Raw genomic sequence first — 144,179 nt, 5'->3', positions numbered from 1 at the left:
GTGGAATTTCATGAACTTCAGCAAAACAATATGAAGAGAAGAACATTTCTCCAATTTTTGTTTATACATTTCTACATAACTAGCAGAGCTATTATCATGATGCACAGTAGGATTATATAACCACACAACAAAAGGAAGTTCTACCATTTGTATTGTCATGGCAGTACCTGCAAATTCTCCCTCAGTATGGTACTGTAGTAGTAATGATAGCACTTCTTTTTATATCTTCACTAGTGCCACAACAACCATAAATCTCAATCTATCTTTGTCCGTGTGGGAGAGAGATAAGATTAATATAAGACTAGTGGTTCAATAAATAATATCTCTGAATCTTAATTTTAAAAAAATGCCTAAAAGGCTGGCTTTCAATCAAGTAATATTGCAATTGGAGAGGTCTAAGTCAGGGATTCTCAAACTGGTGTTTGGGACCCCTCTGGGAGTCACGAGGTTAATACATGGGGGGGTCACGAGCTGTCAGCCTCCACCCCAAACCCCACTTTGCTCCAGCATTTATAATGGTGTTAAATATATAAAAAAGTGTTTTTAATTTATAAGGGGGGTCACACTCAGAGACATGCCATGTGAAAGGGGTCACTGACACAAAAGTTTGAGAACCACTGGTCTAAATCCTCAGTAGAGCTGGTGTCTTATGATGAAGATCAAGAAATGGATAAAGGATAAAAACTCACCTACAAAAAAAAATCACAGTAGTTATTATGTGAATGGTTGTCATGAGAAGAATAATCAGTGAAATAATGGTGCCAAAGACACTACCAAGGTGTTCTACATAAACATTGACTTTTGTAAATTATAAATACATGAGTGGTGACGACAAAAGAAATGTATCCATTTGCAGACATCAGTAATGATTAATCTGGACTCTAAATTGGTACTTACATGCATTTTGAATTCTTGGGTATAGCCTAATTTCACAGAAGACAGACATTTCTGGGATGTACAGTAACACTCATGCTTAAGAACAGAGATTCTCAGACTGTGGCAGAGTATTTGCTCGTGGTCTGTGGAAAGCTGGCTGGTTACAAGATGCTGGTTTTCCTACTTGAAACCGTGAATGAACAGGAGGTTGGTGCATGTGCATGTGCATCAGGGCCTGTGGGTCTCAAATGCAGGTCTGTGCTCCAATCCTCTGCCCGGCAACTGATAAACAGACCAGCTGGGACTTGGGTCCATTAAGCCCAATTGGGGCATGAGCTCCGTTTCATGCTGTGATTGGGAGCGCTCCAACACTCCTGATTGGGCACAGCCCCCATTTAACCCAAAGGAAGAAAAAAGGATGTTGTCCATATAACTGGGCTTTATCCTGCTTGGACTGCTGGTCTGATGTTTACCTGTTCCTCCCTTCTGATACGGACCTGCTGGTATGACCCTTGTTAATTAACTCTTCATCGCTGCCCTTGTCTTTCAACTCTGATCTCCTGGTGTTCCAACCTGGCCTGACCCCGGTAACTGGCTCCTGAACCCTTGGCCTGTACCTGATGTTAACCCCTACGCTAGGCTCCCCATGCCCCAGCCCTGAGAGCATGACTGTTAATGGGAAAGAAGATGGTGCACCAAGAGCATTTCTTCATTAAGATGTGACACACACTGTAGACATGGTTCAGAACCCTGGCACTAACAGTACAACATTTGTAATATTATTATTTCCACAAACTTTGATACATGTTTTCAGACATACTTGCTAATGGTCTGTGGAGACCTGGCTGGTTACATGGGCATTTCTCTTGAGCAATCTGTGCACATTTTATAATTGAGAACTGAAAAAAATATAATACCAAATCAATTCCCTATCTGAGGGTGGTAACCTTTTATTTTATTGCTAGCTAACCCCATTTTAGCCTTATTAACATTTTCTTCTTTTTAAAAAATGTACTCCCAAAGTTTAAATGATAACATGTTGAATGCTTTGAATCTAAAATATTTACCTATTTACAGTCACAATGCAAAAACTATCACCCTTTGTGGTAGTTAAGGGCCATGTCAAAATGTCTAATTTAATGCTCTCGAGCAGGAAAAACAAAGTGCTTCCTTAACAACAGAGACAAGGGTCAATGTTCCTGGAAATTATTTAACATGCTTAATATTGGATGACTTGCATTTCATCTCACTGACTTAAATGTTTAAATCTTTCAGTGGTTTTACTGTACTGGATTGATGTGCTCCAGCAGAGTTAGCTTATCACTGCAAGCCACACTCTGTTGCTAGGCCTACCTCAAAGAAAATGTAAAATGCATTCAGACGCTTTGATATTTCAATGCCGATTCTGTAATGTGTATTAAAGAATGGAAAATACACTGCATCAGAGTGAATTTTATGTTTAACTCTATCTCAGCTGACAATCCTCACATGTGTCTTGTAAACATGGAAAACAGGAAAGAACAGATATTAATGGATGAGGTATGAAGAAACTTAGCCAACACGAATAACTGAATAATTATTGTATCCATGTTACACTATTTCAGGTCATCTGCATTTTTCTTTCAGGGAAAATCAAGTAATATATTTTACAGTGATCACAGATATCTAGTTCATTTGCTGCACAATCCTTCAGAAATTAGCTGTCAAATTCTTTATTTACTTTATAGTACATTTTTATAAACTTGCAGAGAATGTAAAAAAAGCATGAATTTAAAGTGCAAGTACATTCCATGATCAGGATTCTGCCAGAAATGGGAAATGCAGATTAATTCCACAATTCAGCCTGAATGCTTGAGGGTCATCTTTCATATGGATTATGAGCCTAATTATTAACAATTCAAAATTAGGAATAGATTTACTTCATCAAAAATCCTGGGTGAATGTCTCATTTTATGGACTATTTTCCAGAGTTATGAATGTGTGCGAGCCATGAATAGATTCTCTTTCACATGGCAGTGATTCTTTATTCAAGTGCATCATTAAGGATCTCCTGGCAATGCAGATGGTGACAAATCTAAATTTCCCTTGATGTTTATCCGAACTTGGCACCCTATCTTGCAACTCACTATGCTGATGCAAGACCCTGTTGATAGGTCCATGTGGGCACAGTGGTCACCTGCTTTCAGTGAATTGCAAGACTGGGATCTTGTTGTGGATAAGCTATTAGACAGGTAGACCTGTACATTATGAATTCTGGGAATCTCCAAAATTCCTTCTCAGACAGCTGATCCTTTTGTATCCACTTCTCTAGAGTCTCTTCACTGTTTGGGTTGCAAGATCATAGGGGGATGTTTATCCTCACCCATCACAAATATGTAAGAATGGAAAGACACTTTTTTTTAATGAAATCAAGTCCATGAGAAACAACAAAGGAAAAGGAACATCTAAAAATGCCAGGTTGTCAATGGAAACTAACAGCAATCATGAAAGGCATCTGCCTGTTTTTTTTCTTGTAATAAGAAAAGGCTCAATTTGGGACCAGTAATCCTGAAGATCTGCAAATATTCACTGGTGGGGGGAAGGGGGAATCACTATTCCTTTGGCTTTTAAAAATAAGCTCAGAGTAATTTTTTCCCAGTTCTCCTCCTTCCTTCTCTCCTCCACATTACTGTGCTGCAGCTACTGTTTCTATGGCAACAAGCAGCATTCTTTCACTCCCCCCCCCCCACTCCACACACACACACCCTCTACCTCCTGCCTGGCAATGCTCCCCTTCAGCAATGAGAATCCCAGTGTGTGAAAATAAACAAGCATAGATGTATGTATAGACTCTACTGTGTGAAGCTGTCAGTGGCAATCAAGGGTTAATGCCAACTTGAATACACCTCCTCTTGCACAGGTGCTCTGCAGAAGATAATGAAATAGGTCAGGATAGGGGAAGCCAATCATGTTCCCCAACAGGACAGTAGGAAACTCCAGAAAAGTGTCTGCTTGGCAGAGGAGAGAGGGGAATATCTTGAAGGGCTGCTGGTCAGGCTCTTCATTTAAAATAAGATTTGTGATTAATTGTAGACTTTATTTTTTGGGTTAGAAAATCATTTGCAAATCAATGCTGATATCTGTGACTAAATGTGTTGTCTACCAGTTTTCCCAAAATAATTAAAATGAATCATTTGGGTTCTTCACAAAGTGTTCATTATGACTATTTTTTATTCATTGTTCGTCATGTGATTGGTCATTTAAGCCATATGGTATTGCATCTACTGCTGTGGATGTCCAGAACTAATTATTAGACAAAAGCATAATGAATAACAAACATTGTGCATAAATTTCAGGATCAATAAATGTTTGTATTGAAATTGATGAAAGTTTTGGGATTTGCGAAGATTTTCACCAACATGCAGAAATCACTGGATTATTTTAATGTATATAGTGGGTACCTTGACCACAAGATGTGCCTCTATTAATGTTATTATTAAATAGATAACATAAAAATAAGAACATTCACCAGTAGTTGGTTGCCTCTTCATCCCTGAAAAAATTATTCTCTAATGGTGAAAGGCAAAATTCACCCTGGTGTAATTACAATGAAGTTGATGAATTTGGCCCAACTACTATACATTATGTGATATAAAATCAAAAGAATGAGCATTTTGGATTTCTCTTTTTAAAAAAACCCTTATTGTAATTGCCCAGAACACTGTAGTGTTCCCCCCAAGTAGTCGTATTTATCTATATCAGGGATCAGCAACCTTTGGCACGTGGCGCGCTAGGGTAAGCACCCTGGTGGGCCGGGCCAGTTTGTTTACCTGCCACATCCGCAGGTTCAGCAGATCACGGCTACCACTGACCGCGGTTCGCGGTGCGGACAAACCGAAATCATTCAGAAATCATAAGCCAGCTCTCAAAAAAGCTTGAGATTTTGAAAGGTGAGAAAGTTTGCATTTCATTTTATTTCTGTTCTGGTTTCTGAGCTTTCAGAGTGTTCTCTGATCACATTTTTGAGCTTTTCTGCACAATCGTTTAGGCTAGAAGCTTAATTTAAAAAGTAAGAATTAAGCTTAGATTCTTAAATTATCACATGTCTCCAGGATTTGGGCTCTAAGAAAAACACTAGTTATCACAAGTCTTGTGATAAAGTTGCAAGAGTGAGCACTGATTGAAGAGCTTCATTGTTTTGTTGTGGAGTCTCTTATTGCTTCTGAGTTCTTTCCACTGATCTCTTCTAATTTCAGGACAACAGAATGTTTTTTTCCTCTAACAAATGTCCAGATACACCGAAGTGACTACAAATCCTTTTCTTCAACTGCTTTTTTTGCTTTTCTAAAAAGCACAAACCCGATCTTATGTTTTGCTTCACTACAAGTCGTTTGTCCACCTATTAATAACATGTTTTGAATCTGTTGTCTGTGAGAGTAGCTGGTATGCTAATCTCTCCCAGAGGTTTTTCTTTCACCTTTCTTTTTTTTTAATTAAAAGCCTTCTTTTTAAGAACTTGATTGATTTTTCCTTGTTTTTAAGATCCAAGGGGATTGGATCTGGACTCACCAGGAATTGGTGGGGGAAAGCGGGGGGATGGTTAAATTCTCCTTGTATTAAGATCCAAGGGTTTGGATCGGTGTTCACCAGGAAATTGGTGAAGAAGTCTCTCAAGGCTACTCAGGGAAAGGAGTTACAACTTGGGAGTGGTGGCAGCAAGACCAGATCTAATCTGGTAATTCAGTTTAGGGGTTCACATGCAGGTCCCCATATCAGTACTCTAAAGTCCAGAGTGGGAGTGAAACCTATGACACTACTCCTTGTATTTTAACACAGTGGTATTTTGATTAGACCCAATGTGGGTACACAAGGTGGAGAGAATGTTGCAAGAAGCCTACTTCACACTGGACTATGGTCTGATTACAGTGGCAATCCTCCCCAGCTCTACTTCCCAGACTCTTCAGATGAGAAGAGAAGAGCCTTTCCTCCCCTCCTCCCCCCAGTCAGAATAGCTGGCTATGTGCAGAAGCGAGGGGACATTCTGCACTCTACATAAGGATAGTGCACCTCCTGTGCTCCTGTCTGCTCCCAGACATGCTGTGTATGTAAGGCCTTGTCTACACTACACAGTTTTGTTAGCAAAAGGCAGCACTACAATACTCCTCCCGCCAATAAAACTCTCCTGTTTTGCTAACGAAATAAAACCACCTCGACAAGAGACATAGAGCTTTTTGCTGCAAACTTGGAGCTACAAAGCATCAGTGTAGACACTGTGTTCATTATGTCATGGTAGCTGGCCTCCAGGAGGTATCCCACAATGCCTGCTCTGCTCACTGTTTTGAACTCTGCTGCCCTGCATCCAGCTATACAGACATGTGCCCCTTCCCTTTCAAAGCCTCAGGAAGTGTTTGAAATTCTTCAGCTTGAAGAGCTCCACTGCCCAGCTGAGCATGCCTGTTCCTGGCAGCAAAAACACTCCTGCCTGGACTGCAGGGGAGGTGGATCTCCTTGGTCTGTGTTGAGAGAGAACTCTGAGAGAATCACAGAATCAAAACATTAACACAGAATCCTGCTCTCCCTGGCACTGGAGGGCTGGGGGAGACTGATGTGCTGTGCAGAGCTAGGGAAGGGAGGCAGGGGCTGATGTCGGGGTGTCCGCCTCCCCTTGCCGGTGTTCCATCTCCACTGAGCTGGGGTGAGGGGACAGGGAGACACCAGCTTCTGCCTCAGGATTGGTTGTTTCCAGCTGTCTGAACTTAAAGAGACACCAGGTCGACACACTCCCTCTCCCCCAAAACACATATTCCCCCAACACACACACACACACACACACACTCCCTGTCTCACACGCTCCACCCACAACACACTTTTTTGTGGGCTTTTTGTCTTAGTGTTCAGCAATGTCAGTTTGGTCATATTACCTAGCGCTACTTTAAAAAGTGATTTAAAATGTGTTACTTTTTGCGCGCACACAGCACTCATTACAAGGTTCATAGCACTGTGCAAACAAACAATGCCAGGCTCAGCACACTACAGCAACATTGGCTCAGTGTTAATATGTTCCTTCAATGCATCCCGCATCCAAATAGCCCCCCCGTTGGGCTCCTCTTATAGCTTTGTGTTCATAATGCACAGCATAGTACTGAACAGCAGTGCAGGATCCATGCTTTCTGACAGAGATGGCTGGATTGCAGGGTACCAGGGAGGTTGCAAAGCTGTTGGCAATCTAGTAGGATGCCCATGGAATGATGGGATTGAGAAACCTGCATCATGTAACGCTGTACCTACCCCCATAAGGCATTCCAAACCCTTTCCCAAAGCACCCTGCGGCCAGTTGACAGTGGGATAGCTTCCCACAGTGCATTGATCTCTCTGTCAATGCAAGAACTGCTGTTGTGGTTGTGCTCCACTGACACAAGGAGCATATCGTAGACAGGCAACATTGGTTTAATTTCAGCAGTGTCTGTATGTCAGTGTAACTTGCATCGACAAAACTCTGTAGTGTAGATAAGGCCTAAGTGTTCCCCGCAGTCCAGTGCCTGGCAACAATTTAGGCCCACAAACTTTAGCCATAAATATTTTATGCCTCCTTAGAACAGCAACGTTTTTCATATTAGTCTTTGTCTTTTTTCCCAAAGAGCTTTATTTTTCAATGGGGGAAGGGCATTGTGTGGTACTGTTAACTTGTGCATACTAACACAAAGGTTGGCTGCATTCAACACAGGAAAACAGGATATATTTCACAGAAGAAATGTAGATAACAGAATTGTCCACATGTGTTTTGAATATAGAGATACCCATCAAAAAGAAAAATGTTCCATAGTTGTCCAACTCAATTCAGAATGCACTATGCTGAAGACAGTAATCATGAATGAGCTGGGACACCTGTAGTATATTGCCTGTGGCATTAAGGAAAGTATAGATAATTCACTTCCTCCCCTTGCCATAACATCTTTTATGAGGCACTTCAGTGGCTTAGGGCCTGAGCTTGTAACACTCATGCACATAAGTAACTTTACTTGTGAATTCATATTAGTATAGCTGCTCCAATGTGTCAGTTTGAGATTTTTTTAAAGCATCAGTCCCTTAGACATCAACTGTCAATTCTGTTGGTTTAAATCAGGGGTCTCAAACTCAAATGACAACGAGGGCCACATGAGGACTAGTGCATTGGCCTGAAGGCTGCATCACTGACACCCCCCCTTGCTGCCCTTGGCCCCACCTCACTCCACCCCTTCTATGAGGCCCTACCCCATCTCTTTTCCACCTCCTCCTCTGAGCAGTTTTAATAAAATATATACACTCAGTAAAGTCCCCCCCACTGCACTGGGCTGTACCACCACTCCACCCCTGCTCTGCCTCTTCCAGGGGTGGAAGGTTTGTAGAAATTTTGGTGGTGTCCAGAAGCTGCCCTCCCCCAAACTCTGCCCCCACCTGCCTAAGGCTCTGGGAGGAAGGGGGTCTGGGGTGCAGACTCTGAGATGGAGTTTGGGTGCTGGGGGTGCAGGCTCTGGGATGGGGCAGGGGGTGGGGGTGCAGGCTCTGGGATGGAGTTTTGGGATAGGAGGGGGTGCAGGGGTGAGAGCTGTGGGATTGGGGGATGAGGGGTTTGGGGCATTGGAGAGGCTTGGGGCATTGGAGAGATTCAGGACTAGGGCAGGGGAAGGGCAGCATGCCCTGGCCCTAGTGAAAGGGGGCACTAGGACCCTACGGCAGCAGGTGATGCTGGAAGCTGGCAGAGCGGAGCAGAGACAGCATGAGCTGCAGGCTCGGGGCAGTGAGGAGGCAGCAAGTGAGGCCAGGGGACACTCGGGGGTGTGTGCGTGGGGGCGGCAGGCGGGGCCGGGGGAGAGACCCAATCCCAAACATTTGGGAGCAGCACTCGGGGAGCTTAGCTGCCACATAAAATAACTCCGGGGGAGGCAAGGGTGAGGGGAGTTTGGCGGCAACCGGGAGTAACTGGGAGGGGCGCGCAGGAAGCTTGGCGGGCTGCAGGGAAGAGCTCCGCGGGCCGTGTGTTTGAGACCCCTGGTTTAAATGGTCCTTGCTCCATCAGTCATTTCACATAACTCAACCAAATGCCTAATCAAATATATTAGATTCAGAACTAATGTCCACCTAAAACTATTTTCATTTGTCTACCTCTCCAGGATAAGCAGGGAAAAGTTTACTGTATTAAATTGTATTATTGTCTCCCTGGATAACTGGCTGTGTTGACAGAGCCTGTGTGGCTCTTTGCCCTCCAAGCAAGAGGAGGTAGACTTAAATGCTTGCAGCTAAACTGAGAAATGAATTTTAACAGGGTGGCTTGCCCCATGGGCCATAGAGCTTAGGGTAAGACAGCCTTGATTAAAGGATGAACCACACATGTGTTGCATCAGGTGATACCAGAATAAAAAGAGCAGGAAGCTACAGTAAAAGGAGGAAGCCTAGGTGAGTGTAGCCACTGCAGGGAGTGAGACTGTTCCTGCATTAGCCTCAGTCAGCACAGGGGGAAGGTCTCCAAGCATGGAGTTATGGGAGAAACTCTGTCCAAGCAAGCGACTGTAAAAATCAGCTGTAATGAAGACTGTGTTTTGTTATTTTGGGTTAATAAGGAGAGAAACTGTAAACTTATTGGGTAGCCTAGAGGGCCAATATGTATCAGAAGATTAAATAAATGGGACCTGTTGTAGGGATTGTTTGAACTACCTTTGAACCGTAAGCCCTTATAGAGTACTGAAGGGGGAAGAGTCAGGGTGCTACAGTGTGACCTTAAGGCAGGAGGGGGTGCTTGGGAGGTGACTGCCCAATATTCTAATAATAAAAGAAAAACAGAGGTAGGGGGAAACAAGGACATAATGCTGAAATTTTAAAGCCTTCCTAATACACACTTTATTCTAAGGGCTTAATCAGTTTCAGTTGTGTGAAGAACTTTACACTAATGTATTTTTTAATAGTTGCTAATTGGAAACAGCCATGCTTCTGTTGACTTTAAGGTACAAAAACACTGATAAAATACTGGATTCCCTATTTAACTAGATTCAGAACTTTTTCACCTTAAATGAATGTTACTTAAGCTTCAGACCTTCCTAATTCAAACAATAGTCTGCATTTCCAACAGATTTAAAATTAGGTGAGTGGTGCTGGAGGTGTCCCGTCTCCCACACATATACACACATTAATAGGATTTAAATCAACTGGATTATTTTGCCTCTGTTCCCAATTGCTGCTGTCTGCCACCATGTAACTTTACCTATAGCCAAAAAAGGCAGGTGAATCAACAGCTATTCTACTTGATGGATCAGCCAACAGGGCTGCTTTTAGGTAGACAGCTGGTGTGTGCCTCAAGAGACACTGTGCCACCTGTGCAAATTATTCAGCCTCCACTGGCCTTGGGCCAGGCTACTTCCCAATCTGCTTCTTGCAATATAAATAGTGCATCATGCTATTTGTATTGTCCATCCTCCAGGCATTTAAATTTTGTAAGCCATCCTCTGAGCTGAACCAGGAATCTAACAGTTAATATACCATTAGCATTGTCAGGACTCCCTGTGACTAAAATTGTCTTGTTGCCTTAGGGCTAATTCTACCCCCTTGTGATGACTGCTAAGCCAGCCTTGTGCCTCTGTATCAGAAGTTCAATCTGCTTCAGATGCAGGGGAATCTGGTTAGGTTTTCAACTACAGAAGGCAATGCTATATTTAAGGGGATTGGAGTACCATGAGAAAAATCAAGAATTGTTCAAACTCCAGCTTATAAATGGTTCCTCCTTTGTTCTTTGTGTGGATTATCTTCAAAGATAGACCACCCAAAAGAAAATGTTCTGAAGGAGCACAATTTCTCCACAGATAAAAATTTCCTCTTGGACAAAATCTCAAGGAGAATTCTCAAAACTATACTGTATACTTCCTCCCCATTCCAAAAACCTGGTTAAACTATTTATCTGTACTGATGGTTAGACTTGATTCTTCAAGTAATCTTGTTTATTAAATAAATGTAGTATAAGTGAGTTACATCCCTTCATCTCTTCCAAAATAAACAATTACAGCTTGATCTTAAATAAACACGAATAATGATCCTTTTCATTATAAAGGCTGATGTAATACTTTCAAATAAGTAATTTAGGCAGGATTTTATTGTACATTAATTAGTAATATTTTGTAACTCTAATAAATGCCTGATGAAGATGATGATGATGATGATGGGTCAAATCCTGAAAAGAACTGGAGTTGCAGGTTCTCAGCAGGTCTCTGGGTTTGATCCAGAATAACACAATATGGAGATTTTGAATAGTAAATTATGAATTTCTGGACCAATTGCAGTCAAGAGTTGGAGCACTGTATTTTCCTCATTCGTCCTTCTCTCATGAAAGAGAGAAAAACCCATAGAGTCAGAATCTCTCTATGTCTTCACAACCTGTTGGATCAGCGGGCAGCGATCGATCCAGCGGGGATCGATGAAGCATGTCTAGTCTAGACATGATACATCAACCCCCGAGCACTCTCCCATCGATTCCTGTACTCCACCACCACAAGAGGCGCAGGAGGAGTTGATGGGGGAGCGGCAGCAGTTGACTCACCATGGTGAAGACACCACGGTAAGTCGATCTAAGTACGTCAACTTCAGCTATGTTATTCAGGTAGCTGAAATTGCATAACTTAGATCGATTTCCTCCCCAGTGTAGACCAGGGCTATGATCAGATATATTATATCATCTTAGAATATGAGGAATTGAGGAATGTGAATAAAATACTTCCTTTCTCTTACTATCTGCCTTTTTCTATTTAGTCTCTGAGTTTGCTTGGGTTGATCCCTTTACACACATGGCCCCCCACTGATTCAATAGAACTCTGCATGCGCCCCTGGGTCCACTCTTGTGAAGCAACTTGAAGCCTTAGGTATTAAGCTTTCCAGGGATACAGAATGTCTTACTATGGTGCCTGAACATCATATAACAAAATGGGAGCCCAATATCATTTGGGGACTCCAGAAACTACTCACTCCCCACCTTCCCAAGAAATACATCAGTACAATTTCAAGACATAATATGCTGTCTTCTAGAGGAGTATAATGATGGACAGTGGAGTATTGTGTAGGTCCTTTCAAATGTGTGGGTGGATATATGCAGAAATATATCTTAGAAAAAATACTTAGAAAAAATACTTAGAAAACTTGGCAGATATTAATCATAAAACTTAATTTTTTAACAGTACCATAACCTATTAACCCTTAAGAATTTACCAGGGGATGTGGTAGATTTTCCTTTATGTAAAATCTTCTAACCCAGATTGTAAGGCTTTTGGAAAGCTGTGCTTTAGCTCAATCACATATCATTAGGTTTATTGCAAGAAACTCCGTGTGAAGTTCTATGTCCAGAGTTATGAAGGAGGTCAGACTTGATGGTCATAGTTATCTGTTCTGACTGTAAAATCCATGAATTTGACATGCATAATTATGAATGTAGCCAAATTAAGAATGCATGTTTTTGTTAGAAATTTACCATAATTATATATGGTAAATACAGATTACTTAATATTTGCATATAATATATTCTTATGTAATTTCAGAGGTAGGCACTGTGGCCTGGATGGACAAAAGAAGTTAGGCACCTAAATCCCAGTTTTGGGACCACTGTGATGAACAAAGCTCCCCCTAAACCCAGTACATACTTAAACTCACTTTGCCCCTATTGCTGCCACCCTACGGTGCTGGACACCTGTCTCCTAGCTACTCTTCAGCACCATTCATACACTGCGGGAAGGTGGGCATTCAGCTGCCTAAATCACATGCAGGGTCTAATCTAGTAACTGTGCTGAGAGGGTGCCTAGGGGGTCCCTTGCGTGAGTTCACACAACAGGCTGGGGGAAAGGGAGAAGGGGGGGGCCTCACTCAGAACTTTTGGCCCAGTGGTTTAATTAACTGATTTGGCTGTAAGAGTTCCCCAGTTCAAGTCCTCCTTCCTGTTTGAGAGGGATGAGGGATTTGAACAGGGATCTGTCACCTGCCAGTTGAAGGCCCTAATGGCTGATCTATGGATATTTCGGGGGAGGAGAGTAGAAGACGACTACCCTCAGTCTCTCCTGTTGATGCTATGGCATTCTGGATAAATACCTGAAGAGTTATTTTGGCCAGAGAGAGAGCAAAAGCACAAGCATGAGTGGCTCTAGCAGGGAGGGTTAAATCAGCACCCTAGGATCTAGTCTCTCTGCTCCAATGACTGTTCCCAGTTCAAATCTCTTCTCCCTTCAGGTGGAGGGGGACCAGGTGAGTACCCTAACCACATGGCTAAAAGGTATGAGTGAGGTGATTGCCCCTCTCCCTTGCTTTTTAATGAAATGGCATAAACACCTAACTCTAAGATAGGTTTCAGAGTAGCAGCCGTGTTATTCTGTATCCGCAAAAAGAACAGGAGTACTTGTGGCACCATAGAGACTAACAAATTTATTAGAGCATAAGCTTTCGTGGGCTACTTGCATCCGAAGAATTGGGCAGTAGCCCACGAAAGCTTATGCTCTAATAAATTTGTTAGTCTCTAAGGTGCCACAAGTACTACTGTTCTTTTAACCCTAAGATAGAGTTCATAGCTGAAAATCACTAGAAGAGATAGGTGCCTCTTTACAACCTATCTCCCTGAGAGGGGAGGGACTTAGCCCCCATCCCTCCAGTCAGCAACTCCCCTTCCCTAGCTTAGGCAACTCCCTGCTTACTGTGCTGGCTTTTGTGAATCAGTCTATAGTGTCTTTGTCTCCCCATTAATTGTATAGGAGCCGAGGTGCTTACCTCAGATTTTGTGAATTGTAGTGATTTTTCTAGGTGTCTATAAATTAGGCACTATAACATTCAACATTGCCACACCTAAATCTTTTTTTGCACCCAGATCTTCATGTCCATTTTCAGAGTTGTTTCAGCTTACATTTTTTTTACCTTCATAATCTAACATATTCTATAAAAACACTTGCTTTCTGTACCCTGCTGAGTTAAAAATCAACATAAAATCATTTTGTTCAAGTTGTTAAAATAAATTTACTCCCATGCATAGTAGATCTTTTAGGCCACTCTTCAGTCAAAAGTTAATTTATATGGCAGCGTCATAAATCTCTGGGATATGCAGCATTCAACTTGTTCAGGCTGTGGCTATACTGGATCTAGGTGAGGGGTGATTCCCACGTTGAGTAAATATACCCACACTAGCTTTGCTTGAGCTAGTGTGCTAAAAATAGTCATCCACAACACCCTGGACTATCTTCTCAATTCACCTTTTACTCTGTGCCTGAATTTAAGAATCCAGATAACTTATCAAATAGTTTTATACTTGTAATTTACACATTGTTGTATATTAAAATTCAAGTAAAATCTTGATGTAAAATAATAATCCTGAATCCTGTTCACCCAAGTGAGATACAGATGTGCATATATAATCCTTTAGCTTCACGGCATAGAACTTCTAGCCACAGCCAGTTAGTGCAAACTTCTCCTTCTACTGATCCAGACAGGGTTATTCCATAATTCTCCTGACTTTATGGAACATTAGGGCAGGTCCTATTATTTCATCGCCTCTGGTATAGTTCTTCAACTGAAATACATGGAGACAAATAGCTAGTAAAGAAGAAAATATTTAGGAGATATTGGATTGAATTTTCAAGAAGGTTCTAGGGGATTAAGATGCCTAATTCCCATTGAATCTGAGAGGGAATTGAGCATCTAAATCTCTTAGGCCCTTCTGAAAATCTCAGGCAGTTTCTTCAGTAGTCATTTCTACAGTAGCTATTATGTAGTCATCTAGAGGATGTAGCTTTTTAGGACCAGACATGGGCACTGAAATGTCAATAAATTAACCCAGGTCTATACCAGTGCATCCTAGATCAGAATCTTGCCCATTTATAAGAAGTTAATTAGTTGAGTGTTTGGGTGGTCATGATCATTCAGGCAGCTGATTAATGTTTACAGAAATGGTGGGGATCCATGAAGTTTTATGAACCTTGGTGAGAATGATCATGTGATGGCCAACACCCCAGGAATTGGGACCACCAGAACTAAAAGGCATGAGCTGCTACAGATGGAGCTAAAGAATCACACCTTTCTAAGTGTCTGCTGTAATAACACACATCCTTTATGTATCAGATGTAGTGGGGCACCTATAATACACACTTACTAGTGGGCTACAATTGTGTGAAAATTCACTAATTCTTAATCTGTTTTTGGGGAAAAGGCTCCATCAAGCAGCAGAAACCATACCAGGGGACTTAGGCAATTAAGTACACATCACAAATAACACCCCCTGGATTTTAAATTGTTGGCATTTAAACTATTAGGCAAAGACTTTAAAATAGGGGTAGATTGTGGCTTGGACTGTGTAGTGGGTATGTGGAGCTGTATCATCCCAATGAGGGCCATCAAAGAAGCTGTGTCTCAGGAGAAGGAACTGCTCTGTACAGTTGGGTGGTTACCAGTCTGCTTCATCTTAATGGTTGGGACAAAATTCTCTTCCCTACACCCGAACAATGTGCTAGCAGAGAGTGGTGAAACTAAGGCACCACATTCACTTCTCTTTCTGCTGCTTGTTAGCATTTGGTGAGGAGCAGGAGTGAGCAATCTCTGATATCTCCAGTGTGCAGGGATTGCTATTATGGAAGCCACACAAAGGCGAGGGAGGTTTCTTGTGCGTCCCTCTCTCAACAAGCCAGAGTCTCTCACCTTCTGGCCCATTAACATAATCATTCTTGATTTTTATGACTATGAATGAGTCAGACAGAAAATATCTGCAATAGATATTATTTGCAGTGAGTAATTTGACTATCTCTAGTCAGCTGTTGTAATTATATTAATTTACCAAGGCTCCTTTTGGGGGGGAAATGAAAACATTGAATTGTTCCAATCAGCAAATAAGTTTTCTTCATGTGTGTCTGTACAACTTCTATTGGCACCAAGATCTGGACCTCCCACTACGCCTCTCCCCTGCACACTTCTGAGAGAGAAAACTTTTTTCTCTTCTTTTCTCATGAGGATCTGAGGAACTATTGAAGCTTGTAAGCCAGTGCAAGAGGCTGAACAAGTTATGGTGGTTGCTATATAAAAGAAAGAGATTCTGTATCGAAGCAGGCAAGGAGGAGGGAATATTTATCTTCCCCAACTTTAGCCCAATGATGAAGACCAAAAGCAAAGAATTCAAAGAGTTAGAACAAAGCTTTATAAAGAAAAGAATAAAAGCATTTCTTGTTCCTAGGGAAAACTCAGTATTATTTATAGGAAAAAATTCTTATTTGGGATCTTGATGTGTGTATACTACACTATTAAAAACTGAGAGACTCCTAGGTAGTAAAATAATAAGTTGGGACCAGAGACACTGAGCACCAGCAAAACCCGTTGAGATCAATAGGAGATCAGCATGCTTGGAAAATCAGATCCTGGGTTCACATAAATATTATTTAAATACTAATTTCTATCTATTATGCATGTTTTGTTAGTAGCCAACCCCATTTTGTGGTAATACACCTTTCCCTTAGTGTTGACGTAGAAGAGGGATCCATTCAGTGGAGGAATTGGGGCCAGCAACTCAGAACTGGATCCACAGAGTTCTCATTTGTTACTTCTGACAGGACATCCTGCAGGAAGATGATGTATTAAATGACTTGCTTGTAACTGGGAAGAAGCAAAGGAGACACCTGATTAGACTCTCTGGCATTAGGCTCTTTTCTGACCTACCATTTGGGGACCACAGCATAGAAATGCTGAATGTGAGGGACACTACATGGACCAAGAATGGGGGTTATTGAGCAGCTAGAGCCTTCCAAGTTCTACCTATCTCAGCTGGATGTGTCCTATGGCCAGTATATTCAGATCTGAAGGATGGCATATTTTCAGCAAAAATAGTCTTTTACCTGTATCCATTCAATTCCCTTTTTGTGGGTTAAACTTGTGAATTAATCCTGTCCTCTTGCCAGTTGTTTCTGCCAACTGGTGGCCAGTTAATAGCTCCCCATCACCTGGTTGGAATTTCTGAATATAGACTGTTGAGGCTAAGACTCAAACATTGTGGTTTACTGGTAACTTATCTGCCAGGTGAGCCATGGTTGTGCCAAGCTATAATCATCCTCTTGCCTACATCACAGAGCTACAAACACACAGTAGAATGACTGTGTAAGCAGCAGCTGCAAGTTAAAGCTGCATTAGAGACTCTAAACATATGCACTCTGCAAGAATCCCATCCACTTTTGTAAATGACATTTCCTTATTACTTGGCAAGTTTTTCATGACACTGGGCTAAATCCAAGTGGAAGAATTCCAAATTATCCACATAATTTGAAAAAGATTTATTTAACCTCACAGATAATAACTCTGATTCTCCTATTGTTGAGATTCCTATAGTTAGGATGCAATTCTCTCAAAGTTCCGGTTGATGAATACTCAGGAGCCCATTCTGAACCCAGTCCTGTTCCTCTTAAAGTCAATAACAAATCTGCCACTAAATTAAAAGTATGCGGTGGTGGAGTTTCTGTGTTTGTCCCAGGATATTAGAGAGACAAGTTAGGTGAGGTAATATCTTTTATTGGATCAACTTCTGTTTGTGAGAGAGACAGACTTTCGAGCTTACACAGAGCTCTTCTTCAGGTCAGGTGGTCTCTCTCACAACTTCCACAACCCCCCTGAAAACCTATTCCAGTGCTAATTACCCTTATGACATAGACACATTCTACAGAGTAAAGCAAAATCATGTTGCTCTGATCTCATTCTGAACATCAACTTTCATATAAGAGGCTCTTACTTGCTGTAATCATTAGCTGCAGATGCTCCTGTGGCCTGATGCTGGGTAAATCACTTCATGTTTCTGTGCATGTATCTTCTTTGGTCTGTTTTGATTATTTAGATTGCTAACTCTTTAGGCAAGGACTGTCTCTTATGTGTCTGTATCAATGCCCAGCAGACTGGGTCCTCAGTTTGGGTTTTGTGTTCTAGGCACTACTATAATACAAAGAATAACTGGAGTCTTAAGGCTCAGTCTTCATTGCAGACTTTGAAGGAGCACACAAGAAAAGAAAAGCCAGCATGTGAGGGAAAGTGCAGTAATACTGTTAGCAGATGTTCTTAGCCTTTGAAGGGTTTCTTCATCAGAGTCCCCAGAGCAGTTTGCTGCAGCACTAATCTTTATTTGCTGCTAGTATTAACTGAGGCTTGATCACTGAAGATTAACTTGCTTGATTTTCCCCCCCATAAGTATGTAGCGTTGAAATAAGAAAAGCCTTTACTTTAGAGAAGTCATTGCTTCATTTTGCAGATATCCTGAGATCTCTGCCTCACCCTTTAGAAAGTGCTTTTATTACACCAGTTTCTGTCCTATCACTTAAAATTTTGCCAGTTCTCCTGGCCTCTTATGCATAGTGTGGAGAGCAGACTCACATTATAATGTGCATCACCATGTCAGTAACTGCAAATGATACAAGGCATCTTTGACTGAACATGATATTTTCTTCTGATTTCTCAAGGACTTTGGCTATTTAGACATCAAAAAGTTGCTGCCTCCCTGATTCTAATGTGAGGGAACCAGGGAGACATGTGAGGGAGCTGAGCGATGATGGAACTGCTTGCTGCCCTTCCCCCTGCTCACTTCTAGAGAGTGGAATTCAGAAGAAAGTAATTTTGTGTTTTGGCTGAGGAGATTAGATTGGGTGATTTGAAAGGGAGTAAAATAGGATTGGGCTGGTCTGGACTGGAGAGGACAATAGGTAATGAGGACTGTTTAGAAGGGAATCTCTGGGGGCTTGTGGCTGTGGGAGGAGAGAAGGTGGTTTGCACAATGATTTAGGATTGATCATTTGTTTAGGGCAGCGATCGTCAACCTTTGGCATGCGGCCTGCCAGGGTAAACACCAAGGCCAATGGGGGCGGCGGGAAGTGGTGGCCAGCACATCCCTCAGCCCGCGCCGCTTCCCGTAGCCCGCATTGGCCTGGAACGGCAAACCGCGGCCAGTAGGAGCTGCGATTGGCTGAACCTGAGAACACGGCAGGTAAACAAACCAGCCTGGCCCACCAGGGTGCTTATCCTGGTGAGCTGCGTGTCAAAGGTTGCCGATTCCTGGTTTAGGGGGAGTATTCTTCCCTGCTAGGACTGTGCAGCGACAAGCTATTGTGGCTTGGCCCCATTGCCTATCAACAAAATTCAAACTTCAGTTAGGACCCAATGCGCAGTAATTGGTCAGCGCTTTGATACTCTCCCACCCTAGGATGACCAGACAGCAAGTGTGAAAAATCATCTGGTCACCCTACCCCACCCACAGAGCTCACTCTCTTTCACTGACTTTATGGAGGTACTGAATCAGCATTCTGCTACAATCTGTGTTAAACCTTTGTTAGCTGGTGAAGGCCAGCCAGGGGGTGTTGGCTCCATTGTTGGTTGAGATTGTCCATATTTCCCTATGGGGGCTGAGTATCAGTTCTTAGAGAAGACACTGTAAAGGCAATCCTTTAGGCACCGATTCATGAAGCTGACGTTCTTACTAATGATCTTATGTAATTTCTCAATTTTAGGAAAAGTTATTAAGGAAATTGTCAGGGCAACTCTGGGGTTTCTTGTATGGTAGACAAATGGGTTATGGGCCTCAGTATAGGGTAGAAACTGTACTAGTTGCATTATCTGATGATCACTGTGCCCATGCTAATTCTTTTAGGGGCTGTTTTTGATGCTGCTGATCATGAGGTTCTGAAGTCCTAGTCAATGGCAGGTAACACCTATACTGTTTTGTTGGCAAAAAAGACTCCTTGAGCCTAGTACAGCAGTTGTGAAACTATCAGAAACCACATTGTAGTTTTTGGTACACAGAGCAAGCTACATTGAATCATTTTTGCAATACTGGTCTAACTACAGTTATGGAATAAACCACAGCTGCTATTATTCGTACTATACAAGATATAAAGACAAAAGTCAGCTACGATGAGATGTATAGCATCCATGCTTACGAAAAACTCCATTAAAGGAGCATACATGAAATTCACAGCCCAAATTATTTTATTTAGGTAACCATAACATGGAATTTGCTTGCATTTGTAGGTTTAAGATAAAAGTATATATTCTTTTTTAAGGCACAAGTAGCACTCTGGTGCCTAATTCTAATTGGCTTTCAATGGGATTTAGGTGATTAAATGCCATTTAAGCCTCTGAAAATATATGCCATATCCATGTGATGATTTTCACTTTGTTCTGGTATTGTGTTAAAAAAAATGCACTGAATACTACTTTATCGTCAAGATTTTTTGTTAAGTTCACCATAGCACATTGATATACAATGTAAGGACAATGAACACTTCTGTTCTATATAGTTGCATTTTGTTCTATTCATTACATATTAAGATACTATAGCTTTGCCTCTTTCTTTCGTCAAACAGCAATGCCAGGTCCATTAAATATGCTTTTGGCTGTTGTGTGACTGACTAAATATGAGATAGAATATACAATCTATACATGACAGTTAAGCATTTTAACATCAGCTCATTAAAAAATACTCTCTCACTGTTCCCATGTAGCTTCATTACCGTTTGCACAATCTTTTTTTAATAAAAAACCCGCTTAAAATAATAGCTGTGAGAAACCCAATCATTTTACTTATAATTAACAATAATGATGGAGCAAAAGTTGGAGATATGCGTCTCCTATATAATCATATGTCATCTACAGTAGACATTGGTTCAAATTTCAAGCTCGCTATATATCAGTTCTCTTATCCTTGAACTGGGAGGACCATACACTCTAAGAATTTAGATAATTAAGTTTCAGTTCTAAAATGGCCTCCACTGAGCAGAAACTGCCAATTCAACCATATTGTGCGGAATTGCATAAAAAGATACCAAAGATATTCATAAACATTTTGTTTTTTTTTTTAAAAAGCAGAGTACATTTTATGCAACACAAGAAAATTTCTGCCCAAAATTATATAAAAGAATTGAATCTTTTTCTGAATAAAAATGAAGAAAATCCTGTAATAATATGATTTTTTTCCCTTCAAGCTTTCCACGTGAATGTTAAATATTGCAGTAGGAAGACAATGAAAATATTTTGTTATTTAGCGAGGATTCCATTTCAGCTTTATGTTCTGTATATTGCCGGTGGTGAATTTGGCTCTTTAGGTTTAAGTTGTTGGGGTTTTTTTTATGGCTTTTGTTACAACCATTTCTGCAATTCCTCTCCCTATCCCCCAAAACTCTTACTTCTGAGGAACTTGTGTGTTCCACATCACGTCACCCAATGACCATTTAAGTAGGATCAACAACTTCTTTTCCTGGCCTTCAGCCTTTTTTATGGTTACCCACTTCCAGTGAGCAGTTGGTTCAAATTAAAACAATACTACTCAATCTGACCAATTCCTTGAGTTCCTTCTCTCCACAATCTTTTCCCACCATCCTCATCCATCTTTTCCTTCCATCAATATTTACACAAATACTCAGCATAGCTGAAAATTAGCTCTGGATTTAGGCAGCTAAGACTGTAGTTCATATCAACCTTTATTTTGAAAAATTCCCTCAATATAATTCCCTCTATATAATTCTTCTTATTCTTCACATTCATCACTCATGTTTTAACTATTCTTCCTTGGATAAGGAGGAATAAAATGGTTTCCATTCAAAATTTAATAAATGTTGCTTCTGAATATTGCTAGCTTATATTAATGTGCAGTGAAATATATCTTTATACTCTGCTCCTAAGTTGCTGAATGGGCCAGTCCTGGTCAGTAGTACACAGCAAAACTTGGAAGCCACCAAGTAGGCAGCATATGATCAAATCTTATCCTGCCAGCTGGACTCCTCTGAACAGCACAGGTAATCTTCTTATGCTCATATCGGGGTCAAAAAGTGATCTTTGATGCTGACAGCAGCTATTATGCTGCCATTTCAGCCACAGAGCAAATGTTTCTTTAAACATGGGGGTGGGGGAGAGAGACTTGAGTCTATTTTTCTTGAATGGCTTAAGATGAAATTTCTATAGCAGTTTTTAAATCCAAAAAGAGGTCTATTAGACAGAAGAGGCACCTGCCTAATTGATGCAAGACAAAAAGCGGAATGTACATTAGCTATCCCACAAAAGACTAGCACTCTTATCTCAGTCTTCCTCTGTCATATTACACTTTGTCATGGGACATACTGTATATGTTAACTACAACACAAATGAATTCATATGTATGTGTGCAAAAACAAAACCGTAATACATCAATAAGTCTCCAGAATTATTCAGTGACAATATAATACAAAACATTTGATTTATTTTTTTTTTTAAATATGAAGGCTACTTCCTTTTCTAAATGAACATTATATTTAGACAAATATCAAATAGAGATTCATTGTGTCTCATTTCCTCAGTAAAATATAAGGCAATTCATCAAGTTTAAAGCAGGCAAACTTTTTTAGTTTCAGACTTTTTTTTATGAAAAATGGTCTTTTTATAAATATTCTGACTTTCAACAAAAAAAATCTCCAAAACAAACTTTCAGTTATTGATTTTCTTGTCTGAGTGTTTTAGGATTTTTTGTTTTGGTTGGTTGGTTGTTTTTTTACTGCTTTTCTTTCTCTCATCCCCTTATACATTTTGCATCTGAAAATGGAAGGGAAGGGGGATGAGGGAGAATACTTTTCAGAATTTCAGTTTTAGACTTTGCTCGTCAAAAGAAAAAATGAAAATGATTTTTTGAGGAAACATGTTTGCCATTTTTAACCAATTCTAGCTGAAATGAAATCAAACCCGAAGCTTACACTAAATACATGTTGGGGCTCTTTTACTTCACTCACATGGTAAACCAGGGATCGACAACCTTTGGCACGTGGCCCGCCAGGGTGCTTACCTGCCGCGTCTGCAGGTTCGGCCGATCGTGACTCCCATTGGCCACGGTTTGCAATCCCAGCCGAATGGGGGCTGCGGGAAGCGGCGTGGGCCAAGGGATGTGCTGGCTGTGGCTTCCTGCAGCTCCTATTGGCCTGGAGCAGCAAACCATGGCCAGTGGGAGCCGCGATCCACCGAACCTGTGGACGTGGCAGGTAAACAAACCGGCACAGTCCGCCAGGGTGCTTACCCTGCCGGGCCGTGTTCCAAAGGTTGCCGGTCCCTGTTAAACATTGGAATATCTTGCACTAAAATTCAAGATAACAAATTGGACATATCTTGCAAAAACATACATATGGACTTAACCTTATGCACTGTGAGTAGCCTCAATGAAGACAGCAAAACTATTTAGAGTTCATATAATTAAACCCATGTGCAAGTCTTTGTAGGGCCAGAGTCATGGACAGCAATGTTATATGAGTGTAAGAGGGATTAGAGGGGATGCATGTAGAAATTATAATGTGTCTTGGTCAAATGACGCAGGTCGAACTGACGGCCAAATGTAGAGAAGAGAAAGAATATTCCCATAGTCAATATTTGTAGGCACTTCAGTTGGTTTTCATCTTCTCTGGAGAACTGAGGAGGAGTCATTTGTTAAGGTCATCTGAAGCCTGAACCTCAGCTGGGACAAACTGGCCAAGATCCAGTGACATCAATGGAACTAAGCTGATTTGCCTCAGCTGAGGCTCTGGCCCCAGATGAGCATATTCCATGCTACTGTTTCCTTCTGATTGCAAGGGTTGGCTTTGGTTTACCCAACACTCTCCATCTGTTTCTGTTATATTGTCTGAGGACATAAGTTTTAAAGCCAGTGCTTCCCAGGGAGAACAAATAAGAACATGCCTAGTTAACAGTTGTGCACAACTGTACCTGAAAATGATACAACTCGCTTTCAACCAATTTATAAAAATGGAGGGAAAAAATGTCCATGTTTCTCAGGCAAACTCACCCTTCACAGTCTACTGAGCTTTCAAACAGATGTCATAAATATAGTATTTTATGTACTTAAGACATTTTCTTTTTTCTATTTAATTATTTTGACACTACCTTAGGCTCCCAAATCATTTACATTTTAACCTCTTTGTTCACACACTAATTTGGGCAAAAAGGACACCAGGGCAACTTAAGATCCCAAACCTATGGTGAGTAGAGCTGGACAAGCTATTCAAATGAAACAATTGGTTCAATGAGTTGTTGTTTTTTTCTGTTCCCAAAAACTTTGATATTTACCAGTTTGTGATCTGAAATTATTCTATAAAGGTTTTGGGTAAATCAAATATGCACAGGGTCTGCTTTCTGCTTTTATTCACTTTTCAATACCATTATGTCTCTTTAGTCAGGTTGCATTGTTTATGTTGTTTAACTGGATGAATGTTCTTACAATAGAGGACAGGGTGTGATCAAGTCACTGGGTTCTTTAGTCTCTCAGAGAGATGATGGAAGCTGTTTTAGGAGTTAGGAAAAGCTTCAAAGTTTTCCTTTCCAGGCCATTTCTTGTCTTTTTATTGAAAGCATCGAATCCTTTTTTTTAGCTAGATGTACTGATACTGATGGAAACCCAGCTATGGTTGAGTAGGGTACAGCAGAAACAGCAAACAGATATGGCTAGAAAATGAACAGGTAGCATCATCAGAGCAAAAAGAACTGAGTTTTGCTTTTCTTTAGTTTGTAATTTTCATGTGTCCCTTCCCTTCCTGTGGTAGTAGTACTAGAGAAATCCAGCAATCCTTGAATTAGCAATGCACAACAACAATAACAGCACCAATATGGATTGCATTGGAAACAGTGAGGACCAGACCCATAAAGGGTTTCAGCATTATGACACTGAACGTTGCAATATTTTACTTTTAGGCACCTAGAAAATCACAGAAACAACACTGCAATCCACATGCCATCTGGTGCCTAGGCTGCTATGAATGGGAAGAGATAGGCACTTTAGAAAAGCCACAAAAGGTGACATACTAGGTGGGGAATTGCCTAAGCTAGCCAATGGGAGATGCCCATGAGAGGTATGTGTCCTAGGCAGCCATCTGTGAGGGTGTAGGGCTTATGTCCAGGCAGCAGGGAAGCACTTCTCTTTGCTAGTAATCCATGAATTGGGGAAAGAAAGGCATTCACTCATGTGCAGGGCCTGATCTTGTAGGTGTCCTCAAAGACCTAACTCCATACATGAAGGAAGGAAGGAGGACCTCCCTTAATCTTTAGCCCAGTGGTTTAGGTACTCCCCTGAGACGTGGAAGACCTCTGGTTCAGGTTCCCCCTCTGCATGATGAGAAGGGGTTTGCTCTACCCACTGGACTATGGGATATTCTGAGATGAGTCTCTCTCAATGTCTCCTAATAAAGTTGATCAACTTTAATTGACTAAGTAAATATTAATTAGGACAAAGTACAAGTGAGAATCACATTTTAGTCCAGTGGTACGGCAGTGGCAGATACCTCCTCCTCAGCAGGCAGAGGGTGGACTTGAACTGGTGGTCTCTCATAGCTCAAATGAGTACTCTAACCAGCGGGCTAAAAGTTGTAAGGGAGATATTTCCTTTTCTTCCTCCCCACCCATGGCTACCTTGTGCAGAGTAAGGCAACCTCTGAGCACACCTACTTTATTAGGCTCTGCATGAAAGTTAAATGAGTGAACACCAGTCTTCCCTGGGTTCATGGATTGCTCTAGGACTGAGGTGGGAGATAGGTTTTCCATTCCCTCTAGGCATCCTGGCATCTATCTTATGAAATGAGACTCAAAGAACTTTGCTTGTTAATCTCATCAAAAGAAGGCTGAGGGGAGATATGAATGCTCTCTATAAATACAGCCAAACATCTGACAACGGTAAGCAAGATACATGGCAAAAATTCTCAGTAGTAACTCAGAGCCCTCCCCATCTAACGTTCAGTTGCCAATAGGCCACATGCCATTGTAGGCAGTGCCATCATACCATCCTCTGCATAAATTTAGGCTCAGTCTTGAAACCAGTTAGGTTTTTTGCCTGCACTACTCCCCTTGGAAGGTTGTTCCAGAACGTCACTCTTCGGATGGTTAGAAACCTTTGCCTAATATTGAGCCAAAACTTGTTGGTGGCCAGTTTATAGCCATTTCTTCTTGTGTCCACAGCAGTGCTTTACTTAAATAACACCTCTCCCTCCCTGTATTTTTCCTTTTCCTTTTCCTAGTGATCGTGTGATTCTCCAGCCTTCCTCCTGTTCTTTCTCGCTGTGCATCCTCTTATCCTTTATTCTCCCTTTTAATCTTCTGCAAATCATCCTATATCCTCCTGGGGCTCTGAACTCTTGGTATCTCCATTAGCTATCCCCCTCTTCTTACAGGACTAGCTGTTCTTGTCTTCTTCCTTGCCCTCCCTCCTTCACTTACAGTCTGCTGTGCCCCTTCTTCATTATCCACTCAGCAAACCTGTTCCTGAGCTCTTTGTCCCTCACTAGCTGGTCTTTCCCTCTGCCTGGTTCTTGTACTCACATGTTTCCACTGACTACTTTCCTCACCCAGCAGTCTCCCCTCTGAGTTCTTCAGTTCAGCTTGCACTTCCAGGTTTCGACTTTTCCATTCAGCCTCCTCTTGCCTTTGCTCCATCTTCAGTTTGAAACCCCTTCAAAACTCAACAATAGTTTCCACCTGCATCTCCAAGCCTCAGATCTTCTCTTCCATGAGCTCTATCAAGCAACACTTCATACAAACAAAGTCTAAATAGCCTAAAACCCTATTGGCGTCCTAAGTGTCTATAGGATTTGCAAGTTAGATTTCCCTTTGCAGAATTTAGTTTAACTATAATTACAATAGCCAATATTTTAATAACATTCCATGAGCAAATTGATGTGTGGCTTACTCTAAGTTTATTGTCTTTAGTAATGGAGTGAAATCATTTTAAATTGGAAGTATATCATGAGTGCTTCACCTCTGTTTTTCTGTTTGCTTTTTTAATCTGAAATACCTGACCTTCTTTGTCAAGATAATATGCAATATTTATTGATTTATTTTCACTTTTATTGTGTGCATGGTGATGTAAGCACTTTTTTCTCTTACTTAAAACTACATGCTTTAGTAAAATGCATTAAATAAATCTTTAAAACACACCTCCAGAACTTCTTTACAATTCCCAGTCTCCATTACCAACTGTATCATATTCCACCTCCCTCCTCCCCCAGCTCATTCGTGCCCTCCAGAAAAGCCTGGGAAATTAGATGAATCCAGTCTGTGATGATCACACTTAACCCTGGACTTCTTATAGAGAACAGCTTTCCACCAGTTCAGGAAGGTGCTAAGATATTACAATGATGCCTATATAATAACATACATAAGCAAATAGATTAATAGCTTCATTCAGTTATACAATGATGCTATGAGATCAAGAGGCTTGTATGATCACAGTGTCACAAGAGAGTATATGTGGTGGTTAATGCTCAGAAAACGGGTCTTTTTTTAGTCTGTTTCATAGATGACTGGTGCCTCCCCATACTGGAGTGGGGGGGACAATCAAAAGGGGAGGACATGTGACCGCCCGACATGTCTCCACCCTACCCCTGACCAGATGTCCTGATTTTATAGAGACAGTCCCGATTTTTGGGTCTTTTTCTTATATAGGCTCCTATTACCCCCACCCCCCAGCCCCTGTCTCGATTTTTCACATTTGCTGTCTGGTCACCCTAGCCCCGCCCCATGAAACCTGCCCAGCGGGGGGGGGGGGGGGGGTCTATTCTCCCACTGTGCTGGCTCTCCTGGCAAGTTCAGCTGCTCTTCCTGGCAGTCAGGCCCAGGCAGGGAGCAGGACAGTACCGGTCCTGGTTACTGCTCTGTGCAATGTAGCCAGCTGCCTGGGAGAGAGTCTGGCTGGGGAACAGTGGCAGCCCGCACTCTGCTTGGGCTCGGCTTCCAGGGACAGAACCAAGCATGCCAGTTTGAAGGGGAGGGCTCTGGCTCATTCGGCTGCTTCTTCCAGAAGTTGAGGCTAGGCAGGGGACAGCCCGCTGCCACCACACCCAGGCTCTCTCCCAGGCAGTTGTTGTGTGGCAGTGGGCAGCGGCCAGAGGAGGCTTGGGTCCCACCCCTTCTGCTCTGGCTCTGGCCCCTTCCACTCCCCACCCAAGCCGTCTGCTAGGGGGCCCTTGGCCTCACGTGGCCCCCTGATGCCAGGGTGACATCTCTAATTATTCTATACATGGGAATAGTATCCAGATCAAACCACATATTCAACTTTATTGAACTACATATATGAAGGGTTGTGTTTTAACTCTGAAATATCTCTAACTTGCCATTGTGCTTTCAATCAAACTTCTGATTTGTATAACTGTCCAGCAGTCTTCTGGACAGTGAATAATTCCAATTTCATGGATGTAAGACAAAGTTATTCACCTTCACAACCATGAACTACACACTGCTATTATAATCAATAGCTAACAATGCCCCTCTTAAGATAATGGAGCCTATTGCACATAAAGCTGATTTATGATGTGTTATCAAACACATCACAAACATCAGATTGACTTTCATTACTTCCATTCAGCTCTAAAAAAACACTGTAAACTGAACTCCAAAAAACAGCTTATGCTGCTCTTCAAATTTTTTATTCAGTTTTGAAACTAAATTTTAAAAGTCTTTTATCATCATCTGGGCTCTTAAGTTGCCACGTAGTTCAAATTCTGTATCTTTAACTACTTTAATGTAGCTGTTGATGGAAACAATTACAATTTTATGTTAGGCTGCTACAGCTGGAGTTCCCCGGAATTCTATTCTGTGGGTCATTGCTGTTCACAATGAACATTAATGACCTACTACTTCATTGACAAGGGCAGGGACATGCATGTATGCAGATGACTTCAGGTTTCATAAAACAAACTATCAGTTCCTTGAGCTGTTAAATATGCATTATGTAAGTTCATTGGATGTTGCTAACATGGTCTCTCGCACATCCAACTCCTTCTCTCTCCAACTGATGTTTTTGTTGTACAGGGCAAAAAGGGCAAGGCTAAAGGTGCCTGAGAACACTTCTTTCCCAGAGCTATACACCAGTAATTAGCACAGACAAAAAATCTCTCCTCACATGCCCTGAGTCTTTATAAAAATCCATTTCACATAACACCTGGATTAGTACTGGGTGAGGGCACACTATTGTATAATTAGCATTGTATAGCACTGCAAGTAAGTAACCATTGAATAGATAACCACTTTGACTTAGTGGTAGAGCTGGTTAAAAATGCCAGTGGCAATATCTATACAAAAACTTTTCCCCAAAATTTCTATTAACATTTTTTTCCATTTTAAAACAAAACAACAATCCTGATTTGTTAGGAAAATTCAGGGTTTACTGAAACAAGTCTGGTTTTCAGTTTTTCTTGCAAAAACACCCCAGAAAATTTTAAAGCAAAATGAAAATATTGGTATTTATTAATACAAGAGAGTACAGAAGCAACTCCCCTCCTGCTGCTGGTGTTTCTGCTGCTGGTGTTTCCCATTTTGTTTTCTCCCAGAGCCAGGAAAGACACATCCCTGAACTTCCTCTCTGAGTTACTTCCTGGTCCTTAAAAGGCTGTCTGCATATGCACCAGAGAGTCCACTCACCTATTTAGTGTAGCAACTGTTACAGTATTCACAAATACACTTTTTTGCTATATTTCCCATTTTATTCATACATTTCAGAAATATTTAATCTTTCAAGCTGAAATTTTCTTTTCTTGGTTTGGTCTTAAGGCTTAATTTTTGGAAAGTTTGAGCAAAATCCCCTCATCATGCTTACTGGGCTGCTGTGCCTTAGACCCCTTTTTTGTCCCCTTGAGTGCAGTTTCAAGCAGCATCAAATCAAAGTGAACTACAGAACTTTTTGGTACACGGTAGTAGGGTCTACACAACAACTTAGTGCACAGACAGTTAATATGCTATTGATTTGCCACAGACTAAATCTCCATGTAGACAAGCCAACCCAAGGTGCAAAACACACAGAGCAAATGATAGAGTACATTACACACAGTTCTCCTTACCTACTCCTTAATCTTTCCTTACAAGCACTGTAAATTCATCTGAACAAAAATAAATCTCATCTCTGGCTGGGAGAAGCAGACTGTCCTGCTTGCAGCATGCTCTCTCTATGTCTGTGTCATTCTCCGTCAGTCTCAGTGTGCTAATAACCTGCCCCCCTCCCCTCTTTAGACCAGAATCTTTAAGATTTTAGAATTCCCTTTGATCCTGGGGTTTTGGTTTGGGAAGAATACACCTCACCAGACTGGTTGGATCCACACAGGAAGTCTTCCCCCAGTTAATAGTTTCCCCACTGTTTCCTCAAGGACTCTTGGTGTACTCTATCATAACACTTGTTTTTGTGTTTTTTTCCTTTCTCATTGAGTTCTCCCTTACAGCCTCATTTGATTTAACTCTATGCATTCAAACAGGGTAACAACACAGATAACCTGAGGGAAATATGATATATAAAATAAAATGCACAAGCTCTCTCATTCTCCACAGCCTTCAGCTGTTTTTTTATTTAAAAGGGAAAAATAAACACTGCCAGAACAAACTTACTTTTGCCAGCTCAGCTTGTGAGTTCTTGATTTATCCATCACCAGTTACCGTGGTGTATCTTGAATGCTTAGCCTTAACCTTGCAATAATGCCAGTTGACGTGGGGAGTGGAAACAAACTATCATACTTGCTTGTGTTTGTATCCTATCAAGCTTTAAAATCTTTATTTTCTTATTATTGTACAGAGGAAACTTATCTCTTACTCTAGCTCAGTACAAATTTTAACTCATCCCCTTGATCCAATCTTTTAAAAGGAAATTAGGAAGTAAATTCTATAGTTAAAGAAACGTTCCAGGTTTTTTTCCAATAAATGAGTAGTTCAAAATTTGCAACCCTGAATAAACTGACAGAACTAAAAAAAGGAAGAGATGAATATGAAACATATTACCTTTTTCATCACCCGCCAAAAATAAAAGGCAGGGTGTTTAGCATTGAGGACATTTAAAATATGGTTATTAAATTAAATGCAATGTCCATACTACTTTCTTATCTGACATGTAATGAAGTTCAATGTAATGGGCTCCTGCCATGTGTTCACTGGATGATTAATATTACTGGACCACTGATATAGAAGGATACCACTTGGTCAGGAAGGACAGACAGGGAAAAAAGGGAGGAGGTGTTGCATTGAATATCAAAGATGCAGTGAGGCTGAGATAGGAGGGGGAGGCAGACCTGTTGAAAGTTTCTGGGAAAGGATAAAAGGAGTAAAAAAAACCTAGGGTGATGTCATGGTAGGCATCTATTGTAAGCCACCTAACTAGGAAGAAAAGGTAGATGAGGCTTTTTTTAAACTAAAAAGAATCATTGAAAGCACAAGACTTGTTGATGACATCTGTTGGGGAAATAACACAGCAGAGCACAGATGATCCAAAAAGCCATTGGAATGCCTTAGAGAGAACACATTTTTTTTTATTATTATTATAGGAGGCAGAGAAAGCCTCGAGGGAAGAGACTAATCTAGATTTGATTCTGATAAAGAGGGAGGAAAGGGTTGAGAATTTTAAGGTGGAAGGCAGCTTGAGTGAAAGTGATCATGAAATGATGTAGTTCACAATTCTAAGGAATTGTAGAACGGAAAACAATAGAATAACGACAATAGATTTCAAGAAGGCAGACTTTAGCAAATTCAGAGAATTAGCAGATAAGGTCTTGTGGGAAGCAAATGGAAAAAGAATTCAGGAGAATTGGCATTTTTTTTAAATAAACATTATTAAGGGCACAAGCACAAATTATCCTAATGCATATGAAAGATAGGAAGTATGGAAGAGACCACTTTGGCTTAACCAGGAGACCATCAACGAACTCAAAAAAGAATCATACAAAAAGTGGAAACTGGTCAAATTATGAAGGATGGATATAAAAAACTCCAACACAAGCATATAAGGAAAAACTTAGAATGGCCAAGGTATGAAACACAATTAAACTAGCAAGAGACATAAAGGGTAACATAATGCAAATCTGTCTTGTGGGTGTTATCCAGAAACACAACGTGTTTAAGACACAGATGCATAGCAAATGTATGATCTGTTGAACAATGTTATCATATTTTTTCAAATGATACCTTCCAAGATATACTTTGTATAAGATTTATCACAATTATGCATCAGTGGTGATACCTTAGTGCAGCGGTAGGCAACCTATGGCACAGGTGCCAAAGGTGGCACGCGAGCTGATTTTCAGTGGCACTCACACTGCCCGGGTCCTGGCCACCGGTCCAGGGGGGGAGAGGGGGGCTCTGCCTTTTAATTTAATTTTAAATGAAGCTTCTTAAACATTTTAAAAACCTTATTTACTTTACATACAACAATAGTTTAGTTATATATTATAGACTTACAGAAAGAGACCTTCTAAAAACATTAAAATGTATTACTGGCATGCAAAACCTTAAATTAGAGTGAATAAATGAAGACTCAGCACACCACTTCTGAAAGGTTGACAACCGCTGCCTTAGTGAAAGCATGGTATTCACTCCTTTACGCCACTCCTGCAATATAAAGGGGTGAATACAGCCTCCTGTGGAAGTCCCTGACCCCAGCAGTAATATAGGAACACCAGAGGATATCCTCCTCTACCAGAAATGTGTTGGTGTCATGAGGGAGCATACTTTAAGCCAGAGAGCTTTAAACTTGGGCTAGTCTGTATTGTGGAGCAAACAATAGGTAGTCATGCAAGGAGGTTCTCTAACTTATTCTGGGGTCTGCACCAGGCATCTCACAGACGGTTGACCACTTTTTCCTTTTCCTGCCTGGGTTGCATCTTCTGAAAGAATATGGCCCTTAAAACTTTACCGTGAACATAATTAGATAAAAGAATATATATAATCAAATGTGAAAAACATTCAAGAGACACTGTGGAGCAGCGCGGGAGGGGCTAAAGCAGGCTGCCTGCCTGTCCTGCACAGTGCTGCATGCTCCCCGGAAGCATCCAACAGGTCCAGGTCCTAGACGGGTGGGGGCAGGAGGCTCTGCATGCTGCTCTCACCCACAGGCACCGCCCCCCCAGTTCCCACCAGCCTGTTCCCGACCAATGGAAGTGCAGAGCCGGTGTTCAGAGTGGGGGCAGTGCTCAGAGTGGGGGCAGGACACGGAGCCCCATCGCTCCACTGCCTAGCAGCCAGACCTGCTGGCCGCTTCCGGGGTGCAGCATGGTGCCAGCCAGGACAGGTAGAGACTAGCCTGTCTTAGCACCACAGCACCGCTGACCGGACTTTTAATGGCCCGGTTGGCGGTACTGACCGGAGCCACCAGGGTCCCTTTTTGACTGGGCATTCCGGTCAAAAAACAGACATCTTGTCACCCTACCTCTAGGCACTACCACATTATAAATGAAGACATTGGGCTAGATTCACTGGCATGTTTCAGCTGTTTTAAATCACACTGGTGACACAAATCATCTGTGAATATTGCTGAGTTGACTGGTTAAATCAGATTTATAAATATTTTTCATCACCAGATGGGCAGAAAGTGGATAGAGCAGTCAATGACTCTGGCCCACAAACACTGCCCCAAAGAGTTTACAGTCAAGTGAACAGTCAACATATAAATGGAGGAGCGTTGGAAGAGGAAAGAGGGATGAAATATTGAATCAATAGCTTATGTTTTGTGTATGTGTCCATCCACCAATCCTTCTACCTAATCACAGTTGATTAGGAAAACTAGAAGGAGATGCATGTAGTGACCATATAGATTAAACCAGGGAGATTTATTTAGACATAGTCCTAGTTTTTAGGAGATTCCTTCTGAGAACAACACAAAAATTACAGACCTATTGATCATGCAGACATCAACGAGTTGGTTTCCCTAGCAACATCAGAAACCCTTGGAATTCTCCCATTATTTATATAACTTTTTGAGTTATTCCAATGGTGCAAATGCTAAGTGCTTAATGCATATTTATTATGATGGATGAAAACCATGGAGCAGTAATTCACCATTGCCATATGCAAAGCAATCAGTACCCCAGTTCACTGACTATCAAGATTATTTTCAGGCAATTTGGTATATTTTTATTCTAAATCCTATAGGCTGGTGTACTTTAAATTACTGCTTCACTACTGCCAACCTAGTTAATATATTAATAAATTGTTTTTGAGGAGGAATAAGGGCATTTCCTGCAATCATATATACATAGAGTCTCAAGCAATATTTTGGATCTTGTCCAACTTGCTCCTAATTTCACTTCAAAAGAGTTTTCTGCCTCTCAATAGTTTTGACTCCCCCGCGCATTTTATTTCCTAATGTGTACTTTGTACCTAACTACATTTCAGAGAGGATCCATAAACTGTGCATGGCAGCATGTCTTGCTATGTATGCATCTTTTTTTGTAAATGGTTTTTCATTTTTCCATAATGGTAATAATCAGAGTTCCAGCATGCATTTGTCTTTAGTCAATTAGCTCTCATTTGCATATTCTGTGTACAGAGACTAGAGGATGGTTTTACGGTCATGAGTCTGGGATGTCCACAAGGGATGAAACCACTACTGAGCTGCACTAGTCATCCCGAACTAATACAAATAAAACCGTTGTATTGCACCATGTATTCTATATAAGCCACAAATTTTAAACATGATTTAAAGGGATTTTTAAAGCTTTTTTGATACTACTGTTTGTGTCCCTCCCTATTAAAATCAGATTCCACTGGGTAGGAATAGCAGGAAGAGAAAAAAATTCACATATTTTACAAGATCCTAAAAGTAAACTAAACTCATTTTCCCAGGCATAATAATACAACATCTTTGTTCTATTATCTTGGAGCTGACCAGGACCCTACAGCCAGTCATCTCTCTCCTTTCCAGCGTCATGATTAAGTTCTTATATCTAGCCCTGAATGGATGCTTTCAGATTTTAAATCTTCTCAGGTCAGTGCAAATTGAAGGTGAAATGTGGCGGGGAGGAAAGCAAAAGATTTTCATGGAAAGTGGATTCAAACATCAAAATGGAAGCTGTTTAAGCTTCTCAAAGACTTGGATTATTCAAAGTAGTCCTAATAGAGTTTACACAGCAGAATATGTGTTTGGCATTCCAAAGTGTACGAAAAATATAGTTTAGGTTAGATGATCTACGTCTGTTCATACAGCTGTCTGAGTAATTCAAATATTCTGTGAACATGTGTTTATAATTTTGAAATGAATTCTGTGTGGTCATAAAATCATAGAAGATTAGGGTTGGAAGAGACCTCAGAAGGTCATCTAGTCCAACCTCCTGCTCAAAGCAGGACCCCAACTAAATCATCCCAGCCAGGGCTTTGTCAAGCTGGGCCTTAAAAACCTCTAAGGATGGACATTCCACCATCTCCCTAGGTAACCCATTCCAGTGCTTCACCACCCTTCTAGTGAAATAGATTTTCCTAATATCCAACCTAGATCTCCCCCACTGCAACTTGAGACCATTGTTTCTTGTTCTGTGATCTGCCACCACTGATAACAGCTGAGCTCCATCCTCTTTGGAACCCTCCTGCAGGTAGTTGACGGCTGCTATCAAATCCCACCCCCCCACACACTCTTCTCTTCTGCAGACTAAATAACCCCAGTTCCCTCAGCCTCTCCTCATAAATCATGTGCCCCAGCCCCTCCAATCATTTTCATTGCCCTCTTCTGGACTCTCTCCAATTTGTCCACATCCTTTCTGTAGTGGGGGGCCCAAAACTGATGCAATACTCCAGATGTGGCCTCACCAATGCCAAATAGAGAGGAATAATCACTTCCCTCGATCTGCTGACAATGCTCCTACTAGTGCAGCCCAATATGCCGTTGGCCTTCTTGGAAACAAAGGCACATTGTTCATTCATATCCAGCTTCTCATCCTCTGTAATCCCCAGGTCCCCCCACTTAGCCAGTCGGTCACCAGCCTGTAGCAGTGCATGGGATTCTTCCGTCCTAAGTGCAGGACTCTGCACTTGTCATTGTTGAATTTCATCAGATTTCTTTTAGCCCAATCCTCCAATTTGGCTAGGTCCCGCTGAACCCTATCCCTATCCTCCAGCATATCTACCTCTCCCCACAGCTTAGTGTCACCTGTGGACTTGCTGAGGGTGCAATCCATCCCATCATCCACATCATTAATGAAAATGTTGAACAAAACCGGTCCCAGGACAGACCCCTGGGGCACTCCACTTGATACCGGCTGTCAACAAGACATCAAGCCGTTGATCACTACCCATTGAGTCCAATGATCTAGCTGGCTTCCTATCCATCTTATAGTCCATTCATCCAATCCATACTCTTTTTAACTTGCTGGCAAGAATACAGTGGAAGACCGTATCAAAAATTTTGCTAAAGTCAAGATATATCAGATCCACCACTTTCCTCATATTCACAGAGCCAGTTATCTCATCATAGAAGGAAATCATGTTGGTCAGGCATGACTTGCCCTTTGTGAATCCATGTTGACTGTTCCTGACCACCTTCCTCTCCTCCAAGTGCTTCAAAATGGATTCCTTGAGGACCTGCTCCATGATTTTTACAGGGACTGAGGTGAGGCTGACCTGTCTGTAGTTCCCCAGATTCTTCTTCTTCCCTTTTTTAAAGATAGGCATTATATTTGCCATTTTCCCAATCATCTGGGACCTCTGGCTCTACAATCATATCAGCCAACTCCCTCAGCACCATTGGATGCATTAGATCTGGCCGCAGGGATTTGTGTATGTCTAGCTTTTCTAAATAGTCCTTAACCTGTTCTTTCAATACTGAGGGCTGCTCACCTCCTCCCCACACTGTGCTGCCTAGTTAAGCAGTCGGGAAGCTGACCTTGTCTGTGAAGACAAAGTCAAAAAAACCCATTGATCACTTCAGCTTTTTCCACATAATCTGTTGCTAGGTTACCTCCCCCATTCATTAAGGGTCCCACACTTTCCCTGACTACCTTCTTGTTGCTAAAATACCTGTAGAAACCGTCTTGTTACCCTTCACATCTCTTGCTAGCTGCAACTCCAATTGTGCTTTGGCCTTCCTAATTACATCCCTGCATGTTCGAGCAATATTTTTGTACTTCTCCCTTGTCATCTGTCCAAGTTTCCACTTCTTGTAAGCTTCCTTTTTGTGTTTAAGCTCACCAAAGATTTCTCTGTTAAGCCAAGCTGGTCGCCTGTCATATTTACTACTCTTTCTACACATCAGGATGGTTTGTTCCTGTGCCCTCAATAAGAATTCTTTAAAATACAGCCAGCAAACCTGGACTCCTTTCTCCCTCATATTAACCTCCCAGGGGATCCTATCTATCAGTTGCCTGAGGGAGTCAAAATTTTCTTTTCTGAAGTCCAGGGTCCATATTCTGCTGCACTCCTTTCTTCCTTTTGTCAGGATCCTTAACTCAACCATCTCATGGTCACTGCTGCTCAGATCGCCACCCACTTCTACTTCTCCTACCAATTCTTCCCTATTTGAGAGCAGCAGGTCAAGAGGAGCATGGACCCTAGTTGGTTCCTCCAGCAATTGCACCAGGAAGTTGTCCCCAACACTCTCCAAAAATTTCCTGGATTGTCTGTGCACTGCTGCATTGCTCTCCCAGAAGATGTCAGGGTGATTGAAGTCCCCCATGAGAACCAAGGCCTGCAATCTGGAAAGTTCTGTTAGTTGTCTGAAGAAAGCCTTGTCTACCTCATCCCCCTTGTCTGGTGGTGTATAGCAGACACCCACCACGACATCACCCTTGTTGCTCTCGCCTCTAAAGTTAACCCAAAGTCTCTCAACAGGCTTTTCTCCAGTTTCATACTGGAGCTCTAAGAAATCATATTGCTCCCTTAAATACAGTTCAACTCCTCCACCTTTTCTCCCCCTCCTGTCCTTCCTGAACACTTTATACCCATCCATTAAAGTACTCCAGTCATGTGAGTTACCCCACCAAGTCTGTTATTCCAATCACAGAATAGTTCCATGACTGTCCCATGACTTCCAATTCTTCTTGTTTGTTTCCCAGGCTTCTTGTATTCCTGTACAGACACCTAACATAACTAGCCGATTGCCCTACTTTCTCAGTATGAATCGGGAGGCCTCCCCTGTTGCATCCTCCTCCTTGTGTTTGCTCCCAGTATCCCAATTCCCCACTTACTTTAGGGCTTAACTCCATCCTCCAGCAAATCTAGTTTAATGCCCTCTTCACTAGGTTAGCAAGCCTGCTTGCGAAGATGCACTTCCCTCTCTCTTTGTTAAGAGGATCCCATCTCTTCCTAGCAATCCTTCTTCCTGGAACAACATCCCATACTCACAGAATCCAAAGCCTCTCTCTGACACCACCTGCACAACCACACATTTACCTCCACAATTTGATGGTCCCTTCCTGGGCCAATTTCTTCAACAGGGAGGATGGACAAGAACACACTTGCACTTGAAACTCCTTTATCCTTCTTCCAGAGCCACATAGTCTGCAGTGACAGAGAGCCGCATATCAGAATGCCACCCACCACACCCCAACACCCTGCCCTGAGCCCCCTGCCACACCCTGCACCCCTCCTGCACCCCAACTCACTGCCCTGAGCCCCCTGCTGCACCCCTCCTGCACCCCAACTCACTGCCCTGAGCCCCCTGCGGCACCCCTCCTGCACCCGACCCCCTGCCTTGAGGCCCCTGCTGCACTCCGCATCCTGACCCCCTGTCCTGAGCCCCCTGCTGCACCCTGCACCCTGACCCCCTGCCCTAAGCCACCCACCACACTCCAACATCCTGCCCTGAGCCCCTACTGCACCCCAACCCCCTGCCCTGAGTCCCCTGATGCACCCTGCACCCCTCCTGCACCCCAACCCTCTACCCTGAGCCCCCTGCCACACCCTGCACCCTGACTCACTGCCACACTCACCCCTCCTGCACCCCATACCCCAACTCCCTACCCTGAGCCCCCTGAGCCCCCTGCACCCTGACTCGCTGCCACACTCACCCCTCCTGCACCCCACACCCCAACTCCCTGCCCTGAGCCCCTGCCACACCCCACACCCCTCCTACAACCCCCGGGGGCAGGGAGGGGGTGGCGTTGGGGTGGGAATTTCAGGGAAGGGGTTGAAATGGGGGCAGGGAAGGGGTGGGAGGAGGTGGGGCAGGGGTGGGGTTTCATGGAAGGGATGGAGTGGGGGGAGGGCCGAGGGCGGTGTGGGGGGAGGTGTCAGTAAATGAGGCCCTCCGGCCAGTGTACTTTTCCTCATGTGGCCCTCGTAGTCATTTGAGTTTGAGACCCCTGTTCTATTTACTAGTTGCATCTTTTCTTAATCATATTATAAACTCTTTTTGGGTGGGGACTATGAAAGTTTGTTTGCACAGTGCCTATTCCGATTGTGACCTACGAGCGCTACCATAATTGTATAAACATATATGAGAGAGAAATTAATATCTCTCTCCCTCTCTGATTCACAGTGTGGTCCCTGATCTGCTTCCTGTGGCCAGTGAACTACATGCTACTCCTTACTCAAGGTTTGTGTCAAAGTCACAATATACACGTTATAAATGAATAAGAATAGCATTTTCACATCACAAGTCGTTATAATGTGTGACATATTAGGGAAAGCTACAGGAGAGTCAAAGACAGTGGTGGTAATTCCATCATTAGTCATTGTCACACTTTGCATTTCAGAGTTCCAGGCACTATTGGAAGTATACAGGAAGTATAACACAAACAAAAGCCCCCTTAGTAGCCACACTGGTCCCGTTGATGATTTGTTCACTTGGCTGAGACACCTTGGATATACCTTTGTAGTTGATGACACCCTTGCAATTTGTAGCATGAATCAGGCCTGTGTGTAGCTGAATGATGAGCAGTAGCAAGTATGATTGTAACTGCATAGAGTATAAGCTAGGCCTGCCTACAAACCTCATCCCAGGGTACAGAGTTATGACAAGGGACTCGGTTGCACAGAAGGCAGAGGAGCAGCTGCCGTAGCATCGTATCAAAATGCTGATGATGACAGAGCTGCTGCAGTTGTTGCTCTGTGTTACTTTCTATTGTCTCATCATCATCTCTGATTGTTGATTTGTGTCACACTTTAGCGATAGAATGGTGCACATTTCAATCAAAAATTAATCTCACAACACCCACCTACATTTGTTTAACCAAGTTATGGTTTTGTTACTCTGTTTTCAATTACATCATTTTTTTTTACTCAGAAATCAAAGGGCCCCATAAATGTTCAGAGTGGCTTCCATAGGACACTTTTTTGAAAATATTATGCAGTGAAAGGTGTAACTTTCACTCGGTTTTACTGTCACCAGATGAAAGCAAATAGGCTTTTACCACATCTGTGTACTTCCATCTACTATAAACAAGTGCAACATAATAACAGGAAAGGAAGACAGCAGTTGTACAGTAATCTTCTTCCTTTCTGATTTTTTCTTGTTGATTTAACCAAAGCTTCTGCCTCTCTAGTATAACTGCTTTTATCTACTAATATCTGCTTTTGGAACTCTCAGGGAAACAGCTCAATAATCCCAGCCTAGGTCTTTTAGCCAAGAAAGATTGTAGTGATTACTCCATTGTGGCACAGAGTGAAATTCTGTCTCCATTGAAGTCAATGGCAGAACTCCTTTATACATCAATGGGGCCAGGATTTCACCCACAGCATTTAAGGAGAGTTTAATCAGAAGTGCTCAGGAAGACATCTCACACATTTGCCACCTTTAGCAGTGCCCTGCTTGTGGACTACTTTCAACATCAGGGGTGGCATTTTCAACAGTGCTCAATGTTGCCACTGACTTCAGTGTGGGCAGAGTTAGGTCAAAGGCAAGCACTTCGGAAAGTTCCCTGGAATCAATCTAGGCTTTTGTACTGCCGCAATCACCAGAGATTCTGACTGTATTATGAAGGGAAATCGTGTTCTTCACTGTCACTTTGAGAACTAAGAATTTAATTTAATCTCATTTTACACATTTAATAGGGCTTCACAGGTGACTGTTGCTATTTGAATAGCTAAATCATGAATAAAATCATGCATTGAAACCAGCCAAGTTTCATGAAGCACTGTAAAGCAGAAAAGCTACATGGCATTATAGGTTACAAAAACTAAAAAGTTCTCCTGATCTTCCACTGCTAACTTCGGTTTGAATAAGTTTGATTTTTTTTTAACTGTTTAAAAATCAGATGCGACTCTAAAGCTGCAATAAAAATTCAAACGAAGGTAACATGCATGCTCAGATGATCTCTCTGCCACTTAATGTGAATTTTGACACAAGGACTTAGCATTAGGGTGAAGCACTTATGGAAATAAAGCACTATTCAATATTTATGAAGCTCTAGTTGTCTCTAAATACAGCATATCACTTGAACTACTTGTCACAAATGGCAAGTTACTACATTAATGAGAATAGAAAATATTAGGGGAGGAAAAGGTGTGGGGAGAGATCTCAAAACTGCAACCTGTGTAGTTATCATTCTCTAAGGATCTGATTCCTGAATGTTCAAAAGTGAAGTAACCAATTATTCACCCTTCTCTGGAGGTGGCCCAAAGATGAGGCAAAAGGGAAGTGCAGAGAGTGTTGTCCCAAGATCAAGTTTTTGGGAATGAATATAAAATAAATGAGATATATAGAAATCTCTTAATCTTGTACGGCAGAAAAAGTGGGATGGGAGGGGACAGAGAGATGGCGAGACAGGCACTTTTGGTTGAAAAAGATCCAAATGGCTTGACTTTCCCAAAAGGATAAGAATTAAAGAGTGGAATTGATCCAACTATTGTATTCTGACTATATGACATTTCATAACGAGAAACTATTTTGTGTGTAATTTCACACATCCAATCAAATGTCCAGGTCTTGTGATCTTTACTGGCCTAAAGCCATAAGTAAATAATCATAGAAGGATAAACACTCATGAGTTAATTTCATGCCTGTCAATAGATATATTTTGCCACTACAACCCGGATCCCACCTTGACCATTTGTAAAGTCATGAACTACCAGGTGAGTTGATGTGATAGACCATAACATCTTTTCATCTGATCATGTGCCCTGGAAAGAGAGGAGGTGAACAGCATTCCAGGAGGGAGAGCTCCCCCCCCCCCTTCTCTAAGGCGAGGTCTACACTACAGAATCATTTTGGTATAACTATGTTGCTCAGGGGTATGAAAAATTCACACCCGCGAGTGATGTAGTTATACAGATCTTAACTCCCCATGTAGACAGTGCTATGTTGGTGAGAAAGCTTCTGCCACCAACATAGGTATCACCTGTCACGGAGATGGAGTTAAGCCAACAAGAGAGCTCTCTCCCATCACCTTAGAGTGTCTTCACCAGAAGCACTACAGTGGCACAGCTGCATCAGTGCAGAAGGGCCGAAGCAAGTTTGTAGTATAGATCTGCCCTAAGTTGTAGGGAGGTAAGGAAGTTTGCAAGTAGAAACAGAGAAATATTTTTTTCTTAGAACAAATGTTTCTATGACCTTGTATTTCTGTCCAATACCCTCATAAAATTTTCTAAATTGGCTGAAAAAAATTGTCAAAATAGAACCAAAGGCTTGACTGCTTTAAAGCAGAAAGAAAGAAAGAAAGAAAGAAAAGCCTATGAATTCATGCACTCCTGCGTGAAGCACACCAGAGCTGTTGGATCTGCTGAGCATATGGGGACAGGAGGCTGTGCGGTTGCAGCTTTGCACAAGCCATAGGAATTTTGATACCTGTGGTCTGATTGCTAGTCATATGCTGGAGAAGGGGCATGAAAGAAAGGGACACACAGCAGTGTCATGCTAAAATGAAAGAGCTGAGGCAGGTGTATCAGAAGTCTAGCCAACCCTTGCTGTGGTGTGGCACTGAAGACATGCCACTTCTATAAGGAGCTTCACACCATCCTCTGTGACGACCCCACCTCCACCGTCAAGAGGCCTGTGGATACTTCAGGGGGCTGGAGGCAGCGGCTAGCAGACTCATTCCCGATAAGGAAGTGATGGATGAGGAGGTGGAGCTGGAGGAAGATGTGGAGCACATGGCAGGGTTGTCCGGTTGCAGGGTTGTCCAGTTGCATGGTGCATCTCTTTTCCACTCTGGAGGGTCTTGTCAGTCCCATTGCTCTGGCTGTGTACAGGATGCAGGAGAGGGGATCTCCGGTAAGTGCTCATTTTGCTTTGGTACTGCATGGTGAGTGGAGATTGAGCTCTCATGTACTTTGTTATCTGGTAGAGGAGGGATAATGGAGAAAAATTAACCACAGAGCCTGTCCATCTACACTGTGGGGTCATGGTGGAAAAGTTTGTTAATGTACACAGGGATGTCTCTGGAATCCTTCATAGTGATGTCTAGGAAACTTTCCTGTAGGTATTCTGCAATCCTCTTCCAAAGCTTCCTTGAGCAAGATGCCTAATTTCTCCCCGTACTATGGGAATCTTTGCCACACTACCTGGCAATTATTTCTGTAGGGACCAGAGCGGCACAAATTGGAGCCAGTCTCTAGCTGCAGGAGATTCACCCTTGCATCCTGGGTTACCCTTAGAAGTGAGAAGTGAGATATTGGTTTTGGTTACCCTAGCCTGTGGAAAAGGGTGACAATATTCAGAATAGGCTCTCTAGCCACTTACAGTAACCCCCTTTGCAAACCACCATCTGTCCCTTCTTGCATTTTCCCCTTGCCCATGCCATCCCCTGGGACTCATGGCGACTTGTGTGCTAGCCAAGGGACAGTAAGAAAGAGGGGTGTGTGTGTAACTTTTGTGATTCATGGCCGTGAGTACACTTACAATAATATCACTGTTCATTGTTTCTTTTCCTTCTGCAGATGTTCCTGTAGCAGGGTTGGTGCAGGGCCCTCTTGGCTCCTGTGCCTGCTTTGCTGACAAAGTCACTCAGAGACCCTGGGAATTAACCACTGGTGCCGTTCATTTACAGGTTATGCTCCCACCACCTTTTCACCATACACAGCTTGGGTTCTATTGTCTGCACCCAGGATGGAAGATTAATAGATTCATAGATTCTAGGACTGGAAGGGACCTCGAGAGGTGAACAAGTTTTCTCCCTCCTCCTTATGACACCCTTTTAGATGTGTGAAAACTGCTATCATGTCCCCTCTCAGTCTTCTCTTTTCCAAACTAAACAAACCCAATTCTTTCAGCCTTCCTTCATAGGTCATGTTCTCAAGACCTTTAATCATTCTTGTTGCTCTTCTCTGGACCCTCTCCAATTTCTCCACATCTTTCTTGAAATGCGGTGCCCAGAACTGGACACAATACTCCAGTTGAGGCCTAACCAGTGCAGAGCTATCACTCGGCTTCCGCTCCCTCACTCCCTTCTCCTGGCTTCCTTCCTCCCAGGCTTTTCTATAGCCCCAGGCTAATTGGGCAGGCAGGTGTCTTGCATTCACCAATTAGGTGCAGGTTTTCTCTAGCCAACTCCAATTTACTTCGGTAATGGGAGCTGGCATGACAGAGAGATGAGTCAGCAGTTCTTGCCCAGCACTCTGTCACAGTGCCCTTGAGAACACTCTCATCTACACTGGTAAAGCACCTCCATCAGATGAGGTGGTGACCTAGGCGGAGTAAGGAAGATATGTTTAGTGAAGTGCTGCAGTCAACAGATGCAGCACATAGCGAAACAAGTGTGTGGAGGGAGACAATTAATGAAAGACTGAGGCTGGATAGCCAGAAAAGGGCATAGGGGCAGGAGCAGAGGATAAAGCTCCTGGAGGACCAGACAGAGATATTTAAGGCCCTCATTAGTCTGCAATCAGAGCAAATCCCTGCCCAACTCCCCCTCCAGCCACTAGAGAACTCTGAGTCCCTGCCGTCCCCAAACTCCCTCACCACATGCAGGACATGTTCCCTGTTACTCACAGTACCCCCTACACTCCATGCCTGGGGACTGGTTTTCCAATGAAAACTGGAATTACACCTAGCTGTGAGAGCCCTAACTGTGAGACTGTTCCGCATTTTCATGTCTTGTTTGTCCAAAAGTTTGTGTTTTATCCCATTATTAAATTTGAGTCTTTGGAATAAAATGAGCCTTTATTTGTGGCATACATACATCGCTCAATACTAACATTGAATCCGAGTGGCTACACGTAGGAATATTGGCTCCTTGCAATTAACACTCAAGAAGCATTCATTATAGGGGTAATCCTTGGCGGTAAGCAAACATTGCCTGGCCAAATGCATCACATACAAACACATTTTACTGTGCCCTTCTAATTGCCATTGTATCTGACTGCTCAAAATCAGCAGCCAGCAGATCAGCCTCAGCCATCTCTGAGGAAACTTTTCCCCCTTTGATTTGCAAATATTATTCAGAGTACAGCAGGCTGCACTGACAATCAAAATATTTTCCTCATTGAGGTTTAAGTAGCCAAAAAGACAGCACCATCAACCTTTTAATTAGCCAAAGATACATTCAGTGGTCATTCAGCACCTGCTGAGCCTGTAGTTGAACCACTCCTTGCTGCTGTCTAGATTCCCAGTGTAAGGCTTCATGAGCCATGGGAGCAAGGCTTAGACGGGGTCTCCAAGGATCAATATGGGCATTTGGACATCCCCCACTGGAATCATCTGGTCTGGAAAGAAAGTCCCAGTGTGCAGATTTCTGTTTCTGTACAGACCAATGTTCTGAATGATGCATGCATCATGAACTTTCCCAGACCAACCCGCATTGATGTCAATGAAACAGCCTCAGTGAACCACCCGCACCTGAACACCTTGAAGAAGAATCCCTTTCAGTTGATGTACTCTGTTACAAGATGGTGTGGAGCAAAAATTGGGATTTGTGCCATCTATTACCCTGCCACAGTTGAGGAATCCCATTGCCACAAAGCCATCAAGTATTTCCTGCACATTGCCGAGATTCCTTCACAATGGGAGTCTATTAATGGCCATAGACACTTACATCACTGCAACCCCCATGATGGACTTTCCAACCCCAAACTGATTCGCGACTGACCGGTAGCAGTTTAGAATTGCCAGCTTATACACAGCAAACTCTACTCTCTTTTCCACTGTGAGAGCAGCTCTAATTTTGGTATGCTTGCATGACAGGACAGAGGTGAGTGCTGCACACAGTTCTAGGATGGTGGCTTTGCACATCTGAAAGTTCTGCAGCCACTGCTCATCATCCCATACATGCATCATGATGTGATCCCACCACTCGGTGCATGTTTCCCAAGCCCAGTACTGACAGTCCACTGTGGCAAGCTGGTCCATGAATGCCAGCAGCAATCTTGAATTATTTGTTTCCATGGCAGACAGCAGGGCAGGCATCACCGATTCACTCTCAATTTCACAGTTCATGAAATACTGCAGGACCAACTGCATTGTGTTCATAACATTCATCACCAGAATGATCAGCAGCTCAGGATCCACGCTGTCAAGCAGAGATGGTGGGCACACAGTTTACAAGGGCTGTTGAAAAATAGCACAAAATGAAGTAGAAAGCCTATGGAATGATGGGATGGAAAGAACTGCATCATGGGATGGTGAGCACATCCACATGATGCACCACAACCCAGAGCTCCAAGCGGCAGAGGGTGACGAGTTGCACTGTGGGATAGCTACCCACAATACAACACTCTCTGTCGATGAAAGAGCAATGACTGTGGATGTGTTCAGCTGACACAAGGAGTGTTGTGTGGACAAGTGCCATCAATGTTGTTAAAGCGACTTATGATCGTTGGCAAAACTTAAGTTGACTTAACTCTCTAGTGTAGTCATGATCTTAGTGTGTTTAATTGTCTACTGTTAATGGCCCATCAAGTTCAATGGCACCTATTGTCCTCAACCTCTGCTGTACTGGGTAGGCATGCTCTGGTGATTAATCCTTTCCCACTGGGAGATAACATGTTTTTAAATAGTGTATTCTTATTTTCATATTGTCACATCCTTTGCTACACAATATTATATTTGGGAGGTTTTATTTTGTTAGTTATAAAGTCCCCTTCCTATGCCTTCTCTACATGCAGATTTCACCATTTTAGCAGAAGGTTTGCTTTTAAACCAATTTAGTTAAACAAGAGCAAGTCTGTGGTTAAACACTCTATTTATTTGAATTGCAGTTACACCTGCAGTCACAGACCAGGACTCCATTGTGCTGGGTACTGTACAAACACAGCACAAAAAGATAGTCCCTACCCCAAAAAGTTTAATCTAAGTAAGCCACATTTAAAAATAAGAATATATACATGCAACATTGCTTTGGTTTAACAAATGGCTTCTCTATACGCAAAAGTAGTAGCCCTTTAACTATGCTGGTATAGTAAAAGCAGTAACCACCCTCCCTGCCCACCTCCCCTTCTACTGCCCCCAGTGTGGATGAAGTTATACCAGTACAAATCTGCTTATATTGGCATAGTTTATTACCATATGGGAAGCAGAATAAACTATACCAGTATAAGTCACCTTTATACTGGTAAAATTGAGTCCACATTAGTGGTTATCCTGATATAACTGTATTGGTAAAAAATCACATCCCTAATTAACAAATACAAAAACTGAGTGTATCAAAGGCTTAAACCAATTTTAAAACACACCTTTAGTGAAGCTAGAGTGTGCAGCTAACCGCATAGTTTCATTAGCAAGGATAAAAGAAGGTAGCATCTTTTCCCCCATCCCTGCAGGGGACTGAGATCTTGGGGTTGTGTCTGTGGGAGTGGAGCTTTGTTCAGGTTGGGATTCATTTAGGGAAGTTAGAAGAAGCCTCCCAACCTGCAAAGGCCCAAAAGGAGGATGAATCTGAGACAAAGACATGGCGTATGTTTAGAGGGATTTGGATTTACCCCCTCATCCGTCTCATTTAGAGAGACCCTCATTTTGTGTTGAGATGATGCTGCATATTTAGAGATGTCCCTTACAAACTTTCCTCGAGGTCATTTCCCAGGTACATAGTTACAGCAATTACTTTCCTTTAGTAGCATCCTGTTGATGAATGAAATGGGTGGGCAATGCTGCCATCAGGGTGTAATATAGACGACTAGTGAGGGACATCATTTCTAGGTGTTTGGGTTTCCCCATTCCTGCTTTGATGGGCATGACAAGCAAAAGGAAGATGTGCATCCAGATACTGTATTGTACTCATTGCTAACCATTATTAGCAGTAGTAAGTTACAAGCATGATTTGTGAATAATCAGTCTGGAAAAGCAAGGCTCATTCATTCAGAAAAATGCATTGACGTAGGCAAAAGTTTAATGAAAATTAAACAGCAGATCCATATTCATAGAGTGAATAATTGAGGCTGACGTGTGACTGCTGCTATAACTTTTGAATCTGGTCACAGGTCACTGAAGCCCTCTTGGGATAAAGTGTAGAAAGAAAAGGAAACGGAACTAAGCAAGCAGGAAAAGAAAAAAAAAAGGACTTTCCATTAAACATTTGTTACCTGGGGAAAAATTAGGACCACATTGTGTACTGATTTATGCCTCATCCAGCTCTGAATTTAAGTGGGGTTGTAAGTAATATAAATCAAAGCAGAATGTGACCCTTAACAAGCACTTTACATATTAGCACTAATCAGACGTTTCAGTCAAAAGGACACAGACAAAGGAATCCTCTCCCAGAAGAGTCTTGTAAAGGACTGTGGTGACATGGACATAAAGGAGAAACCGAAGGACCAAAGAGAAGACATGAGTTGGACGAGGTAACGGTGCAAAATATATTCAGTATTGCTCATTATAATTTATGATTTTTTTGGGACTATGTGTGATCTATTTGTGCCTGTGGGTAGCTCTATCTGGGGAGATGTAGGCGGGTTTCTAGGGCTACAGTTAATCAACATTTTATTGCTATTGGTGAAATGAGTGATGGTATAAATAGCAGAATGGCTGGTTGGGTGTTATTGAGCTTATGCCAAAGGAATTGTTTTATCTTCTGGATTTCCTGAGGGTTTAAAATTGAGTTTTAGTCATACTTGTTCTTCTAAAAATCAGAATGTTTTAGATAATATCAATGCCACAATCAGAACTCTTCAATAAATGTCAATATAAAAATCCACAAAGACTATGTACTGATTTGTTTGATATATGAAAGAAAGAAAATGCAAAAGATTAACCAAATAGTCTTTGAATTGTGTTACATTCAAAAACTGTTCATTTCTAGTTAAAGGTCTAGATCAGGAGTCGGCAACCTTCAGCACGCAGCCCATCAGGGTAATCCACTGGTGGGGCCACGAGACATTTTGTTTATGTTGACCATCCTCAGGCATGGTCCCCCGCAGCTCCCAGTGGCCGGGATTCACCATTCCCGGCCAATGTGAGCTGTGGGAAGTGGAGGCCAGCATGTCCCTGAAGCCTGCGCCACTTCCACAGCATCCATTGGCTGGGAACGGTGAACCGTGGCCACTGGGAGCTGTGGTGGGCTGTTCCTGCGGACGGTCAATGTAACAAAATTTCTCGCGGCCAGCCAGCAGACTATCCTGATGGACCACGTGTTGAAGGTTGCCCTGGTCTAGATTGTGCCTAAGCCAACTCAGCCCATCAGAAGTGTGGGGGCAAGTAAGGATTCTTCCCCCACCTCCCTTTACTGTGGGGCCCGATCCTGCAGACTTTCGGAGAAGCCACCTATCAGATCATGCCCTACACAAAACAACACTGTACTTCAAGCCCCTTTTATAATTTTTAGCTAGTGTTTAAAGCACTCATCCAGGAATTGGGAGTTCTGGGTTCAATTCCCCCTTCTGCGGAGAAGGGATTGTGAAATGGAAACTTCCAGAAGAATTCCCTAACCACAGTACTACAAATTATTGAGCAGTGTGTGTGTTCGGGAGGAGAGGCCTAAACTCTCCTGTTGCAGCTGTTTCATTGTTTATAAAAAAATAAGTATGGAGTGGAGCAGGACGTCTTTGACTTGGACTGTCCAGGTGAGTGCCCTAACTACTGGGCTATACAGTCATTCTCCTGTGTGCTCTCACACAAGTAATATAATTACTTTTTACACAATGGAACAGCTTCAACAAGAGAGACAGAGAGCCGCATATCAGAATGTCCTGTGATCCCAGTGGTTAAGACACTGTATTGGGTGAAAAACAAGTTTAAGTCCCTTCTCCATATCAGCCAAAGGGAGAAATTGAACCAGGTCTCTCATATCCTGGGGAATGTTATAACCATGGAGCTAAAGCTCATAAGGGTGAGAAAAGTGCCACTATCTCCTCCTCCTTGACTTAGGTGCCTAAGTCCTCTTTTGCCAGAATGGAGAAGAGGGCTCATGGCTGGGAAGCGGCGGAGCTCTGTCCTCTCCAGCATTTCCTATTGGCTAATTTAGGCAGCTCCTGGCCGTTTACTCGCTTTTATAGATCCCATTCTTAGGTACCCAACTTTCCCTATTTTTTGTATTAGAAGCCTGGGTACCTAACTCAGGGTTGTGAATTCCATTAAGCAGAAGGGCATCTAAAAGTTTGGCGTTACAATGCTAAGTCTAAATCTCCTTTGTGAATCTATCCCTTGGTACATTTGATCCTTCAGAGCAATTATTTACTGAAATCTTTGTGTTGTCATATAATATATGGTTAATGAAAAAAAGTTCGCCATTACCTTTTTTTCCTGATCAGGTGTTGATGATACTGTGTATTGTTACATTTCAACTCTGTCAATTTATAGCAAAGCCTTGTTTGAATCCCAATTAAGGTGAATTTTGCAATCTCAGACTAAGACACTTTGACATCATAGGCTTTGGTGTAATCATAGTAGATTTATCTCAAGAGCTGTCCTTGAATGTTACAAATCTGGGGCAAGACATATTGATCTGGCTGTGAGAAATGCATAGAGTTCTTGCCTGCTCTATATTTGCCTTCTAGCCTGCCAATGTTAGTATTTCACTCTAAATGAGTAACCCATGTTCCTTCCCCACAATCCCAGTGATGTTTTGTCATTTTGAATTATGTGTAAGAGCCGTTACACCAACCCCAGAAGAAACAGAGAAGAAACCCCACACCCTCCCAGAGACAGGAGATACACTCCTTCTTGCAACTGCATACCATGCAATAGGAATGTGTACACTACACCATCTATAATCCATTCCCCCAGCACACCCAGCCAACTGCACGGGGAAGGAATGGTCCTGCATCCTCCTTAGCCCCCCTGGGAGTAGTTCCTGCCTTCCCATGACTATAATGGCTGCTACTCTACTTGTCCTTTGTCCACAGTCCACACAAGTCACTTTTGCCCTCCCTATCTGTCCTTCCATGCTAAGCCCAAGCACCTTCTAGCCCAGTATTTTTCTGCTGTGGTAACAGTCCCTTATTGCACATTTATTTGGTAAATAAAAGGCAGTTGCTTTTTCTTTTAGAAATCTGTCATTTTAGGATGACTTGTTGCAGAATAAAGCACTTTATAACCTGATGGAAGCAGTCCTTGTAATCCAGTTAATTAATGTATTGGCCATTCACCTCTTCCATGACCAAATTTAGTTTGATGTGCTCCTCCTGCTTTCCATTTTTGTGCATTACAAACCCCCCATACAAGTTTTCACCATTCTGCTAAACATACATCCAGATTAAACAAAGAAGTTGCAGATTATCACCATAACTAGTTACTCCAAAACCACAGCCAGGACTTAGTGTTGTCACTTATCTCAAATAGTTCCTCAGGGGTACAGGATGTTGATGGGGCATTGCATTGGGCAAAGGTTTGTCTAAGCTTTCCACATTCATATTTGGGTTCATTCTGCTTCCCCTTGGTTATGTTATCACCAGTCTTTGCTACACCAACTCTCCCTCAATTTAGAGTACAGAAGTGCTTTTGCTTGAAGTCTGTGCCTGGTAGGAGTTGTTCTGAAGGAGCCAGGTTCTTCAGGGTCATCTGCATTTCCCACCATTTTTTTTTTACTGTATAACTTCCACAGTAGTACTTTGGGGTAAGGGATTTTCAGACAAAAAGCTCTTTCTGGATTTCAGGTGAAGTCTGGCCATGCCATGAGCATCTTATTTTGTCTCTCCTTGTTATTGAAGGCATTCTGCCTCTCCGATGGCGGGGCAATCCCAGCAAGGTAGTATAAGGACAATGTTGGAGTTGGTTTCAAAGGCTTGTGCTGATCCTACAGAAATGATTGAGCTCAGTATCAATTTTGTATGCATGGCTCAATTGTGACTATACAGGGCAGAGTACTCCACGTCTGAGCATTGCAAGGATGAGACTGGTTGCTCAGAGTGTTTTAGGGTTTGCTCCCCATTTTAAATTCAACAGTTTTTGGAGTACACAGTTCCTGGGGTTCAGTTTTTTAAGCTTCTTGATGTACCTTTGGATGTCAGGAGCTGTGTTTGTTGACATGTCGATGCTTATGCCACTCGCAACCATCATGAACTCCTACAGAAACTAGCACGAATTCTGAGAAACATCAAGATGCCCAGGTCATCTCCTCCCTGCTCTAGAATCAATGTTTCTTTGTCAAGATGGATGTTCAGAAAAGTTGATGGGAGACTCCAGGGAATATGTTTCCCCAAGGATCAGCACTAGCACCCTTGTTGCTTAATGCCTACACAAATGACCAACCATAATTTCCTAATGTGCCAAGAATCACTTATGCTGAAGATTTTTCATTACCATGCAGTCAGAAGGATTTGAGTACATTCTAACTAGCTCCCTGCATGTCCTTGGAGAATATTATTGTACATGGCTCCTGAATGCCAACCCTTCCAAGACACATGTGGCTTCCATCTGAAACACTGTCAGGCCCAATAAAACTTCAGATATCACTCCTTGAGAATGATGAGCATCTGGGGTCACACAAGACTGAACTCTGATAACAGTGAAGTGCATTGACAAAACTGTTGGGAAAAAAATGCTATTTGCCTGTCTCACTTCGTAAACACCATATCAAAAATGTGAAAAGAAAATCCATTACAAAATACTGATGGGGATCAAAAATTGTGGAAAAGCTATTTTTGCATATCCCTAAAATATTACTAACTCCATCAAACAAAGATAAACATTTAATATATTTTAAAGCAATTTTCTTCCTAGGAGCTGAAAAGCGATTTATATGTAGTTGATTGTTCAGCCTCTAAGGCACTATAAAAGCTGAACATTTTTCAAAAGTTCCTTTTAAAAAGTTATTTTGCCAAGACGCATACTGAAATGTCTAAACAGCTATTTTTCTACCAGTTAGTAGTTTTAAACATTCACTATATTTCACTGAAAGTTAGATATCTCTTTGTCATGGCATGACTCTACTGTCTATAGAAGATATGGAAGCAAAGAGAACACAGGCAACACAAAATAAAGTGGACAGCATATTGAAAGTATCTCAGATTTGTTAGTGCACTGAAAATCTTTACATGAAAAATAAAATTACACTAGTGCTTCAGAAATGGAGCAAAAATAGTAATTTTAAAAAAAATGCATTTAGGAGAGAACATTTTGATCATGTGTGTCATAATGCAGCACCTTCTCAGATGTGTCTCAAAATCCAGAGGTAAATACAACAGGAGAGAATACAGAAAAGTTACAAATACGTAAGTTTTTAGCTCTTAAGGAGAATCTATGAGACAATAACTGCATGTAGCAGAGCTTTCATCATGTAAGGCCTGATACATCACCCATGGAAATCAATAGAAAAAAAAATAAAAATGACTTCAATGGAGTAAGATTGGACTTCAGATCTTAGTTGCTAAAATTAAAGAAATGTTGTCCATAACAGAGAAGCAGCAAAACAGCATATCTATAATAAAAATAAAAACAATCTTCAGAAACAAAGGAGGAGGAGTCTCATTAATCAAATTGTAAATACATTCAAGTGCATACCTTTTTGAGCTAGTCCTGCCACCCTTACTCTTGCAAATAATTCTACTCATGTAAGGGTTGTAGGACTTGGCCCTTTTATTAATATTTTATCCAAATTTGGTAATTTGAAAAGAGAGGCAACCTGACCTATGGGATGACACACTGGAGGTACAGATACATTTGAACTGGGAGGTGTTATTCACAGCTTGCTTGAATGTATCCATACTAGCTCTTTTGCAGCTAGCATGCTAAAAAAATAGCAGAATAGCTGGGTTAGCATGGGTGGTCTCTTGGGCTTGTATCCTGAATATGTATCCAAGGGGCCCAGGTGGGTTTGTACACAGGCAGCTAGCCAGAGCGGCCCCCTATGCTATCCCAGCTATACAGATATTTTTAGCACGCTATCTGGAACAGAGCTAGAATGGGTATATTCATGTGAGTTGGGAATCACACCTCCCAGCTCAAACATAGACATACCCTTAGACCGTGGACTATTAAGTAAGGTGTCATAGGGAATTTTGAGCCTTCTTGTTGTGCATACACTCACCCAATTTGTAATATTCAGTTCATTTTCCCAGTGTATGCAAATCCATAATGATATGCATATTGTGTGGAATGTTCATGTTGCATCACAAAGCATCTGGATGGCAGATGAGAGAGGGAAAGAGACCCCACTGCAGTCTTCTTATTTATAAATTCAAAACCACTCCCTACTTTAGGAATGTCCAGTAAGTCAGATGTCTTTGCCACGCTGTCTGGAGTGGATCACCACTGTATGGCCTGGTCTACACTAGGAGATTATGTCGAATTTAGCAGCGTTAAATCGAATTAACCCTGCACCCGTCCACACAACGAAGCTATTTAGTTTGACATAGAGGTCTCTTAAATTTGATTTCTGTACTCCTCCCCAATGAGGGGAGTAGCGCTAAATTCATCGTGGCCATGTCGAATTAGGGTAGGTGTGGGTGGAAATCAACGCTAATAGCTCCAGGAGCTATCCCACAGTGCACCACTCTGTTGATGCTCTGGACAGCAGTCCGAGCTTGGATGCTCTGACCAGCCACACAGGAAAAGCCCTGGGAAAATTTGAATTCCTTTTCCTGTCTGGGCAGTTTGAATCTCATTTCCTGTTTGGACATCATGGTGAGCTCAGCAGCACTGACAACGATGCAGAGTTCTCCAGCAGTGGTGACCATGCAATCTCAGAATAGAAAGAGGGCCCCAGCATGGACTGATCAGGAAGTCTTGGATCTGATCGCTGTGTGATCTGTGCTTTCGGAGCTGCGATCGAAAAGACGGAATGCAAAGATCTATGAGAAGATCTCAAAAGCCATGACAGAGAGAGGATACAGCCGGGATGCAATGCAGTGCCGCATGAAAATCAAGGAGCTGAGACAAGCGTACCAGAAGACCAAAGAGTCAAACGGATGCTCCAGATCCCAACCCCAGACATGCCGTTTCTACGAGGCACTGCATTCCATTCTAGGTGCAGCTGCCACCACTACCCCACCACTGACCGTGGACTCTGAGGATGGGATATTGTCGACGGCCGCTTCCTCAGAGATGTTAGCGGACGGGGAAGATGAGGAAGGTGAAGAGGAGGACGAGGCAGTCGACAGCGCTTACAATGCTGATTTCCCAGACAGACAGGATCTCTTCATCACCCTCACAGAGATCCCCTACCAACCGTCCCCAGGCGTTAACCCAGACCCTGAATCAGGGGAAGGATCAGTCGGTAAGTGTTTTAAACATGTAAACATTTATTTTGAACAGAACAGGAATATTAAGAATGGGTTTTTCATGATTTGTTTGCCCTAGGCGCTTAACGTTTTAGTCCTTGGCAGTGCAACTACTGCAAAAGAATTTAACAATGTCCGGTTTATCATGATTAGTTTGCCCTAAGCACTCTACTTTTTAGTCCTTGGCAGTGCAGCTACTGGAAAAGAAGTTCTATATGTCCAGGGATAGAGCTGAAATCTTCATGGGACATCTCCACAAAGCTCTCCTGGAGGTAATTGGAAAGCCTTTGCATGAGGTTCCTGGGGAGCGGCCTTATTGTGTCCTCCATGGTAGGAAACATTTCCTCGCCAGGCTATCCTCAAGTACTCAGGGATCATTGCCTTGCAGAGCATGGCAGCATACAGCCCGGGTTTTTGCTGGCTTTCACGCAGCATGCGTTCTTTCTCTGTTTCAGAAATTCTCAGCAGAGTGATGTCGCTCATGGTGACCTGCTTAGAATTAGGGGAATGTTACTATTGGGACTGCTTGCCTGTTCCTTTACAGAACTGTCACCGGCGGTTTACAGCCACGCGGTGGAGGCGGGAGAGGGGCAACATACAGGGATCTTTCCCGGGGACAGCCGCGAGGGGGTGGGACAGGGGCAGAGTTCGTGCTTGCCGGATTGCCGGCAGCAGGAACTGCCCAACGATAGGAGCATTGCTTTGAACGTGAAAGGAGGGCATTGCTCTAATTTAAGTTGCAAGCAGCCAAAAGTCTACGGCTTACCATGTCAGCCTGCTACCCGAATTCCGCTGTCCTGCCCCGCTTGTCTGATCTCCACTGCAAGACCCCAGGCACTGAATGCAAAGGCCGAAAATTCGACCTTGTCCTGAGTGCGCATGTGATAGGTGCTATGTATGGTCTTGTTCACAAAGAAAGACTATGTTCATTGTTCACAAGAAATTATCTTTGTGAGGAATTCACTCCCTTTTTCCCATCCCACAGCTGCGACTGTCTCCGGACCTACCCTGGCATCCCCCTCGCAGAGGCTGGCGCAGATTAGGCGGAGAAAGAAAAGGACACGGGACGACATGTTCTCAGAACTTATGGGCTGCTCCCGAGCCGATGCGGCCCAACAGACCCAGTGGAGGGAGAACATGTCGCAATACCAGCGAGCACACAGCGAACGGAAGGAGAGGTGGCGGCAGGAAGACCAGCAGGCGACTCAAATGCTGCGTGGACTAATGAGGGAGCAAACGGACACGCTCCGGCGCCTTGTGGATGTTCTGCAGGACTGGAGGCAGGAGGACAGAGCCCCGCTGCAGTCTATCTCTAACTGCCCTCCCCCGCCACAAAGTCCCATACCCCCCTCACCCAAAGTCCCAAGAAGGAGGGGCGGCAGGGGCCGTGAAAACTGTCACTCCACCCCTGCAGACTGCTCAAGTACCAGAAGGCTCTCATTCCCAAAAATTTGATAAGGTCTTTCCTTCCTGCCTCACCCAAGTCCCCGTCCCAGTTTCATCCCCTAACTGTGTAGTTGCTAATAAAAAATATTTTTCTGTTAATTACTGTTTCCATCATGTTCTTTTAGGAGAGAGTGTGTTTGAAGGGGGGGAAGGGGGTTGGTAATTGGAGAGGACAGTCACCTTTACCAGGGTACAGACACGGGGGCAGGTTCAGCAGAAGGTCACACACACATTGCAGTCACTAGGCACCCCGGTCAGTCTGGGAGGTGGTATTCATGTTCTGTGGGGGGTGGGGGGCATGTGACTTTGTGGCGAGGGAGGGCAGATAGAGATCTTATGCTGCGATCCTTATCCTGGATCACAGAGCCACGCAGCAGGTGATCTGTAACCGCCCTCCCCCGCCACAAAGTCACATAGCCCCCACACAGAGTCTTGAAAAGGAGGGGTGGCAGGCTCCATTGAAACAACCAGTCCACCACTGCGGACCTCTCTAGGAGCAGGAGCCTGTCATTCCTCGAGTTTAGAAGCATCCTTTCCATCACTATACCCGCTCCCCACCACAGTCTGCATCCCAGTTTCAACACTTTACCGCGAAATCCGTGATAAAGAAAACGGTGTTCATTAACAAAGTTCCATTTATTTTATTTTTAAAGGTGTGTTGGAAGGGGGGGGGTGAGGGGGTTATGTAACTGGAGAGGATAGTCAACAGTAAGTGGGTAAAGAACCGGGGGCAGGTTCTGCTTCTCTTTAAACAAACTTAATAGTCACAGGTTACTCTGCTCACTGAGGAACCTAGCTTTCAAAGCCTCTCGGATGCACAGCGCGTCCCGCTCGGCTCTTCTAATTGCATGGCTGTCTGGCTGGGCGTAATCAGCAGCCAGGCTATTCGCCTCAACCTCCCACCCCACCATAAAGGTCTCCCCCTTGCTCTCATAGAGATTGTGGAGCACACAGCAAGCTGCAATAACAATGGGGATATTGGTTTCGCTGAGATCAGGGCAAGTCAGTAAGCTTCTCCATCTCCCCTTGAGATGTCCAAAAGCACACTCCACCACCATTCTGCACTTGCTCAGACGGTAGTTGAATCATTCCTTTTCAGTGTCCAGGGCGCCTGTATAGGGCTTCATGAGCCAGGGCATTAGCGGGTAGGCTGGGTCCCCGAGGATCACTATAGGCATCTCCACATCCCCAAGAGTTATTTTCTGGTCTGGGAAGTAAATAGCTTCCTGCAGCTGTCTAAACAGACCAGAGTTCCTGAAAACATGAATGTCATGAACCTTGCCCGGCCATCCTACGTTGATGTTTGTAAAACATACCCTGTGGTCCACCAGTGCTTGCAGCACCATTGAAAAGTAGCCCTTTCGGTTAATGTACTGGCTGGCCTGGTGGTCCGGTCCCAGGATAGGAATGTGAGTTCCATCTATAGCCCCACTGCAGTTTGGGAATCCCATCACGGCGAAGCCATCTATGATGACCTGGACGTTTCCAAGGGTCACTACATTTGACAGCAGTAGCTCAACGATTGCGTTGGTACTTGCATCACAGCAACCCCCACGGTAGATTTGCCGACGCCAAAGTGATTCACGACTGACCAGTAGCTGTCTGGCGTTGCAAGCTTCCAGAGGGCTATGGCCACTCGCTTCTGGACAGTCAGGGCTGCTCGCATGCGGGTGTCCTTGCGCTTCAGGGCAGGGGACAGCAACTCACAAAGTTCTAGGAAAGTTCCCTTACCCATGCGAAAGTTTCACAGCCACTGTGATTCATCCCAGACCTGCAGCACTATGCGGTCCCACCAGTCCGTGCTTGTTTCCCGGGCCCAGAATTGCCGTTCCACAGCATCAGCATGACCCATTGCCACCATGATGTTCACGGCATGGGGTCCCGTGCTTTGTGAGATGTCTGTGCCACTCTCAGACTTCATGTCCTCATCACGCTGCCGTAGCCTCCTCGCCCGATTTCTCAGCGTCTGCCTCTGGAAAAGGTGGATGATAAGATGCGAGGTGTTGACAATGACCATAACTGCAGCGATGGTCGCAGCGGGCTCCATGCTCGCCGTGCTGTGGCGTCCGCACTGTCACTTCCCAGAAAAGTGCGCGAACTGATTGCCCGCCGGTGCTTTCAGGGAGGAAGGGTGGGAGTGACAGTTGGATGACGACAGTTACCCAAAACCACCCTCGACACATTTTTTTCTCCAGCAGGCATTGGGGGCTCGACCCAGAATTCCAATGGGCAGCGGGACTGCGGGAACTATGGGATAGCTGCCCACAGTGCACCGCTTCCAATGTCGATGCTTGCCCCGTTAGTGTGGACTCACAAAGTCAAATTACTGTCCTTAGTATGGATACACACGTTCGACTTTGTAATATCAATTCCAGATATTCGATTTAAGTACAATCGAACTACTCTCGTAGTGTAGACATACCCTATGTGCCTACCTCTGGGCAGACTGTCAGAAAACAGGATAGATACCCCAAACTGGTGGTGTGTTCTGTAATTAGATTTCACCCACCAGTAACAAATGTGAACTCCTGGATCACTATACCAGTCTTGCCATGGAGTCACTGACATTCCTCTTAGACTCTCCAGCCTATTTTGCCACCCAGACAGACTGAACTTTATGATAAAAGTCAATTAAACCGAAAATCACACCACATCAGGGTGTTCCATGTCACAAGAGACCAGTCACTTATCCCAGAGCAATTGGTCACATCTTACATCAAAGACAATGCTGGCAGCAAATTCTATAGTAAACTAACTGAAGGTTTATTAGCTAAGAAAAGGAAATGAGCGTTATTGAGAGGTTAAAGTAGGTAATAAATATATTAACATATGAGTCACAGTTTGTAATTCCAAATGGTGGCAGTGATGTAAGAGCTGCCAGTTTCCCCCAAGGTCTTTTCAGGGAACCTAGATTGTCTCTGGGGTCTCTTTTGATTCTGGTACACTTCCCTGTAAGAGTTGAAATAGGACAGAAGGATCTTTCCTTGCATCCATACTCATAGCTTCTTCTGACAGAAAGAAAGCTGACAGTCTCTCTACCCAGATGGGCTTTTCCTTTGATGACAATGAGTGATGAATGCTCTGTGAGTCTTCGACCTCTGGTCATCACACGCAGTAGCCACTTACTTTGAAATTAGCACTTTTCTCTTAAAGTTCTTAATTTGCATTTCACCAGGCTTCTTTCTTGTCTGAGTTATTTAGTTATTGGGTATTTACAATGTAAATGTTTGCTATTAAATTATAACAGGACACGGATAAATAAAAACAATGCATGCACCATCCCATTAGTTTTCATGAAGTTAAACACCAAATATACTGTAATACATTTAAAAAATTACTTTGATCTATACTAATACAAAAGCAAATTGATCTGAGTAGACTCTAGAATTACCTGCTCTGCCAGCATCACAGTCTCTCTCACTTACCAATCTCTCTTAGGTGATTCCTTTAACATTACCTCATCTCTAGACCCAGATATTTGTATCAGTGTGCATCAACGTTGAGATACCATCATTCAGTCTGTGTAGCACTTTACTAAAATGTGCTTTCCAGTTCAAATAGGGACCATATGGTCCAATAGATTTAGACCCTGAAAGACTCCAGCCTTTATTCTCCTTTCCCACTACACTGCACAGAGATCTAGGAGAACATATTTGGAGGAAAAAACAGGGGGAAATTGTTTCCACCTGCAAAACATCTGCATGACCCAAAAGTGGGCAAAGCCAGTGATGAGGTTAACACATGCTCTCCAATAAAGCTGTAAACAAACTACAGGAAAAGCTACATAAAGTTATTACTGTTGAGTCAGCATTAATTACCATTTACCCTCTTTGACTCATTTTTTAAAATTAGTTTTATTTCCTTACACCTATTTCTAGATTTAGATGATTACCTAAAGGGAATGGTCTGAACTGTGTGTTTTAGTAAATATGTATTCATCCATGCTTTGAAACAAAAAGGACAGATCTCCATCTTTTGCACATTAGTGTAGATCTAGTGATACCTGTGGAGCCACACCAACATACACTAGCTGAGGATCTGACACAACATTTCCACCTGTATCACAAAATCTTTTAATTAGTTTTTAGTAAAGCATTTTCCATACAGTCCATTTTATTTCCATGTTTGCTATATGGAGTTTTCTCCTTGTAAACAGTTCAGACTAAATATCTGTTTAATATAGTGAAAAACCCATGCAGATGTTTGCCAATTTTGCCACATGGGGAAAAAAAATCACTTCCCGACCCAAACAAATGGCATCATAATATCAGGCATACTAGATAAGGGTGGGTAGAGATCAGACTGGAACAGAGCCCAAAATGACCACTCAGCAGCAAGAGCAAGCTAAAGCCACCCAGGCAACATGCCCTGATCATGGCCCCACAGTCCAATGGCAGAAGGAGTGGGTATCCAGGTAATGGAGCCTGTCCCACCATGTGAGATACCCTTGCTGAACCCTTCCCAGCAGCATGTGGAGAGGGGGAAATGGGGAGGGAACAAGAAAGAAGCAACAATCACCTCCTCCTCCATACTGAAGGGAGAGGAAGGGGGAACCAGAGGAAGCACACATAGCAATGCTCCAGTTGCTCTCGCTTGGGATCCCCCTTCCAACTGTTCCCAAGAGGCAAAGTGCATTTCCCTATCATCTCCAGACTCATCAAAGACACACCCTGACTAGTGAAGTGAGCATTTCACACAGTTGGCACAGCCCTGATGACCTGCAAATGTCTGCACTCAGGGCAGGGAACTGTGATTTACTCCCATCACAGGAACAGCATTGCAAGGAGGCTTCACCCCACACAAAGGAATTATTAATGTGCACCACTTTCTAACCAAAAAAAGACAGCAATGTCTAAGGCAAGCCATTTCAGATGTTTTTAAAGCCACACAGCCACTATAGAGAAAACATTTCAGGCATACAAAGCTGTGACATGAATATAATTTAAAAACAATGTCTTAGAAAAGGTTAGCCATTCAAATGACTAACTTGTATTCTAAAACACTGTTGACTACCTTAAAATATTTCAAAATATCTGTCCTCTGTTTTGATGACAGGACAGATAACCATCAACATATTAAATGTTTTGGGATTAATCTCTAAACATCTTTAGCTTCTTTATTTTCATTTTCATTTATTTTGTTTTCATTTTCCTCATCAGAGCTTTTACAGCACATGTTTTCCTACCAGGGAGAAAAGAGTCTACATCCTTCCTGGATGTGTGCCTTTATGTCCTGTCTAACCCACCACCTTCCTCTCATATTGCATCTCCCTTCATTGAATCCTCCTTTAGCATCATCTTTGTACCCAGAACCATAGCCATCTTGGGATCCTTACTGCAAACACTTACATAAATAAGGCCATTGCATTCATTGTAATTCTATTAGTCACATGAACAAGAGTTCATAGGATGAGGTTACTTGTTTCTAAACTGCAGGTGTGGGATGGGACTTGCTTTCAGGTAGCTCATCAGTGCTGTTCCTAAATCAGCCAGAGGCCAGACATAGTTTGGGAAATTACAGTTTGGTGGTGGGACTGAGTTCAGGAAATAAAATAAAAAACAACAACCACACACTCAGCAATGAGTTAAAAAAACACAAACCCCTCAGCAATGAATTGTTGCAAACTGACTTTTGCCTGCACCTGTCTGCACTGTGAAAGTTTTGCACTCATGCCCTATGAAAGCTTATGCTCTAATAAATTTGTTAGTCTCTAAGGTGCCACAAGTAATCCTGTTCTTCTTTTTACTCATGCCCTATGTTCACAGTGATAATGACAGTATCCCAATTCATATGACACCATGTCAATGACCACTGCAATGAGCCTAAAAATAAGTTCTCTGTGAAAAGATCTGGCTATATTTGGACACTCTTCAAGGGATTATTCATCAGTTTCTTTTCACATTGATTACAATTTTTAGTTGAAGAGCATTGTTTTCATGCGAGTGCTGATTATTGTTATCTCTGTTGACAAATACACAAACAGAAATATTGCAGATACAGATGAATTTAGATTTTAACTATTGCCTAACATGAGATGGTCTGTACATATTTATGAAGTTGTGCATCAGTGAATTATGATATGTTTAATCTAAATATATTTCTGAACATACACATTTTAGGGACTGGTGCTTAGGAGTAGATTCAGCAGACTACATTCTCACTTGTGTCGGCTGGCGTAGCTCTATTAATTTCAATGACAGCATGTTGACCTGCAACCAGATTGAGCCTGCACAGTAATGCTTTGAAGTCAATGGGGATCCACCGGCCTGAATCTCTTTGTAGGACTACCGGAGTGCAGGGTGGCGGGGGGAGGGAGGGAGAAGGGGTGACAGGGGATGGTGCAGCATATTGATTCCAGAATCAAAGGTCTACATTCTATTTTGGGGAAATCAAATTCTATCAGTTTGATTTTGACATCAATGAGGACTTAAGAAAAGAAAAGAATTTGGCTAAGTTTTAAAATGAGAGTCTGATTAAATTTAGCACAGCTGGAATCAGTTGTGTTCTATAGAAATGTAGCAGAGTCCTATAAAAATTACTGTACACGCCTATAGAATTCAATAGTACATGATAGCCTTGGAAAGGAAAAAAGGGAAATTATGAAAACCCTTAAAAAAAAAGTGATCATAGAACATAGCAGAAAGAGGGCTGAATTACCCTCTCCTGCTGCACAAACTAGGACCTGCCACATGGGAGATACATGAGTTAATGGAAACTTTAAAGCAAAGTGGTACGGCATGTAAGACATTTGACATCAGTGGAATAAAATGTGTGGTTTACAGGGATCAAAATCTATTATTTAGATAATAAAATAGAAGATATGGAGAATTGTTTAGTCTGGATTGAAAAAGAGGAGCAATGCCAATCTGCCAGAGATCAGGGGGCACCATGGTCAGGGAGGGTGCCTTGGTCAAGAGGCAAGGAGCAGGTCATGCCTGGGATGCGAGGCTATGGAAAGAAGCTCAGGTGAATGGTGGGGGGAAGGCAGCGGGGCCCAGGCACAATGTGGGGGAGGCAGCAGTAGACAGAAGGGATGTATGCAGGGAGGGCAGGGACCACACATGCCAAACCCGCAGAATTGGGCTTGTTTTTGGCTTAATTGGCTTGTGAGTTGCTTGTTGGCTAATTTTTGGCTTGTAGCTTGTTTCTTGTTTGGCTTGTAGGTTGTTGTTTGTTGCTTCTTCTTCTTCTTCTTTTTTTTTTTTTGATCATCTCCCAGCAAGCAGAGGCTAGGGGTGGGCAAGCGGGGGCAAGTGGCAATCAGGGGCAAGGGAGAGAGAGTCAGGAATGCACAGCGGACCCACCACAGTCCCAGACTGCACACTGGGGGGATCTAGTCACATAGAGTGTTGGGGTTCTTAGGGATTGGCTTGTTTTGGCCTTGTTTTGAAATGGGATTATCTTGATTTTTGGCTTATTGTGAAAATCAGGGTACTTATTTACCATGTGAAAGTTGGCAATTTTGCCAGGGGCGCCAAAATACAAGTTTGCCCAGGACCCTGTTTTTCCTAAGACGGACCCTGCCTGAAACTGCAGACATTTTCTGCAAGCAACTGTTTCAGACTTGAGCAACTGAAACCTGATCAAGTGCAAATATATCACATTTTGGAGATGTTGGGTGAAGTTTTTAGCAAAGAAATAGTTGATTTTGTGGAACAAAAAATTCCCACTGAGTTGGGGCTGGACTTTCCACATGACTTTCTAGATACAGAGTGCTGTGGAAGAATTCCAGTTATATCAAAGCAGAAAAATGCAGATGGGAATATTCTGACTGCAGTGATCAAAGAAGAGGGAGACATTTTAAGGACTGGGAGAAAAAATATGACCTTGTTCTCAGTCCAGTTACCCAGAAAAAGAGGAAAAAGCTGGCAACACTCAAAGCTTGTCAGCATGACACTACAATGGTAGCTGTGCTATCCCCTGCTAAATTCATGGTCCCCATGAAGAGGAAACGTTTCTGTTTTGGGACACTGACTCTGTTTCTAATTTGCTGGGCTACTTCAAACAGCACAATGCTTGACCACTGGTGGAGTCTCAGGAGGATGCTGATTAATTTACCCCTATTTCTTCTTAGATTTTTGGCACATCAGTTTATAAACTGGAATACTAATTAGTTCTTACATACTGTTTTCTCTGGAAGATAGGAATTGCTATCAAACCAGTGAACCATCTACCTCAGTATACAGGCTTTGATTGTGGCCAGTACTAGTTATATATATTACTTTTAGAAATCGCATATTAGACAGCTATGGGATAATTTACCCATAGGAAAAAAAATGTGTATCCCCATCAGTTAGTGACAGACTTAAGCTTTAAAATATAGGATTTTATTCTCCCTCTTTATGATCAAATATGTATTTTCTCTTCAATATGTTATTTTTTTGGTTTCGGGGTGTGGTTTTTCAACAGTAGTTGGATAAGATGGTTAGGAGTTTCGGTTACATAGGGGCTTTGAAAATGGATGAAAAAAGAGGATGGCATGGGAAAGACTTGAAATGATTTCAAGGATTAGTATTTTGTTTAAAGCAAACTCCGATCATCTAGAAGGAACAGACTATTTTTTTTCATTGCTAACTATAAGATAATACATATTATTGTAATTGATTTCATTGAATTCTGCTGCATTAAAAATAAATCTAGTCTGTCTCATTGTGGCAGAAAAATATCCATGGGTTTGTTTACAGGTTGGAGGACTATATTGTGGTAATATATAGTCTGAATAGAACTTGAGGTTATTGTCAATCAGCTGAACATAAATGTCCAATGTAATGCTGTGGCAAATGGCTAATGTGATCCTTAGATGTATAAACAGGGGAATATTGTGCAGGAATGAGGAAGTGATATTAAAACTGGATATGGCACCAGTGAAATCACTGTTGGAATACTATGTCCAGTTCAGGAGTCTTTATTTTAAAAAGGATGTTGAAAAATTGGAGAGAGTTTACAGATGTACTATAAGCAGGGGCGGCTCTATGTATTTTGCCACCCCAAGCACAGCAGTCAAGCAGCTTTCGGTGGCTCGCCTGCGGGAGGTCCGGATGGTAATGCGGATTCGGCGGCATGCCTGCAGGAGGCCCACCAGTCCCACGGATTCGGCGTACCCACTGCCAAATTGCTGCCGAAGCCACAGGACCAGTGGACCTCCTGCAGGCATGCTGCCGAAGGCTCCCTGACTGCTGCCCCCACAGCGACCGGCAGGCTGCTCCCTACGGCTTGCTGCCCCAGGCACGCGCTTGGTGCGTTGGTGCCTGGAGCCGCCCCTGACTATAAGAATATGTGTGCTTTGGAAAACACCTTGCAATGAAAGACAATAGATGCTTAATTTACTTAGCTTATTGAAGAGAAGTACATGGAGATTTTTCTAAAAGTACCTACAAAAGGAGATAATATTTGATGCTATGTGGCTCTTTAAATTAGCAGACAAATGCATAACAAGACCTAATGGCTGTAAGCTGAAGTCAATGAAGTTAAAACTGGCAATGAGATGCAAAATTTTAAACACTGACAACAATTAAGATTGGAACCGATTATCAAGGAATGTAATAAATTCTCCATCTCTTGGCCTTTTTAAATCACTATTGGACATTTTTATGAAACATATGTTCTAGTTCAACCACTAGTTTTTGGGCCAGATGCAGGAAGATACCAAACTAGATAATTATAATGGTCTCTTCTTGAATTAAAATCTATGGATCCCACAGTGAAGCTCTGTGACCTTATTTTTGGAACATTCACTGTCTAAGGCTATTTTTTCTCTCCTACTCTGCTTCTAAAATCCTCTTATTTGCTCATTCCTCTTCTCTATGAGACTGATCTTTCCATTGACTTCCACAAGTTTTAGAATTAGCCCAGATGACTCTCATGTTCTGCCTTCAGTAACCATTCATTTTATCTAATGTACTGCTCTTTTTCCAAGGTTTCATCCATCTCTCCTATTATTTGTATTCAAGGACCTAGTTTCAATTGGTGACCCAAAGCTTTAAATTTCTGAGCTTAACTCCTGAAAAATTCTCTCCTGTGGGTAAAAATCTGCCCTCAGATGCGCACATGCCATTCTCATAGATTTAAATGAAAGCAGTGCATTGCCAAGAGTAAAATGTTCTAAATAGAGCTCTTTAGTAAGGAATTTTTTATTAAATAATGGAAGCACATTTTTCTCTTTTAGTTTTATTATCTAAACAAGTACATTAAAAGCTTTGGTGCAAAAAAACTATCAAAAGACCTCAATGAGCATTTCAAGAGCAATCAATGATTATCAAAAATAATTTCAGATATAATCTACTATTTCTTTACTGTCTGGTTCTTGATAGCTTTGCTTTAATAGTATTCCAAGATAGTTTTTGTGGACTGGAGAATTTATATTGATTCCCACATTGATATTTTCTCTGCAAAAGAAACTTGACATCTCTTGTTTCAATAACTACATGTGATTTGTTTTACCCTCTTCTCATCACATTCTTAATTACATTGAGTTTGAAGGTCCTTTTTAGATGTGGGGCTATGTAAGATCAGGTCTGAATAAAGATAATCTGATGTTTTAGGGAATGACACAGAGCTGCACCCTTGGGGCCCTGTCTCTGAATCACTGCCCTCCCCTATTTAGAATTGAAGATACAGAAGCCCTCCTTCCATTCCAGAGAGATAGGGTACTAATCTGGAACTTCCTTTTCCTCCTCAGGCGTGGTAGCAGGATCTCCTAATATTTTCCCAGCAGCTGGGATGTATCCTCATGGATGGATGGGCTAGGTCTGCTGCATTCTTCTCCTCCTACCACACACAAAACCCTCCACGGGGCAGTGCAGGCTCCTGAGATCAGTAAGTCCTGGAGCTAATACCTTATTTTGGAGCAGTTCACACCTCTCAAAACTGTTGTTTCCGTTTAACTACCACATTTTCACTTGCTTCATATTTTCAAGCTTTTCTTTGCAAACATGAGGAATAGATTTGTTTAAAATCAAATTTGAAATTCTGATGTAATCACATGAATCCAAGCCTGGGGCATGAGGTAAATTTATTTATTTAACGTGCGCATAGTCGTCTAGCCAAGTGATGGCAGCTTCAGTGGCATGATGCAGTTCTTCTAGGCCACCGCTGAGCCTAGGTCATACAAGGTCTCATTTACTGAGTTATGCCAGGCTGGTATTGTCACCGCACTCTTCTCTAGCGCTTCCTGGTATTTCTCCCAGTAGGCCTTTCAGAAGTTCCACTGCTTCTTTTTGGAACTCTTTTGAAAACTGGGAACTGTAGCCCAATATGGATCAGCAACAGTCTGTGTTGGCTGTGTGGAAAGTTATCCATGTGCAGTGTCATCTGTGTTGAGCTGCAGCTGCACAAAGGGCAGTCACAAAGGACCCAGCGATACTGGATGGCTGCACAGAGACCTTGCCCAGTCTGGAACCTGTTCAACAGAGACCATTGGCAATGGGGCAGATCAAAACCAGGTGGGCAAATTGTGGTGTCGGCAATGAGGGACTGGTTGGTGATTATAACAGATATCCATTCCTCTCACCAGAGTGATTCTGCCCTAACATCCTGGCATGGCTGATGAAACCATAATGGGCAATGTGACGGCAAACGTGCAGCTGGTGGTTTAAAAAGGTCATTGTGCAGTGGCAGGCTTGAGTTGGGGCATACTTTCTCCAGTAACTTGCCAGTGGCAACCTCTCTTCTGATATGAGGAGGAGAAATATTGTTCAGGACTGGAAGCCATAGGAGTGGAGTCGGATGCAGGGTGCCGGAAATTATGCGCATGGTGGCAGATAACTGCGTATCCACCAGTTTGGTGTGTGACTATTGACTCCAAACTGGTGCTCTACCACTGAATACGAGGTGGCAAGAGCTGGCATCCACAAAGTTGGAGCACAAGCACCCTATGACAAACCTGCCAGTTTGCTAAGAAGATTGTTGTGTGTCTTAACTTTAGCTGCTGTCTTCTTCAGGTGGGCATCATAACTCAGTGTGCGGTCTAAGGGTTGCACGGTGTGAGGAAGCTGAAACAAACTGGAGACCGTTTTTATGATGCTTGGCTGGAGGCGCCAAGTCTTACAGTAGTCATTTAACTTTGTCGTGTCCCGGTTTAAGGTGGCATCAAGCTCTTGGAATATCCGGGCCTGGGTACCACAACAGATGTCATCTGTGTAAATGAACTTTCATGACTCCATTGTTGGCAGATCATTGATGTAAAGGTTGAACAATGTTGGAGAAAGCACAGAGCCCTAGGGTAACCCATCTCCAAGCACTCCCCCATATGGACTCTGAACTGACTATTGCAGAGGAAGAGTTCAATGACACCAGTGACCCAAGGTAGCAGGACCCATTATATCTTCACAAGCAGGCCAGTGTGCCATACCGTATCATACGCCTCTGTTTGATCGATGAAAACAGCACCTGTTTTCAAGTTTGTCTGGAAGCCATTTTAAACAAATGTGGTCAGCGTGAATACTTGGTCGCATGTGCTATGGCCTCGGTGAAAGCCAGCTTGGTTGGGGCTCAAAATTCTCTTCACGTCGGTAATATGCACTGTAGGGCCAAGCGCGCCAGTGCCTTGAAGCATACCAACAATAATGATATGGGATCATAGCTTGATGCTTGACTTGGGTCCTTTCCAGGCTTTAGGAGGTCAATGACTTTTGCAGTGCGGCCATATCTTCAGTAGTCTACCTTCACTGATGACCCTCGTGAAGAATTTCACAAGCCAAAGCCGAGCACAGGGGCTAACATTTTTCAGGAATTCTGGAGATACGTTATCATAGCCTGCAGCTGTTCCACATTTGATACTACCCAGTGTCTATTCCAGCTCTGTTACAGTGAATATTTCCAGGCAGCTTCTGATCTGGTGTACACATTTAAACATACGCCGTTTGTTACTCACTTGTCTTCACACCTGTTTCTCCAAAGGTGCTCTGGCCATTTTAAGTAGGTGTCTGGCTACCTGGTTGCGTGTCACTGAGGGTTGGCAGAGTGCAGGTGGCTGCTGCGCTGCTCCAAGGTGTCAGAGCACACTCCAACACTTGCGGCTGGAGCAGGTAAAGCTCATCCTCTTGGATGTCTCCTCCCATGGTTCAGCGAGCAGTGTCCAATGATTCGATCAGATGGTCAGTGATGTCTGGGTTACAAGATGCCTCATACTGCTTGAGCAAGCCAGTGCTCTCCTCTTCGAGACAGGAGATGTAGACCAGGCAGCAACTGCGTGGGATGGCTCTGCAGGCTGCTTTGCAGATAGCACCACAGAAGCGCTGGTAGGTCTCATTTATTGAGTTATGCCGGGCTGGTATTGTCACCACACTCTTCTCCAGTGCTTCCCAGTATTTTTTCCCAGTTGGTCTTTTGGAAGTTCCACCACTTCTTTTTGGAACTCTTGACAACTGGGAGCTGTAGCCCAATGTGGATCAGCGATGGCTGCATAGAAAGTTACCCAAGATTTGGCATGTTGCACTGGAAGGAGGGGGAAGAACTGGGGCAGGAAAAGGCAGGGCAAGGATGGGGCACACTTGGAGGGAGGGGGTAGAGTGGGAGTGGGAAGATTTGGGGAGGGGGTGAAGCCTCTGATGAGTGGAGAAGTGGGAACAGGAAGTGACCCAGGCTCGCCCACTACTCTGGGTCCCTACCGAGGGACCCTGCAGATAGCAGCCTACTGCTGCTCCTTTGTAACCTTCTCTCCATGCTGCCACAATTCTGTGGGCCACTTTCTCCATGGCCTCATTACCTTATTTGCCCTCATGTCCAGACTTAACAGCCAGCCAGGAGCGCCCTCTTTCTCCCCTGGTCCCTGCCAGCAGCTGCCCTGTCCAAGGTCCTCCAGCTCTTTCAGATTGCTAGTCCTCACTCCCTGAACTCCCAGCTGCCCACTTGCCCTGCAGCTCCTTTTATGTGAGTTTTCTGGACCCTGATTGGCTGCTCATTGCAGCCTCTCTCCCATTTACTGTGTCCCTTGTAGCCTCTCTGTGGCCCTTGGAGGACTCACTTCCACTGCTTCACTGTAGGGCAGGGCATAGTTAATCCCTTCTGCATCTGTTTGGGGCGGGCACCCCATCACAGGGGCATTTCAAAAAAATAACCCTTTTTTTTTTATTAGATTTTGATTCTAGTCTTCAAAAGGAGTCTTAAGTAATAGTCTATGGACATGTTCCTCAGCAATGCTACTATGACTCTGTTTCTGCAGATCCTCCTTCCCTGAGTTTAAAGCCATAATGACTTATTATAATTGTTTATTCATAATTATTATTATTAATAACAATAATAATACATTAATAATATAATTAATACTTTGTACTCCAAAGGACCTTACCACTGATAATCTCTAGGGCCCACATTTTCAAAGGTATTGAATCAATGGCAGTTAGCTTCCTAAATACGTTTGAGGATCTGAGAAAATGTACCTTGCACAAATTAATTAGCTAAACTTTGTAACACTCCAATAAGGTAGCTAATATTTTCTTTATTTTATATGTAGCACCCCCTATCCACCTGGTTACCACTTTTAGTGCCAATCAATTATGGGTTTTGATGGACAGGCCTGATATCTTCTGAATCATGCCACCCACTCAGCAGGGTGTAACTTCTTTTTCTTTGCATATCAATTTATTGTTGGTTCCTCCATCCCCCTTGCTCCTTCCTGGCAGGGTCACCAGGCCAGCTTGAGAGGAAAATTCTAATGATAGATAATTGGAGACTTCCAAGAAATAACACAAACACATACAATATATTCAACACGGTAATTATATTAAACAGGAGATGAATGTAACGTAACAGGGAAAAACATAATACCTTATAATACCCATGATAATACCCATGAATTTCACCAATCATATGTCCTGATATAGCAAAATTAGTGTCCCATTGATACGCATACTTTGTTGTGGCCCTTGATGACCTGTAACCACAATAGTTCCTGTGCGGCTGTTAGCAATGTGAATGAATGGGTTCAGTATAGTCCAAAAGACTCACAAATGAGATAAGGTGGTGAGTCCCTTTGCAGTTGTATTAGGCAGCAGGTAATAAAATCCCCAAATCGTTACCTCTCAGGGAGTAATGGGTCTCTCCCAAATGCTTTCCCTGACTAGCTAACTAACAGATGATGCATTCACAACTCTGCAATGGATCCTCCTCAGGTTCAGAGATGGCTCTGGACTCCTCAGTCACTGCAGAGAGGCTGATGATCACTGCTGGCAGGCATCATCTCCATGAGGAAGTCGGACTACTTCTAGTGCCAGGATTTCCCCTCATAACAAAGGGGTACAGGTACAGATTACAAAACTATACTAAAATCTTTAATCTGCCACCCTACCACTCAGACAGACTCACAGCAGGCAGCAGCCCTGGCCTAGCACCCAGAGCAGTAGTGCCATGTGGTGACTGATCTCACCCAAAGAACTGGAGGGCTAACTCAGCCTGGCTGGAGGAAGTTTTCCCAACAAAACCCTACAAACTGGGAGTCCTCTTGGAGAGAGAAAGGACCAAGCTGAGGGATCTTGCTTTCAGATCCCCAGGGGTCAGTTCTCAGGGGGAACCCTGTATGCATGACTGGAACTCACCAACTCCCCACACAGCTAATCCTGCCCTTTACCTGGCTGGCTCTAGACAGCTTCAGAATGACTTCTCCCCTTTCCAGAGCTCTCAGGGAAGAGCATCTCACTCCCTATTGGTTGCTGAGCAGACTCTGAGTCTGCCCCTGACTCCCGCTCGCTATCAGGCACAGTGTGCCTCTCCCTGAATGACCAGCACACAGAGCCCCAGGAATCTAGGTAATCTCCTTGAGGAACTACCTTCTTTGTCACTTCCGATTATATAGTAACTTAAAAGTGGTTCACTTTGTTTAAAATGGTGGATACTCTGAGGTGCTATGTCTTTATTATTAATTTATTTGTTTGTTTTTTTGTTTAATGTATTATATCAGGGATGCATATCGGAAGGAATGTTGAAGGTTTTAGAAAGACACTTTATGGTGAGGGAGAAAGAAAAAAATAGGTGTTTTTGAAAATGTTAGCCATTATCCCGAAAGCTAAGTATCTGCACCTGTTACTATGGAAGTCAATGACATAACTCCCATTAACTTTAGTGGTGCAAGATCATTCCCTAAGTGACTTAGGAGTCTTATTGGAAGACAATGGGACTTAGCCTCCTGGGGACATATCCACAACGGTATTTAGACATTGCAATGCTTAGCCCTTATGTACCCTGCCACTTAGTGGAATTCTCAGCCAAAAGTTAGCCACTCAGGCTCCCCATATAGTGGGTGTGGAGAGTTAGGCACTTAAGAAAGGGATTCACAGAAGCCAGCAATCTGAGCAGGAATTGCCTAGGCTATTCAGGTGTGAAATGCAAACTTAGGATCCTAAGTCACTTAGGTGTTTTTTGAAAATTTTGCCCTGTAAATATAGATCCTGTATATAGATATTTAATAAAGTTCCCTGTTCTGTGTTACAAAAAAGCAACTCTTTTCATGATTCTTTACCATTGTCACATGACAGATAGTGTGTGCTGGTCTACAGTGGTACACAGACTAGATATTTTCCTATTTATGCACTAGTTTGTAGTACCATAACATAAGGTAGAAAGGACATTATCTGGGGAGGAGCGTGGGAAGCTATAGCAGAGACAAAGGAGAGACAAGAGCGAATAAAGAGGGGAAATCAAAACAGTAACTTAGAAGTCTGTATACTAGTGCAAGAAGTAATTGGAATAAACAGGGGAATAAGGACAACCTCTGAGGATAGGACAAGAAGCAACGGGCTAAAATTTCAGCAATGGCAGTTTAAGAAAAACTTCTTAACTATAAAGGTAGTTAAGCACTGGAATAAATTTCCTAGAGAGGCAGTGGAATCTCCCTCTGTAAAGGCTCCTTCCCCACTCTGAACTTTAGGGTACAGATGTGGGGGCCTGCATGAAAACTTCTAAGCTTAACTACCAGCTTAGATCTGGTCCGCTGCCACCACTCCCAATGTGCTAATTCCCTTCCCTGGGTAGCTTTGAGAGACTCTTCACCAATTCCCTGGTGAATACAGATCCAAACCCCTTGGATCTTAAAATAAGGATAAATTAACCATTCCCCCTCCTTTCTCCCACCAACTCCTGGTGGATCAATATCCAACCCCCTTGGATCTAAAAAACAGGGAAAATCAATCAGGTTCTTTAAAAGAAGGCTTGTAATTAAAGAAAAAGGTAAAAATCATCTCTGTAAAATCAGGATGGAAAATAACTTTACAGGGTAATCAAACTTAAAGAGCCCAGAGGACCCCCCTCTAGACTTAGGTTCAAAGTTACAGCAAACAGAGGTAAACACCCTAGTAAAAGGTACATTTACAAGTTGAGAAAACAAAGATAAAACTAACATGCCTTGCCTGGCTGTTTACTTACAAGTTTGAAATATGAGAGACTTGTTCAGAAAGATTTGGCGAGCATGGATTGATGTCTGGCCCTTCTCAGTCCTGAGAGCGAACAACCCCAAAAACAAAGAGCACAAACAAAAGCCTTCCCCCACACCAAGATTTGAAAGTATCTTGTCCCCTTATTGGTCCTTTGGGTCAGGTGTCAGCCAGGTTACCGGATCTTCTTAACCCTTTACAGGTAAAAGGATTTTGGAGTCTCTGGCCAGGAGGAATTTTATAGTATTGTACACAGGAGGGCTGTTACCCTTCCCTTTATAGTTATGACACCCTCATTGGTGGAACTTTAAGAACAGGTTAGACAAACACCTCCCAGAAATAGTCTAGTTATTATGTAGTTCTTCCTTGAGTGCAGTGGGCTGGATTAGATGACCTAATTATGTCCCTTCCAGTCCTACATTTCTATGAGTCTATGACTCTATATTAGGAAAATCTTTCTAAGTACAAAGATTGTTAACTAGTGGAATAGGTTACCAAGGAAGATTTTTAAGAACAGGTTCGGTCTGGGTATACTTGTTCCTGCCTCTGTGCAGGGTGCTGAACTAGATGACTTCTTGATGTCCCTTTTAGACCTACGTTTCTATGATTTTGTTTACTAAAATATAGATCCCAATACAATGTTAATTTCAGGAGGCACTGTTAACTATAGGAAGAACTCCAGTTGTTATCATATTCCAGATGCAGATTTTATATTCCCTAAAACTCCCTCTACATTTGAATTTCAAATTGTAGGTTTGATTATATTAAATTATATATAGTTTTAAATTGGTATATCAAATGATATTAACTTTTAAATTGGTACGCATATTCCTTTTTTATTTAAATTCATGTCCTGCTTGATTAAGAAAGTATAGCCAGTATATTCTACTGTTCCTTTAGATTTTATTTATTTATTAGGATCACTCATTTTTTTTTAATATTGTCTGTACATCTGATTATTCAACATTAAGTCCAGCATTACTTCGTCTCTGCAGATAACGTGGAAATACTTTATATCAGGCATTCTAAAAGTTGATCTCTGCTTTTTTAAGAAGATATCAATGCATTAAAACAATACAGTAATCTAATGATCTATGCTCTCAAATTCATGATAAAGTTGCACAGATATCATTGACTGGCACTGTTCCTAAAACCAAAAATATGTTCATCCTCAGTTAAATTGGTTTCACTTCAAAACTGTGGCTTCTTCTTTGATATTTTTTATTTACTATACTTGTCAGTTCTAAAACAATATTTTTCTCTTTATAAATATTTTCACAAATCTATTCTTATCTTTTCTTGAACATAACACTGAGGCTACAATGACTCATTTCTTTGTCCTCTCTGGAACTAGATTATTTAAGTTTTTCTCCGGTAGCTATCCTTCACAATAGCATAAATACATTAAAGTTGGTTACAAACACTACTGCCTTACTACAAGTAGGGACTCAAATTGGTTTGACTAACTTTTATATGCACCCTATGTACCAATATATTTACAAAGTCATTATGTGTATTACTAATAGTGTATTTTCCTCTTTTTTCATATTCATCCTCTATCCTTTTTGCTTTTCTGTTTTCTAATATCCCTATTGATAATTGCTTTATCTTTAAGGAGTATTGGGCATTTGCAAACTATGAACCCAAAGTATTATGTAGAATTTGTTATCACTGAAAAGTGCATATATAATTAGGGAATAACTAATAAATTGCTAAACCATGACTAAAACAAAGTCAACCGAAATAAGTGTTAATACAGTCTTGCTACCACCACTCCATTCTTTCATGTATTCTGTAGATCCAATGTATGTTACAGAAAAATTGTTTTGTTGTAATATTTTGGAAAGTTCTTTTAAAAAAAATGTTGTTAGACCTATTTTGATCCCTCCATCTGTAAATTCACATGCCTCTGCAGCCGTGAATTGAACAGTAGTGTGAGAACAATAAAAATCTCTAAAAATTACCTACATAGAGTTTTCTATACCAAAAAATATTGTGACTATAAATAAATAATGAATAAAATATTGTAACAATAAGTATTGTGGATATAACTTGAGAAAGTCCAAAGCTCAGCAAGAATGTCGTGTGTCCCAATGGGAAGAGATTCTCTTTCCATTGCTAGAAATCTCCTGGCTTTAGCCCTTCAAGGTTATGGAATATCAGACTTCAAATCTGTGACTTTTTTAAGTTGAGGAAAGTTGTTCCTCGGCCAGGACTCAATTTTCACCATCCTGAAAACTGGACAGCTATCACTGTAGAGGAAAATTCCATATTTAGGGAAACCTTTCCTTTGGGAGATAGATTTTCTAAAAATAGATGGTGCTCAGAAGTTTGGAATGTTAGAATAGGTCCCAGGGAAGATGAGTTAGCAGGCCAAGAGCAGATGAGGTGGTTAAAATTGCATTGTAAATGCACCTATCACATAACTCTTCAGTTTAACCCATGGCTATAACCTCTTTATATGTTCTGGAGATGAAAGCTATGTACTGTACATGCACTGTTCTCTGTTTATGACAAGGCTTAATGGAAAAGTCATTGAACTGAACACAGTGGCAGATGTAGCCTCGCTATTCACAGGTTGCACTCCTCCTGCACTGATGCTGTCATCTCCTCCTTGCCCTGCCAAGGGAGTATCAACCATGTGCAGCAGCACCCTTTACCCTGGCACCGCATTCCTATTCCTGGCCTGGGGGAGAGGAGAGACCCCAGGCAGAATGAGGTGGGGAGAAAGCCAACTCCTCACTTATCCAGCAATGGTGGCTTTTGTCCCATGGGGTTGGGCCCAGCTTCTGTCTTTGGGGCATTGTGGACCCATGTGCCACACCACACACTGAAATTTACTCCCCCGGCCCTGTCATGATGCACCATAACAGAGTGGTGCTGTGATCCCATGTGCCATGTTGCACTGGAGAGAGGAGCCAGATTCAGCCCTGCTTTACAGGAGCCATCACTGCCAAGTGAGCATGGGCAGGGCTTCTGCTCCAGCTTCTTCCCTCTGCACTAGGTCAGGATTAGGGCTGTGGAGGGTATATTATGATACTACTGATGTTGAGCTCAATACAAAAAAGGAAAGGTAGGGAGAGAAGGTGAGAAAACATAGCTAAAGTTGCTATGGACAATAATAATTCAACAACGTTATCTAGACCCAATAGAGATAACATGGGTGGCCGTGGCAAATAAGTGGAATATGGAACTAGTTGGTGGAAGGTACTTACACACATGCCTAACTTTAAGTATGTGAGTAGCTCAGTTAACTTCAATAAGACAACTTGTGTGTGCTTAGAGTTAAGCATGTGCTTTCAGTGCTTTGCTGAATTGAGTTTCTGGAGACTAATTGCACCCCCACCCATTAAAATAAGTAATTTGAAATGTTAATTTGCTTAATGTGCAGTTTGTATTTTTAATTAAATGTTAAAGCCACACCACACAATTGTACAATTGTTGAGAAAGGTGCTTTGTCATTAACCAGTATGATATAAAATGTGGAAGCTTTGTTATTACCTAACTAAATCCCATTTTGTTGACCATGTTCAACCACTTAGTCTTAATTGTTGCCATATTATTACAGGTATTGTGGTCCAGATTGCATAAATTGCTTCTCCCATATTTAGAAGTATCCTAGCAACTCTCCCTCTTTCTCCTCTCCACTCTTCCATTTGACTTGCGACTCCAGTGCACATCAGCATTTCAGGGAAGCTGCATGATTTTTCTATTAAATTAATCCCCCATACACTGTCTTTTGCAGATGAATGTCAACCAAGAAAGCTAATTTTCCTCTGGAAACTTCAGTGTCAAAACAGCATCTGAACAGAAAATACTGAATCATCAGGAAAAATAACCACAAACATTACTAAAAATAGGCAAAAAGAAGAACAGGAGTACTTGTGGCACCTTAGAGACTAACAAATTTATTAGAGCATAAGCTTTCGTGGACTACAGCCCACTTCTTCGGCTGTAGTCCACGAAAGCTTATGCTCTAATAAATTTGTTAGTCTCTAAGGTGCCACAAGTACTCCTGTTCTTCTTTTTGCGGATACAGACTAACACGGCTGTTACTCTGAAACTTAAAAATAGGCAGTTGAGCCAGAGCTTAAATCAGATGTACCACTCACCACAAACTTATTTCATTTTTATTCTTTTAAAGCTGTAAAAACTGAAGGCCAGATCCTCAGGTGATGTAAATTTACACCAGTTGAGGATGTGAAAGTTACATTTTCCCCCATAGCAGAGATGATTCCTTTAAACTAGATAATGACACAGAAGAGCTCGTGATTATTTTTTTTAATCAGAAAAAGAGAACCGACAACACTGTTTGAACCATGTTTCAACCAAAAGACTATATTCCAATGACCACATTCAGGCATAATTCCTGATGAATCTCAGTGAAGCTTCAATTCAGAAAATTACTTATACATGCTTGATTTTAAGCATATACATAGTCCTGTTGAAGTTATCTCCTGAAATGATGCCTTTCCTAGAAAGAAAACTCACTTTCAGGTTTGGATAATGAATTAACACAGTTTACTATATTTTTAAGTTGAAAATGTTCATGAGTTTGCAAATAATAAGGAATTATATTTTTGTCTTACATGCATAGGGCGGGTGTAAGTGGTAGTTAGGACCTATACAAAAACAGTTGAACACAAATTTGCAAAACTGTCTTGAAAGTTTGTGAGGCAAAATATATTCTACACGTATGTGATGATGATGATGATGAAGGTGAATTTTATTTGCAACAGCAACAACTTTTTCTTGGGTGTAGAACATAATTTTGTAAGGCTATGTTGTGGGGGGTGCTTGTCATAAGCAAGAACATCAATTCAGATCATGGCAGCTTTATGTTAACAAATGCATAAGTCCTACTATCAATGTACTGGAAATAAGAAAGGTTTTGTGTCAGATCCAATCATTTCAATAGGATATGCACTTAAAATTTACATACATTTATAAGAGAAAAAACGTACCTGACTTGTCACATCATCTGATTTTAAGTAATGTTTGTGTCAAGCCAGATTGTCCATATATCTTAGCCTATTCCAAATAACTTTATTTAAATATTTAAATACAATAACTGTAGATATAAATAATCTTGAAATGGATTATCCAATGATATCTCAAACTAGAGCAGGCTTCCTTCCCTTTTTCTTTTTAAGCAACTCAATTTTAGTTAAAGTGTTAAAAAGAATCTCCTAGAGAAATACAATTGAATATCAGAGAGGAAAACTTACTCTAAACCAAACTATTTTTGTTTTGTTCTTCTTTGTCTAAAGTGATAGAGAATGAGCTATGAGAAAACAATAGCCCATTGATTGGGGATTGATTTCTCAAGCACTTCAATGAAAGACTCTAGACCCAATTCCCCTGCCACTTATACCACTTTTACATTGGTGTAATTCTATTGATTTCAGTGTAGTTAATCATGATTTACACTAGTACCTGAGGTCAGAATCAGGTCCTGAATCCTTTCCAAGGGAAGTAATTCAATCTCAGTGGATAACTCCTAAATTAAAAACAAAACACTAAAATATAGGAATCTAAACCCACAAATTACTATATTAAGATAATGTTCAAATCCAAGGAAACAGAGAAAAGAGCAAAATTGCAAAAGGGGTGAAATCCTAGCTCCATTGAAGATAGTGGCAAAACTTCCATTGGCTTTAATGGGTCCAGAAATCCACTCCCTGGCAAAAAAAAAAAAAAAAAAAAAAAGGCTAAACCTGTTAAAACCTGGCTTAGAGGGGAAGTGAAAGCAGATATATTTTTTATAAAAAAATATAGCAAATGTAAAAAAGGGACAGTTGACATACATGAATACAAATTAGAAGTTAGAAATTGTAGAAAATCGATAAGGGAAGCAAATGGACACTAGGCAAACTCTATGATCAGCAGAATTAAGGGCAATAAGGAGGATTTTTTAAAAATGTTAAGTACAGAAGGAAACCTAAAAATTATATTGTACCATTGCTAGATGGAAATGGTAGAATTGCCAATAAAATGAAGATGTTATAGAAGGGTTCTATAAATATTTATGTTTTGCATTTGGGAAAAAAGAATGTGATTCCAACAGTAACTCAGGAGGATGTTAAACAACATCTACTAAATTCAGACATTTAAAATCAGCAGGTCCATTGAGATAACTTGTATCCAAGAGTTTTAAAAGAGCTGTCAATGGAGATCACTGGACTGTTAATATTGATTTTCAATACCTCTTGGAACATGGGGGAAGTTTCAGAAGACTGGAAGAAAGCTAATGCTGTGCCCATATTTAAAAAGAGTAAACAGGATGTCCTTGGAGATTACACTGGTCTACAATTTTTGAGAAGTCCTCTGCTTCAGAGATAAAATGTGCTATTTATTATGTATTTTGATGTGCTGAATTCAAATATGACAATTAAAACAACTGATTGGCTACTGTTTCTAAGATATTTAAGTTTTTACATTTTATGTCTATGTATATTGTGTGGATAGTAGAGTTTTAATCATAAACTGTAAACCTAGGTCTTTTCATGTGTTTATGGTTGCTTTACATGATAATATTTCACCTGTCCTGTTTATGTAACACATTAAAAATCAGCAAAAGGGTTATATAAATAAAATTTATTATGAAACAAAAGGCAAAAAGCTATTATGTACATAGTTTAGTCCTATTCAGTGTCTACTCGGCGCTTCGTGGCTTGTCTCTTGTATTCATTAAATGGGGTATCACTTGTCACTGTCCAGCAATAGTCTGCAAGCATTGATGGGCTCCATTTGCCCTGATAGCGTTTCTCCATTGTTGCAATGTCCTGGTGAAATCGCTCGCCGGGCTCATCGCTCACTGCTCCGCAGTTCGGTGGAAAAAAATCTAGATGAGAGTGCAAAAATTTATCTTTAGTGACATGTTGCAACCAAGGCTTTTGTATGCCTTGAGGAGGTTTTCCACCAACAACTGGTAGTTGTCTGCCTTGTTGTTTCCGATAAAATTTATTGCCACTAACTGGAAGGCTTTCCATGCCATCTTTTCTTTGCCACGCAGTGCATGGTCAAATGCATCATCTTGAAGAAGTTCACGAATCTGAGGACCAACAAAGACGCCTTCCTTTACCTTAGCTTCACTTAACCTTGGAAATTTTTCACGGAGGTACTTGAAAGCTGCTTGTGTTTTGTCAATGGCCTTGACAAAGTTCTTCATCAGACCCAGCTTGATGTGTAAGGGTCGTAACAAAATCTTCCTTGATTCAACAAGTGGTGGATGCTGAACACTTTTCCTCCCAGGCTCCAATGACTGTTGGAGTGGCCAATCTTTCTTGATGTAGTGGGAATCTCTTGCACGACTATCCCATTCGCAGAGAAAACAGCAGTACTTTGTGTATCCAGTCTGCAGACCAAGCAAGAGAGCAACAACCTTCAAATTGCCACAAAGCTCCCACTGATGTTGGTCATAGTTTATGCACCTCAAAAGTTGTTTCATGTTGTCATAGGTTTTCTTCATATGGACTGCATGACCAACTGGAATTGACGGCAAAACATTGCCATTATGCAGTAAAACAGCTTTAAGACACGTCTTCGATGAATCAATTAACAGTCTCCACTCATCTGGATCGTGAACGATGTTGAGGGCTACCATCACACCATCGATGTTGTTGCAGGCTACAAGATCACCTTCCATGAAGAAGAATGGGACAAGATCCTTTTGACAGTCACAGAAAATGGAAACCCTAACATCACCTGCCAGGAGATTCCACTGCTGTAGTCTGGAGCCCAACAGCTCTGCCTTACTCTTGGCTAGTTCCAAATCCCTGACAAGGTCATTCAGTTCACCTTATGTTATGAGGTGTGATTCAGAGGAGGAGGATGGGAGAAAATGTGGGTCCTGTGACATTGATGGTTCAGGACCAGAAGTTTCATCCTCTTCCTCGTCTGACTCAAGTGAGAATGATTCTGGTGCATCAGGAACGGGCAGTCCTTCTCCGTGGGGTACTGGGCGTATAGCTGATGGAATGTTTGGATAATGCACAGTCCATTTTTCTTCTTTGACACACCTTTCCCAACTGGAGGCACCATGCAGAAGTAACAACTGCTGGTATGATCTGTTGGCTCTCTCCAAATCATTGGCACTGCGAAAGGCATAGGTTTTCTTTTTCTGTTCAACCACTGGCGAAGATTTTTTGCACAAGTGTTGCAGCATATGTGTGGGGCCTACCTCTTGTCCTGATCTCCAATTTTGCAGCCAAAATAAAGGTGATAGGCTTTCTTAACCATAGTGGTTATACTGCGCTTTTGTGATGCAAAAGTCACTTCACCACAAACATAGCAGAAGTTATCTGCACTGTTCACACAAGTACAAGGCATCTCTGCTCACTTTGGCTAAACAGAAATGTGTCCCTTTGCAAAATCAAACACTGACAAATAAGAGAGCATGACACTGTCTGATTTCTAGAGCTGATATAGGGCAATTTGTTCAGCAGAGTGATGTAAGCTTCATTATGATTGCATCATCCATGACTTCTAGGAATAACATGATGCAATTCATACCATGTATGACGCAATACCAGCTTCAGATTGCATCATTCATTGTTTTGCCTAAAAAGCAGGTACTGTCCAAACCCATTCATAGATTTATTCATAGATTCAGTCAAAGATGTATTTTAGTCATTTCTGGTTTAAATTGAGATCCCTTCCCTTTATAACTCACTTATCCTCCGCCATTCCCAAGTCAAGGGTTGTATATACTGACCCAATAGCATATCTTGAAAACTAGAGCCAATCAACAATTTTAAGCATCATTTTCATTCTCAGTGACCCAGAATTCATAAAGTTTGACTACATTTATTTCAGAAGCATTTTGGCTGTAGAGTAGTGTTATAGGACTGTCAGTATGACATTGATTGTGGGCAAAAAAATGCAATGACTGATACAGAACTTAATAAATAGTTAAAGGATGGTAGTATAATTAATGCCAATTAACATGAGTTTGTGGAAAATAACCCTGTGAAAGTAACTTGATATATTTTATGATATTGCAAATTTGATTGATAAAGGTAATAGTATTAATACAGCATACTTAGATTTCTGTAAGGTATTTAAATTAGAAAGATACACAATCCACAATGCACACATTAAATGGATTAAAAACTGGTAGGGCTAACTGATTCATCTAAAAATATAATTATAAATGGGAATCATCACTGAGTTGGTTTGTTTTTTCTGTAATACTGTGTCCAGTTTTGGTGTCTACAGTTCAAAGACATTGAAAAATTGGATAGAGTTCGGAAAAAGCCATGAGAATCTTGAAAGGATTGGAAAACATGCCCTGTGGAAGACTCAAGAACAGTTAGCTTAACAAAAATAAGGTTAAGGGATGACTTGATCACATTCATTAAGTACCTACTTGGGGAACAGAAATTTGATAATAGATTTGATAATGTCTTCAGTTTAGCAGACAAAGGTATAACAAGGTGAAATGCCTGGAAGTTAAAGTTACATAAATTTAGACTTGAAATAAGGTGCAAATGTTTAATAGTGATTGTCACAGCCCCTTCTAGACATTGTCAATCTCCCCATTCTAGACACTTACCAGGCTGCTGTGTTTCAAACCCAACATGCAGGATGTGTGTGATCTTAAGCTTCCCTTGGTCTTGGTAGGCTCCAGCACTCTCTCTTTTCTTCTCTGGCACACTTCCTGGGCATAGCCTTTGTCTGTTAAACCTACATGGAAGAGGAACCTCCTGGTCCAGGTACCCTAAGGTCCAGGACCAATGCAGACCCCTCCCAAGACACTGTAATACCTTAAGCACACTTTTTCCCAGAGCTCCAAACTTGTCGTCATTCTTGTCTACAGTTTACCTCTCAAGGGACATGTGCTAGTTGAAGCACAGAACACATAGGCTTTGCAGAGGATTCTAACACAATTACTCTTTATTTAGGTAAAAAAATAAAAATATAACATTTTGTGACCCAGACCCTTGTTGCCAACTGGTAAAGGGTACATGGGATGCACAACATTTTTAGAAGGATCCTCTGTGTTGATATCTGCATAACAGTTCACCATAGGGTGGTATGTAGGGACTGTACTGTGAGAGTAAAGACAAAGGATTGATCTGGTACATCTTTGGGGGCAAGAAAACACAAGGAATCCTTCACCAGAAAGGCAAACTGACAGCATTTTTATCTTCTGAAAGGAAGATCACAGCCAATCTTGCTATAACACATTGATTTTGGGCAAGAAATACTCTAAAAGACATGAAAGTATCTTGTTGATTAAGTCTAGATTCTAAAATGCTATGATGTTAGAATGTTATGACTTGATTTTATATGTAACCATTTGTTTCCAATACTTCTATTTCAGGGATCAGCAACCTTTGGTATGCGGCTTGCCAGGGTAAGCACCCTGGTGGGCCGGGCCAGTTTGTTTACTTGCCGCGTCCACAGGTTCGGCCAATTGTGGCTCCCACTGGCCACAGTTCGCTGCTCCAGGCCAATGGGGGCGGTGGGAAGCGGCAGCCAGCACATCCCTTGGCCCGTGATCGGCTGAACCTGCGGACGCGGCAGATAAACAAACCAGCCCGGCCCACCAGGGGGCTTACCCTGGCGAGCTGCTTGCCAAAGGTTGCAGATCCCTGTTCTATTTGCTACTACTTGACTCTCTATGTTTTCTTAAATAAACGTATACCTGATTTCCCTGTAAACAAATTTAAGTGCTGTGTGTTAAGCAAAGCTGTAATCTGACATGGAACTGTGTGGTTTATTGTTTCTTTGGAAGCAGGAAATCTGCGTGTATTGCAAGTGACCAATGAACCAGAGGCTAAGAACTCCAGGGAGATGCTTGGAGGAGTCGAGTGTTGGGCTGTGCCAATCACTAACTTGTATAACTGTAGGCCTGTGAGGCCTATAGGATAATGCTTGTGTTGCCCATGGGCAATGTAGTTGGGCAGCTGACCCACAACAGGCACAAACAAGGCTTCCTCAAGCTAAGCTAAGGCAAGCCAAGCTAAGGCAAGGTGATAGCGAGATATTCCCAAGAAACATCACACATCTATATACCATTCCCCTCCTCAGTTATCTCACTCTTGCACATTCTTTGGGATTTGGTCAGAGTCCTTGAGTGTGTCCAGGATTTCCTTCCTGCACCTGGCTTCTCTTCTGAATAATGGCTTCTCTCTGTCTTTCCCACCTCCATTTGAAGCCATCTTCCTTCAGCTCTTTCTCCCAAAAAATAGGCAATGAGAGTCCCTTTACTTTATAAAAAGCAACAAAGAGTCTTGTGGCACCTTATGGACTAATAGATGTATTGGAGCATAAGCTTTCATGGATGAATACCCACTTCATCAGACACATGTAATACTGTTGCAAAAAAAGCAAACATCATTCTGGGATGTATTAACCATAGTGTTGTAATACAGAAGAAGTAATTCTTCCACTCTACTCTGTGCTGATTAGTCCTCAACTGGAGTATTGTGTCCAGTTCTGGGCGCCATATTTCAGAAAAGATATGGAGAAATTGGAGAAAATCTAGAGAAAAGCAACAAAAATGCTTAAAGGGCTAAAAAACTTGACCAATGAGGGAAGATTAGATTGAAAAAAATTGGCTCTGTTTATTCTCGAGAAAAGAAGAGTGAGAGGGGATATAACAGCTTTCAAGTACATAGAAGGTTGTTACAAGGAAGAGGGAGAATTGATCTCCTTAACTTCTGAGGGTAGGACAGTAAGCAATGGGCTTTGTCAAGGTTCCTTTCCCACTCAGAACTCTGGGGTACAGATGTGGGGACCTACATGAAAGATCCCCTAAGCTTATTTTTACCAGCTTAGGTTAAAAATTTTCCCAAAGCACAAATTCCACCTTGCCTTGAACAGTATGCTGCCACCACCAAGTGATTTAGACAAAGAATCAGGGAAAGGACCACTTGGAGTCCTATTCCCCCAAAATATTCCCCAAGCCCTGCACCCCCTTTCCTGGGGAAGGCTTGAGAATAATATCCTCACCAACTGGTACAGGTGAACACAGACCCAAACCCTTGGATCTTAAGAACAATGAAAAATTAATCGGGTTCTTAAAAGAAGAATTTTAATTAAAGAAAAGGTAAAAGAATCACCTCTGTAAAATCAGGATGGTAAGTACTTTATAGAATAACAAAAGATTCAAAAACACAGAGGATTTCCCCTCTAGGCAAAACTTTAAAGTTCCAAAAACAGGCATAAACCTACCTCTTAGCACAGGGAAAATTCACAAGCTAAAACAAAAGATAACCTAATGCATTTCTTTGCTATTACTTACTATTTCTGCAATATTAGATGCTTAGCATAGCTATGGCTTAGGGAGATGTATTTTCCCTGCCCTCGTTCCTTGTTGACTCCGGGAGAACCACACAAAAAACCTTCCCCCACAGATGTAAAAGTACCATCTCCCCTTATTGGTCCTTTTGGTCAGGTGCCACCCAGGTTATCTGAGCTTCTTAACCCTTTACCGGTAAAAGAGGAATTAATCCTTTACAGGGTAAAGAGGGATTTTATGCTACCCTTAGCTGTATGTTTATGACAGGCTTAAATTGGAGCAAGTCGATTTAGGTTGGACATTAGGAAAAACTTCTTAACTGTCAGGGTTGTTAAGCACTGAAATAAATTGTCCAGAGAGACTGTGGAATCTCCATCATTGAAGATTTTTAAGAGCAGGTTAGACAAACACCTATCACAAATGGTCTAGATAATACTTAGTCCTTCCATGAGTGCTGGGGACTGGACTAGATGACCTATTGTGGTTCCTTCTTGTCCTATGATTCTATGATTCATCTTGTCAACAACAACTGCAAGGTCCCAGTACTTTGCCAGTATTGTTGACGCAGATGTTGATTGAGAGTCTATTGTACTCACCCCTTCTATTCCAGAATACATTCCCAGAGAGGCATGAGTTCTGCCTGTAAGGTGGGCACTGGATATTGTCTGGCTGGTTCCATTAAGATGGCCATCGGTTGAGAAGACACCATCCTTGCTTGGTGGTTGTTCAAAAAGCAATTGTCAATCTTTATGATTAAGTGAATAAATGCATCCAGACCAGTCAAGGGCTCTATTTGTACCATCTCATCCTTTATTTCATCATTTATACTGAGCCAGATGTGATAGTGCTGAGCAGCTGCATTCCAATTTGGGGAGGGAGAGGGAAAGGGAGATCAAAGATCACTGATTTGGCCTGGACAAACTCCTTCAACTGATTCAAGAGGGGACTTGATTTCTCAAGTAGCAAGAGGCCTAGGCCAATGTTTCCCCAGGCAGTAGATTGATGATGAGTCTTACCCTGTGTAGCAGGGTGGTTAATCTGCTCCTGCCTTGAAGGGCTTAAAACAGCCCTGGGAGAGGGCTCTGGCAGGGAAAGCTTGAGGAAGCCAGGAGCCTCAGCTGTGGCCATACCCCAAACAGACCCAGCTGGCCCTATAAAGGCCAGGGAAGCCAGGAGCAGAGACAGTCTCTCTCTGTCTTCAGAGAGAGAAGGGCCTGGCTGCTGGGAAGCTCAGGGTGCCTAGAGTGAGGCAGGGCTGGAGAAAGGCCAGAGGGGCTGGGGAGCTCCAGGCTGGCAACTCCCCAGGCAGTGGGGCCTTGTCCAAGGCCCCAGAGAGTCACCAGGTTGCAGAGAGAAGCAGCAGGTCCAGACCCAACCTTGCCTGTGCTGAGTGGCTCTTACATTGCAGTCTGCCCCAGGGAGAAGGGGCTTGGTGATGACTGGCAGTACCCCAGACTGAGGAAAGGTGGGGATTAGAGGGTTGGGGGTTCCCCAGAGAGGGGAGACCCAGAGGCAGAGTGTGGGGGTATTGCAAGGGGGCAGCACCCCAGATAACGGAGCACCTGAGTCCTGGGAGGGACACGGGGGCCAAGCAGCAGTGGGATACCGGCCTGCAGAGGGCGCTCCAATGTCTGGATGAGCTAATTCCCAGAAGTGACCAGCAGGAGGCACTGCAGGCTGAGTCCCGCACCCTGGTTTGGTCAAAGGGAAATAATTGTGGATGCATCAGAAGCAGGATGATGCACTGGTTTAAGTTCCTGTGGAATTTTCTATGGTCAACATAAAACTTGTCAGGCTCCGGGATTTTCAGTTCTCAATGGACATGAGTCACTGATGGCATGGCTTGCACCTGCAATACTGTATTCTGTGCCTGCAGAGCATTAGCCTGGTTTTGCAGATTCTGTAAGAATCCAACTATTGCCAAAGAGCCAAAGAGCTGTTAGCTTTAGTGGAGTCCATACCTGCAGTGTGCTAGGTCCTCTCTATTGTTTGGGCTACTCAAATTGTCAGGGATGGTTAGGCATCATCTTGAAACTGTGTCCAATTTTAGTCACTGCTGTATAGAAAGGGTATAGAGAAATTGGAAAAGATCCAGAGGTGAGCAACAAAGTTGATCAAAGGGATGGAATGAAAGCCATATAAGCAAAGGCTGAAGAAACTATGTATGTTTAGTTTGGAAAAGAGGAGATTAAAGGGGCACATGATAGCAGTCTACAAATACTTGAAAGGCTGCCATCAAAAAGATGGAGAAGAATTGTTCATTCTTCCCATAGAGTGCAGAACAAGAGGCAATGGGTTCAAACTACAGCATAGCAGATTTAGATTAAATCTCAGGGAAAAAATCGTAACCGTAAGAACAGTAGGACAATGGAACAAACTGCCTAGGGAAATACTGGAATCTCCTTCACTGGAGGTTTTCAAAAGGAGGATGGATAGCCATCTGTCTTGGATGGTTTAGACATAATAAGTCAATTGTTCTCAATTTTTTGTATTGTGACCCCTTTCACACAGCAAGCCTCTAAGTGAGACACCCTCCTCCCCGCCCTATAAATTAAAAACACTTTTAAAAAATATTTAATACTGTTATAAATTCTGGAGGTGAAGCAGGGTTTGGGGTGGAGGCTGACAGCTCATGACCCCCTATGTAATAACCTTGGAACCCCCTAAAGGGTCACGACCCCCAGTTTGAGATCCCCTGCAATAAATCCTGCATTTTGGCAGGGGGTTAGATTAGATGACCCTTGCGGTCCCTTCTACCCTATAATTCTATGATTCTATGATCAAGCCATAAGCAGTCTCATCTAGTGGTTAGAGCCAGGATCAGGACCCAGGAGACAAGCCAAAGGTCAGAACTAGAATCAGAAGCCTGGCAAAGAAGCCAGGCAGGAGCAAACTTGAGTGGACAGGAACAAGGCAAAAGCAGGGCTGAAACAAGGCTAGGAATGAGGTGTGACCAAGGCTGGAGCAGGACTGGGAACAAAGGAGGCACAGGAGAGATAGCAGCTGTGGGCATAAGCATTGAGCAGCTGGCAACCTGTCATTGCTGGCCTTCAATGTAGATCTGTTGGCTCCTTGGAACAAATTGGGTGGACCATTGAATCAGGTGATTCTGTCACAGCTCAGCTGGGCTTATTAATCAGGTGGAGATGGCTATTCCCAGGCTCAGGTGAGGGAACTCAAACCCATAGCTTCTGACTAATGCTTTTAAGAAATCCATTTTTTTAAACAAAGGAGGAAGTGCTGCCTATAGACAATCTGTTTGTTTTTTTGAAAGTTTGCCAATGATTAAATGATTTCTACCAGTATACATATCACTAAGCTATGTGTATGAAAAATGTCATGGCACCTCTGTGAACCATTCTACAATTTTAGACCCTAACGCAAATCAAGATAACTTCTGTAGTGAAGAAATATTATGTTCGTTTACTGTACTCTGACCATTGGTTATACATGCTCTATCTTATAAAGGAATGTTTATTTGCTCAAACTTTGGTAACTAAGGTCATAACAATCTGCTCTTTACATTTTATTTGTATCATACTAGCACTCTCATTTTTTTTAAGCGGCATCTTAACAAACTCAGCAATATAAAAAAATTATGATTGTCATCTACTTTTGAAATATCAGCATTTTGGTTTGAGTGAGATGATATGGCTTTTTTGGGCTCTTTTATACAATTGAGAGAACGCAACAGAATAAAAATGTTAAATAAACAATGTGAAGGGAATAGTGTATTGTACTTATAGCCCATGTGTACTACAAACCATATCACACCATGATTTATGACTGGTGCTTGCGATCTAGGCTGTGCAAATTCCTATTTCTTGCTTTTGGCACTTACCCATTATCAGGATAGATGAGTTGAAATAGGAGCAAAACACGACTCCACATGGGATTTCATCTTTGGGTGATGTGTGAAGTATCAGGGGGTAGCCGTGTTAGTCTGTATCTACAAAAACAACAAAGAGTCTGGTGGCACCTTAAAGACTAACAGATTTATTTGGGCATAAGCTTTGAAGTGAGGTTTTTACTCACGAAAGCTTATGCCCAAATAAATCTGTTAGTCTTTAAGGTGCCACCAGACTCTTTGTTGTTTGGGTGATGTGTGTAATTTCTGGCAACAATTGTCTGGGAAAATCCATAGTAGAGAAACCTTTTTTGAATCTATTACAGATTTAATGCAAGCAAACCAATTTACTATATGTGCTTACTATATACTTTTTAAAGCTGTAATAAATAATACTGTGTCAGGGATCGGCAACCTTTGGCACGCGGCTCGCCAGGGTAAGGCCCCTGGCGGGCCCATTTGTTTACCTGTGGCGTCCGCAGGTTCGGCTGATCGCGCCTCCCATTGGCTGCAGTTCGCCGCTCCAGGCCAATGGGGGCTGCGGGAAGCGGCGGCCAGCACATCCCTCAGTCCGCACTACTTCCCACAGCCCCCATTGGCCTGGAGCGGCGAACCACGGCCAGTAGGAGCGGCGATCGGCCGAACCTGCAGATGCGGTAGGTAAACAAACCTGGCGGGCCGCAGGCAAAAGGTTGCCAATCCCTCTACTATATAAATTATAATATTGGCCAGAATGTTCAAACTTTGATATCTAAAGTTAAGTTGCTAAATCCATATTTAGGCACCTAAATAAAAGTTTTGGCTTGATTTTCGAAGGCGATGACTGCCTAGTTCCCTTTACTCTTCAGTGGGATTTGTGAGTGCTCAACACTTCTGAAAATCATGATATTTGGGTGACCAAATATGGACTTAGGAACCTAACTTTAGGTATCCAAGTCTGAAAATGTTGACCAGCCTTACAAAAATTAATTAAGTAATGATCTTCTGTGCATTTTCAGCTTGTAGAACAACTCAGTAGCATATTAATATATACATTGGAGATACAAACTAGCCCCAGTGGTTTGCCATAATCTCACGTGCCCACAGAACTCAGCTTTAGAATTCAATTTAGCCTTCTTTGTATCTTAAATTTCTGAATTATCTGCAGTTGTGAACACTTAAAATTTAAATTTTGTTATCCTAATAGCTTACACAAAGATACAGCAATGGTCTAAACATGAATCACTAGAGTATGCTGCCAGTAATTCAGTCATGCTTGAAAAAGCCTGGATTAGAGCTGCCCTTTGCAATCTGGATATTTTATTTTTCACTCTTTTATGTGTATGCTCAGTTATCTTCTAAAGAAAAACTTGTCCTGTTTTACAGACACTAGCCTTGTTTGTAGGTTACAAGCCTTTGTAATAATAATACTTAGCATTTTACAGCTATTTACACAAAGTACTATATAAATATTGTCTAATAAGTACATTATATCCAGGTATTCATGGGCAGTTTGCAAAGAGGAAGAGGTACATTCTTCTTCTTCTCTGTCTAATTTACATATCAAATCAATATAAATATTGCTCATTATATATGAGTGACAAGAAGTTTGTGTTTGTAATTTTGTATTGAGAACACATGCACAGAATCCAAATATTTGGTGACATTTCAGGTTTTGCCCATGTACATCAAGCATGATATTTTCAAAATATATCAAGTCTTACCTCGTGTGAATAAATAAACAAGTGAGGGTGGCTAAAGAATTATGATTTAATTGTTTTGCCTTAATGTTAATAATTTACTGTCTGTAGAGAAGTTCTAGTGACTTGGATCAACTTAACTTTTTTCATTGTAGTTTTTTTGAAAATTTTTGTAACATTCTCTATAGCTATATTTTAACAGCTAAATTATTGATAAATTCATCCTGGTGAGAGACTTTTTTTTTTTTTTTGGTCTACACAGAAAACGACTGTTCGGACCTTTCCAAAATCTCTTTCGAGGGACTGTTCAAAAGCACAGAATTGCCAGCTTCATTGTTCATTTATCTATCATGGACTGAATACTTAAAAGAGTAAACAATGTTCTCCTTTTTTTCAGAAACAAGGAGGTGGGAAGTGGTTTAGAGTGGTAGTTGAGGTCAAATAGTTTCAGTTCAGTTAGGGGTTGTGGCTGAATGGCTCACATTTATGTTCTCTGTGAAATCAGCCACTATGATATATAATATACGGGGGGAGAGGGGAAGAGTCATTATTTAAATGTGCCAAGTGTTTATGGGATATTAAATAAATAAATATGTTTCCCTATATAAGAACATAAGAACGTCCATACTGGGTCAGACCACAGGTCCATCTAGCCCAGGATCCTATCTTCCGACAGTGGCCAATGCCAGGTGCCCAAGAGAGAATGAACAGAACAGGTAATCATCAAGTGATCCATCTCCTGTCGCCCATTCCCAGCTTCTGGCAAAAAGAGGCTAGGGACACCATCCCTGCCCATCCTGGCTAATAGCCATTGATGGACCTATCCTCTATGAATTTATCTAGTTCTTTTTTGAACCCTGTTATAGTCTTGGCCTTCACAACATCCCCTGGCTACGAGTTCCACAGGTTGACTGTGCGTTGGGTGAAAAAATACTTCCCTTTGTTTGTTTTAAACCTGCTGCCTATTAATTTCATTTGGTGGCCCCATGTTCTTGTGTTATGAGAAGGAGTAAATAACATTTTCTTTTTTAGTTTCTCCACACCAGTCATGATTTTATAGACCTCTATCATATCCTCCGTTAGTCGTCTCTTTTCCAAGCTGCAAAGTCCCAGTCTTATTAATCTCTCCTCCTATGGAAGCCGTTCAATATCCCTAACCATTTTTGTTGCCCTTTTCTGAACCTTTTCCAAGGTTCTGCGAAAAGTTGATTCACAATGTATACAAACAAACAACCCTCCCCGCTTCAAATCCAACGTACTAAATAAGCCAATTGCCAATTAAGGGGCAGATGTATCACTGCATTCGGGTTGTCTCATTGGTTTGGGCTGCTCTGAAGATACAAAGCAACTGAAAACCCAGCTTCAATAGACAGTACACTGCTTAGTGCAACTTCAGTGTCTGCTTAGTGCAACTTCAGAGTAACAAGTGATTCTTGCACTAAAAGTGCAAACTTTCTTTAGACTTCAAATATGCTTTTTAGTATCCATGTAAGGTAGCTAGGTTTACTTTCAGAGAGTATTCAAATCTAGTCTGTCACAAAGGAAATGTTTGGATAAGGAAATGTGAACAAGTGTCAGGTAAAGAAATTCCTTTGTCTCCATATATTTGCTAGTCCTCTCTCTCTTTTTTGCTCTCAAAAAAAAAAAAAAAAAAAAAAGAGAGAGAGAGAGAGAGAGAGAGAGAGAGAGAGACCTTGAGTACATCCTTCATATGTAGTGTAAGTGTATGTAAATATTTCATAATCCAGGATGAGTCTTTCATAGAATATTCCTAAAACATAGAAATGTTATAAATAAAGATAATACTTAAATACTGCATTTTAAAAGGTAGGTTTGATCTAATATTTATAAGAAATCTTTTCTGACGCAGAAATGTACTAAAGTATACATTACTGCTGAGTATTTCTCCATTGTAGCATAGAGCCCTGAGCTAAATGACATCAGTCTGTTCAGATTTTTCTATATCCTCCAAATCATTCCAGATAGGACTGAAATACCAGCACTAACCATTCCTGCAAAAAAGTCGATAAAGAAACTTGGGGAGAGTTATTGGTTTTGCTCTGAAGTTTTGAAAATGTCTATCTCATTTCTTAGAATATGTTAAAATTGTCAGCATTTTGAATGATACATTTTGAATAATAATGCTAACTTCACTATTATGCATATTGCAGAAAAGCCATGACAATATCTAGGCATTGTATACAATGTATGGTAGCATACTGCAAATGTGGGGGGCCAAATTCTGTCATTGGATGCATTCAGGACTCCGTTTTGGCCCATAAAATAAGCTGTATGATCCATTATCATTTTCACTCTATTCCTTTAATGAATTATTGTGTATCTTCTGCTTTTGGTGATGGGAAATTTTGGAATGGAAGCATTTCTGCGTAAGGTCTATTTGTATACTGGTACCTTTTGAAAGAAGTGCACTGCACATTTATGAAATTTCCATATAATTTCATGAACTATATTTCAAAGACATTATTTAAAATGTATGCTTTTAAAAATTAGGACAAACCTTTGTAATGAAACTTGCATCTAGTTAACTTACACACCTGAAAATCACAGGTGAAAATCACCCAGTTTCAGGTTAGGTTTTGCTACATGCCTGAAACTTGACTGAAATTCACCATAAGTTTTCCCTAGCACCGCAAAACTAAGTCTTTTGAGAGGATTCCTAGGGTGAATTTCACCTATAGCAGGGACCATTGTGGTTATCTGATTGACATAATAACACACATAATAGAATATAACATCTCATTCTTCCCAAAGTCTGCTTTTACTTATTCTTATGGGACTCTAAAATATCTCTCCTGTGAAACTATAAGTCTCCAACCTTCTTACATACAAAACAGCAGACCAGACTGAATTATTGAAACAAGTGGCCTAAATATGGCAGACGTCTGGGAGAAACACAGCAGGGTTACACTGAGTAAAGCAGGGATCGGCAACCTTTAGCACACGGCACGCCAGGGTAAGCCCCCTGGCGGGCCAGGCTGGTTTGTTTACCTGCCGCGTCCACAGGTTCGGCCGATTGCGGCTCCCGCTGCAGGCCACTGAGGGCTACAGGAAATGGTGCGGGCCCAGGGATGTGATGGCCGCTGCTTCCCGCCGCGGGAATTGACAGGTTTCAGAGTAGCAGTAGTGTTAGTCTGTATCTGCAAAATATGCGTATGCATCCAAAGAAGTGGGCTGTAGCCCACAAAAGCTTATGCTCTAATAAATGTGTTAGTCTCTAAGGTGCCACAAGTTCTCCTGTTCTTTTTAAATTGACAGTTTATGCTGTTGGACAGTTAATCCATAATCTGTAAATAATCTGAAAAAGACCACACATGTAAAAGTCCTCCACTAATATTCCTGATATGGACCTTGCCAAAATTTCCTTCTGTCTTTCTATATGTAGTCTACAGGGAAAATTGAAGCATCAGTAAACAAATGTTCATAAGGAGAAAAGACTTATGATGTTCTGAAGAAGGTGCTAAACCCCCCATAACCTACTACTGCTGTCATATGCATGTCTAGAAAGGATGATGGAAATTTTTCAGATGCTCCCCTGAAGTATTGACTAGCTACAGTTAAAGGGACAATTATTGAAGTAGTTTGGGCATATACTACTACTGAGTGAAACACCTGTGCTTTCATTACAGGAACTCTTCAAGCTTTCCTTATCATTTAGAATTTAAACCATTATATGGTAAATATTATTTTCACTTACACAAAGAACAGCACTGATATCAGCATTTGGAAAAAAGATTCTGTCATTTGTAGAGAAATAGGGGAAAGACTGTCCCTTGCTAACAGAAAATAAATATGATATATATCATTGTATTATATTCAATATGGCCCTGATCCTACAAACTGTTCTACACAGATCACTTTGCTGGATCAGGCCCCCTATTTTTAACAGGATTGCAATATGCTTCTTTGATATCCAAGTTTTGTACTGATTTTATAGGGATAGAACAGGCTCAAGTGAAATTAAACAAAGTGCAGCCTATTGCAAGCTCTGCCATACTTAAAATGAGTTTACCTGAGAATAGCAGTGAGACATTTGGCAGATGCAATAATTCTGCTCCTACTGTATCTTCCTGTGAACAATTGGATCCAAATTCTTTTTTTCCACTATAAATACTTTTCTTAATTTTAAAAGATGATTGTTTTAAACCTTAACTCAGTGTTTAGTTAGTCTTTTAGTTTTCTAATTGAACAGTTGGTATATAGGATCATGCTATGATGACACAACAGTCACTGCTAAAAAGTCAGCTGTTACTGATACTTACTACACCATGATAACAGATATATCACAATTGCTTCTTATATATAGAACAGGAAATAACTGTGATATCTCAATTAAATACAATTGAAAGTTAAGACTGACCACTTTAATTAGAAATGGAAAACAACTATTATTTCAGATATAGGGGCATCTACTAAAGCCCATTGAAATCAATGGCGGTCTTTCCATTTTCTTCAATGGGCTTTTGATGAGGCACATAATTCTTTAATATAGAACAAATATTTGCCAAAAGTTATAACCTATTGGTGTCTAATATTATCACTGATTTCCACTTTCAGTGAATCTAGGAAATGCAGTACCTGTATGATAATGATAAGCAAATCTTGATTTTTAAACTGACACTTCCAATAATCTGAGCCAAAGGAATTTTGATGTGTCCTTTGGGGCTGTGCTATATTTTGTAACAAAATACGACTGATGAAGTATTGTGTGATATGCCAGAGACCAATGTATGAGATAAAGAATTTGGATAAATTGATATTTTCTGTTAGCTGTATGTTGTTCGTATTTTGTTGTTGTTAAATGCCTCCACTGGAACATGTGGGTGAGAGTGTTGGGTGGTGAGGAGGCAAAGAGATCTCAGTAGAGGACTCAGCAGCCTCACCTTGGATGCTGTCAGACATGGTATCCCCAGTTTGAGTGGGTTGCAGTAAAGCAGTCTCTAAGACAACCTGACCTAGCACACTAAAGTGCTATGCTCTGAATCAAGAAATTACATAAGTATTTAAACATGTGTTGCCCTGGATTTGAGGGGTGTGTATACCCCAGAATGTAATCCAGTTAATTGCAACCATATTATGTGCATTCAGCCACCCCGAATTAATGAAATAGAACACTACATAGTTAAGGGTTAATTTGGAGTCAGGCTTTTAGAAGCAAGGTCATATCTAGCTGGCATTTCTGCTGATCAGAATGGGAGGAGGGAACAGACAAGAAAACAACTGAGACTAAAAACCTTGGTAGTTGGAAAACCTTGAATCTAAACGCCTCTGATATTAAAAAAATATTGAAAGTTAGAAAAGTGATGATCCAGCAGGGATCATTATAACCTATGTGTTTTGTAGAAGTTAGTTATAAAAGATTAGCTAATAAAGTGTACGTTGGAGCAGGCCTCTGAAGCCATCTTGAGAGACTTTTTCCTGGCACCTTTTCTCCCCGGTGAGTGAGCAACTTCCCACTGCAAACCTGCTGTTAATTATTCAATACCGTTCCAGTTCTGAGGTAAATATCTGGGATGTTCTAAACCTATTATGTTTGTGTATGCTTAAATCTAATAAACTGCAGTTTTACACAAAGCACACTTACTTGCATGAATCTTATCAGACAGAATTGCTGTGTTCCTATTGATTCAGTGTGGACACCAACCTTCAGTGAAATAGTTAAGTTGCTCCTGCTGTGGGTTCTGAAAACCCCGGGTAACACATGTGTTTAAGTGTTTTGCTGAATCAAGGTAATAAACATTAGGGCCAGGACCTTCAAGTGGGTGTGGAAATCAATAGAGAACCAATGGAGCGTAAAAAGCAACAAAGAGTCCTGTAGCACCTTATAGACTATCAGACGTATTGGAGCATAAGCTTTCGTGGATGAATACCCACTTCGTCAGACGCATGGAGCATAGTCTTTCTTGCTTAATAGGCAAACTGCTGAATGTTGTACAAGTTGGGAGTTCTATGCGGCTTTCAAAATCAGCCCCAATTACACTAATCTTTTATCCTTGCTATTATTGTTTGGATTTTGGTTGCACCTAAAGTCTCTAACCAGGAACTGGACCCCATTGTGTGAAGCACTGTACACACATAATGAATAAAAAATGGTCCCTGCTCCAGAGACTTTGCAGTCTGGAGGTGACAAACATGTGGATCTAGGTGATTGGATTATCTTCCAAGAGGATTGGGCACATTCTTCTCTTTAGCCAAAGCTGGAGGAGAACACTAGTTGATTCTATCTGTGTGTCTAGAAGCAGTGATAAGTCTAACTTGAATCTAGCACTGTTTTCTGGCTATCACCTCAAACTGTTTTCTGTTTCTCTCCAGCATCACTTATGTCTAAACTTCTCTGATCTTCACCATGATGCTGTTTTATCCATGTGCAAGACTGAAAAGAATTCAAAATCAGCTGCTACAGGGCTCAGGGATCTATCAGTGGAAACCCTTAATCCCTAACCCTTCCTTTTCTTAAAAATGAAAGTTTCCCTATTGTTTGTCTGTATAATCTCTGTCTGGTTCTGTGATTGTTTCTGTTTGCTGTATAATTAATTTTGTTGGGTGTAAACCAATTAAGGTGGTGGGATATAATTGGTTAGATAATCATGTTACAATATGTTAGGATTGGTTAGTTAAATTTCAGTAAAATGATTGGTTAAGGTATAGCTAAGCAGAATTTAAGTTTTATTATATAGTCTGCAGTGAATCAGGAAGTGGGGCGGTGGGGGATTGGAATCATGTTTTGCTAAGGGGGGGATGGGAACAGGGAATGGGAACAGGGACACAGGCAAGGTTCTGTGGTGTCAGAGCTGGGAAGGGGGATACTGAGGAAGGAAATTGGAATCATTGCTTGCTGGAAGTTCATCCCAATAAACATTGAATTGTTTTCACCTTCGGACTTTGGGTATTGCTGCTCTCTGTTCACACGAGAAGGACCAAGGAATGGGAAGGTGAAGGGATAAGCCCTCTAACTCGATGGCAAGTGTCCTGGCTAAATTCTAATTAGGGTAATTACATTCTTTCTACACAAGTTCTCCCTACTGTTCCAGTTTCTTACACTATCCTTCTTTACTTCATTGCCTAAATTATTGTGTGGCATCACATGTAGCAATGTAGAAGAGTTGCCATGTTTATTCACAAATGTACAGTGGCTGCATTTCAGCCTGTTTGTTATATAAGCCAGGGTCTGAATGAGCTCTCCTCTGACATCAATTGATGAAGATGGGGGAGAGACCTCAGGAGACGACTGTATTTGCATACACAAACCTACCTTTATCTGATCTGCATTTGCCAATATGATCAGTTTTGGCTGTTTTATGTTAAAATAAACTTTAGTCTTTGATGCAAGGGTAATGAAATAACGTTATCCTTACTGTATGAGTAATGTGTAGCAGAATTGTACTTAATGTGCCCTAATTGAGGTGGGTCACCCTAACTTTAATCTCATTTGCTAAACAGGGGGTAGTGATGCCAAATACAAGCTAAAGCAAGAAAGGGTGGGGTTGATGTGTTCAAAGCGTTCTAGATACCAATTGGTCCTTTCCCTTCAATGTTTTTAAACAGAGTTTATTGGACTATTTTAAAGTCTTTGTTTCTGCTCAGTGAACAATACAGCTAAAATTACTAATAAGCACGTGTAGGGTGCTGAAATTTAGACCAGGTATGGGGACAGTGATACAGTGAAAAACACCACAGTGGCTACAGCAGAAGTGAGCTTACCCACTATCCACGGAAATTGCTGTAGGCTGAAATCACTAAGAACTGGGATAAATAGTACAACCTCAGAACACAACATCACAGCTAAAGGCAGAGGCAGCAGTGACGGGCAAACAATGGCAGGTACAGCGGTGACCAGCAGCAAATGTGGCAGCAGGAGTGGGAGCTGACACCATATGAATGCATCACTGAACACTTGGACTTCGCTGATATCAGACAACCAACTGTGAATGGAGTGCAGTAGAGGAAAAGAGGAGTGGTGTATTAAAAGGACATTCATCCATCGGATTTTCACTGAGGCAAAGGACACTTCCCACGCTACTATAGCTTGAGTACTTCGTAACCATTGCTGTGGTGTTTTCCCAAACTAATACTGGGTTCCCTTTCCCTTTTAATAAAAGTTTTCTTTTGTTTTATACAGACACAGTGTTTGTGAGTGAGGAAGTATTGACTCTTAGATATGCCCGGGGTGGTGTTTGGTGTTCCCAGATTTCTGTGAGGGGGCTCAAGCTGGTTCTGTTTTGTAATGTTGAGAGGAACCCCTAGACATTGAACCCAGCCTTTGTTGCAGCTGACACCACCTGGCAGATGGGTTACATTTATATTTTGTAAAACATGTTTTCAGACTCTTCAGGATAAAAAATAAAGTCTACATGTTACATACTATAGCAAATCAAATAGATTCTCACCATAGACTTTTTATTGGAGGAGGAGGAAAGAAGTAGAAGAATAAGAAATTAGCAAAACAAACTCTCACCACCAAAAACAATGCACATTCATCTCAAGCCAACTCTCCTCTACCAGAGAAGGTATTGAAACCGAAGATTTATGGGGCCAAAGCCCCACTTTTTGTAAATGAACATAGCTGTTTGAAATCAGTAGTGCTATGGCTGATTTGCACCACCTGAGGATCAGTCCCAGGAAGTCCACTAGCAACCTCACCAAGCAGACCTAATGTAAATGGGAAACATTTAGATAGTACAGTTAATGGACACAGTAGAAAACCCGGATAAAGCTTAACACTGTTAGTTTAAAAATTACATTTCTGACTGTACTTTACTTACTACTATTATTATAGGTAGCATCCAGTATTACTTCAAGTGAACTAAAAGGGATTAAAGAAAAAATATTTTCCTCTAATTTATTTAGCTTGCTTGCTTTGTGTGTTTCAAAGAACTTTCAATATAGTTAATTTTGTTACATATATGCTTATTTTCATTGTTTCCCTACAGGCATTTCCCCCTATAGTTTTATGTAGCTTTTTTCACACAGCAACAGGGGAAATAAAAACCTTTTTGAAAATAGGAAAATGTTCTTGTAAAAGCATTAAAACTGGCAAGTGGACTCTAGGGCAAATATAGTACTTGAGCACTCCAAATTACATTTAACTCATTTTTTGAAATTGTTTTGATTTCCAGTTGACATTGTCCTTTAAAAATATTCCTTGTGCTTCATGTTCTAGAACTCAAGGGCTAGATGGCCATGCAGTTGTGTGTTTGTGGAAGCATAAATGAGATATTGCTCTTCTCCTCCACCACTGGGAGAAACTCAGTGGAACTTCAGTGTAGAGGAGCAAAAAATAGACAGAGCCATGGCTCCACAACATGTCATCTAATGCAGTTGGCTGGCTACATCTGTTGATGGGAACATGCTGTAAGTCTTAAAGGAATATCAAAATTTACTCTCAATGGTGCAACCAGGGAGGTCTGGGATGCAATCTGAGGCAAAATATCTAATAGTTTTCTCCCAGGGTGGTGCTGCTCCACATCACACCTTTTAACAGGCTGTACCAAACAGGCACCATTTAGCTCAAAATGACTTCAGGTGCCCCATCTTTGGTCAGGTTTGATATATGAGAAGGTCTACTTAAGAACATAAGAATGGCCATCCTGAGGCAGACCAATGGTCCATCTAGTCTAGTGTTCTGTCTTCTGATGATAGCCACTGCCAGATGCGTCAGAGAGAATGAACAAAATAGGGCAATTTATCAAGTGATGCATGCCCCGTTGTCCAGTCCCAGATTCTGGAAGTCAGAGGTTTATGGACACTCAGAGCATGGGGTTGCATCTCTGACCATCTTGGCTAATAGCTGTTGATGAACCTATCCTCAATGAACTTACCTAATTCTTTTTTGAACCCAGTTATACTTTTTGGCCTTCATGAAATCCACAGGCTGACTGTGCATTATGTGAAGAACCACTTCCTTATGTTTCTTTTAAACATGTTGACTATTAATTTCATTGGGTGACCCCATGTTCTTGTGCTATATGAAGAGGAACATAACTCCTCCTTATTTACTTTCTCATCAACATTCATAATTTTATAGACCTCTATCATATCCTGTCTCTTTTCTAAAATGAATAATCCCAATCTTTTTAATTCCTTCTCCTACAGAAGATGTAGATAGACAGATAGATAGATGGGTGACCAAAACGGCACACATTATTCAAGGTGTGGGCATGCCATGGATTTATAGAGAGGCATTATGATATTTTCTGTCTTATTATCTGTCTTATTATCTAATGTTAAGGTTTCTTAACATTGTTAGTTTTTTTGACTGCTACTGCATATTGAGCCGATGTTTGCAGAGAACTATCTATGATGACTCCAAGATCTATTTCTTGAACGGTAACAGCTACTTTACACCCCATCATTGTGTATGTATAGTTGGGCTTATGTTTTCCAATGTGCATTACTCTGCATTTACCAACACTGAATTTCATCTGCCATTTTGGTTCCCAGTCACCCAGTTTTGTGAGACTAGACACTGATCATTTCTTTCAGCCCTAGTCATACAGTGCAACTCATCTTTATTTTCTGTGAAATATTTCATGTAAACTTTCTCACAGAATGCCTTATACATGTAACTAATACAGAATTTAATACAGTATAGCATGGGGAGACGAAAAATTAAGACACAAGAGAGAAAAGAAATTGGATGTTTTCCAGTGGGATTTGAAAAGAGCTGGACTGCTGGTGAATCAGAAACATTAAAGAAAGAGTAGATGAGCAGCGGGCTAGAAAACTGATCCTACTCCAACTGAAGTTAATGTGAGTTTGCCACTGACTCCACTAAGAGTAAGATCAAGCCCTGTGATAAGCAGTATGAAGTGGACGGCGGCAAATTCATGCATGGTAGTTGTATAGTGGATTCTAAAATTAAAGGAGAACCAGAAAATATATCTGAGAATCATGGCGATGTGATCTAGGTAAGAACTTGACTTCAATGGAAACTACTGGGAACTGACCACTTTTGAAAATCGTGGCCAGCATTTTCAAGGTGCTATGGTCAGACTCCATATGTGTGTGTGGGAAGGGAGGGCACAAGGGCAGCATAGCTTTCTTCCCATTGTCCACTCCTAAAAAGGCATTTCTATAGCAACTCCTTTAATAGGGTCATTAAAATTTAATTTGAAATTAAAATCCATAACAGAAACCAAGTCATCACAAAAGCAAGGGTCATATGCTGACACAGAGATTGACAAAGATGTTGCTGCTGATTCTAGTGGTAATGTATCAACTAATACATATGATGACATTGAAGCTGAGGAGGAGGGTCAAACAGTGAGGGTGATTAAAATTAGAAGGTGCAGAGGAGCATATTAGAGACTGAGCAGCATGGGTGCACTATATTGCTGCCCTGGGGAATTCATTGTCTCATGTTCTGGCATTTAGGGAAGAGCTGCTTCTGCTGCCCCTGCTGAAGACAAGTACCCCACTACATGGAAAATTATTAATGGAGAAGGGTACAGGCCACTAAGTACACCCCCAAAATATATGAAAATGCCAGGGTTGGATTTCTGTGTGGAAATCATGAATTAGAAAACCCCTGTGGTTTCACATCATTTCAGCCCAAAAGCAAATTAATCTCAGTTTGAGTTATGGGTGTCATTCAAACCAAAACTAAGAGCGAAATTTGAGGATGGATTGAAATGAAAGGATATGTTCATTTAAACCCCTGCTAAGTAAATCTGGTTAATTTCATATTGCTTTTGTCATTTCTTAAAGATATTTAAGGCCAGATTCTCATCCCCATACTCCACTAGTGAACCCACTGCACTCCACTAGCACTGTACTCCACTAGTGATCCCATTGCATTCAGTAAGACTCCTCTTGGAGTAAGGCACTATTTTATTCAATGAGGTAATTTTCCAACAAGAAAAATTGCAAAGTGCTTTACAAATAGTGGTCCTACTTCTTCCTTCAAGGAAGCTGGCTAAATTCCCATTAATATCAATGTAAGTTGGGCTATTGTATCTGAGGACTGAAATGAGTCTTAAATACAATTTGCAGGAAAGGGATTTTACAAACCAGTCATTTAATCACCTTTTTTTTCCCAGTTTTGATTTTGTAACTTTTTTTTGTTTAAACTTTGAATTTCAGAAAAATATCCACAAAAGTTGCTTTTTTAAAAATATATATATAAATATGACTTTTACCTTTTTTTAAGCTTATCGGAAAAAATATAACATCCAATTTAAACTAGAGAAGAAATGAAGATTAATTTCAAGATGGTGTTGAGATTGAAATGATTACCCTGATCTTTCAGCAAATTCCACAGTGAATTATCAATGACTCATTTAGCACACTGTAGAACATATAGGCCTATAGTAATATAGACATTAAGTACAGAATTTAATCTGCTGTATTTTTAATAAATGTATATTAATGGAATTTAAAAATGTAGTTTTTGAAGCAGCTTGTCTATGAGTTTTGATAGAGTGAAATAACCTTTCACACCATTCGACAGTTTCACAGACAGAGTGGCAGTTCTGTAATTTCTTTCTGTAGTCATGAGATCTTGAGAAAGTGTGAGCATGAGACATGTTAATGAGTAGGAACAATGACATTTTTTTCTAATTTAAAGCACAATGGGGCATAAATTATTATCAGAAAAGTGTCCTTACACTACATAAGAACATAAGAATGGCCCTATTGGGTCAGACCAAAGGTCCATCTAGCCAGTATCCTGTCTTCTGACAGTGGCCAGTGCCAGGTGCCCCAGAGAGAATGAACAGAACAGGTAATCATCAAGTAATCCATTCCCTGTCGCTCATTCCCAACTCTGGCAAACATCCTGGCTAATGGACATTGATGGACCTATCCTCCATGAATTTATCTAGTTCTTTTTTGAACCCTATTATGGTCTTGGCCTTCACAACATCCTCTGGCAAGGAATTCCACAAGTTGACTGTGCATTGTGTGAAGAAATACTTCTTAATAGTCTAATGTTAAATTGTGACTAATAGTAAAAAAGTTAAATAATTAACCCTGACTGCTGACTCAGATAAGGTTGAGACAATGTTGGGGGCGTTATCTCTGTTATTCTCTTGTTATTGCTTGCTTAGGATAAACATATAGTTTTTTGGACATGAGAAAGAGCAGTCTCCTAGGAAGGAGGAGCCAAGAGTGGACCAGGTCAGACTGATTTCATTTGACCAGGCTTGGAAAATGCAGTTGGGGCATAAAACCTGTGATCTCCTGATTTCCTTAGAAGATTGCTGGGGAGATCCTACTGGATGTTACTAGCTTGAATCTCAACCTTAAAAGAACAGGTAAATGAGGAAGCAATGTACTCCTCCTGAGGTAACCATGATAACAACCAGATGGCTGATACTTCTATTTTCCCTGAGTTGGTCCTGAGAAAAGTGGAGACGATGATCAGACAGTTGACCAGAGGACTACTCATGACAATACCTGAGCCATAAGACATTGTCTTAGTCCCCAAACTGGAGTTCCTGACTGACTCTGAAGCTCCACTAACCAAACAAGTCAAAGAGCTTTTTGACTCTTTTCCTGAGTAATTTTTCTTCTTTTTGTTTCTTTAAAAGAATACCTGAATACCTATACAGGGATGCCTGCCAGGAAAAACTTGTCTTAGCCTTTTCAGGTGTGTGTATGTGTGAATGTGTTTGTGTGGAGGGGCAATAATAGTGCATTCATAAAAGCCCATAGTACAAGGTTACTACTGGACATAAATGGATGAAAATTCAAAGCAAATCTTACCATAGATCACTATAGACCATCCCGAAGTATGTAAAGATTCCAGATTTAACCCATTCTTTCCAAAAGGAAAAGTATATACTGCATAGAGAAAAAAAAATAAGTGAACCATTTTATCATTGGTGCTATATTATTTTTGTGATTCGATTGTTGATTATGTTCTTGCAATGATCTGATCACTTGTCAGTCTCAAATTGTTTCTTGTCAATTAACCAATTTTAATTCATACAATTGTTAAATCTTTTATTTGATTAATTTAATTTCCACTGTAAACTCAATCTGATTTTTATATTGTTTGATATGTAAAAGAAGTATAGTAAATTAGTTAGATTTATAGTTGATTATGCTCTTAAATAAAATCCATAGAATCATACTGAATTTGTTTTCTCTGATCTAATGACAATGATGTAATAACAACCTTAATTAAAGGGGCTTTAATTAAACATTAATAAAGTATTCAGTTCAGGTCCTGAAAATCTTATTATTATTACAACATCCATGTAGAATGATCTTATAAAGTCATTAAAGGGAAGTAAATGTTGTCTGATGGTTCAGTCATTGCACTAGGAATCAAGTCTAACTGGCTTTGTCACAGATTCCCTCTCTGACCTACTGCAAGTGACTTAGTTTGGGATTTTGAAAGTGATCTAAGGGAGTTAGATGCCCAGGAAAATTCTAGCTGTAACCTTTGGTTCCTCAGTTCTGCATCTGTAAAATGGGCATAACAATACTTTCCTTGTCCTTTTTTTGAGGACAAATCCATTAATGTTTATGACATACTCATATGCTACAATGTTGAGCACATTGGAAAAAACGATAAATATTCTTCTATTATTTACAGAAATCTCCAGCTGTATTTAAGTAGCTTTACAAAGCAATACATGCAGTTACTGACATGTTCTGTGCAATAGCACAATAACCTTGTCAATGTAGCTGAGGTAACAAGGTGATAATAAAATGATTTAACTGCATTCATATGTTATACTTAATAAATAGTTAACTGTCCAGAACCTATTATTCAGAAATAATATATTACCATGGAAGTGCTAACAGCCCTCATCCTCTCCAGATGTTAGACTGTATTATAGACTAGAAATTAATGAACTATGGAGGGCACTGTTTAAACCTGGCGCTCAGTAAGCGTTCATGTTTTCAACTGGCTTAAGAGGCAATTTGGCTTCTTCTTCTTCTTTTTTTTTTTCCTAAAAGGGGAGGGGGAGAAAAACATGACTAAATGTTTGCAACTGTATCTATTAGTGCTCAAGCTTTACAAACCTCCCAGCTGCCACTAAAACACTGGAGTTGAGATCCTGTTATAGTAAACAAAATATTTCCTGAAAGCTAAAAATATGCTGCTGCTTCTATTTCAGAGTTTGCCTGCAAATATTAAATATGGGTATACTTTTCTTAAATGTCAGGAATGGTTTCCAACAACATTTTTGTACAATATTATTCTCTTTCCTATCAATTATGCCACATTGTTGTTACATTGCAATGTCATGTCTACTGCAGCATTCTATTTTTACACATTTTAAAATGAAAGAGGAGAACTAAATTAATCTTAAGAAGAAAACCATTCTGACAAATTTTATATGTAACTTAAAAACAACCTAAATATCTGAAATGCTTGGTTTTGCTTTGTCAAAAAATATCTTTATGGTTCCAAGAGAAATTATGCAAAAAAAAAATATTTCCCACTCAAAATACAAATGTTAAGGCCTTGGAGCTGCAATTAGAGTCACATGAACAGATCTTTGCATCCATGAGGAATTTCACCAAGTACAAGGGTTCATTCTTGGGGATCTTATTGCAGGATAGTAGATTCAGTAATATTCATTCAAAAAGCATAGTTCTGTGGCTGACGGTTACACAATCCCCAGAAATTGCAGACCATGGCTCCTTCTGAGGTTGACACACACAAAAGGTTATCTTACTATACTCATAACAAAGTAATAACAAATTGCTCTGTGTGCAAAAATCTCCTATCTTCCAGTCCAAAGGTGACTGGAAGATAGGAATTTGGCATAAATGAACCATCCATATATAGTTACTCTCCATGAACACTTCTTATTGCCTTTACTCACCCTTCTCTACTTCAGTCTTGATACAGAAAGGCCCTGAGTTGGTGTGAATTTACTGCATGATAACAGGTACAGTATGGGGTCAACAATACCAATGTGGCCTGAGTTTTTTACTTATTTTTACTTCATTTACTTAGTAAAATGAAAACATGAAGAAAAGAATATTGTAGCGAATAGGTGAGAGAAATTATCCCCAGTGGCCTCTTCCCACTGGGTGAAATTCACCCTGTGCATGGAGACAGTACCAGGCCCAAAAGTCACACTTAAACCATCAAACCAGGACTTAAATGGGATGCCAATATTAATTAAGATCCGCAATACCTATGGTCACATGGGTGAATTTCACCCACCATTGCGAGCCCTTGACTATTCGCTCTTGGCTGAGGAGAATGGTTTTTCCCTGCCATTTACGTCTCTGTCAATATCAGGAAGGGAGAGGCAAAAGACTGATGCAAGTGTATTTTCCTAGCTTACCACAGGATCAGATATGTGAGCTACAGAGGAGTCCAACAACAGATTTTGGACTATCAATGCAATAAAGTTCTATCACTTCTGATAATCTGAGTGAGAGCAACTGAGTAAAGGCAGAACTTGCTGTACTCATCCCCACTCTATGATGTCAGTGTGACTCTATGAATAGATCTGGCCAAATAATGGTAATCAAATAAGTTATTTGATGAATTTTGCAATATTTGCATGTCATTCAGCAAATATGTCTACACAGTAGTAGCCATAGCTGGAGGGCTAGGTGAGCAGTTCATGAAAATATATGTATTTTGAAAAATGTTCTATCTAAAATATTCATGACTGTCTAATTTTTTGTGTGTATCCATCACATTTAGCCATGAACATACTCAACAGCAGTCTCCAAACAGTCCTCACAATAGACCAGCAATAACAAAGCATTGGTAACGGGGTCTGGATATCTATATTGTCTTACCTTTAGATCATTAATTTAAATACAAGCCAGGGTGTATAGCTATAGCCAACTGGTACCCATGTTGATAGCCTCAGCAAAGACATCAGGGTTTGAATAGGCAAGGAGATAGAATTGCAAGAAGAGGTACATTTAGTACAGGATGAGGTACATTGGCACAGCAGTATGGGAGGGTGTTGCCACAGTTCTTCTCTGGCCATAGAATGGACTTCAGTTTCCAATACAAATAATAATTCAGTGCACTTCACAAGCACTAAATGAATATGTAATCTGATCCAAAGCCCACTGAAGTTGATGTAAGCTTTTTCATTGATTCCAGAGAGCTTGGATCAGGCCATTAAAATTAAGAGTATGACTGAGATATAAAGAAAGATTAAGCTTTAAAGTCAATAGTAAGTCAAATTAATTTAATTAATTAATGTGGCCAGATGATGGCCATTTTCATAGAGTACTTCATTTTAATTTTAGTAAATCAAACAGACTCTACAATGCTGATAAATGTTGTATAGGAGCTGATAAAAGGCTCAGTCTTTCAGGTTCAGACTTTTTCAGTGAAAATAATATTGAGTTTCTTGGTACTTTAGACACCATGTTTTTGATTTCACGCATCATTTCCCACAGAAAATATGGGAGATGATGCATGAAATCAAAAATGCATGAAATCCGAAATAAGTATGATTTAAGTGAACATTTGAAGAGGAACTCCACCTTTTATGTTAAAGGCTGAAATTTATTTTTCATAAGTGTGAAGCTCTGATTAGGAATCTCTCAAGTCAAAAGAGACTTAAAAAAATTACATTGGTTGAAAAGATAAATGTGTTTCTTCTCTGACTAGATTATTCATCCTAGAAATAATAATTTCAGTGGTCTACGTTGTCCCCCATCTCTTTGATTCATACATAGATGAGACGCTCCACACACAGATCTCTCCTCTTATACATGCACATGCAGGGCAGGTTCCAGGGGCAGTCTATCAGTGCAGTCACTCTGAGTGTCAGCTTTCAGGGAAAGCTGTACCACTGAGCCACTTAGCCTTTTTTTTTTTTAATTTCCCCTGACTAATTGGATGGCCTTTTTGCTTTTTCTCTGCCACTCTGTTGGGGATAGGGAGGTGGGAAGGAGGAAGGTGAAAACATCTTCCATCCTGACTGGCAAAACACCTAGGGCTGTTCCCGCCCATATAGAATTGTGACTTAACCAACTCCATGGTATTGGACCCTTTGGCGGTCCATCCATCATTTGGAAGTCCACATTGGGGAAAAGGGCAGAGAGTGTATAGGGCAAAGGGATGTGTGGGCAGGATAAGGGATTTAGAAATATCCTTCCCCTGATCCTGCCGAAATCAGTCAAAAATTATAATACAGGATAGGGGTAATTATAGTCAGAGGAAACCCTGAGTATCACTACTTCAGTACAACCATGCTGACATGGAGCCAGGAGACTGTAACAGATCAGATCTTGTGCAAAGTCACAGAGTCTCTGTATACATCGACCTGATCTCCTGAGGATCTCTGGAATTTGCCAGCACTGGGGACAAGGCCATGTGACCTTTCACTGGGGAAACCCCATCCAGTATGGAAGAAAAAAGCAGGAGCTCCTCAAGGGGATCCTCACAGAAATTTCCTCCATTAGGGCTACTTCTTACATATTTTATGTTGGAAGAGGGCTATTCAAGCCAATTTCTCTTTCTTTGTCCCATCAATCTGAAGTGATTTAAATATCTTATCTAACATGCTGAATATCAGCATTCTAGATATTTCACATTAAATCTCCCCAATCCCCTACTCTAATATTAAGTCACAGTTGCCTCATATTATTACAGTTACCACATCCTAATATCCTAACAAGACTACTACTTAGATATTTTTGCACAGAATTATTTGCATTTTGTATGTTAAATAATATATTGAACAAGTTTTGTGGGTGGAGGTTTTAAAAAATATTTTCCATATAATGTTCCTCATTTTAGTTTGACTTGGTATGGCTTTGCTATGGCCTGTTAGAATGGGTGCTATAGCCAATGCCTTCTCACTATTCTTGAAGTTGCATGTTTTTACCAAGGTTGGCACCAGCACACTTCAGAGGCTGGATCTAAGATTTAACTTCCTGCTTTTAGCTGGAATGACCTGGATGGTAGGAGAGTCTTTACCCAGACCAAAATAAGGGGTTAATTCCAAGTGAATTAAACTAAATATTAAGGCCATTTTAATTCTGAATGACTGGCCACACAGGGATTTAACGCAGTTTAACAAATTCACTTTAAATTCACACCTTTAGTTAATTCAAACTAATTTTCTTGAGTGTCCTGTTGTGATAATTGGGCCTATAAATTTACCCTAATTGTGAGCTCAACTGTGAAAAGTAAGTGAAAGTTCATAAAATGTCACAGTAACCTATAATAACAAGTGTTGATAGGGAAAGGTACAAAAAAGAGACACAAAGACTGAGTTAGTCCAAATGAAATGGCTAAATGATATAATTTAAGGACTGTATTAAGATCAAACCTGGTAAACAAGAAAAGCATGAGACTGGAAATCAATGGACCAAAATTGGTGTGTCAGAAGTTAGGCCTAATTGGTGAACAAAATAATGAGGGGATAGAGTATTCTACCTCTCACTTCCTCTTGGGATACCCCAAAAGAGACTCTGAGGGAAAAGTTGGCTACCACAACGCCGGCTGACTGAAAACCAGTAGAAGGGAAAGGAGTGAGCTTCACCATTCTGGCTGCCAAACCTGCAGTCTCCTAGTTCTCTGGACTGCAGTGTGACACTATTGTGCTTTTTTCACTCTAAATCTGAAAGATATCCAGTACAGACCAACCAGGACTTAGATAGTTTTGCCTCCTCTGCTGGCTCTGGCTAAATTCCAACTACCACCTGTGGTGTGATACTTTGTTACGCTCCCCACCCCCACCTCCCAACTGTGTGTCATTTTTTCCCCTTTACCTTTGGTTGGTTGGGCAGTTTGTTTTTTTAATAAGATTTTGGGTTAGTCAGCCAAGGCTGAATATTTTACAACACTCCTGTAAGTCTGTGATCAGAAAAAGGCAGCTAAAAGCAATGCCCTAAACAGCTTGACACTGGTACAAGTTTGGCAAGTCTTGAAGTGGCTGATAAGACCCTGTGCTGTGCTGGTGTTTTTCTAGCAGTAAGGTTGAGAGTGACAGCCAACACCAGTGATGGATGTTGCATTTCTTTGTTATTTTTTTCATTTCCCTCTTGTATCTGTTTGTCCTGTTTTGTCTTCCTGGAAACAATATCAGACTTTAACAACAGAAACAATGACAGCTCCATCCCATCTTTCTTAATTTCTTCACTTTTCTCAAGAAAAATGACACTTTTCTCAACAACAACAACAACAACAAAAAGACAGAGACTGTCAAATAAGCCTCTCTGCCCCCCGCCCCAAAAAATAAAAATAAAAATAAAACACCTTTATACATCTGAAGAGAAAAGGAAGAAGGGATGCTGCATTTCAAATGCTGTAACTTTTATTCCTTCTTTTCTCTAGCTTTATTAAAAGGTTTAAAAGGATTTTTAATGGTGTGTTTGTCATGGTACTAAGCTGGATAAGGTCTTTGTACACCAAATCCCAAATCTTGTTTAACACTGTTTAATGTTGGATAGTGATAGGGTCATGTTAACACCTCTGAGTCCGTGGGTCAGCTAAATTAATACAACATTCCCCATGTAGAAAAGCTGTAAATTTAGTGTGCCAAGCCAGTGACTGTTGTTTAAAGCATATACAAGCATATCAAAAGGGAGTTTATTTTTCTTTTTCTCACTGATTTAAATAAATAATTCAAGATTGTATGTGAATTTTGCTAAATTGTTTTCTCTGTCTTCTACATACTACTTATAGAAGACGATTCCAGCTCTGCATAAAGGTGTTTATGAAGGATCCATGAACAATTTTAAGTAAGTTGAATGGGACCATCTTTATATAAATGTATGTAGTCAGTGACACATTAATTCTTTCAGTTGCCTTACAACAAGAATAAACATTAGTACCACAATTCATTCTACCTAAGGGCAGGAAGATATTAAAACTGGTGCTCACACACACAATGATTTCGCACCCAGAAAAAGAAAATTAGAACATTATTCATTGTGTAATGTAAATATGCATAAAAAGAGAATAAAAGATAAAAAAAGGTAACTAATTTTAAACCCAGCACAATATTATTACCACACAAACAGTTTTCCCAATAAGATGGCTGCCCTCAGTAAAAAAAGGAACAAGTGTTTCTACAAGTATATATGGAGAAAGTACTAAAAAGAAAGTAGGTCTATTGATAAATGAGGAAAGATATTCAAGTCTCATATCTGTTGAACTAATGAGCTTCTTTGCTAAATTTTCCTTCATAGCAAAATATAAAGGCAGGTGGAGCCTATCTCTTCTCACTCAGACAAGTTTTGCACCACTGTAACACTTCAGTGGAGCTACTTCTGATTTGCATTGGTGTGAGAGGAGCATCAGGCACTTGGAGAAATAAGAAATAGTGACATTCTTGTAAAATCTATTAAAACAAAACAGATATGGTAATAGATGGGAAATCTGAGAACACACTAAATTCTATGTACCCTTACCATCAATTTAGTGCCCTATATAAAGCCAAATGACCATAACAACACTCTGGGTTCAGTCGGACAAGAAAGACCTGAGTCATTCCATGGCATCTTGCTTCACCAGTGACAATTTTTTGGAAGCAGGACTGAAATATTTGGTGACTTGTAATATCAAATGCCAGAGATAGATCCAGTAGAATAGGTAAGGATGTATATTACTTGTCAATTGAGAGAAGGTCATGCACCAGAACAATAAATTCACTACCTTCCCCAGAGCTGAAGACTGTGTAGAATCCAGAATGCTAACAACTAATAGGTAGTGTTACAGAACATTTGGGGGCTTTTTTTGTTAGTGACTTGTTTAGTTTGCTTCAAAAAAGGGTATTTAGGCAGATAGTTTGCACTGTCTCTGGTGCTGAACAATGATTTCTCTATTATTAATTGATGTATTGTATGTTTAGAGTGCAGGGTGGATTCCCATTGTCAAAGAAGAGTTGGCAGTCTCTGTTATCAGGTATTTTCTGTTCTTTTCCATTCAGGAAGTAGAGAGGTCAGAATGGCAAGTTTCAGCCATCAATGTTTCTCTGACTTACATTTATTTCAAAGGGCCATGTGGAACATTGTCATTTATGGTACAAACAGAATATGTTTGCAGCCACTTTTCTGAAATATGTACTTGCATGAAACAAATAAGGACTCAGTGAATTTGAAAGTAAAGGATACAGTATAGCAACAGCAATGGTAGACAGGCTAGTCTAAGTTGCTCTCAGATACCACAGTTAGTAGTGATATTTCAGTGCATAAAAGCTATAGTAGTAAGGCAAAAATTATTTGATCCATGCACAAATCTACACCATACTTCCACCCAGAATGTGACGGATTTTACATTGATAGTAGTTAAACATGTGAAAGATTACAAAATATTACTATTCTTTACCTGTATGATTGACCATAGTTTCATGAAACAGTAGAGCTAAGCAAACAATGAAAAAAATTATTAACAAATATGGAGTTCAAACCTCAGCTCCTCCCAATATCCCTTGGATGCAGAAAGATGAATGGGTAAGGGGCTACTGCAAAGGAGCTTTTTGTGGTTCCTCAATCATGGGGCGAAGCCGGGGAAGGTATAGTTCTTAGCATAATTTAAAAGAGCACAAGGATTACTCTGAATTAACCTCAGATTCCTATGGAGCGATCATCCAGCTGGAGATTGCCACAGTGCAGTCCTGATCTGACCATCCTTCCCAAGAAACACTATATGCTGGGACCTGGAGAGAAGTGATATAGGGTCCAGTAAAAATTACCCTTTTTTATCCAGAAATTCAATTGTTTTGGGAGGAATCCAGAGCCAGTGGCAAAAGGGAGTCAAAGGAAGTCTGGATGGATCCAATTGTATTTTATATTTTAAAAAAATTCTTGCAATTCAAATATATTCACTAATATGTGTGAAATATTTACCCACACCTATGAACTGCGAAAAATAATATATTTGAAAATGATCTCAGCATTACCTGAGGAAAAAATAGTCAATGAATATTATTTGACTAATTGTATAACAGAGCACCTTCAGAAACTATTGTCCAAGAGACTGCTGATTGAAAAACAGATTGACATTAACAGGACCAAAATAAAGGGTGAAAACTGTCAGTGTAGCTGACATTAAGAAAGCCAATCAAGCAACATATGTATATATAGATGAGGCTAAGCATTTCATAATAAGAGCCACATTCTCCTCACTTATATTGGTATTATCTCACTGAAAAATTCAGAGATAAGAGAAGTCTGAGAGGTGAATTAGGTCTAAAATTATTCAATAAAGTTACTTATCGTGTTTCTATTGCACACATCTCCCTTGTGTGTAGGTTAACCTATTCCAGCTTGAGTCTTAAATAGGCAAAAGTCCCACTGACTATAAAGGTTGGAGTAAGAATTTGGCATAGGATCATAAAAGTTAGAGGTGGAAATGACCTAATTAAATTGGCCATATAGTCAATTCACAGCCAATTAGGGATTATCCTTAGAATACATTTTCCAATGCTTTTTCTGTTCCAGTTTTAAAATGATGTGTTTTCTGCAACTTCCATTGGACGATTATTCCAAAATTTAAGAGATGTTACCATCAATATTTTTTTCTTTATTCTTAGTCAGTTCTTTTCTTAATTTAATCTTATTTATCCTAGTTAAAATCCATAGTAACACATTACATATTTCTCTCACTCCTTAGTGATTTCACTTTTTCAATACTAGTAGATACTTTGTCCCTTAATTGCCATTTACTTAAGCCATACATATTTAGATTTTGTTTTCTTTCTCCATAAATCAGTCCCACCAGACCCTTAATCATTTTTGTTGCTCTTTGAACTCTCTTCAGCTTGTCAACATCTCTGGTATATTGAAGTACATTAAATTATTATTTAATGATTTATGTATCACCTTTTACAAACCTCAGAGCATTTTACAGAATTACAAACTAGGCATGTGTAAAAGATCACCTCTCCAACCACTGAAATCTAGTGACCTGTCTGGTGCAACAGTCAGTACATACAGAAAGAAGAGAAGGAGAAAATTATCCATACCAATTGTTTTAATAAGGCCTGACCTAAACTCATGGAAGTCAATGAAAAGACCCCCACTGACTTAAATCAATTAGATTCAGAGCATAAATTGAATCTTCAGTAAATCTGATGAAAGCAATAATATTGCAATGGTGGGAGGAAAAAAACTCAAGAGGAAGCATTATAAAAAGTAAAAAAGCTTCAAAGATCAAAATAGAATAGTAAGGAGAAAATAGTATCGAACTATGCATGCCATATCTAAGGGAAGGAACGGAAAGATTCATAGCACATATCAGAGGGGTAGCTGTGTTAGGCTGAATCTGTAAAAAGCAACAGAGGGTCCTGTGGCACCTTTAAGACTAACAGAAGTATTGGGAGCATAAGCTTTCGTGGGTAAGAACCTCACTTCTTCAGATGCAAGCACATATGTTTGCTGATAATGATAGATATCATATGTATACCTTTGTTAAGGAGCTGAAAACTATACCAATGCCATTGGTTGGAGTTTTTATTTTTCTAGATCAAAATAGCACAGTAGTACAATCTGCTTGTAGGGTCACATATGGAAATACTTTAAATCGCAAAGTACAGTATACTGAAATATGATCTAAGAACCCAGTTAAAACTATCAATGAAATAACATGGTGAAAATGTCTTTTCCATGTGTCCCAGGTCACCCAGTACTGTAATAAGAAAAAGACATGAAGGTAAGAAGGGAAATGTCTCAAGCAAGACATTCAAGGGAATGTGTTATTGACAGACACTTTGAATGGGATAGTTTCTAGTGTCTCTTAGGGACAGCATTGTGACGGGGCAGGACATTGGCAAGTTGGGCACATGGTGTGATAATACAACTTCTAATAAAGAAAGATGTAAAAGCACATAAAAAAATATTCTATGGTCACAATACACATTTAAAAAAAAAAAAAAAAAAGAATGGTCCACTATAGTTGAGATAGAAATATAGATGCCACTGACTCATGGACTATATACTCCTAACATAGCAAATACTCAGCAGAAAAATATTTTCTGCCAAGCCCAGAGTTCTACTGTACTCTCCATACAACAGTGTCTAGCCCTTTGTCAGTGAATTAGTTAAAAATGATACTTATCTAAACAAAGATATGATATATATGGGACAGAGACAGCATACCACTGGTATTCATTTGTGTTGGGGGCAGGGATCAGCTGTCTTTTTCTTCCCCCTTCATCATATCAAGCGGAAGCTGATATTTCAACCATTCATGAGAATCCATTTGCCATATGCTGTACAACAGTAAAATGTTTCACAGATCATTTCATATCATGCATCAATTGCATATTACTGCTGTTCATTCCTTAATATTTTGTTTCTTCGGAGAATAGGATACATGCAGTGTGAGCTGTCCAGGACAGAGACTGTGTCCACTGCCTGGATTGTATTGTCTATGATTTCTTACATTAAACAAAATAATATCCAAAACCTAATGGCCATTAAATGAAAGGTCCATTGCAACTTCCACAGCTCCTTTGTTGGTTTCAAAACCTACAGAAGGAAAACAGCATCCCCTATATCCTCTACTGTATGTGTGTAAATGATTTGGACCCATACAAAGTGCATACTTTAAAAAATATATTCAAGCTCCTTATTAAAATCCTAGACAAAGCTTACATACTATGGTGGAATCTTCAGAAACTCAATGCAAATTTTTTGAAAAGACATCTGCTTGTTATCTTCTTAGTTTAAAGCTTAGGTTTTATTAAGAAAGAGATACTTTCATTCCAGAATGTAACCACAGAGCGATGTCATTTCTGTTCAGCATGCGCTTCAATAATGAAATAATGAAGATTTAAACTAAGAAGAAAGTGGTCTCTTGTATTAAAGGCCAGATATGGGTTACGCATGGAGTAGTGTATAACTTTCTGGGAGTCCATCTGAAATCAATGCAGGTATAAGATTCTATTCAAAGTGAATAAAGGTAACAGAATGGACCAAAATAAAAGTAATACTAAAGAGCATTTTGCATTTATCAGTCATTTCTGGAGTACTGGGGAGTAAGTTATTTTTATAACAGTTTGTAATCAAATTAATGTATAAAAATAATGTAAACAAAACTAAATTTGTTAAAACACAGAAAAGGTCCACCCACACTACTTCATTGACATCAATATGATTTGCTTAGGTTTGTCTGAGGTCAGGATTTGACCCTACATGCACTTTTAGAAAAAGCCACATAAGCGTCAGTCCACCATGATAGTGGTCTCAACCAGATCATCGCTCTCATTTATTGCCTAACAAAAGATGTGCGGGTACCTCAGACTATATGGCGATTTTGATTAACGCTATTTCAATGAACTTGCTATTTCATGACAAGTAGATTTCAGGACAGCAAACTACAACATACAATATAAAAAGGAGGTAGAGCATATACTCAGTACATTTTAGATCCCATATTCAAAAACATCACAGCTTCTGTATGCTGTTTTACAGCAGAGCGGGGTTGAATTAGAGAAATATAGAAAGGATCTCACAGTTATGTGAGTTCAAGTCAATTGCTTGTCAAATATCAATATTGAGGAAAAAGTATTTCCTGTGCTGATGTGAGAGGTCAGGTGGAAGAGAATGCGCAAAAAGTAATAAGAAAGAAAAAAAAATCCATCAGCCATAGAGTAAAATGCATCTAACCCAAGCAATGTTTAAACGTTTGGAAATATGATGCTATAAATATTCCCTCTGATGTGTACATGTTTGTGTGGGTCAGGTCGAAAGGACATTTTCAACAGAAATATTACCAATGCTCCAGCAAGCTGAAGATTTGGTATTCTGTGAACATCAAGAACATTTTAATGAGAGAGATTTTGGCAGCAAATTATTATCAGCCTGTAGTATTTGAAGGTCAACATTTTCAAAGTGACTTAAACCCTTCTTTTTAGTTGAGTTCACGACTCATGAGCAATTTTCTTACACAATCACTTGCACAGGCAAATGATAAAACCTGTATACACAAACCGTGTGCAGTTTTGTACATACAAATGCTCTTTGCATATGCAGATTCATACATTTGCATGAGTACATAAGCATGTGCAGAGCTGTGTACATAAGTGATTGTGCAAGCAAAATTGTGAGCACAAAATTCTTACCACGCCTGTTTCTATAGCAGCCTTCATATGTTTAAATTTTCCTTCTGGATCCCAGTTGGTTCTAAATCTTGGTCTTCCAAAGATAACAAAAAAAAAAAAATTAGCACCAGTAGGAATGTGTTAGTCCTTCATTATGATTGTGAAGGACCTATATATTGAAACAATTATCGAAAGTCTTGAGTATATATTTTTTTAAACATCTGGCCTATCCACCACCAAGGGGTTTCTTTAGGGTGACCAGATGTCCCGATTTTATAGGGATAGGCCTGATTTTTGGGTCTTTTTCTTATATAGGCGCCTATTACCCTCCATCTCCTGTCCCGATTTTTCATATTTGCTATCTGGTCACCCTAGGTTTCTTTGATATAAGTGCCATTAGGATTACCATCAATGTCTTTTCAATCAACCGGTCACATTAAGAGATTGACACTCATTAAAATGGACAACTACCAATCTGCACATTGAAGGAGAAGAAAGGGAATGTTATCCAATTTACTTAAAAAGTTAATGACATTCACCGTGGAGGATCAAAGCAATCAACTGCACCCTATATAAACCACTCCTAGCCCTTCAATCCATGTGCACAGCAAAAGGGGCTCTACAATGAAAACACATAGGGTGATACAGCTGCTGGAGCAATTTTTATAGTGCAATTGCTGAAGGCAGAAACCATGGATTTGGATTTTTATTACTATTTCAATCCAGGTGACAGCACCCCTGGCACCCCTAGTTCCAGGACCTATGTACAGAGGTCAGTGATGTGTGTGGGCTAGATGAGGAACCATGGGATTAGCATTTGAAAAGAATGAAAGGGGAAGCAGAGGTTACTATTGTAGGTCATAGGCTGGTGAAACAGCTGCAGTTGGTATGGGACCATGCTGCAGTTCTGTGCTCTAGCTTCAGTTGTGGGGACTTTAATCACATAAACTCTAATTATGTCAGCTTGATCAGGTGAAGTGATACTGCCATAGAAATTGCAATAAATGTGTTTTAAGATCTGGATTTATCTGGATGTTAGCATATTTTAATAGTATTAATCTAACTAGAAAAAATGTCTATTGTTCATTAGTTAAATGATAAAATATTAGTTAAGTGATAAAAAAGGCATCAGTCTTACACTATGGTTCTAGCTCCTGACTACCACATTTGGGTTTGAAACAAAATTTGCAAAACTCTAACGCACATGTAGTTTTGGATTCCCCTTGCATTTTGTCTACATTAATGACTTTTTTCAGAACAAGCACACAGATGGCAGTGATATGATGTTGAAAGAAAGTCTGTGGAAGTTTAAGTACTGAAGAAATACTTGAAACTTGTTAAACCACAAGAAAATACTAATCACAATGACATTATTATTATGTCTCTTATAATTATTTGTCATTATTATTTGTAGTCACTAGTTCCTATTCAGGATGTAGGCTCTATTATGCTAAGCACACCCTAGTGCAAGACATAGGACGACACAGTTCTTGTCCCAAACAGTTTAAAAATTCCAATCTCCATCAATTTAGTTGATATGCCAAATAAGTGTCAATATATAAATTAGATTAGCCTAAATCTATAAATGTACATTTACGATTTTTTGGCTTATGATTTAGTTTATCCATTGTACCCTCCACTTTTTCAGTGTTCTCTAATTCTCTGTTCCCTTTTGTTTGTGCATGCCCATCCCTTCTGCATTCTGAACATTTGACCTATTTCACACCAAGAAGCAGATTTATAAATGGTGGCATTCTTACAGTGAATGTCTCCTCTAACTTACACGGATCCAAATCAGGATTAATTGCAAGAAAGTCAATGGCGTTTAGCAATGCAAAACTGAGAGGAGCATCATAAATAAATAAATAAATGAAACAAAAAATTGCAGGAGATCATTGTGTCAATTGCTTTTGTAAAATTACAGAGACATAGAACATGCATAAGGGAAGACTGGTGTACCTGTTTTGTTGCAAGATGTGGTGACTATTTTTGTTACTATATTGGTAAAACCAACGTAGAAAAAAAGTCATTTTTATTTTAAGGAGAGCAAGCACATTGAAGCAGTTTACCCATACATTCATTTACACACATGCAAGCCCTCCAAAAACAATGGAGTTGCATACACGAAACTAAGACCAAAATTTGGCCCTGTACTTATAGAGGGAAAATGTTAATATTACTTCAGTCTCTCTGTCTTTCTCTCTTTCTCACACACACATACAGAGATCACTTTGTCTAGTGTGATTATATAGACCTGAAAATAAACACATACTTTACAATGCTGATAAGCAGAAATTTCTGGTATTGGTTGCCATATACATGCACAAAATGGCCATTTTCTTATCATCCTTTAACTCCTCCACTTGTCTGCCTGCCATTTTGCTTTCCCTCTCCCTTTGCTTTGTTTTTCTCTATATTTTCCCAAGGAGCAGGTTTCATTCAGGTCCTTGTGCTACTCCAGAGCCGCAGAGGAGAGCTACCTTTCACACCAGACTTTTTCTGAGAGGATACGGGTGAAATGGATCAAACGTTGGGGGGGGGGGGGGGAATGAGGTAAGGGGGGATGGTGGAAGCAGAGGAAGAGGTTCAGAGATAGAGGAGCACCCTCATGCTGTCTTCAGTGTCTCAGTATACAAGCTGCCTTTCCCTGATGAATCTTTCCTAAAATGCACAGAGTTCTTCCTCAAGACATTCTTCATTTCCTGGTACCTCTTATGTCATTGCATGCCTCACCGCACCCAAGCAGGTTCTACAATGCAAAAGGACTCTTCTCCTAAGGCCTACAGGCGTGATATTCCTCTGCCATAATGCAAATTAATAGACTTTTGTTTGTATTTCCACTTGGTGGGACTTATTTTTTTTAATTACACCAGTAACAATGAAGGTTATCTAATGATTTTTAATTAATGAACATTGTCATAGAATTCAGTGAAACTCTGCCACATAAATCATGGCATCTTGCTGTATAATTTAAATCTAATGTGCTGTATAGTACAGAGTTCCTTGTATATACACATATAAATATATACAGACACCACATACATCCATGATGCTGTATAATGAATAATAGACATATAAATATAAACAGATGTAGAGCTATATATATATATATATATATATATATGTTGTTCCCAAATATTTAATATTGTAAATTCAAAAAGATTCTTTGGATTATTTAGTACAGTAAACTCACTGTAAAGCTGATGTGTTAGCGTTATTTGATCTCTGTTCTTTATTCTTCTATAAAGAAAATTATTACAATATGGGAAAATGTATTGTTTTTTGTTGTTGTTGTTTTTGTTTTTTTCATTCCAATAGCAAATCGTTAGGCAAAAGTCTATGACTCAATCCTGTGAGGTTAAGAGTCCCCCCATTGAAGTCTGTAGACTTTTTTGGCAGCAGATCAGGTGCACAAATACTCAGGGCCCAAACCTGCAAACACATAGACATGTAAGTAACTTTAATTCCATGAGTTACCGATATTGATAGAAATGCCTTACAGTAGTGTAATCTACTTACATGTTTAAGTGCGTGGGCCCTAAACACCAGCAATCTGTATGCAATTGAAAAGTAGTATTTTTACTACTGAATTGCACTTTAATGTACATGCTATTTAACATCAAACCATTTGAAACCATTGAAAGAAGCAGTATCACTTGACAGTCTATGTTCCATATATAAAACACTTCTTAAAGGAATTAATCCTTTAAATTTCAGTTTAATAAAAAAATATGTAGAAACTTTAATAAGATATTACATTGGCAAAAACTGATTGTTTCATATTTTACATTAATGAGAAAAATGTGCAAATACAGTATGAAAATGTGGATTTTATCAGTTTCTCAGGCTACTACTGTACACTGATTATGCTTTTACAGTATAAAATGTGCAAATAATTCAACTAAACCCAATGTAGCTGGTTTCTAACTTTTTTTTAAGTCCACTAATATACTAACTTTATTTTTTTACATTAAAGGCAATATGGGTCTCAAAAAACTATTAACAGTATGAAATTTTTGTCCAAGTATTTGAATTAAATATAAAAGCCAGGTAACCAGTATGCAATATATTTATAGAGAAGATTATATTTTGCATACTAGCAAGATTTTTATTTAATACATTAAAATATATCTGAAAAAATTCAAACCATTGTATAATTGTATAATTTTTCTTAGGAAATATTATCTTCTTCTATATTGAGCATGTGTTATTTCAATGCCACTTTATAATACAGAAATTCATGTTTCCTGAAATGTTTACCTGTATGCTAATGACAAACAAATCATTCATGGAACTAAAGGGAGAAATGTTTCCAGAAAAGAAAAAGTATGTGCTATGCAGTAAAACCTTACAACAGAATTATTAATGGAGTAAACAAATATGATGCAGAGGCCTGAAGAATGAAATCCTACAGTCCTTTGCCGAGCAAGGCACACTTAAGCCAGGGCTGCAGGATTTGGCCCTAATCAGATATAATATTTTTGTAATACCAGTTGCACATATCAATTTCATATTGCATAAGTCACTCAGCCCTTTAATTAGCACACACTTGCTGCACAGAATTATATAAATTAAGTTATTTAAGGATTAAGGGTAACATTTGCACTCCTTACTCAGGCAGAACTCCCTCTGATTTCAAAGAGGTTGTTCCCTGACTAAGAAATTCAAGTTCAGACATTATGCAAGAAATAACTAAAGGAAATATAAAGATAAGATTCAATTACCATTACCCAGGAAGTAATTCTGTCCTGAGGTTAAAACCTAATCCTATTTTTGACTCAACTGCTAAATTCCTCCAGTTCTGAGTCATCAATTAATGAATGTCTGTTTCCTCATTTTATAAAAAAGATATTTCAATACCTCACTCTGCCATTTGATAGATGCTACAAACAGCAATCTATTAAGGAAGTCCATGACATAATAATCAGGAATTTTAAAAATATATTTATGAACTTAATATACTTTTTAGAGTTTTGTAAACATGTTTGAAAGAAAAAAAGAAAAACATACAGTCCCTAATCTTAGATATTTCTGAACAACTGTCTGTACATTTTGTAGATTTGATGCATTATATAGGGCTTCTGTTTTGGGGTTTTATCAATTTCATTTTGGGCAGTTATTTGTTAGCAATTTTTGAGTTTTATGTAAATGTCCAAAAATCAGAAGGTTTGGGGGCTTTCTCTTTGCATATACCATAAAGAGTAATTTCTTTGTAATGTTCCCTAGTGCACTTTCACATAATACTGTTTCAAACAGCACTATGTTAAAGTGCATCAGGGAACCTTTAATGTGCACCAGCAAAGTCTATATGGAACAATTCATGCACAACACATTAGTGCACTTTAGAAATCAGACTCCATAGTCCGCATTACTGATCCGTGTAGACAAGCCCTTAGATATAAACAACCATTTCCAGGGCTTTTTCTGGGGCTTATTGAACAAACATTAATTTCTTCTTCTTTTTTTCTTCTTTTTTTTTTTTTTTGGTATGGGAAGTATTTTATTTGGTTAAAACCAAAAATCAGAAGTCCTACATTATATCTGAAATACATAGTCGGGAAAGAAATTTTCATCAGATTCTATAAGATTGACCTAGCAGGAAAGTTGGTGAAAAAACAGGAGCACTTGTTCATTCAACCCAGATTCAGTATTTTCACAGATGCTTCTACAGTCATGCTGTAATACAGGCTATGGAATATTATACTCCCAATAAGGGGAGCTGTTTAGTGTGTATACCTAAACATCTTGCCTAGAAGACAACCTCCATTAACACCATATTTCAAAGAGAGCTGCTACACAGCATTGCTCCAGTGATGCACTAGGGGTGCAGTATTCCTCTGTGAAACAACTTTAAGGCCTGCTCTCCTTGCATTCTGTTGCAGCAGAGCAAAGGCAGTTCAATTCCAAGCAGGAATTCTTGTGTATTTATTAAAGGTGACCTACAAATGATTATTTGAAAATTGAATTTGTGCCTTTTTTTCCTTCCCTCTGCTCATTTTTTACCATAGAAAGATCAAGGATGACAAGTTTTACCTTTCATGGCTTTGCTGGAGGATATCTTAGGGATTTCACAGAATCAGATTTTAAGGCCAGAAGACAGCACTATGAGCATCTAGTCTGACTTCCTCCATAACACAGGCCAAAGGATCTCACCCAATAATCTCTGTATCAAACCCACAATTTTCTGTTTGAGCTATCATATATATTTTAGAAAGATATCTAGTCCCGATTTAAAGACTTCATTTAATGGATAATCCAGCAGATTCCTAGATAAATTATTCCAAAGCTAATTACTCTCAAAGCAGTTTATTGTGAGCTCTCACATTCTGAAGCTTTAACAAAAACATCTTTCCCCCCAAAAAACTGTGTATTAATCATTAGATGTAAACAAGTGTTAACAAAAGCAAGCAAGCAGCCAAAGTACTTTACAAAGTCTGACTACAAAATTTTCCTCCCTTAGCAGCACAAGTTTCAGCCTTTTGTCAGCTGTGATGTTATAATTTAACTTATTCTCCTGTCACCATCAAATCTTCCTTGGGTAATAAACATAACATAACATTAAAAAAAAAGAGACTTTTTTCCAACAAAAATATTTCAGGCCCTCTTTAGGAATCATAAAGATTCAAAATAGGGTATAAACCCTTTTGCAATTTTATGCTACCCTTTTCAGGTCACCTTTAGTATTCCTGTAGTTGTGATAAGACAATCATATTGAAGGACCTAAATTCTAAAAAAAATCAGATTGGATGGCATAAGGCTTGCTTGCAACTGGCAGCCGAAGCATGAAAAATGCAAATCTTGCCCTAAGCCTCTTCTGGCACCCATAGTATAATACGTAAAATGCAGGAATATAGATGCTTGTGCCAAATACTAGTTTGAACACTCAGTGTCCCTCAGGCAGCAAAGAAATGTAATCAGCCAAAAAGTATGCAGCGTTGGGAGAAATTTGTTTTATTGTATTAGGAAATATTTTTCCAGCATTCTTCAGATAGACTTGAAATTATTTAGCTCTCATAGCAGCAAAAATTGTAAACCTGAGGCCAAAAAACTGGGTGTATGTCACTTTAAAGTCCAAAACATATTAGATGAACAATGAAAGTGACACCAAATTGATTAAAACTGCTGGAGATAATAGTTCCAGTACATGTAAAAATACTATGGTATAGTGTGTGTTGGATGAATCCTAAAATGGAAGTCTTAACTAAGAGCTGGGATATTGATGCTAGTATCTATTACATATTCCCATTGAACAAATTATATTTTGCCTAGTTAAATTCATCAAGCAATATCACCTGGATATAATAATATTCACTTTCTATCCTACATTGTTGAATAGTGTTGCTGTATATTGTTAAGCATTTTGGTGTTAGGTGAAGTGATCCTTATGCAGTTTTTATTAACTTATTAAGTGCCAAGTCTTGCTTCCATAGGCAGTGCTCCCGTTGACTGCAATAAGCAGGAGAAGGCATACATTTTGTAAGAGATGAAAGGTGTTATATGTATGCAAGACAGATTGTTATGAATTAGTTGTCAACAAACCCCTCTTGAAAATGTATGCTGTATTCACAGAATACCATATCTTAATTTCATACTTCAGTTTCCTGTAGCAATTTTAATACCTCTGATTAACATTTTTCCTGTCAGTGTGATTTTTTATGACACTATAATTCCAGTCTTTAAAGTACAGGATGTTCATACTCATGTAATAAATGAGGCTGGATGGATTTGTATAAAGTTATGCAAAGATAAGATAGGCCAAAACAACCTCCCCCCCTTCTCTCCAGACTGCCAGATTTTAAAAGCACCAAAAGTAGCTAGACTTTGGATTTGCATTACAAATGAAAACCTCTCTTACAAAGTAGATGTTTCTGTCAAATATAAAGGATGCTGTCAACTTAAAAATCATATTTTTATACAAACACATTTCTTTATCTATGTTATTAATAATAACTGGAGATGACTAAAAATTAAAGAACTGTTAAAGTCCAATGTGTCATTTTTTGCAGTGAAATCCATGGGAGCTGCAGATATTCATCATCTTTAGAAATCAAACATTCTTATTTAGGTGCCTAAATGTGGATTTAGAAGCCTATCTTCAGGCACCAAAGTTGGAAAAATGTGGTGTCTAACTGTACTTCATTCAGATCTTGCGGTCCCTATACAAAGATTTGGAAGGATTAGATTTTTATTGGTAAATATCACTAAATGTCGATGTCTCTGTATACACACAAACTGACTAACAGATATTTCCATTGATAATAATCAAAATTTACATATAGGCAACATAAGAAAAATATTGTTTGATAACTTAATAGAGTTTGACTTCAGGGAATTTACTTTGTATATTTTGACATGTGATGTTGACAATTTGTATTTGAATGGTTATAAAGCTTTAACTATTTGAATCTCAATGTCTACAATCATTAAATATTTATTGTCTGACCTCCACCATTGTCTGACGCCACCATAATTCCATACAACTGTGAAAATTTAAATAAATAAAATTAAAAAAGAATGCTTAAAAACCCATAATTTTGCACAAATGTGAACATTTGAACTAATAAAAAATGTAATCCATAAAATAAGCATCAATATCATGTCTAAATTATACATATATAAATGAATTTTGCCAAGTCTACTATGCATTAAAAATAATATTAAATAAATAAATAAATACATAAGTCACTGACTTTGATGGGAGTGCTACCTATGTAAAGAAGCAGTTTTGAGCCCTATTTATGTTTAGCCTTTTGCAGTGATTTGTACATTCAAAACACTGCATAGACATTGCCTAATTAATTAATACTTACAATACCCATAAGGGGAAGCTGGATAATTGTTATCATCATCAGCCCCAATTAGCAGACAAGTGCATTAAGACAAAAAAACAAAAGCATCCCCTACTGTAACTAAAGCAGAATTCAAACTCAGGCCATCTTGCTGGTCACCTTTGTGATCATTTCACTAGCCTACACCACTTTTCTCTCTGTATAAAACCTAATTGTACATTGTCTGAATGAGTACAAACGGAAAATTCTATTATGCTACCATGAAAACCTTTTTGACATTGTACAAGATTCTTCTCTTCTTCATCAGGGAAGCATAAAACTTAATTATAATAGGCCTAATCCTGCAGTCTTTAGTGGGGCACAGTTCCCAAAGTAGCAAATTGGAGATCAGACAAAGGAGTAACTCAGCACTGTAAGTGCAGTCCCCGTATTTTGGCTGGATCCTGCAAACACCACATAACTTTACTCACAGAAGTAGTCCCATTGAGTCCAATGAGATTACTAACATAAAGAGAGCTATATACATAAGAAGTTGCAGGACTGGGGCCTAGGACTGGACTTTTTTTTTTTTCATTGCTATGATAAATTATCTTACCATTGTATTTGAGGTAAAAATGAACTATAATGATTAATTAAGTGGTCAGGAGTTTGGCCTTATACTGTCACTGAGACTAGGAGATAAGGTCAGCTAAGAAATATAATGCAATATGGAGAGGGAAAGGATTTCATTAGACAACTACAAACTAAAATTATGAAGTTTCAGTCAATGCTGAAATTAGGAACTCTCACATTATGCTGATGATGAATAGAGATGGAAGTGACTCATTTTCAAACATTCAAATGATAAATGAGGTATGAGATATACATACTGTACCTTTTTCCAGATAATTCCACAATTCATTTGAGATTATATGATATATTAAACTTGGAGGAAAATAAACACTTCCCTTTTCTCCATAATAACATCCTCGATCCTGAAATCACACCTAATAAAAAACTGTACATCTTCAGAAAACTCCTGAGAGTCATTGGAAAAATTATAGAACACATTCAGTATATAAACTATTACATTGACAAAACATAATTAGCCAGTACAAACAAATTTAGAAATGTTACTTTAGCTATTCCTAATATTTGTGGAAACATGTTTCTGGAAAGTTTAACAATTTCATTTATCTTAGAAAAACATTTCTTTTTTATATTTTATGGAAGATTTGATGTGTATAAATGCACATTAGTAAAGACTACCATCATTTTAAACTCAGAGTAAGATATTGCACAACGGACCCAGTAGGTTTTACTGATCCTTTAGGTACTGTACTTGTTCATCTATTTTACAAGCAACTATTATTTGTCATGTCAAACAGTTGTAAAGGAATATTTTGGACACAATCCTACAATCCTTATTAGGGCCTTGTCTATAGGGATTGTCTTTTAATATTGTAGTTACCTTGGTGCAAAACACCAGTGTGCTTGCTTTGCACTAGTGTAAGACAGTGCTTCAACTAATTTTTGAGGTAAGTTGCGTAAGCAAAAGCCTCATTCTTCAGTGGTGTAGTGTATCTACATTAGGGATCTGCACTAGTAACTACATCACTGTTGTAACTACAACTATGGCTATTTCCCTACCCTAGACAAGTCCTAAAACAAAACTCCCATTGACTTCAAAGAGGATTTTGCTCGATGTCACAATCCAATCTGTAAGGGCACAGGCAGAGCGCCATTAAAATCAATGTTGCTATGTGCAAGCACAAGTCTACCTACATGGATCAGATCAGCATCAGGGCCTAACGAAAGGATGCAGTATTGGTCCACATTTTTTTTCTAAGAACATTAGGTTAACAGCCTTCTGCAAATAATAGATACTGTATGTTAATCAGGCAGCATATTAAAAAAGGTTTATATATAAAAATAAAAGCAATCACTGTGATTCATGAGAAAGAAAAACACAAAAATAACAGAACACATCTGTTATCTCCACTCTACGGAACTAGATGATTATTTTCAAAAATACATGTTATAGAGCACTTCTAAATCTTTGCATGACCACTGGCTCACAATATTTGAATATTTTAACCAAAATCAATATTGATTACATTACATACTAAATTTAGACATAATTGAACTTCAGTTAAAAAAGACCAAGGCTGATTTGTTTTGACAGAAAAAAGAGACAAAGGGAAATAAAGCAACCTCTAGAAACATTCAGGTTCATTATATTATAAGGTGTTGTTTTGTGGTTTTCTTTTGCACTATATACTATAATTTGACAAGCAGTATCCATATGGAATGATATTGAAAAAAAGACCCACCAGGGAAGACAAAATAATCTATGTTAAAGATGGGACTGTCAGAATACAGTTTGATCAAAACCATTATAGGTGAAATCCTGGCCCCGCTGAAGTCAATGGAAGTTTGCTATTGACCTCAGAGAAATCACAATTTCACCCTATGGTCCATTTTCCCTGTAATACACCTGAATAACCCTCATTAAAGTTAAATGTACATTTCAAAGGGACACTAGACTCCAAAAGAAATAAATGTTCACCTAAAGTAAATACTATGTATGGCTCATGTTCTTTCATCTTATTTACTTTAAATTTAAGAAAGTTGCTATGGTATGTAACAAAATAACATTTTTATTTAAATAGATCTGTTACATTACATGTGTGTATAAGTATTTTAAGAATAATGTGAAACTCAACCCAAATTTAAATGAATTGCAATGTACATATTGAAATTTGCTAGATATAATCAAGTAAAATCTAGCTAACTTTGCATCCCCCTTATGCAACCATAAAGCATATGGCTGATAAATAGCTCTGAATGGCTTATAAACCTATGCAAGAACTTTTTAAAGTTGAATTAATATTAATACTTCTTTTTGGTCAAGGTACTGCCACATCAAATTTAACAGAATGCACTGCCAACCTGAAATTATATTTATGATTTTAATTTTATATATTTAAAATGAAATTCACAATGAGAAAATTGAATCTCATCTAAAAAGTGTGGTCATAGTAATCAACCTTGCTTTATGAGCTGTTAATGTTCTAGAGTATGGAGTAATTGTCATTAGTACCATAAGCTGCACTGTGATTGTAACTAAAGCTGAAATATGTTACTGGATAGCAGCACAGTACAAAGAAAGCAATTTTTGCCATCCAGAGATTATCATATAACTGAGTACAAGTTATTAAAAATTGCAAAAGGTCTACAACTAAATTAATATGTACTGTCCACCTAATATGGTCCCTTAAAATGACTGATTTGTTTTAGTACGGTTTTAGTTAAATTAATTATGATTAATGTATTTTAAGTACATTATAGTATTATTATAATCTGTTAGATTCTTTGGTCAAAACTGATTTGTAAGATATTTTACAGTAGAGCTGAATCTGGGTCATTGTGACTATATGTAAATATTTTCAAATGTACTTCTTCAAATGTAAATACCTTATTTTAAGATGTAGCTAATGAATCAGACCTTGAGCCTAATACTGACATACATATTCAGGAAAGCTGTCATTTTGCTTTGGACCTGATCTTACATTCTGTGTGTACCCAAACCTCTCATTAACATCAGCAAGAGTTTTTCAAAGATAAGGTCCATAGGATTACATTAACTTCAGTGGGACACTGTGTAGATACAACAATCTGCCCACATGCTACACTAGGGGTCGCCAAACTGTGACTCACGGGCCACAATTGGCTCTTTTACCATTAAAGTGAGTCTCGCTGAGCCCTGGCCTCCCCCCTTTTCCATCTACCAGACTGGAGGGGGAGGCTCGGGTCCTCTGCCTTGCAGTGGGGTGGTGGGGTAGGGACTTTTGCCCAGCCTAAAAGCTTACATAAGAACTGAAAGCACATTAGGCCTAATCCTACAGGCTTTAATTGCCAATGAAACTGCATTTGATAGTAAGAACACACCATATTCACTCATTAGCATAGCCTACATTGATTTACTAAGTCTTTATGAAAACAATATGTCTAATTTCTTTTATATGACATGTATGGCTTTACTTTTACAATCACATTGATGGTAGATGGGATGAAGATATGAGTACATTTGTATTAAACTTTCATCCTCTTAACTGGAAACAGTTGCTATATTATTCTTTTTTGGGAAAAAAAAATCAGCTTGGCCAAAAATTATATTTACTTCACATTTGATATACTGGTGGTAAATGTATCTCTAAAAAAAAATAGATGAAACAGTGGTGATCTGATGCTATCCCTCTTATCCAAAATATGATTGTAAAAATAAGCCCCTTCATGGTACTGTTACAATTATCATGATAGATAGTTAGCCTGACTTTCATAAGCCAAGTAGACTGTTGAAATCAGAATGAGAAGGAAATGTTTTATTACATGTCATACTCAAGTAGACAATATACTGCATCAACCTCTTCTCTCCCCCCCACCCCTTTCTCAAAGCTCCAGTCTGACATTCCTGAAGAATAGCCCAGGAACACATGACTTACAGCAGTGGTCACCATTTGTCATATAGAAAGATGTTTCAGTGGAAGCTGAACTACTCCATAGTTTTCAAACAAATATAAATATATTCTACATAAAAAGTGCAAAATGGCAATAAATATTACATAGGGTCTGATCTTTTCTGCAGACCTTACACTGTCAAAACTACTATTGGGGGAAATTTTTCTATAGTAGGTTTGCCTAAGTAAGGACCACAGAATTATTTTTTTTTAATTCATAACTCATTGTATCCAAGGGCCTTATCTTCCATCCAGATTTAAACAGAACTCCCCACTGAAATCAACTGAGAGTTTTGCTTTCAAAATGGTTGGGGGTAATATGGACCCAAATTACATTTTAAAGTGCAATGCTAAAATACTGTTAATTTGCCAGCAGATTGGAAATATATGCAAATCATCCATACTGCTCTATGCAAAACCACAACTGAATATCATACTTTATGTAGTGAAATGCTTCCCTTTACAAAATAGCAATGCTTAGAATGGTTTATTTTAGGAATGCAAGGCCAAATTTTGCTCTCTGTTCTGCTGTTGTAAATCTGGAATAATTCCTTTGAAGTCAATGGTGTAGCTCTAGACTAACACATGTATAACCAAGAGAAGAATTTGGCCCATTATCTGTAAGTTAATTAGTAAATTTGATAACCATTTAATTACTACATTCATTGCACTTTATTCCCTTTGAAATCCAATTAATTAAATGTTTCTGGTTTCTACTATCTAAATGTGTCTTTGTGTTTTCTGACACTATTCCATTCAGTGTTTTAAGAATAAACATTCATTCTAAAACCTGTTTATACCATTTTTGCACTATTGTCACAATACTAGTTATTTTGAGACTTATCTGAATAACGAAAAAAGTAAAATGAAAGCAATAAAAATTACAAAGATGTATCACATTTATATTAGGATGGATCACAGTTACACATAGATGGATTGACAGATACGCTGAAGGTAGCAGGGCTGGAGTGGAAGGAGGCTTAGACACACACTGTACGGGAGAACTCACACTTCATTGGAGCACAGTACAGAGATGTTTAGGACAGGACCTTATGTAAATGAGCTCACAGCCTTTTCATCCCTTTCACAAGCCAACCTCAATTTACCTCCTTTGGATTTTGTTTCCACTTCTCTATGCAGGGCCTACAGTTCCTTGTAGAACTGCTGCAGGAGGACAATGTGGGGCGTGTGCGGGGGGGTATTCTCTAAAACACGTTAACTAAAGCAAGTAATTGCAGCTTTGCGAGGCTGGTGGTGATGAGAAGGTGGGTGTCTTTGTCATTCACTTTCTACTACTCACTCTACGTTGTTATTTGTTTCCAGTAGTAATGACAATGTCCTAGGAGCTGTGCAGGCATAAGGGAAGACTATATTTCTGCCCTGGGCTCTTGAGGGGAATCATCACTCCAGTGGTCCTATCTTCACCCGAGAGCTCTTTTAGTCTCTCCAGCTGTCAGGAAAATGAGGAGCACCAGCCTCCTCACATCAAACTCCCTGCTTGTCCCAGTACCATCTCCCAGCCTCCAGGATGCCATGGATAATTGTCTTGGGATGGATTTGTGCACTTTGCCCCAGACAATGGACCCATATGAATTATGCAACCAGCTCTGATAGGGTCTGATAATGTCAGAATCCATTTAAGCCTCTTTGAGGGGTGCAGAATACCCATATCCACCTAAGCTCCACTCTGCTCAGCTAAAGGACCAATATTTTGCTTTCTGTCATTATTTGATCAGTAAATGATGACTTTCCCTCAATTGAAAGTAACTACTTCTTCTGACAGATCTTTAACATGGCATACTATAAAATTACCAAAAAGTGACTCTTAAATGTCAGAGAGAAAGTGTACCTCATTATATTTTATAACTTGTATGTAAGCTATGATAGTAATAACCTACAAATAATTATAAAGTATTTACCCACCTAAAACTATATTTATCATACTAGTATTATATTGCACGACATTACATTAAATATTACTGCTTTCTTAGATTTATTTTTTCTATAATGTATTTATATGGGCTAGATTCTTATATCTTATTCATGTTGAACAGTACCTTACCCTTAATTTCAATTAAATTAAACTACTAATCAATATGACAAGGAGTACCAGAATTTTGTCTAAAAGGAATACTCCTGAGTATCAGTTATCTAGTACTATAAATAGATAATGGAAAATATATGAAACTGAAATATACCAGTCTTTAGACACAATCCTACATGTTTTACTCAGCTACAACTGACATGAAAGTCAATGTGAGTTCAACATGAGAAAAGTGTGCAATAATAGGTCCTATAGATATAAAAGTGGAAACATCTTTCATGTCAGATGTTTAATTGATGACAAAATGAACACAAAGTTTGCTGTTCAAAACAATTTATAAAAACAGCTAGAAAATACATGGGTGAATGTTGTGAAATTAATGTGAAAGAAAGAAGGAAAGAAAGAAAGAAAGAATCTGGACCCCAAAAAAGAAAATCTGTCCCAAAAGCACAATTATGAATATAAGACATTGCATCAGTATGCTAAACAGTTGGCAAAATACTGAATATAGAAGATAGATAAAGAAATCTTTTGACTTGCTTTTATAAATAAATGTTATATATTATATTGTCAGAATCTGTATGTTAATTCTAGCACTTACATTTTAGAAATTAGGGTTCTTTTGCCTTTATTTCTCTTTTATAATCGATTTACATGAACTTTTGAAAGAAAATGTATAGCTATATGGCTCTTTCATCTCAGGAAACTCAACATATCTTGTCAAAAAGGGCAACAATTGGACAAAAAGGGGAAGTGAATTAAATGGCTCCATTAAAACAATTCTCAACTTAAAAAAATAAAAGGATTAATATATTTTTTTCTCTGACACTTTTACTTCTTTGGTCAGCACTAACTCAGCAGATCCTGCTAGCAAAACTGATGGTTTCACTGATCCTGCTAGCAAACAAAGGTCATATTTTCCATATAAATATATTGCTCCACAACCAAAACTACCTCTGTGATCAGACATTCTGTCACCTCTTTCTACCTATAATTTTCTTCAGAAAATTAATCATTGTAGCCTCTGCATGGGTAATCCCATTTCTATTAAGGTCTGAGTTATCAATGTCCCTCTTAGTTGTATTTCAGGATACTTAATGAGCAAATGATCTTTTTCAAAATTCATGTGTCTTTTAAGAATTCTTCTTCAAAACTACGCGGCTGGAGGTTAATTGATTATGTTTAAATTTCTTCTTCAATAATGGCTCTCCTAATATTTTAATTTTTTGCTACTTGTAGTTGGTGTAGGGCACTGAAGAGGATTTCACTAATTATTCTGATTTTAGCACGTGTACTGTTAGAATGTTTCCTGGTCTCAAATATCAAGTGTATGCAGAGAATATGGAGGCAGCAGATTTACTGGCATCAGAAATAGCAGCATCAGGAACTCTGACATAAAAAGACTGTTCAGGCATTTCTATCACCCAGGTCTCATAAATTCAAGCTGTTCCTGTGCATTTACACACTTGTGGATGCTGCCTCTTTGTGGCAGAATGCCATGTAAAATGTACCTTTCACATTAAGGACCAGATCCTGCATTTCTACTGAAACCACCCAAAACTCCCATCAACTTGAATTTTGGGTGCACAAGAAAAAAAGTTTCACATCTGAAGGACCACGTATTGCCCTGATCATTTGGACATTACTAAGAAAATCTCCTTCCATGTCACTGTGCAAGCCAATGTGCTTAATTGTCTTCTCACTTGTAGCCATTTAACATCAGTGTAACTGCTGACTTTAATGATTACTCCTAATTTACACCAGTGTAAATGAGAAGAGAATGAGGCCCTTTGGCTTTGGCAATAGTTCAAAGGGAGTTTTTTGCTCAATAGAAACTGCAGAATGAGACCTCAATCAGCACTTACATCTCTCATTGACTTCAATGAGAGATATGCTGCAGATCAAGAGCAGTATACACCATAATGCCATGTGTTGTTGCTTTTGCAATAAAACAAGAAGAATCTCCTGTTCACATTTAAAATCCACATTTCAGTATATTGACCAAACCACCCAGAGTTATGTATGGTCATGCACATTTGATTTTGTTTGTTTGGGTAGTGGAAGGCATGGTGGAAGGGAAGTACACATCCCAACACATCATTCATCCTGAATTGCTGAAGGCCAGTTTAACACAAAAATAAAGACACATACTTTACATAAGTAGAAAAAGCAGCACAGAACAGAGCCCTTTTGCAAAACAGATGTACTAGCGAATCCTGGCCAAACAATACCAAATACAATAACCTAAGAGATAAAGGTAAAAAAGAATGTGAAATATCACTTACCCTGATCCATATCTTAAATGAAGACTTTAGAAAGGAAAAAAATGTAAATATGAAACTATACTTTTAAGCAAGTTCGTGATTCACATAGCAATGTCCAGTTCTGACCCATGTCAGGTATCTTGATAAATTACAATATATTGTGTTTTGAAAATAACCTGAAGAACAACACATCAGATTATACTGTTAGTTCCTTTCCGTTCAGACTTCATTGCTAGTAAAGGCAGTTTCACATAGCAAAGTTTGATTTTGGCAAGATATTGTGAACTTCAGGTAATCATTACTTCATGTCCTTACATTTGAAATAGTTATCAAGTGTTTATTCAGAAATTATTTTTAAAAAATTACATGTGCTGGGATACATATGAGACACCAGTTGTCCCATCTTACAGTGATGCTGTATTTATGGATATCCTTTTAATTGCCTGATGCCCAAAGGGGTAAAGACATTATATAGAGATGTGTACAGTCCATCATTTGGTCTTTCAAAGTGCCAGTATACACATGGATCTGTACAAGTGCAATTGCATTTGACTAAACAATCAGAAATTGGCTACAACAGTAGTCAAATCATTATATTTTGGTTGAGTAATGAAAAGAAACAATTTTCCTGCTAAAATCAACGATTTCCACATGTCCCTCGCTAGTTAGTCCGACTAATTGCCCTAGCAGGAGGTTCCCAATACAATATTATTTTATCCTGACCAGATTGCTTGTCTTAGATTGTCTTTTAAATTTGGTCATAATTACTGTTAATTTTAGTGATTTAAAATATCCTCCTGATACCACTTCAGCTTTGGAAATAAAGCTCTGCATGTAGTGCAACACTTCTGAGCAATTCATAGACTCTGGGCCCCATCCTGAAAAAAAAATTACATGTCCATGTAACTTTACTTATGAGAACAGTTGCACTGACTATGGCCCCAGTCCTCCAAACTTTTGGGCATGTGGCTAACTTTACATACTCACTGAAATCTATGGGACTACACACCTGAGCAAAGTTGTTCATTTGCCTAAGTGTTTGCAGGATGGATGCCTATGCCAAGACTACTTTCATGAATAGAGTTACGTGGGTATGTAAGTATTTGCAAGACTGGGCCCTAAAATAGTGAAGGAAAGAGAAATGCTAATGCACATATAAAAATAGGTGCTACAATAAAATATTTTATAGTTCATCAATAAGTTATTTTCACTAACCAGTTATGGATCATATATCTCTGCCCTCTTTAATGATTTGTCAACATCTCTGGTGATCTTTTTTAAAGATCATAATATATATATTTTTTTAATTCAAAAGTCCAGAAAGCATACAAACACATCCTTTAAAAAAGGAAACCTTGTATTAAATCGGGTGTGCAAATCTTTCCTTAAAAGCCATTTAGACTCACCCAGAGCTAAAAGGGGGAAACGTGCGCTGCACTCTTCAACCAAAGAGAAAATAAAATTTAGCAACGCCTGTCCAACAAAATGAAAGTGACTATGACTTTTGTACTTATAACCTGCACGAGCCAACCTAAGTAAACCCTCTTTCCCCCCTCCCCAACACACAGACACACAAACACACAAGAGCAAGTGTTGTGCCCAGTTTACACAATAGATTGTTTCCTACTTGTAAAAATAAAAATGAAACAGCACACCCTTTCAGTATCATTCCCCGAAGCTGAAAATCCTGTGCCAAGGCACTTCACCCTACAACAAAATGAGTTAAAGGGGGGAGGGAGGGGGTTCAGCATTTGTGTTTCTTTGTTTTGTGTGTGGTTGTTAAATACAAATACTCTAGAGGAGGAGGAGGAGTCGCTATGGTTGTTGGGGGGAGGGAGGGATTTCTCAGAACTGGCTGAATGTGGTCTGTTTTTCCAGCACTTCGAGGTAGTCCGGCTCTGCGTTTAGTTTTGCTTTTAACTCCAGATACTCGTTCCTGTTGGGCTCTACATAGACAGTACTCGGGGGGCTGTAGAGCACCGTCTCCCGGAGCCTGCTGTCCCCCGCCCCGGGGTGCAAGTACTGATGGGGCCGCATAAGGTCATAGTTGGGGGTGTAGGTGTAGGCGGCGGGGAATTTGGGGTAATCGGGGAGATTATTGCCGGGGGTGCCCAGCGAGGATGAGGAGTGTTTATCGGGCTCCAAAATGCCCCTGTAAAAGCGATCGGCGTCTTGCACCGGGGAGAGCAGCTCCTCCCGGGGCTCGATGGTGCTGACGCTGTAAGTGGGGCTCCGCAGGGGCTCCTCCTCCCCCGGGGACGGCGGGGGCGGCGGCCCTTGCTGCAAGTGGTGGTTGCTGTAGGTGACCTTGAGCTCGTGCAGGTCTTTGTAATCCTCGCCCGCGTTGCCCTCCCGGGAGCGGTAGATGGGGTTCTTGCACATGTGGCCCAGCGGGTGCGGGATGTACTCGTACACGTGGCCGGCGGGAGTCTTCACCTTGGGCAGGGCCGGGCCGCCGCCGCGCGGGTGGCGGGGCTGCTGCGGCGCCGGGTGGTGGTGGTGGCCGCTGCCGTAGACGCTGTACTGCATGTTGAAGGAGCTCACGTCGGAGTTGTTGGCGCTGGCCGGGTCGCCCTGGCCCTTCTTCCGGCGCTTCATTACCAGCACGAAGAGCCCCGCCGCCACGAACACCGACATGATGAACACCAGCAGCAGGCTCAGGATCAGCACCGACAGCGGCACCGACGACGAGGGGGATCCGCCCCCGCCGCCCGAGGGCGCCGCGCCCCCCGCCGCCCCCGTGCTGTTGAGCCGCACGGTGGAAGAGAAAAGGGTGGTCCCGCCCGGCAGCTGGATGGAGGAAGGGGTAGGGGTGGAGACGATGATGTCGGAGTAGTCCGGGCACAGCAACTCCGACCTGATGGTCCGCATGTCGCTCTGGGAGAACTTCTTGGGGGACTCGCAGATGACCTGGTCCACCAGCACCCCGGTGTTGAGCTGCTCCAGCCACAGCTTCATGCCCACCACGTCGCAGGTGCAATCCCAGGGGTTCTCGTGCAGGTCGATCTGCAGCAGGGATTTCAGCTGGTCCAGCACCCCGCTCACAGGCAGGTAGGAGAAGTGGTTGCTCCTCAGGCTCAGCCTGTAGAGAGTCAGGCCGGAAAAAATGCTGGCGGGCAAAGATCTCAGCAGGTTGTTGTTCAAAAACAAGAGCTGGAGGTTGGGGACTGACTCAAAGGTGCCCGCCTCGATGTCCCGGATGATGTTGTACTGCAGGAAGAGGTACTGCAGGCTCTGCAGCCCGTAGAACAGCTCCGGGCTCAGTCGCTCGATCCGGTTCCCGTTCAGGTAGAGTCTTCTCAAATTAGTTAGATCCCCAAAGGCCCGGTCCTGAATGACCGAGATCCGGTTGTTGCCCAGGTGCAACAAATCCAGCCCGGTGGCGTCCAGGAAATCCGCCCTGCGCACCAGGGCGATGTAGTTCTCGGTCAGATACATCTTCTTGGGGTTGTAGGGTTTGGGCTGTAGCTCGGAGATACTTTCGATCTTCCTCTCCTGGCAATTGACATTGAGGCCCAGGTCGGAGATCTGCAGGTTGCAAGTGCAGGCGGTGGGACATTCCAAAGGCACCGGGGATTTGGTCTGGTAGGCGATGCTGGGGCCGTAATTGCTGTATCCCAGGTCTTTGGAGGGCAGGCGGGAGGTGGGACGCACCCTGGTCTTGTTTGGTTGACGGGTCCCTTTAGGGGGCTTCAAGGGGGATTTGTAAACAGCCGAGGAAGAGGTGGCCACGGAGTTGACCGAGGCCGGGGTAGTGTGGAAATACCCTGTGGTGCTCAATGGTGTCTGCGGTCGCATTTCGTAATCCGAGATGAGTCTCCTAGGGCAAAGCTCCTGCTTGGAGACTTCATCCAAGTCTCGGCCGTGCAAGCGGAAAGGGGTTTCACAAACCACGTCCCCCACCAGAGCCGAGTAGGAGATACTGTCTAGCCAATCCTTCAGAGCGATCAACTCGCAAGAGCAATTCCATGGGTTCTCCTCCAGCTGCAGCTCAACCACTTTATCCATGTGCTGCAAAAGGCCCAGGTAGGGCAGCAGCTTCAGCCGGTTACCCCTCAAGTCCAGGTGAGTTAAGGGCACAAAACGGAAAAGGTTGTTGGGCAAACTGGAGAGGAGGTTATCATTGAGGATCAGCACCTGCAGCAAATGCAGTTTGCTGAAAGCATTGGGTTCAATAGTGCTGATGTAATTATAATCGACTTGAAGATACTCCAAACTCTCCAGACCAAGGAAAGTGTCATCCCTTAATAGTTCCAGCTTGTTATTGTTCAGGTGCAGCCTCCTTAAGCCCCGCAGACCATGAAAGGCCCCCGTTTCGATGTCTTGTATGTCATTGCTCCCTAGATGCAAAATCGAAGCCCCAGTGTAATTAACAAACTGGTTTGGGTAGAGTCTGTTCAAAAGGTTCCCAGATAACAAGAGGTGATAGACAGGGAATCTTGGTGGGCTGATCTCGAAAAGGCTGATGATCCCTCTGTTTTCACAGCTCACTGTTAAGATGCTGTCCTTTTCCTCGCAAGGACACGCCTTATCGCAGATTTCCCCATAATACTCGATGCTTTCTGCCCACGACAGGACTAGCGATGTTAAAGCAACCGCTATCGTCTGCAGCATCCAGATATGCATTTTTTTGTTGGGGTCCTGTTCCAAAGTTACTGTAGAGCAGCAAGCGTACATTTTAACTCCTGTAGGGCAAGAAGAGAAAAGAAAACGTAATAGCATAAAGATTTAAAATATAAACCAGACACAAAGTTTTCATTTATCAGGGGGTAGCCGTGTTACTCTGTATCTACAAAAACAACAAGGAGTCTGGTGGCACCTTAAAGACTAACAGATTTATTTGGGCATAAGCTTTCGTGAGTAAAAACCTCACTTCTTCGGATGCACCAAAGTTTTCATTTATTTATTTTAGTGTGGGGGTAGGTGGAGAAGGTTGCTATTCAAAATAAAATTTTGTCATTTCTAATTCCAAGTGTTTTAAAAGCTGGATAACACTGAATCTGCTTGAAAGGACAATGTTCAACTCCTAGTGAGTTAAACGTCTGCTGTATTTTTAAAAGGTAAGGTCACACTGGAAACCGTTCTGTTTCTATTCATATGTGCTACATTTCAGTGTTTCGTCGGATTTTTTTTTTTCATGACCAGCCCCATAAATATACATAAAATGGCTGTCAGTTCGGTTTCACGGTTCTAATTTAAAAGTAAAAAGCACCATTTTATGAGGTTTCCCATCTCAGCCCTATTACCCACCCCCCTTTCTTCCTTTCAGAACCTCTTAAGCGAACAGCGCACTGTTAAGGTCTTTCCCCACTTTTACAGACCCAAGGTGCTACCGTGATTATTTTTAACCATTGCTGGAAATGCCATTGTCGGAAATCCAAAGAAAAAAGGTGAGATATGTACATTAATTCAACACATAGAATCCTGCTGGATCCCCCAAATCACCTCTTTCCTAAAACGGTCAATGGCTGTATATATATGCATATTTTTTTTTTAAAAAAAGCACATAACTTTTGTGATGGACTTCTCCAGCACTGCAATGAGTTACATCCACCGTGTAACTGAATGCACTTACTAGCTCTCTTTAGTAACAGTATTCATGTTTTGCATCTCCACTCACATAAGTAACCTTACTCGGTTGATATTTATGAACACACGTACAGCGAGCGCGAGAGAGAATTAAAGGGGACGTTTGAGCCACTCACCCAAAATTTGTGAAAAAATATATAAAACATGAAGATCACCTTCGCAGGCTCAGCCATAACTGGCATACTGTTTATTCCCAATGTTTTTTTGTAAAACTAGCCTAATAGAAGCGGAGAGATCTAACTAGGTCTCATGGAAATATATCATCGCCAACACTCCAAGCATTGGAGAAACTGATTATAAGCAAGGATGGCTGTCAGTGCTCTTCATCCTTTAGGGGCGAAGACACCCGAGCTGATTGAAAGCCAACGGGGAAAAAAAAATCCTACCATTGACCTACGTCAGTGATTTAATACCCGAATTTTATCTAGCAGGAAACAAATCCGATTTTCTTTCTCTCTTGCAGTCTGTCTCCTTGCAGCTTTCTCCTACTTCTACTTGTCTAAAAATAATATTAAGAGCCAGAATATGTACATCTGTGTGTGTCTGGGAGTGGGGGGGAGACTAATAAGTCATTGAGACTGCATTTTCTACGGTCAACCTTCTCTGAGCGTCACTCCTCACGGCAACACTCGCTTGGAGAAACGCACCCTAAAAATAAGTCTCATTACTGCAAGACATCTCTTGTGGCAGCGAGTTCAACGCTGAAATCTAGCACTTGCAGCATAGGGAGGGAAGCAGCAGGGAATCGGACGTCTTGGCGAATATAGATATATATCTAGATATAAATATACAATTTCGACCAAACGTCTACCGGATCGAAATTACTGAAGATAAACGGCTTCACTGCATCAAAGCTGCATCAATCTTTCTAGTTATCGCATTTACCTTGCAAATTCTTTCTCAGCCCGATCAGATCTATTCATCCATTAATCGCCTGATCTTCAAACCAAACCAAACCAAACAAGAAAAAAAGCCATTGCGAAACGTGCCCGGGCAGTATAGTATCAAACTCCCGGGCATTTTGCAACTTTAATTCAGTTATGATTAGTAAAGGAGATAAATACAGTTTCCCCTCCCCCCTTCCTCCTTCAAGAAAACGACGGGGGTGGAGATCAAGAAAATAAAGTTGAATCTGTGCAATACAAGGCTGCAATCCTGCCTGAGAAGCCCGTCTGTGATGGCTGTGCGCCGCTCCTTGCCAGATCTCGGTGGAGGGTCACGGTTTGCGGGGGGTGTATTGCTTTCCCCCCAAAGAGTTCAAACCCTAGCTCGCCGCACTGCACGGCCGGCTCTAGGCAGTTTTCAGTACCGCCGACAGCAGCAGCAGCAGCAGCCGCCGGACACCGCCACCTAACTGAGCAGCACCCCGAGTCGGGAGAAATCCTGTTCCAAAGGGGGGAAGGGGAGGAGTTGCGGAGGAGGGGGGCGATTGGGAAGCCACAAAAAGACACAGACAGGAAGGGGGGGAGTCAACCCCGATACTTACTGAGCCTGAAATCTCCAGGGCCCAAGCATTGTTGCAACCCATACAGATGCCTGTTTGGGGTGTGCGCTGCGTGCGAGCCGCCCGGGCGAAGGAGAGCGGCGGCGGGGCTTACAGACGGGAAGGTTGGAGAAGGAACGCACGCACACGGCGCCCCCCGCCCAGGCTGCGCCGAGCCCCCGCGGCACACACACATCGAGCGCGGCGGCGGCGGCGGTGCCAAGGGCTGGCTCCCGAAGCTGCTCTCAGCGCTCTCCCTGCGACCAGAGAGTGGGGGGGAGGGGGCGGCGGGAGGGAGGGGCGAACAAGAGAGAGGGAGTGAGGGGGGGTGGAGAGTGGGGGGGCGGGGAACGGAGGAGAGAGGCGGGCAAGTGGAGGGTCTAGAGAGCGGAGCCAGGGGAGGGGAGAGGGGGACTCAGGGAGGAGAGGAAGGGGGGTGAGGGGCGCACAAAGAGGGAGGGTAGGAGGAAGATGGGGGAATGGCTGTACACTGGGGGTTAACTGAGGGACCAGGAGGCTGTTCCCTTTCCGCCTCTCGCTGCCAGGCTGCGGGGCAGTCAGCTCCGCAGGGCGCCACACAGGGACTCACATGCCGATACAACAAGCTACCGCGCCTGCCCCCGGCGCGCACTCCCCGCGCTCCCCCTTCCCACGGAGAGGCACAACTTTCTCCCCGCTCCGCAGCAGCTTCCAGCTCAGCCTCCCCCTCCTCCCCTCCGCCCAGCCGAGACCCAGCCTCCTGATTTGCTCCCCCGCCTCACACCATTGTCCGCCGGCCGGCCCCCACCGCCGGGCCGGCTGAGACCCAGACTGGCAGGGGAGGATGCGCGGCGCCGCGCGCCTGGGTTTAATCTTCCCCTTCTTCTTCTGGCGGTGCGCGCCGAACATGGTAGTGTGCAGCGGGGGAGAGCGGGGAGCCTGGCCCCCGCGG

At 40.7% G+C, this 144,179-nt stretch overlaps 1 protein-coding gene across 3 annotated transcripts; it reads right to left on the bottom strand.

Annotated features, from left to right (window-relative positions):
* Positions 1 to 45,945: 45,945 nt before the first annotated feature.
* SLITRK5 (SLIT and NTRK like family member 5) lies at positions 45,946 to 143,486 on the bottom strand. 3 transcript variants are annotated; one of them, XM_054011962.1, is made up of 5 exons: positions 143,252 to 143,486; positions 137,832 to 140,861; positions 136,198 to 136,221; positions 105,343 to 105,420; positions 100,015 to 100,287 (listed from the first exon to the last, which is right to left on the bottom strand). In XM_054011962.1, the coding sequence occupies exons 1-2, from the start codon at positions 143,442 to 143,444 to the stop codon at positions 138,022 to 138,024; spliced, it is 3,033 nt and encodes a 1,010-aa protein (XP_053867937.1). In that variant the 5' UTR covers positions 143,445 to 143,486; the 3' UTR covers positions 100,015 to 100,287; positions 105,343 to 105,420; positions 136,198 to 136,221; positions 137,832 to 138,021. The 3 variants fall into 3 exon arrangements, with proteins under 3 accessions (XP_053867946.1, XP_053867937.1, XP_053867928.1); XM_054011971.1 differs by lacking the exons at positions 100,015 to 100,287; positions 105,343 to 105,420 and adding an exon at positions 45,946 to 45,994 and having other exon boundaries at positions 137,804 to 140,861; XM_054011953.1 differs by having other exon boundaries at positions 136,198 to 140,861.
* Between the last annotated feature and the right edge of the window lie 693 nt (positions 143,487 to 144,179).

The sequence above is a fragment of the Malaclemys terrapin genome, chromosome 1 (genome assembly GCF_027887155.1).
Source record: "Malaclemys terrapin pileata isolate rMalTer1 chromosome 1, rMalTer1.hap1, whole genome shotgun sequence".
In the NCBI taxonomy this organism is placed as follows: domain Eukaryota; kingdom Metazoa; phylum Chordata; order Testudines; family Emydidae; genus Malaclemys; species Malaclemys terrapin.
Note: the sequence above shows the minus strand (reverse complement) of the source record. Positions and strands in the feature narration are given on the sequence as shown.

Excerpts from the sequence above, each read along its gene's own strand:
- SLITRK5 (XM_054011971.1), bottom strand. The coding sequence starts at position 143,444 with ATGTGTGTGTGCCGCGGGGGCTCGGCGCAGCCTGGGCGGGGGGCGCCG. Across the intron at positions 140,862-143,251 it reads CCCTGGAGATTTCAGGCTCA|GAGTTAAAATGTACGCTTGC; the intron begins GTAAGTATCGGG and ends CTTGCCCTACAG.